A 134,363-nucleotide genomic window follows, 5' to 3' on the forward strand; every position below is an offset into this window, starting at 1 on the left:
AAATCAAAGCCTCAATGAGGTTCGACCTGACACCTGTCAGAATGGCTGTTATCAAAAAGACAAAAAAAAAACCAAGAAACAATAAGTATTGATGCTGATGGACGTGGTAAAACTGGAACCCTCATGCATTGCTGGTGGGAGTGTAAACCAGTTTAGCCACTAGGGAAAACAATATGGAGGGTCCTTATAAAACTAAAAGTAGAACTACATACCCTCCAGCAATTTCACTTCTGGGTATTTATCTGAAGAAAATGAATTCAAAAATATATATATGTCCTTATGTTCACTGAAGTACTATCTACAATAGCCAAGATATGGATTTACAATAGCCAACATAAGTGCCCATCAATGGATGGATAAAAATGATGTGGTACATATATACAATGGGACACTACTCAACCGTAAAAAAGAATGGCTATTATGACAACATGGATGGACCTGAAGGGTATTAGACTAAGTGAAATAAGTCAGACAGAGAAAAACAAATATATGATTTCACTTTTATGTGAAGTCTAAAAAAAAAAAAAAATACACACAAGCAAATGAAACAAAGCAGAAGTATACTCAGATACAGAAAACAAACTGGTGGTTGCCGGAGGGGAGGAGGGTGAGGAAACAAACAAAATAGGTGAAGGGGGATTAAGAAGTACAAACTCCCAGTTGTATAATAAATAAGTCACAAGGTTATAATGTACCCATAAGGCATGTGATCAATGTAACAATTTTATATTGTGACAAATGGTAACGACTTATTTTGGTGGTCATTTCATAACGTATAAAAATATTAAATCACTATCTTGTACACCTGAAACTAATATTGTATCAATATAAATAAATAAAGTTTAGTCCCTCCTCCCCCAACAAAGCCAAGTCCAGGAATCAGACCAGTATTTGAGTTCCAGTCCCTCAGATAACTAGCTAGGAGGCTTTGGGCCAGTTATTAGCCTGCCAGGGCCTTGGTTTCCTCACTGGAAAAGTAAGTGGGAATCATTTTGTCTACCTTTATAGGTGAGGATCAAGGCAGTTAATGCAGGTAAATAAATCAGTAGCTAGTAAGCGCTCAACAGTTGGTGGCTATAAGAGTCCTATTTAGATGAAGAAGGTAAGGTCTGGAGCCCTCCTCTACAGACCCCGGAGAGGAGGAGTGACAGGGAAGTGTGCAGTGGGAAAGGGGCGGCAATGCAGCAGGTGCATTCCGTTCCTTGGGAATTCCCAGGAACTGTCGTATCCGACCTGGGGCTGCCACCAACACCCTCACCTTTGCTCATAACTTCCATGTGGAACTGAAAATATGTGGAGAACTTTGCAAATGTCAACTGCAGCTAATATAGCCCATGAGAAGCCCATACCCACCAGAAAATGCACACACAAGTATGCCCACACAGACACTGATCTAGCTTCTGAGCAATCAAGAATGATGTTTTCCCAGGGCTAGAGTAGGGCCAGAGATCTTCTGGGACCCATCCTTAGGAGAATTCTAAGAACCTTGATAAAATGTACAAAGCTAGGGTAGAAAATAGCAAAGTAAAAAGCAGTGGTTGGATAGAAGGTTTTCTGAGAGAAAGAGCTAATTAATTGATTTGATTAGAGTTTCTTTTATATTTTGATTCCTACTCCCAGGTCAGCAGCATCCCTTTCCAGGTGATGTAAAGATAGTGGACGTACAGCAAAAGGGCCTGGCAGGTGTACAGAGCTAAGCTAATGACTGTCAGTACTGTCCCTAAAATATTTGTCAATCCTGGTTTGGTGAGGGGGGCTGCTTCTACCCGCGGTCCTCCTCACTGCTGTGCTGTGCACCTAAAGAAGACCCTATGAAACAAATATCAAGTTTGGAACAAATTTATAGCTGAATAAATAGACCATAGACCTTGGTATTCTGTAAAATTAGAGCTCTCCTAATACCAGCCAGGAAAATGTGGCTAAATTGCCTAACCTCTCAGAGCCTTGATTTGATCATCTGTTAAATGCGTCTTGGCAAGGCCTACTTCTCTATGAGGTTGTCAGGATCAAATGAGAAAAGTATGCCAAGCCCCCAGCACCATGCATGCCACACAGAAAGCACTCAAGAAGTGGTAGAGCATTATCACTAAGTAAAAGGGGTAATGATTCTTTTAATAGTCTCTTTTAACATCGGAGTTTCTATCCATTCCCAATACAGGAGAGCCATACTTTTTTTTTTTTTTTTTTCTTTTTAGGGCCGCACCTGCAGCATATGGAGATTCCCAGGCTAGGGGTTGAATCAGAGCCTACACCAAAGCCACAGCAACGCAGGGTCTGAGCCATGTCTGCAACCTACACCACAGCTCAGGGCAACGCCAGATCCTTAACTCACTGAGCGAGACCAGGGATCAAACCTGTAACCTCATGGTTCCTAGTCAGGATTCATTTCCACTGCGCCACAACGGAAATTCCAGGAGAGCCATTCTATTTAACCAACCATTTATGTGATTTGCGATTTTGCTCTCCAACCCAAGTTCCTGTGGAATGTTTAGTGCAATCAAGCTGAAGCCCTCAGCAAGGTCCCTGGGCCTGATCTTCAAGTCCAGCATCACTCTAGCAAAGAACTAGAAGGGGGGAGACAAGAACCACTGTATCAAATACACCCTCCTTCTCTTTTTCCTAACGCCTGTTTGTCCCCTTCTCCGGATAGCTCTTCAGTTCCCAGAGAGCAGAGACTCCTGGGAAACAGGAAGTAGCAAAGCTCTGTGAGAAAATCCCCAGATGAAGATCAGCAATAAATCTCTCCCAGCAACAGTTTGGTCAGAAGGGGGAAATTCCCCACCAGCCCTCAAAAACAGTCCCTCAAGAAAGCTTAGAGAAGGTTAATATGGGAAATCCCCTCAGAGGCAACAGAACAGAACCGGAAATCTGCTTCTTAAGAGAAAACTGAAAGGACTAAGCCAATTAGCGGCTGCCTGGGGAGGGCTCTATCTTAAGCCAACTGCTGCTCCTACCCTGCTGTCCCCTTTTCATCCTCATCCTGAGGGCAACCCTGAAGGGACCCAGCTGCCAGAGCCACTTGACACCCACTCTTCCCAGGCTTCCAACCCGGAAGAATGAATGCAGCGCCCTCCCCCTTGACGTGAACGGCTGCTAAGCCAGATTCACCTCCCATCGGGCCCTCCTGTAAACACTCTCCATGCCCATGGTGGACTAGCTAGCTACCCTTGTCATTCTGTGTTTCCTTTAGAGCCATGCAATAACAAACCCATCGGGTTTTACTGAGTTCTAATCTGAATGTGACCTTGGGGTCACATTTCTTAGCTGCTGCTAAGCTCCAAGAGGCGGGGAGGAATCCTTCCCACAAGAAAAAAGAATCACAGAAACCTTGTCCTTTGAAGGGCTTAGAATGGAATATCCGCTGATGAGTGGTAGCAGAGAAAGTGTATAAACATTGTGGGAAAGGGGCCTGGGGTGGGGGTGGGAGTGGGAACTCTTGGCTTATGCCTCCCTTATCTCTACTTGCAGTTGAGGCCCCAGTCAACCAGGTCTTTGCGAATCATTCCCAGTCCCACTTTTTTTTTTTTTTTTTTTAAATCTGTGATTTAAAATGACCATTTCAGGAAGATGACAAAAATGAGATTTTAGTAGAAAAGAGAGGAAAGTTGACTCCATGACAGCAAAAACTTTTTTTTACTGTGTACTTACCCAAAATAGATAATGAATTTTGAAAAAGAGAAGTTTTTAAAGGAGTAGGTACTCTGGGTTTAAAATCCCATAAAATATTATGCTCTGATAGAGTGTGTGTCCTTTCCCATAGTCAGAACCCACCATCATATGGTTAACAATTACAGATTCCACCTTAAAATACTTTTTGACTCCTAGAAAACTGCCCTGCTAAAAATCACTTTCCTAGTACTTCCAAACAAACATGGTTCTTATTTGCTTCAATTCATGTAGCTTTGTTAAGATTCTTTTTCCAAAAATTGTAAAGATTCTTACCCACCTACCTTTCGTCATGCTTGGAGTAAGGCAGAAAACTCCTTTTTGGGTTTGCTTGTTTCCAAGCAATTAGACTAGTCTTTAAATTTATTCTGTGTACACAATAATTACAGTAGTCACATTTAAATGACTCCCCTACACTTGCAAATAATTCTAGATAGTTGGTCAATATACCTTCAAGAGGCATTATTCCATTTTTTCGTTTGCGACCTTAGGGGGCATTTAATTCTCAGTTCCTAGCAAGACCAAGGAATATTTCTGATTTCAGGGTAAACTTTTCATCTGCCTTCAGTGCCACTGTAGTTACGAATGTGAAATCAATTAAACGATGATGCACATGAGAAAAAAACAGCACTTTAATAGAAGCACAGATGAAACAGATTCCAACATGGATCCGAGAGTAATAAATAAACTAATAAAAAAGGAAACCAGGGAACAACTTTGATGGAAGTGAGCTGTTTGCCTTTGCCCTGGAAAGTTTATAGTGTTTTAAACAATTGTAAACATGTCAGTATACGTGGATACCGTTTCCATAGCAGCATAGCAACAGTTAAGAGTTTCTCCAAACATACCCAAAAGGAAACTAAAAATAGCTTGTCTTCAATATCAAAATACGTACGTATACATATTCAGACAACAGTACACAAAATGATGTGTATTTAGAAGTTCTGCAGACACCAACCTTCCATAAAACACATTGCAGGTAGCTTTAAAAACCAGTGAGTTCAGTACCTATAGAAATGGGATAGAGAACAAAAGAGTCCAAGAGAGGGAAAGGCAGACGCCACCTTGAATTCTAAGATCAGAGGCTTGTGACCCCAAATGCCTCCAACCACTGCTTTGTCTGCTTCACCTGACACTTCCCTGCCCCCACAAGCGCCTTTGGCTCCTACAAAACTGGAGTTGAGTGTATGATACATACCGTTGGGTCTATCTGTGACCGTTTTCTCTCAACTTCTTAACTTTTCTAGCCACTATATTTTATTCTCTCAATAGAGATTGAGCAGTAGTTGCATGTTTAAAAATAATGTAAAACCAAATGCCACACTTTTCCCAGTGAACTTACTTCAGCTGACACAGTGACAGGAATAGTGATTCCAAAATGAGTGTGTCAGTACACTCTTTGCACCTTTGCTGTTTGTACTTTTTATTTATACCCAAGAATTCCAAGTATTTTAAAAGTATCATCTAGTGGGAAATATCATTGCTAGGGTATAAGCAATTTGTCATCCAAACTGGGACAGTTTTGAGAATGAAAGGGAGTGTTATGTATCATTACATTGGAAAAACAGGTATAAACCAAGACTGCCCCAGGCAGGCCCAGACAAATGACCACACAACATTACACACAAGAGTATAAGCATCTTAAGGGCAGGCATGATGTTTATTTATTTCTGTACATCAGCGCCTACTGCAGTGTTTTATACCTAGAAAGAATTCAATAAATGTTTGTTGAATGAATTTTACCTTTGGATTGTATTTTGGTAAAACTCTAAAAATTATTTTTATATCTAGAACTAAGCTGGGCATATTTCTTTTTTCTCAGTCCACAGTCCATGAGTTAAGGTTAAATAAAATCCAACTCCTTTCTCCTCCTTCATCTGACCTTCTTGAAAGTAAAGAGGGTAAAAATGGAAAAGTAATATGTATCTATGAGTCATAAAAAATAATTCTATCAGCATGGAAAGCACTGAAGAAGGTTTAGAGTATGGACTCAGATAAGAAGCAGTTTCATAATCTCTACAATGGTTATTACCCTGGTTTCATTTTCCCTGCCAGGAATGCTGGCCCCTAGGGAGACATACAGAGCAAGTATCGCATGAGTACACACAACTAGGAAGAACCCTATATGTCTTCCATGATGAGGAGTTAGGTAGAGTACTAGCCATTGGTGAACTCCCAGGAGTAAAGGTAAAAGCCCTCTCACTTTCTGCCAGGATCTCCCAGGAGCACAGGGAATGCCTTCCACAAGTCACTTTCTCATTTGCTGGACCATCGGTTCTTGGTTTATAAGCTGCGTGAAAGGATTGCTGTGGAAAGTAATCATAATATTCAGGAGATACACTTAGCGATTCCCATGTGAAAAGCACTATAAATCTCCCTGCCCTTCTTGTGCCCCTCAGAGGAGATTGGGAGGTGGTAATTGCTTATCTTTGGGACCTCAGGATCTCCGACTCTGCAGGCATGCTGTTTGCTTGGGTTTGCAAGCCAGATTATCCTACAGGACGTTGCCTGAACTTTTGGGGCTCTGGTTTCTCCATCTCTCAAAGAAGGAAAAGAATAATTGTACCTTGTGAAGGGTTTGTTTGTGATGGTTAAATGACATGTATGTAAAAAACCTAGAACGTGAATGTCCGCTATTGTTCTTACCCAGCTCTGTATTTCTTCGGGCATTTGGTAAGAGTTCTATTGGAAAAAAACTTTCACTAAAGGCAAAAATTAAGCTTTTATGTATCCAATCCAAATAAACCCAAAAGTGTCTACCTAATGCCCGAAGGAATCTTCTATGCCACTTCGAGACTCAATCTCCATTCTATTCTCATTCCTCTTCCCAGAATTTTAGAACTATTACCCGAACACCAAGGGAACTTTGTATTTATTATTATTGTTGTTATTATTTATTAAATTCCATCAAAGTCATGCCAGTTTGTATGCTGGGCCATAACTAGCTACTCCATTTCAGGAAAAACTGAAAGCCTATTTTGAAGCTAGAAAAGCTGCAGAGAAGTGAATTTCTTTACGGAATTATGTAAGGTTTTATAGTTAATGAATCTCTGGTGTCTGAGTGGAGGGGGGTGGGAAATGGGCCCTTTATAAATATCAAACCATGTTGTTATCTGTGGAGAGTGTGCCAGTTGGTTAAATAGAGCCAAATTCTGTTCAGTCTGATAATTACTGAATTTGACATTCATAGAGGTTCTTTTTTAATTCTGGGAATAAGAACTCTACAGACTCATTAAATTATGAAATGTTTCAACCCTATTATCCTAATATAATTACCCCCATGGACCACGCTGCTGCAGGAAGTCTTTGGGACAGCTTCTGATGTTTAGAAAGACTCAACAATGGGACTTTGATTCATATAAAAGCCACCACAATACGGTTTAAAAATATGAAATTGAACATTAATCCATCTGATTGAGAGTTGTAGCTAATGATTCTAAGGAAAGATACTGGCACTCACACTCGGCACAAAGTCTTTGGTTCAACAAATCTACACTGGTTTCCACAGTGAAGAAGGGCAGAGGAAACAGGATCCAAACCTGCTTAAGAATCTTTGGGGGCAGGAGAATTGGTTACAACACAAGTCTGTTTCTTTCGAGTAATATTAGCAAGAATTCATTTATCTAGCACTAAGGGAAATCTAATTGTTTCCCGCAAAATAGGAATTTCTAATGAAATTTTTATTTTTCAATGCATTTAATAAAGGTCTACATATCACCAAGATTTTCTCTTTTTTTGCCTTTTCTAGGGCTGCACCCGTGGCGTATGGCGGTTCCCAGGCTAGGGGTCCAATCGGAGCTGTAGTCACCAGCCTACACCAGAGCCATAGCAATGCAAGATCCGAGCTGCATCTGCAACCTACACCACAGCTCACGGCAGCACCAGATCCTTAACCCACTGAGCGAGGCCAGGGATCGAACCTGCAACCTCATGGTTCCTAGTCAGATTTGTTAACCACTGAGCCACGACAGGAACTCGTCACCTAGATTTTCCTAGTGTCTTTAGAAACCCTGACTTCTTCACATCCTACCTGAAATGTTCATGTGCTAGTGAATGGAACCAGCATAGCAGAGTCAAAGTTGTCAGGGCTGGGAGTTGGAGAAATAGGCTCCTAATCTGTGAACTTAGGCAAGCCATTTGGCATTAAAATTCTTTGGAGAACAGGAAATTAACATCATCTCAAAATGTCACCCAATACTCTTAAAGGAGAAAGGTGCTTGTACAGACGAGAAATCTGTCAGACACCACCTTAACCTAACGATCAAACTTAACATTGCCAGTAATGGGTAGACTGATGTTATGTGACCGCAGTCCAAGCCCATAGCAGACACCATTGATGGTTCTCAGCACAGTTGCCCGTGAGGCCAGGGCGCAGCCTCAGAAACTTTCTCAGGATGGTGGGCATCGTCCCAGAGGAGTTTGAGAACCTAAACTTGATGCTGTTGCTTTCCCACTTCAACCTGCAAGTACTGGACGCAGATAAAATGGTGCTACCTCTGCAGCACTGGGGACCTCCAGGATGCCTTCCAGGTGGCTCTGAGAGCCTCAGGAGATGAGATGAAGGATTAAGGATCCTGGGGCCTTACAAGTGGGATAGTCAAGATGGCTCTACCATCTGGGGAGAAAGTTGTGTGTGTGTTTGTTTAAAAGAAAAAAAGAAAGGGCTGTTACCAGTTGGTCAGGGCCGCCACTCGAGATACAACTTACCTGCTATCACAGATGATTTGTGGTAACCCAGGTATTACTTTTGAGGCTACTTCGCTGATTAGGGGTCCCACTTTCATATTCTACTGAAAGAGAAGGGGGCTCTGCCCAGTCCACTCAGGCTTCAATATTGTCCTTTAAAATTAAAACTCCCAATGGTGGCAAGGAGACATCTTTAAAGACTGAATTTATGCCTAAATGTCATCTTTCCCATCTTACAGATAGCTTAGCTCCTTATCTGCTTCTTTTATAGCGCTTATCCCAACTGGCGAGTATTTTGAAAATTTGTTTGTTAGCCTCTTGTTGTGGGGGTGGTTTTGGTCTGTCTTTCCTATTATAACGTCAGCTCCAACAGAGCAGGGATCGTTTCTGTCTTATGTGTCACTGAACTGTCAGCTTCTAACATGGCACATGGGACACTGAATGGATATTAAGTGAATCCATGGATGAATGAATATATTTGATTTTTTAAAAACATCCCAAGTTATTTGGAGTTAAATGTACAGGGGAGAAAAGCCGGTAATCAACCTTCCGTGTCATGGCTAAAAATTGAGGTGAAATACGCTAAGTGTTTAGTCCTAAGCAGTTCACAAACTGTAACTCTGGCTGCAAAGGCAACTTTAAAACAAAAAGTTCCAAAATGCTTTGAGCAATGCTTTGCTAGAATAAGTATGTCTTCCAATATGACTCTTTGAAGGCTAATACTAATTTGAATGTATAAGTCGTGTCTTTGTTTTCTGGTTGTGTCATTTTTTAAAAGCATTTCATTCATTGCCTCAGAGTCCTGCATACCTTGAATATCTTACATAACGCATGGAAAGGAATGTTCTCTCTATAACCCTTGCTTTAGAGAACTGTCTGGTTGTCAGCTGAAGCTCATGAACAAAGTGTTCTTTCAGGGCTGAGCAAAACCACAGCTGAATAGCAGATCAGATTAACCAATGCCACCAGAGCTGTAATGACATCCTTAGAAACTCGAGCGTCCTCACTGAAAGAACAAAGATCAATATTTAGTTTCTTATATCCCTTCTGGGTGTTCCATCACTTTTATGGCCTCTTGTTCTGCCAGTTCCTCATCTCTCACTCCAGTTTGCTCTTCTGGGAAAATAGACTAGAAATAATAGTAATACAAATGTAAAAACACTTTTAACAAAATATCAAATTTGAATCACAATACTTGTGCTTCGTTAACACCAAGATTTGGCTTTTTTAAAAAAATAAATAAATCTTTTGCTGCTATATGTTCAAACATTTCAATGTATTTTGGGTATGAACCAGATGGACTTTACTAGGTACCTTTCAGGTAAAATGAAGAAGCAAAAATTACCTACTTGTTTTATATCCCTTCTTATTCACTGAAGCCTGTAATACTAAGCAATGCACAGTCTAACCCTTGGTTTCGACTATTCCCAGATAGAGATTTTACACATGGCTGCCAAGGCTTCCACTCAGACAATACACCAGCCTCCCAATTTTCACACAGCTAATTTTTAAATAAAACCACAAAGAACTTAAAACTACTTTTGGTTAGTTATTAGACTAGTTTTGCCAACCAAAATATTTTGGAATTGGAGCTGATTGTGTACTTTGGGAATGTTTCTGGTGGCCAGGGTACCCGTGATATAATACTGTGTGCAGGGAGGGGCTAAGCCCAGCCCCGGTCACCACCCACTTTTTCTGATTACAGTACATCCATTAACATCGCCATGAGGCTGCCAAGTTAGGAAACAGCAAAAGGCTATCACCGGGGTACAAATGGAAGTTATCTGCCAAGTGGCATTAGTTCAATGAATGACCAACATGACTTGAGTGAGACCACAGCCAGAGGATGATGTGATAGAGCCAACCAGATTTGTAGCAGAGCCGAGTCACACAAGACTTCCCACGCCCCATTCCTATGGTAGATGCAGTGGAGAACATGGAGAATGGCAGATTTAGTGGTCGCATGCTACTACCTCTGCAACTTAGGCATCACCAACAACCTTCATTCTATACTTTATGAGTAATCAGTTCTTATGTCTTTACTTTTTTGTCCCCATAAATTTACTGTTAGTGGAAATAAATTCCCTGGTCATAATAATGACATACACACACACACACACACAAAACACCTGACAGATTTTTTCAACCTCCTGGAGGATATTTCCATTTTTTTCCTTGTGACAAAACACATTTTTATTTTTAAAAATTATTTCTCAGGAATGTAATTATCCTGCTGAGCAAGAAAGATAAGTTTACCCTGCCCAGGGTGCCCAGATATTAGGGAATGGAGCCTCTGGGTATTTGTATCACTTTGGCTCCATCACAAGCTTTCCTTTCTACCCCTTTCCACATTCCATCCCACACACCTCCACCCCCTGTGCCTACACCAAGGGCCCTGGAGCTCCAAAATCACCACCCTTTTCCCCCCAGTGTTTCCAAGAGAGCTCAGCCATGTGAGGGGTCCAGCCTCATGGGGAAACAAGAAGGGAAAATATTCCCTTATTTCTGCTCTGCACTGTTCTGGTATCCATCTCCTCTGGCTCTCCATCAGGGAGGAGATGAGGCAGGTGATTCCAAGGTCGCAGGAACTCGGGAATCTTTATGGGATCACCTTCGATCCTCAGTCTACCTCCTAGCAGCCATTCCTTCATGGAAGGAGAAAGATAAATTTTAGCTATTTCTGCCACACAAAACTTCACAATCCCTACCCTGGATGTGTTTAGGCTTTATTTCTAGACCCACTTAAACTGAAATTGAAATGGCCACAGAAAAATTCAAGATCTTGGAGTTCTCATCGTGGCTCAGTGGTTAATGAATCTGACTAGGAACCATGAAGTTGCAGGTTTGATCCCTGGCCTTGCTCAGTGGGTAAAGGATCCAGTGTTGCCATGAGCTGTGGTGTAGGTTGCAGAGGAGGCTTGGATCCCGCATTGCTATGGCTCTGGTGTAGGTCGGCAGCTACAGCTCCAATTAGACCCCTATGCTGGGCACCTCCATATGTCTCGGGTACAGCCCTAGAAAAGACCAAAAAAAAAAAAATTCAAGATCTCATGTTTTGGTTTTATCTTTATTGTTGTTGATATAGACCCAACTGACTTAAATAACAAGGCATTAACTACTTAGAAAATTGCTGTGTTCCTTGTCTAAGATAGATGTCTACCCCATCTTTTGTGGTCCAAACACCAAGTATGTAATTTTATTTCTTGATAGTTCAGAAGGAAAACATTAATAATGATTTTCACAGGTTGCCTATTAATTTTCCACTTCCACCTTGGGGTTACGCAACCACTAACACACTTATGTTAGTCTGTAAACCCCTGAATTTGCACATGCAATCATTTAGTTGCTTAACTGCTCAAGTGAAAAGAACAATTGGTCATTTACAAGCACAGATTTGTGAGTAGGAAGAGGGACCTCACTAAAATTAGGGATGCAAATATATAGATTAAAATTGAACATTGGTTGGAGTTCCTGTTGTGTCTCAGCAGGTTAAGGATTCAGGTTTGATCCCTGGCAGTGCTCAGTGGGTTTAAGGAGCTGAGATTGCCACAAGCTGCAGTGTTGCAGATGCAGCTCAGATCCAGTGGCGCTGTGGCTGTGGTGTGGCTCGGCAGCCACAGCTCCGATTCAACCCCCAGCCCGGGAACTTCCATATGCCGCAGGTGTGGCTGTAAAGAGAAAAAAATTGAAAATTGGCCTCAGTGATCACAAATAGGTTGTTAGAGGTATGTCGTTGCTTCTGCAATCAACTGACAACCTCGTTATCACCATCTCTGCCAACTAGCTGCCTCCAGTTCCCTAGCACGGGCCTTCTACCTCAGCCTCCTCTAAACCATTGGATAATGGCTCAGATACACGGGATTTTGGCCAGGAACTCATTTGCAGCCACTGCCCAGGGGCTCCCAGAGAGCTATTTTCCCCTCTTTATTAGCATAGTCACATTCTGTCTTGTACCTTAGTGGTTTATGTACAATTCTTCTCTTCTCTTCTAGTGAATAAATTCCTTGAAAACAGGATCCATGTCATGCTTATCTTTCTATTTCCCATAATACTTACCTGGCACATAATCAGTGCTCAATATTTACTTGTTGATTCGAATTAGTCCAGTCACGGATGAATCTGGGCCCAAAACTGCAACTGAAGTCACATTCAATTGGTGCTTCCAGCGCTAATGAAGCTGCTGGACACCCATGTTGGATTTGCTAAGCAGGGTGCCTCCAGACTGTGAATACCCTTCTTACCCTCCACTTCTGTCTTCCTTTTCACCAAAGATGCTGATGTCATTGGATCTTGCTTCTGCAGCATCATATACTAGAAGAAGAACTCAAGAAGGAAAGGGAAATCTTCGTCCAGACCTCAACTTTAGCTTCCTTTTTTCCTTTCTTTGTTTCCATGTCGGTCGTGTGGCAACCATAGAAAGATGTTTTGGAGCTCACTGTGGGGTTCCTGAAAATGTGAGGAAGCTCTCACAAACCTCAAGGCCTCCTCTGTAGTCTCTTCATATTCAGAAGCCAAAAAGGTCCCTTTGTTTCCTCCAGTTCTTCAGAAAATGGGAGCCTAAACCCAGACAAATCTATAAGATTTCTCTACTGTGAGACTTTATACATCTCAGTAGCATCTGTGAAGAAACCAGAATCTTGAACGTAACAGCAAAGGAAGAGGGAGGATCCATGGGGAGCAGCAATGATGTGGAGTAAAGACCATCCAGGCAAGAAGTAGAGGATCTTGGGTGTGACTTCTGGCTCTTTTCTTTTTCATCTGACTAACCCTGGACAAGCCAAGGAACCTACCTGGAGCTCACTCCTTGGTATAGAAGGAACAGGCTCAATTAGGGTACCTCTAATGTCTTTTCCAGGCCAGGAAGTAGTAGTCACTAATATGGCACACAATGGCCATTGTCATGGAGCCACCATCTCCATCTGTCAGAGGTGTGGTTTTCAACCCAAACTTCTGTGTATTTAGAGCAATCACATTTAGCTTCAGTTTCCCATTTTCCTTTTCTGCTTGTGATTCCCTCTAGTTATTTCTATCCTTTCATTTAAAAAATCAGAAATCTTGCGTTAGAAGGGGATTGAGGAAGTTAGGCCTCATTCACTTCAGCTTCCAGCGGGAGTCACCCAGGTGGAGCAGCTAGAGGCCTCCCACTGGCCTCTAGCAGTGACGGAAGCAAGAGCCCAAGGAAGACATAAAGGCTGGGGGGTGGAGTGGGGGAGGGGAGGGTGTTATGGGGACCATTAAGTACCCAACAGGAGGCCAGTTCCCTCTGTGGTTCTCAAAGTGCTGTCCCCAAAACAGCAGCACCAACATCACCAGGAACTTGTTCGAAATACAAATTCTTGAGTCCCACTCTAGACCCACTGGATTAGAAGCCAGGGAGGAGCTGGCAGCCATGTGTTTTAAGAAGCCCTGGAGGTGATTCTGAAGCTAGTCAAGTTTGAGAGCCACTGAGCTGCAAGCAGGTGATCCAAGGGAGCGAGGAGCCACTATCTTTTTGTGTTAAAGTAGAAAGTGAAGTTTCCATAAATGAAAATTTTCCACTCTCTAGTTTTTAGTCATCTTTAAAATTTTTCCTTTAGATCTTAGTAATATAAACATTGCTCATTTTCACATGGGAGGAAAACAATTCTGCAGTCAAATTTGCTGATTACTAAATGAAGGGAACTCTGCACCAAGCTGCCTAATTAAGTCTCTGTAATAATCAAGGCAGGCAGGTCAAGGGCAATAAATTTCAGACTTGTCTTGGCTGGTTCTGCTGTCTTTACTGATCACCAAAACCAAGCAATCAGCAATCATTTCCTTATTTTTTGCTGTGTAGACATGGCTGAATAGTTCATAAAGTATGCCTAATCTATACCAGAAAGGTTATTTACTCGAGTCCATATACAAGGAAACTAAGTAACTTCTTCAGGACTACACTGTCACAAATGGGCAAGATCCAAACTCCAAGGTTCTGAGGCTAAACTTGCAAAGTGTCAAGTTCAACTTTTTCTTTCTCTTTTAATTCTTTCCCTCCTTATGAACTATGGCAAACTTAGAACTTTATCTTTTTCTATTCATGAAGCATTCACGATATTTGTCCTGAAAACGTATTATGTTTTTAATAAGAGGAAAACTAAGGTTGAATGCAAACAATTTGATAACAACCCACTTTGTAGTTAACCCATTTTGTTCCTTAGACCACTGCCAGTTGTATAAGCTTACAATTGGGTTTCCCTTCAATGCTTTTCTCAGAGTCACTTTCCGTCAGGAACTTATTTATCATAGCCTAACTATAGAAGCCACTATGCAATTGTGACTTTCCAATAACTCCAGTACTGGTCTCCCCCCGTTCCATGTGACACTATGGAGGTAGACTCCAGTGAAAATACACCAAGGATTTTTTTCCTAACCCAAACTAGCCAATTCTCTATGAAAGTTCATTTACTGTGATTTTTTGAAAAAAATTTTAATTGAAGTATAGATGGCTTACGATATTATATTAGTTTCAGGTGTCCAACATAATCGATTTTTTTATAAATTATTCTCCATATGATTTATATGTGATTTATAAATCACTGTTTGCTGTGATTTATGTTTTGGATATTATAATTATGCCTTCATGTTCTTCTTATCTTACGTCTAAAATGACCTTGTTTCAAGTATTTTGATTCCCTTGGTAAAGTGATTAGCAAAGATTAACCCAAAAGGCTGTTGAGTTGCCACACACCCAGGATTTAAATAATACAATTTAAAACAACTTTATTTTATATTGTTGCCCCCACTTTCCTACTGGGCCGGCTTATACATCACATTTACAATATTTTCTGGCCTAGATCAGATGTTGAATTTCAAGTCCTCTGAATTCTTGACCAGGTCATTATTTGGAAGCTCACAGCATCTTTCTTCTCCTGGGCTTGTTGATCAGATCTCGTTGGAAGCGGAAGTCTGCCTCAAGCTAGCATGCTCTCTTCCAAAACCCAGATGCACGCTGACCCAAGACCTAATGAAAGTGTATGCCTGCAGAAGCAAAGAACTGCCCTCGAGGTGTACACCCTCTTCCGGCTTTGCAACCAAAGATCTGGGGAAGGTCATTAATTGCCTTTTCTCAAACAAGTGAGAGAGCGAGCCACTGTGTCCTATGATATTACCAAGGGAGGACAGATGTAAGAAAAGCCTTTTTTTTTTTTCATTCTTTTTATTAGTTGTAACACTGAATTAGCCCACTAATTCGCACCTCGTGGCAGGTGTAATCGTTCTTGTGAACATTTCTTAAGAATCTCCAACCTTTCCCAACACAGGCTACATGATTTAATTCAAGCAATGATGTGACACTCAGCACAACCTCAATGCTCTGAAATGTCTTGGTACAAACTGTAGCTAAACTAATCAAACCACACCATAAAAGCAAGTCTGAGCTACCGATGATGAGAGAGCTAATGCTTATTGAACATTTGGGTGGGGGCAGGTCCAGACCTAAACGTTTCCCATGTATTCATTTGGACTTAACAACATAATGACACTCTACAGTTGAGGACAGTGAAACCCAGAAAAGTTAACTTGACCAAGGTCACACTGGGGGTGAGTGGCCAGGCCGGTTAACAAGAGCTCCAATGTATGCAAAGATCTTCCCCTCCCTCATCCTTTAATTCCACTGCCTCCCACTCACCCTCCATCCCACCCTCAACCCCATGCCTTTTATACTGTGGGGTTAGCCTGGAACCCTGGTTGCCTTCAGGCTCCTTTGTTTCCCTGCCCATGGCTGGAGTCACACAGAAAGCCTGAACATCTGATGCGCATTGGTCATGCCTCCTCCCTTTGGGGACCAATTTCACACTGTGCTTAGTAATGCGTGCAAGAGCATTATCTCCTGCTCAAGCAGCAGCCTCTAGGGTGGAGGTGTAGTCTGCCCGTGACTAAACTTGGGGAGAGCAAAACTTGGGACAACTGAGGCACCCTAGCATGTAGGAGCAACTTAATTCCACAAATGCTTACACTAAAGATGAGTCAAGATAAAATGAATATATTTGGACTTGTGTTTCAGTCTGGTGATTTTTCTGTCACACTGCCCCTCCCTTCCAGCCTTTCTCCCGCTGAGGCCCTCATGGTGGAGAGTTGCCCAGCCCACACCCAAGCCAAGGCAGCCTGGCAGAGCCCTCCCAGGGCACCAGGTACCATTTCTAATAAAGACGGGTAGCTACTGCTCCTTCGTCTTTCCCCTTATCTGGGTGAATCAGAAGTCCAGGTGACCTGCCGGGTCTCCTGTGGTATTAATTAATTATCATTAGCTTCCAAAGCCTGCAGGATCAAAAAGAGCCTCTTCATGAATAGCAAACATACGATCCTCCTCGACTCCCCGCCCCACCAAATACTTGTGTCAAAAGCAACAGGAGTTAGCAATTGTTTTATTCAGCATTTGTCTAGCTGAGACCATCCTGGGTCTGCCTTATCTCAGCCAGCGTCCAAGCCCATGGAGGAGTTAGTTTAAGGCCGCAACAGGACCAGGGGAGGTCTTTGCCCCATATGACTTGGACTATACCAAGGTAATTAACCAAAATTTATTTGAGGATTGTTTACTAACATCTAGGAGTTAGCTTGCTCAGGGAAAGCTTTAACTGTGAAAAGAAATGCAAAGCCAGGCTCCTGGTATAGCTGAACTGTGGCCTAAATAACTTCCCTTCATTCCATAGTCACCACAGATCTATGGCACCTGCCAGGTGCCAGGCCCTGAGCATGCAGAGGTGCCGCAAAGATTCCTGTCCCGGGGAGACTTGACAATGGCTTCTCCTGGGAGATTCTTGGATATCAACTATTTACTTTCAAAAGATTCAGTGGGAATTAGTTTAATATAAGAAATATTCATGACAGCCGGTTCGGGGGCAACTCTTCCAAACACGCTGTAACAAAATTGGCAATTTTAGCTAAATCACACTCTGTTCTTCAGACATTTGACTCAGATTTTTCTTTACTACAGTAAATCTGTGTTTGGAATGTGGAAACTTATAGGGACCAGCTACTCTAGCTCAATCTCCAAGACAGGTTTTCAGACTGGACTACATTTTCTAGGAGAAGAACCCCTTAAATGTTTTTATTCAATTAGGACAGTAATGACAGCCAACCTGAATATTTTAGTGGAAGCCTTTCTAGGCTTTTATATTGGGATAATCAATGGAAATAATAGGAATGCTCTTAAAAGTTTTTCTAAGACTTAATTAGACACTAGACATGGTCTCATTCTGAGTGACTTAATATATTGGGTGTTTTATGACTCATCCTTCATGGTAACCAATAAATACCTATCCCATGTTCATTATATATCATGCACTAAACACTTTTTCACTTAAGATCTTCCCACATTTGTAAATTTTATACATTTTTAATGCTGCTATTTCTCTGGGTGCCTTATGGAAGTTGTGCCTTGAGGTATATTTTTCTGCTACATCACTAGAATTCGTGTTACCAACAAGTCACTGTACATTATACACCCTTAAATAAATATATTAATTTTCTATCAGGAGTTAATGTCATGGCTCAGTGGTTAACGAATCTGGCTAGGAACCGTGAAGTTGCAGCTCTGGCCTTGCTCAGTGGGTTAAGGATCCGGCGTTGCTGTGAGCTGTGGTGTAGGTTGCAGGCACGGCTTGGATCCCTCGTTGCTGTGGCTCTGGCGTAGGCCGGTGGCTACGGCTCCGATTAGACCCCTAGCCTGGGAACCTCCATATGCCCCAGGAGTGGCCCTAGAAAAGGGAAAAAGACAAAAAAAATTTAAAAAAATAAAAATATTCTATCAGATCACATTCTTATAAGTATTTAAAATAAAAGTGAATGTGGTCTTTAAATGTTCATCCTTCCATTATTAACTCTCCCTCTTTCAAAAATTTCCAATTTTTCAAAGTTGTGTATTTCTCAGGTTCTGTTATACAGGATGACAACAGAAATAAGTGTTTGAAATAAAAGATATTTTCCCTAAAGTTTAAGAAAGGCCCTTTTTAGAGTTCCCATGGTGGCTCAGCAGGTCAAGAACCTGATATAGTATCTATGAAGATGTGGATTTGATCCCTGGCTCAGTGGGTTAAGGATCCAGTATTGCCACAAGCTGCAGCATAGGTAGCAGATGCAGCTTGGATCCGGTTTTGCTGTGGCTGTGGCATAGGCTTCAACTGCAGCTCCAATTCCACCCCTAGCCCAGAAACTTCCATATGCCTAAAAAAAAAAATAAAGAAGAAGAAAGGCCCTTTTCTATGCAAATTTGCAAAGAAATTTTAATGAAAGAAAGTCAATTTTAATGAAAGTTTAGTCTTGATGCTAAAGAATTCCTCTTTAGCATCAAGGAGATCCAGATTCAAATGTCCAAACCCCAGCTCCACCTCCTACTAATTTACGTGACCTTGAGCAAGTTGCTTAATTTTCTAGGCCTCAGTTTTCTTATCAACAAAATGAAAATATTAACTTTGTCCTCAGAGTTACTGTGAGGATTACTTGGACTAATACTTGCATCCTGCTTAATCCATTGCCAGCATATAGTAAACTCTTAGGTGATTGCTAGTATTATTACCAGTGCATAAGAGTAATGCATGTAATTCATATATGCTGTCTCATCTAATCCTTCACAAGCACAAGCAAGAAGAAAATTCTTCCACTTTTTTGGATTTGGAAGGTATGGGTGGGAGAAGTTAAGTAACTTGCTGAAGGCAGAGCTTTGCAGCCAATTCTACCCAACACCAAAGTCCTCTTCCCTCATGGAAGAAAATTGTCCTTTCTGAATTTCTTTTGTTATTTTGTGCAAAATGTAGCTCACCTTTTTCTAGTGTGTACTATTTAATGCATAACTACAAGAAACCACTTCTCTTTTACATGATTGTAAATAACAAATACATCTTCCATCATATCATTTCAAAATAAACATATTTTCCCTGATGATTGTATTAGCATTTGGAAAAAACTCAAGGTCTGTACTTAAGATTTACAAATAGAAGGAGCAAATCTGAAGTGAAGAGATATCTGTTGCTTTTTTTTTAATTTAACTTTTATTTTGTATTGGAGTATAGTTGATTTACAATGTTGTGCTAGTTTTATTTCCTTGAGTCCCAGTGCTGGGTGTGTATCTATGTTGATCTGAATTTGGAATTTACTCATCGTAACCCATCTTTGTGCATTTCTTCTTTCATTCAATAAGCATTTATAGAATGCTAGATGAATTAGTCCTATGTCCTGCCTTCAAGGAACTGAGAGTTTAATAGGAGAGATAAGTTGTTCAAAAAGACCTATAATTCCAGACAAGAAGAAGTTGGTGCTAGAAGAAAGGTAGAAATACAGTCCCAGTGAGTCTCAAGGATCACAGTTTCTTCCTGCTGGGAAGAGAAGAATCGAAGCCGGCTTTAGGGAAGAAGTAGCCTCCTCTATTAACTAACTGCTCTATCCAAGTGTAAACTATTCATGAATTTGCTTCAAAATAATTCAAAAAGGGGTAAGGGGGTAGGAGTGTAGATGGAATAAGACTGGCCCTGGATCGATCACATGGAAGCTGAGTGATGGGAGGACATGGAGCCTTATCACACTGGTATGCCTTACTTTTGAATATGTTTGAAGTTTAACATTATAAAAGTTAAAATATTCTGCAAGATCATTTGCTTACATTGTAAACCGCATGCAAAAGTCTATACAATGTATAAAGTAATGGTTTGGGCCCGGAGGAGTGACTGGCCAGAGGGGTATTAGTGAAATGAACTGAATTTTCCTCCCCAATAGCTCCTGCTCCCCACCTCCCCTCCACACGCAGAAGTCCCCACAAGAATGCTTATGTGTAAAATTATAGGTTAGAAAGATGGGGTGCAGGGTAATAACAACCCAGGAGTCCCCTAGCAGCCATGCCCGCCTCAGGGAAGGGAGTGAGCAGGTATCCTGATATAACACAGCCAGTGTGGGTTTTATAGAAAATTGAACCCAGCACAATCCTTTAAGTTCAGAGGCTTCAGGGTGTCTGTGGACTTGAATAACGGAGCCGTGTCCCATCACTCTTTTCGCTCGAAGAGATCTTACTTGTAGGCTTAGGGTATGTGTCACTATTTGTAGGTGAGACAAAAGCATTCAATACCGCATTCATTACCCAAGAGTTCCTAGTGGCTCTGTCCAGCACAGACCCCCAGCATGGTCCACGAGTGTGTTATGTAGTGATTCCTGTTAACTACTAAGTGTAATTTTGCTGGGCATGCCTCTAGCCTAATTCAGATGCTCTCAAGCATACCAGGAAAAGGAGGTGGGGGGTGGGTGGGAATAGAGCTCAGCCATCTGGCAGCATTCCGTAAAACTGGGCAGAATCATGCAATCCTGCACTGGGGGAGGTGCTAGATACACTTTTCACACTCTTTCAAAGATGATAGAATATATTTCTCTTAGATATTCTGCCTGGATATTTTTACCAAGATCAGTGTTACCACCCTGACTCCAAACCCCCAATTAAAATTACAGCAGGTAAAATTAGAGAGTGTCACACGCTACTTTAATTCTGTGCAGCAGTGCTTTAGTGGCTTCTCATTTAAGAGGACATAATTATTTTCAAATTATCATATATCATTTCATGGTTAAATCAGATTACCAGCTAGAACTTCCAGGGAGATTGGAATTCTACATGCAAACTGGAGTCTGATGACTATTTCTGCTCCTTTGGATGTTTTGTTTCCTGAACCTTCAAATCATCTATTTCACAGATGACCATCCTAGGGCACTGGGAAATATTTCAGTGGAAGAGATGAGATCAGTGCTGTTTCATATGGCATCTTTACAAGAGACATAGTGTGTCTGTATCAGGAACTTAGCTAGTATTCAATAGGGGTATAGGTTTCCAAGAACATCAAAATATTTCTTTAAGGAAATGGAATTTACCTAACATCTTACTTCTTAATAATACCCAGGTGTGTGTCTGTGCGTGTGTGTTTTCTACATCTTAATTCAATAAGAGAAGGAAGCCCTTAACAGGGTCTGTGCCTTTATATACTATGAGACAAAATGACTTGGAAACTCCCTGGGTATCCTATGATCAACTGCTCTACTTTCAGTTTTGACAGCTTTAATGCTTCACAGCCACCAGGCTCCTGTTATTCTTCTTCTTTCTAAAGAGAAACAGTGGTTTTGTTTACATGTGCAGTCAGTCTGATAATTATCTAAATTTGTTTCTACCAACCCTGCTTGATCCCTGTAGCGTCAACTGATAAAAATCTATTCCTTTCAAAGGGCCAAACATCTTTCAGATCCCAGGTCAGAGGTCACTCCCTTGGGGGAAATCAGAAGACTTTAAAGAGGTTGAAAAGCCAGGATTTCCTCACAAAAAGGAGCCACATGGGATACTCTTAGGACCATCACATTCTCCTAATTCCCACCAGGTGTGTGATTATTTGATTGGTCGTCCTCTATTTCATGGGACAATATAAACTCCATGGGGGTAGGGCCCTGGTCACTTTTGCTCATCATATTCTCAGTGCCTGAAACAAAAACAGTGCTCAAAAAATATTGGTTGAATTAACGAATGTAAAAATATATAAAACTGTGCGTGGATAGATGAATCATCTAAAGAAATTGCTCAAAGAGGCCCTATCAGTAGCACTTTGGAACTGCACCATCCAAAACAATAGCCACTAGGTACATGTGGCTAGTTAAATTTAACCTTAAATTAATTCAAATTAACAAAAAGCAGAATCCACTTCCCGTTGCCTCTGTCACATTTCCAATGCTTAATAGTCACACGTGGCTAATGGCTACCAGAGTTGACAGTGCGGATTATAGAGCATTTCCATCGTTGTAGAAAGTTCTATTGGACAGCACAGCTCAAGAAATCCTAAAATTCTAGCCCAAGGAGAATATTTTTCCAGGCTGAGTCAGCTCATTATTGTTGCTGCTATTGTTAATATTAACCGTGTGACTTAAACCCCTTTACTGTAAAATTATTCTCCCCTCAATGATTAAGCATAATCTGAATATTTCACCTCTTTTTCTTCCAGAACATTAACAAATCATTTCCCTGATTTGATCAGCAGGAGTCCAAGGACCTATAGTTCTGTATACTTTGCCGAGCACACAAAAGAATCCTTCACATTGAGAAAATCCACTGTTCTAAATGTGCGTTTATTACACGAGCCAGGTTTCTATGTACTCTGCTGAGAATAAAAATGGGAGGGATACATAATGTGTTCTAGGAGTCATCATTAGTGTATGAGGAATTTGGATGTGTATTAATTTACTTAATTATGTTAAATGCCTGATTGTACACATTCTGAAATTGTAATTCTGTGTTAAACTAATATAGTTTTCCAAATAAATAATATTCCATATGTTTACTGAGATCCTTTTATTTAAGCCATCAAGCATTTTTTGGAAAAAATATAAGACTCTAGTTACAACTATCTCATTCTATACAGTAGAAGCAAATATTTTGCTTTTGAGAGCAGAGATTAGAAAGTTACCTGGGGTTAGGAGAGCAAAACTGTAACTTTTATGCTTAATTAAAAGTAATAATTTGATTCCAATACCCATATAAGCAAAAGGATCTTTAGTGATGAAATGTTAGAGGATAAGAATGGTCAAGATGATATGGTCGTCAGATTCAGGTAACACAAACCAGGAAACCATAAACACTAGGGGAAATTTGCAAATGCAAATCTCTCGGAGGGCTTTTCTCTTGTAATGAAAACAAAGTTCTGTGTCTCCTTTGAGCAAGCTAGCCTCTCTATATAGTCCTATTTTTCTCCATATCTCTATAAAAAACAAGATTCTATCCAGGAGTTCCCATGTGGCTCAGCAGGTTAAGGATCTGGCATTGTCACTGCTGCAGCTCAGGTAGCTGCTGTGGCACGGGTTCAGAAACTTTTGCATGCTGTGGCTGCAGCCTAAAAAATAAAGATTCTATCCAGTAAATAGCATAGTTACCTAAACTGCACCCACACATTTTAAATTACCTATCACAGACTTTCGTCAGTGTATATCATAAAATACCAAAACCAGCTTTTGCATCAAATACTTTTACCAAACTGTCATTTTCATGTCCCAGGTTTCAGTGACCATTAATAAAAGTGAGGAATGAATGCCAGCACTGTTCTTGATAGATAACCACCTCAAGGCCAAACATGCTTGTCAACATAGCTGAAACATTATCACTAATATTCTAGTACCTTCCAGTTTCCACACCACACCGGACACCCCACAGTTCCCTAATAGCACACTTTAAAACTTCGAGCCTTACAAACTGAAAAGTACACTGTTAACCCCTTTTCAAGTGTTTCTGCAGGGATTGCACCTGTGTCTACTTACAAACATTTTTACATTTTCTGCTTCACTTTTTCAGAACTTAGCTATTATATCTCAGAGGTTTTCATTTACAAATGTATGTTACGTTACCTTTGGCAAAGTTGAAATGGTATGGTTTCACCACTTGGCTTTTGAGCAGTTCAGATCTTGCTTCTTAGGAGTTGTCAGAATGTCACACAGCAAGGTTATCCATAAAGAACTTTAAGGAATAGGTTGGGCCGTGAGGGACCAAATGAGTAGAAAATAGAATTGGGAAGGTCCATGCCCCCCTCACTGCCGATTTCCATGTGGAAATCCAAGACCAGCCAATCCCTTTGAAATCTGTGGGATTTCAAAGTAATGTGACCCTTACTTTGCAAGTGTTGGAAGCTCAGATGCCTTGTAGCTGAAGGCATGTCAATTGATGGGTAAAGTCGGTGAGGCTGGATGACTGAAAATAAAGAGAAATGAGTGGAAATTGAAAAGCCCCATCTGAAAATATTTAAATGTCTGAAAATGTTTGAAAGACTACAGAAGCCCATTGAGTACAGCCTGAAGAGATACAGATTTGGAGTTTCTACTTTGGAGGACTGCTTGAGCTTGGGGCCGTGGGGGGAGTTACTGGCTGGAATAATGTGATGCACTTTGCATTCCAGTAAAAGTCACAAGGCCATGCTTTTAAAAGGGTCAGGCGTCCATTTGGAGAAAGTTTTTCAAGCTTTAGTTTGCAAAATTACATCTGATTATGAGCTAACTTTAACCTTTCTTCATCTTTTCTGCAGCTCCCTTGCCCAATACCTCAGCACATGTTGGCTTGATCAAGGCTTCTTTGTCTGACATTGCCACATACCAAGTTCTTTCTGACCACTGGTGTTAAGAGTCCAAACCACAGAGAGCAAGTTTACAATTAGTCCAAATTTTTGTGTGAAGCAATGACAATAGAAAAGGAGTTCTGGAGATTAATTGAAAAAGAGAGAGAAAAAAAAATTAGGAATTCCCTTGGTGGCTCAGCAGTTAACAAATCCAACTAGGATCCACGAGGATGGGAGTTTGATCCCTGGCCTCGCTCACTGGGTTAAGGATCCGGTGTGGCCATGAGCTGTGGTGTAGGTCACAGATGCAGCTCAGAACCCGAGTTGCTGTGGCTGTGGCGTAGGCTGCTGGCTGTAGCTCCCATTTGACCCCTTGCCTGGGAACCTCCATATGCCTCAGGTGCGGCCCTAAAAAGCAAAAAGAAAAGGAGTTCTGAGGTTCTTTGTAAGTTTCGAAGCCGCTATATTTCTGAAGACAATCTTACTGCAGGTGGTACTCCCACTCTTAATGGAGACAGTATTTAAAATGGGCTTACATTACTCTACTCTCAACTGGCACTCTGTCTAAATTTGGGGCAAGTATATAATCTGTCTACTTCAGTTTCCTCATCTTTTACTGTGAATGATGATGGTAGCTCATCAGGTTGTTATTAGCACTGTATGTGTTGATACATACAAAGGTCATCTAGAAAGTACTCAGTAAATAATGTCTATTTCATTGTTAAACGTCCCACATCATTTACTAATTACCCTGAACATTAACGATACAGGGGCAGTGGCATTGAGAAATTTGGTCATAGCGCTTACATAGAAGTGTGCAACATAAAAGGAAGTAGATTGAAAACAAAGGAGAAATGACATTTAGTGGGTGCTTACAGTGTGTCAGGCACTGTGATGAGTGCTTTTCATTTTAACATGTATTAAGTCTCCTTTAATGTCCATAGTGTCTCCATGAGTTATGTATGGACTCTTAATAATTGCATTTTGGAAATGACTCACATGATCATTTGAACTATAAAAACCTGGTTAAAGTAGATCTGAGCTCCCCAGAATCCTCTTCCCTGTATGGTTTTGAGTTTGGTTTGGCCAAAAGTAGAATTTGCATGAGATTTGGAAGGCAGAATAAAGCAGCAACTCTTACTCTCCAAAGGCCACCACAGTTGCAGCAATGGGCAGACATAGAGAAGCCAAGAGGTCCCAGCTGTCCACCCCTGTCCACACCGCATTCTGCTCTTTAGGGGGACCTCTGGCCCTCCTGATCAGACTCAGCATCACCTGATGCTTGAATGCCAGCCTTTGAAGGGAACAGCTCCGCTGGATTTCTCCACCAGCTCTTTACTCAGAGGCCCCATTCAGGCAGTTAGACATGCCTGCCTTCTCAGATGGACTGATGGGTTACCCCTCCGATCTTGCAACTCCCACTTCAAACCTTTACTTCTCTGGTGTCTCCCATACTAGCGGTTCTGCTTCCCTAATTAAACCTTGACTGAATCAAGGTGGTGGCAATCTGGCCAGACAAAGCAGCTTACCCACAGTCCCTCAGTGCGAGGAGGAACCAGAATTGGAAGCTTTGATATGCTTCCAGTGCCCATACTCTTAATAACCACTTGTACAGCATTGCCTTGAAGAGGGAGGCAAGGAAGTGGGAGATGGGGGAGAAAGAAAGAGGCAAGGCTTGAAAGTTATACACAAGGAGGGAGGAAACAATGAGAATAGATGGGAAGAAGGGGAGAAAAGCCAAGCAAAATCAAAGATAAAGGTGTTGGGATTGTGGCATTCCCAGCTCTATTTGCCTGGCCAATACTTCCTTTTTAGCACAGGCAGGGATTTTAATGATGGTTAATATATGCCAGAGGACTGCATATGTTCTAGTGATCAGTTGTTGAAGCAAATGCCCTTTTGGTTTTACCCTTCTATTGGAAACTGAAGTTTCATTTTTTTTTTCTTTTTTTTTTTTTAGGGCTGCACCTGCAGCATATGGAAGCTCCAGGCTAGGGGTTGAAATGGAGCTGTAGCCACTGGCCTACACCATAGCCACAGCAACACTGGATCCTTAACCCACCAGGTGAGGCCAGGGATCGAACCTGCATCCTCATGGATATTGGTCCAATTCGTTTCCGCTGAGCCACGATAGGAACTCCAAAGTTTCATAAATTTTTTAAACAGAGAACCTAATAATTTCTCAAATTCTTCACTCTTTTGTTTAGCCTTGGGTAAGCAATTTTTTACAACCTTGCAAAAGTCAGTGGTAAATATCGGCTTCTAAGCCAACAGCCTTTATTACAGACTTGGTCCATGAGTTGAGAAATCAAATATTTTTATGCAACAGAACAATGACTAATAGTTTAATTTCAGATCATCATGTTCAACCGGGGTAAATATTAATTTAACTGTGTGATATTTAACATGAGGGATGCAGCAAACTTGGCACATAATTCCAAAATAGAGGTGTGAACTGTCATTTTCCCATGTGACTACTTGGTTTATCCTAGATATTTACTATGGATAATATTACAGCTGCCAAGAAGGCATAGAAATTGGTTCAAAATCTCATTGGATTCTCTTTCCCCCTTTGAAGCAGCTAAGACTCTAAGCACAGAAAGTGCTCTTCAAATGTCCTGATGTTCATGCAGGCGAGAGGGCACTGTGCGTGACTCTAAGGTCGAATCAACTCATCCTCGCCATCATCCCGCATGATTGCCCACGCTCTACTCCAGACTTGCATTTTAAGCATTGGCCAGTGTGGGTCTGGCAAGACTATGCCAGGAGAACAGATTTTTATGAGAGGACGGGGATAGCAGAGATGATACTCTTGCCCCAAACCATCCCTTCTCTCCTGTAGACCTTGATGCCACGGTCCCTAGTCCAGCGGCCCGGCTGCAAAGAGAAAAGAGGACACTTTGACTTGCTGTAATAACCCAGTGCTCTCTTCCTGTCCCAAGAGGAGATTGAAAAGGGCAGACTCCCCTCAATGTATTGTTTCAAATGCAGTTATTTTAAAAGACTACTTCTCTTCCAGATTCATTTCACTAGATTTCAGTGAGTTTTGCCTCTTAAGAGGTTGCCACAGCCTCAGAATGGTATCAGAAGGCAAATTTTGGATTTATTATTATTTACGTGTGTATTTATAAATAATTAAGGTTGTCCATAATTATTGTATAATTACTTATCATGATATTCTGATAAATAATTATTCACTATTTGCTATGACTAAGGAAAGAAAAGGAAATGTTAGTCCCTTGGCATTTCTGGGGCAGGGGCTGGAAAACCACCTTTAGCCCCTCAGGCTCAACTCCTTAAACCCAACCCCTCAGCGGCTATCAGCACAAGTACCGGGCACACGGAGCCCTAACCTTCAGTCTTTGTCTTGTACCTCTCACTATACCCCCTTTCATACTTCTTTTCCCTCCCAGATTCTGGCCTGCTGGGTTATTTTCCTATTTGTAGCCTCAGGCAGGTCTCTGCTTACCCCGTTGCCTTACCGTTGCCGGTGCTGTCCTTGGCCCCTCTCCCTGTTCACAGTTTGGATCCCTGGCGAGACCATGGACTCCCGCTCCTCAGCACAGATAGCACAGGTAGCAACTTCCCAGTTCATCGAGTAGAGAAGAGGAGCTGAAGACATAGGCAGAGGACTAAGAGACATGACGCTCTCTAAGAGCCTCAGTTCAGCGGGAGCTGTAACAACTTATTCTCCCTGCGTTGCGGCTCCGGGTGACAGTGTGGCCATCAGGATGTCAATGTTATGCTTGCACAGAGAGTACCTCTAGATGACCTTGGGCTTTTACTTGAAATCTGAAATACATGGCAGGGCAGCAGGGGAGCCGTGGACAGGAAATGGGGGGAGGGGGTGCAAAACCGAGAGACATTGAAAAACATACAAAGATCCAGTGTGTTTGCCTTGACTGGGTTTATAAGCAGGTAAGGCGCTCCTACACCATGGAGGCATCGCCCAATAAAGACCCAGAGCTACCACCTCACTTGTGGCCTTCATTAGGACCTTTTTTACTTTTTTTCCGTTTTATTGAAGTATAATTGATTTACAATGTGTTTAATTTCGACTGTACAGCAAAGCGATTAGTAATACATGTATATATATAGAGAGAGATTCTTTTTCACATTCTTTTCCATATGGTTTATCATAAGATTTTGAATATAGTGCCTGTGCTATACAATAGGGCCTTGCTATTTATTCATTCTGTATATAATAATTTGCATCTGCTGACTCCAAACTCTCAAGCCACCCGTCACCCTCCTCCTTGGCAACCACCAGTCTGTTCTCTATGTCTGTGAGTCTGTTTCTGTTTCAAAGATAAGTTCCTTTGTGTCATATTTTAGATTCCACATATGTGATCACATGATATTTGTCTTTCTCTTTCTGATTTACTTACCTAGTATTATAATCTCTAGGTCCAGCCAGGTTGGTGCAAATGACATTATTTCATTCTTTTTATGGCTGAGTAGTATTTCATTTTATGTATGTACGATATCATCTTCCCATTCATCTGTCAGTGGACATTTAGGTTGTTTCCATGTCTTGGCAATTATAAAGTGCTGCTATGAACATAGGGGTGTGTGTATCTTTTTGAATTTTAGTTTTGGAACTTTTTTTTTTACTTGATTCAGTTTGTACTCTGCTTCCACATTTGGCCTTGGTCAGCTGGAAAATTCTGAACTTTTGATTCATCTCCTCAATAATTCGAGTTGTACCCCTTGGGTTAGAGTTAGATACTGATCCTCAGTTGTAGGCTTTGATTTGCCTTCTCAAGAATACATCAAACATGCTTTATGGAACATAATTGCTACATAGCCTTGTACCAGCAACAACCCCTATAGCCGCTCTTACAGGGGACTCCAGCCTCCAGCATAACCCAGTTTGCTCAAATCCTCAAGAAAGAGATTTGAACAATTGTAGAGTAAGATAGTGATGGAGAGAGGGAAGGAGTTACTAATATTTTTGAGCACTCTTTATAAACCAAATGTTCTTCTGGACATTTTGTTCATAGTATCACCTTTAATTTTCATGGTCCATTAGAATGTAAATTCTTTGAGGCCAGAGATCTTTGCTGTTGGTAACTCCAGTGCCCAGAGTAGTGCCAGATGCATAGAAAATGCTCAGAAAACATTGGTTGAGCACACCTATCACTAAGGTCTTGGATTCTAAGTGCCATTCCCCAATAAAAAGAACCAAGACTTTTTCAGGAAATGGTTAACTCTTGGACTGGAGCAGAGAAAATGGAAGATGAGCCCAAAACATGTTGTGATCCCAGACAGAAAGTAGTGCTCAGAAAAACAAAAGGATGTGGACATGTCAAAGGGGCACAGAAACCAACCTGAAAGGGCTCCCCATGGTCAAAACTAGAACAATGTGAATAGAAAAATAAATACCATAGCATTAGATTATTACCTAAAATGTAAAATATACACAAGCCTATATGAATGAATGAATAAGAAAGAAACAACTCTTCCTTACCCAAGAATTTCAAATATTATGTGTAAGTAGCACCTTCCAGAAGGCAGAGCTTCTTTACCCACCCACATTCTCACCCTGAGGACTGGTTCCACCCTGTCCCCAGCTCGGTTTTCAGGATCCATCAATCTAGCTAGGCCTCTACAGCTTGTAATGACCTTTTCCCAGTAGGTGTCCCAAGTTAAGACAATTTTTATAACTATTTGTCTGTTTAATATAATCTGGTCAAATTCTGCACCTAATATACACAATTTATATTGAGTATTTTATACAGTTATGCAAGGGCTGAAAAAAATAGTTTCTTTTCCTGTCCTAAGGTTTTAATAATATATTTATTAAATGCTTACTATGTGTAGGCGTATGTGTTCATTACTATAATCCCAAAAGTATTATTATCATTCATTTTTACAAAATGAAGAAACCGAGAGTCAGTGAGGTTAAATGACTTGCAGATGTAACTAGTAAGTGATAAAGCCTAAATTTAAACTTAGTCTGATCCCTAAGCCTGTATTTTCCCCACTGTGCCATGCTGCCTCACCTAGAAAAAGTAAAGGACCTGTAGATGTAGCATTCAATATGCAAAGCACTATGAAAACAGGTAGAACTAAAATTATGCCTACCAATTTTGTTTCAGATTCTGCATGTGTGCTGTGCTTATTGTTTCTTGCCTGACAATTTACTTTCTATACTTGCCTGACAGAGAAGGTAACAGATGCAGAGTGTGAGAGCAGAAGGAAAACAAAATGTGTCCTGATGTCAAAGTCAAAATTAACTCTAGCAAGAGAGAAAAGTTGAAGAAGACAATTTTCTTTGCACTAGAGTTTAGTTTAGGTCACCCGGGCTTCTACATCTTATAAATCATAGATGATATTGGACCTCTACTTTGGTTTGGGTTTTTAAAAATTATTTCCTTAATAGAAAGATTTTTAAAGAATAGATTGTTTAATGCTTCTCACTTATTTGCTTACATGCCTTTCTTTCCCTATTAGGGTCTATGATCCATGGAGACTACCATGTCTTATTTATCTTTTTATCCCCAGTGCCTGACAAAAAGCAGGGACTCCCAAAATGTGATTGAGTGAAGGAACGAAGAAAGGAAGGAACAACAAGCAAATTATTATCTAATCAACAAAGGGATGAAGAGGGTTAGTATCTAAGGCTAAATAAAGCCTTTTCTTTCCTAACCAGAGGGTTCCTTCCAGCCATCTATCAATCCTCTTCATAGGACAGGAACCTCTTTCCTCAGGTTTACAGGGTGTTTAAAAGGCAGATACAAATTCAGCTGACACCCACTGAGAACCTGCTCTGTGTCAGGATCTTTCATGTATAATATCTTACGTAAAACATCTAATAACCCTGTAGCTATTTTTATCCCCATTTTTCAGATGAGGCTGCTTAGGCTCAGAGAAGTTAAATGCTTTGCCCAGAGTCACATAGCTAATAAGGCTGGAAGCTGAACCCCTTCCGGAAAAAAATCAGCACACACTTTGCTCCCTTTCTGTCACTTCCCCACGGGGCACCAACCCTATGTCTACTATATACCATATTTTGGTAGAGTTTTGTTTTGTTTTGTCTTTTTGCCTTTTCTAGGGCCGCACCCTCTTCATATGGAGGTTCCCAGGCTAGGGGTCTAATCTGAGCCATAGCCACCGGCCTACGCCAGAGCCACAGCAACGCAGGATCCGAGCCGTGTCTGTGACCTACACCACAGCTCATGGCAACACTGGATCCTTAACCCACTGAGCAAGGCCAGGTATTGAACCCGCAACCTCATGGCTCTTGGTCGGATTCATCAACCACTGAGCCACAACGGGAACTCCAGTAGAGTTTTATGGCACACCTCTTGCATAATTTAACATGCCTGAAATTGGGATGCATTTTATAAATGATAGCCTCTTAAATTTCTTGTGATGTGGTAGTGGTTTCTTAAAAAAAATTACATCCACCCTCTCTATCCTATGTCATTATCTCTGACCAAAAACTAGTGTTGGAAACTTCTCTTCTGTTTGTAGTGTCAAAAGGAAGCTGAAAGAACCTAACCGCAATTATTTAAAAAACAGTAGGAAGGTATCCCTGATCAAAAAAATTTTCTACCTCGTTTTTATTTTGTTACTCAAATACCAGACATTCTTAGCTTAATTTATAGTAGTTTAATTGGCTTATTTCCTTTTAATTCCAACTGAGATGCCTCAGAGGCAATGGAGATTTTGACTGGGAGTGGATGAAAGGGCAGCTAGGGAGTTGAAGCCATTGAAAGGGCACTGGAGTACTTTGGCAAAGATAGGAAGGTGCCTTAGGGGAAAATTAAACAATAGGGGAGAGAAGTGGAGTTTAAGAAGGTAAATAAACATAGTCCACACAAAGATCACCATACATTAAAAAGAATATTTGTAAGGGAGCTATGGCAGGATGGTGACCATTAACAGCAGAAGGAAGGTCTTATTTCACATTTATGAGTAAATTCACCAAATGTCCAGGGTGAAGTGAAATGGTCCTTAATTTATATTTTGACACTAAACCATTTTAATATCACTGGTTATTACACTACCCTAAAACAGCTGTCACCTTTCATCTCTCTTATCAACCCCCCAAAATTCTCAAAATTGAATATCTAGTTCTTGATCAGTGAGTATCTTGGAGGTCAGAAATCTCCTGTGTTTGACCCAGGGTCATTGGATCCACTTTTTTCTCTCTCATGTAGAAAGACTAGTTAGCTCGCCAAAAATTTTGTCTTAACCCAGAAGTCCAGGTCAAGGCCAAGGCACTTGTACAACCAGTTCTATGCCCAGTGGGCCCAGCAATGGAGTAATAATAGCCTCTCTCTCACTGACTAGAAGGATCTGTATCTCAGTTTACTGGGAAGGCCAACATGGTGTCTACCATATCTACAGCAGCAATAGCACTCCAACCTACAGGTCCTGATGAGGGGATGTCAGGACGTGTGGAGGTCAGGGGAAATCCCAAGCTTTTCATTAAGCATGAGTGGCTATGTTTTGTATCACATGATGTAATTCCATGTTTTTCGCTAATGGACCAGAGGAGGGGATCTGACTCATGGAAAGCCAATGTATAGGCTAATCATCCTATGAATAATCTGGTTCAAGAGTACTTTCTGATGGTTGTCCAAACTGGAGTGAGTTCTGTCTCTTTGAGAGACGAATGATACAGAGATGCAGTGATGCAGTGGTTCAGAGAAAGACAACTGGCAACCAGAAGTAGGAGAAGGAAACAGACACAGAAAGAGCAGACTCAAAAGGAGAAGCTAAGTTACTTAAGTGTGGAACAGTAGAGATTGACAATAAGATCCTGAACACACTTCCAGTTCTATTTTCTGAGATAGCTGGCCATGGTTCCTAATTTTCCTGAGATGTTTTGATTATTCAGATTTATCCTGAGTTTTCCTGAGCTCTAGTACATTGGTCAGAAGTGGCTAAGTTTTGTGATAGTAGCAAATATCATGAATATCTCAGAAGTTTAACAAAACAGAGGATCATTTCACTTTTCACAGAATCTGCGCCAGATATAGGAGTCTGTGTGGGACATACGTCCTTCAACATTCCAGACTTCCAGCTGAGAACTATTCATTGGCTTTTAAATACATCTCCTTACATGTGATCTATTACTTCTACTCACAGCCATTGGCCAGAGCATATCACATGGTCCACTCAACTTCAGGGAAGCTGAGAAATGGGATTTTTCCAAGTACTGAAAAGAATCAGGTACTTAAATATGGGATACCTTGTTACCATGCCTTAACCTCTTCTTGGTGCCTATGTTAATCATTTTAGCCCCTCCTATGCTTCACTGAAACCCATCAAGTGTTTCATTCATGTCATTTACTCACCTTTGATTCACTCTCAGACACACCTAGCCACACCTCTTGCCACTAGCAAATTTGATGCCTCATGATAAATAGCAAAACTTATAGCAAGCAGGGACTTGCCTGTCGATGCTTTCAGCAGCCCTCTTTTCCCTTGTAAAATAAGAGTAGTAGCAGAGAATGATGGATTTTTGCCATGTGGAAAAGGGGAGGGAGAAAATAATGGGAGCTAATGAGATCATCTCAGTAGGACCAAACTACTATAATTTATTTCTTTGTAAATTATTATAAAAAGAGTTAATTTCAATCTGAAAAGAAAGAGAGAGCTAAAATTTACTGAGAATCTACTATGTGCCATCATTTCACACAGACTATCTCATTTATTTGCCACCAAGCAATATCTCTGGGCTATATATTACTCTTTTCCAACTGATAAAACCAAGGCATGAAGAAGTAATATGAATTCCCCAAGGTCGCACAACTATGATGACAGAATTCAATCCAGGCTTCTAAATCCAGATCTCCAAATCCATGCTTTTACAATTTCATGAAGCAGAAGTAGCAGCAAACCTAAAATACCTTCTGGGACAGACATTCCAGATTTTCTGGGGCTATTCCTAGAAGAAGTAAGATTCAGGAGGGATTGAATTGAGTTTCAGAAAGCCCCCAGGGCTTTTGAATATGGCAATCTCATGTATTCATTTATTCAAAAAGATTTAATGAATGAAGATGAAAAGAAACCAAAGAGACAAGAGTGTAAATCCTTGTTCTTAAACTGCTCTCTCTATTTAGGATAGCCCCACAAGTAAACAGACAATTATGATATCGTGGGATAAGCATATGGCGTTAAGGGCCCTAACCCAATGTTACCATTCAGTTCCCTGTGAAACAGACTCTAAGATGGATATTTCTACATGGAAAGCTTGCTTTCAGGATCAACACCTGCAGGAAGAAGAGGAAGAAGAGAAAGAAGGTGAACTGGGCAGAAGAATAAATTGGGCCATGATGCAGTTGCAACAAAGTCCTCAGCCTCTCCATGAGAGAGAATGGGGCTAGGATAGCATGCAAAGTTGTCCCCTTTGGGGCAATGGGACCAGGTCTTTACACTTCTGTGCATTTCTGTGACTAGTCATTGCATATGGGCTGCCCCCGAGAAGGAAGGCATGACCTGAGGAGTGGCTCTCTTCAACCAAGGGTAGTTTCCAAAATGTGATTTAGCAGAGATCTAAACTGTTACCAACACTCTCAGAAGTTAGAGGGATGAGTGGTTTAGTCCTGGGGAAGTAGAGGAATCCAAGCAGCACACTATCCCATCCACTCTTCCCACTGCAGGGAAGGTTTCCTGGAGAAGGTGGCCCTAGAGCTGAGTCCTAAAGGACAAGGAGGAGTTATCCAGGAGAAGGGCACGTACAAAGATGAGGCAGCCCAAGGAGAGTGCATGCAGGGCAGTTTATTGCACCTGGAGGAACAGATAATGCATCAGGGAGTGCTTCGTGCTGAGGTTTAGAACATGACAGGCTATGCTAGGGCGTTTGGATTTCTTCCTGAAGGCAATGGGAAGGCATTCACAATTTTTATTCAGAGAGTGATATATCAGAGTTGCTTTGCAGAAAGATCATTCTGGCAACAGGTGGGGAATATTTTAGATGAGAATGAAACCAAAGGAAGAGAAGCAGACTCATTAGGACACTGTGACAGTGACCCCAGAGAGAACACTTGGATTGACAAGTAGTAGAAACAGTGAGAATGGATACAAGAAGACATGATATTCCACAGAATTTCAGTGGGCAAAACTGGGAAAACTTTAAGATGTCAATTTGGAGTTCCTGTCATGGCTCAGCGGTAATGAACCCAACTAGTATCCATGAGGACACAGGTTCAATCCCTGGACCCACTCAGTGAGTTAAGGATCCAGTGTTGCCATGAGCTGTGGTGTAGGTCGCAGATGCAGCTTGGATCTGTCATTGCTGTGGCCGTGGCATAGGCCGGCTGCAGCTCTAATTTGATCCCTAACCTGGGAACGTCCATATGCTGCAGGTGTGGTCCTAAAAAAAAAAAAAAAAGACAAGACATTTAAATGATATGGGTAGGGAAAATTAAAGAGCCAAGGATGACACAGAAGATGGCTCTATCCATTTGTTGATACAAATCTGGAGGGAAATACATTAAATTCAGTTTTGAACATATTGTCCATGGTGCTTTCCTGTGGAGATCTCCAGGACGGATGTTTGCCTTCCTCTGGAGCTCAGGAGAGAAATCCAGGTTGGAGACAGAGTTGGAAATCCACATGTGGATGGTCATAGAAGCCATGGGAACGGGCAAGCCCACCCAAGGAAAATGCTCTAAAACGTACATAGACACAAAAGAAAAGGTATTTGAGGTGGAGGGGAGCCCACAAAGAAATGCTAGAAATATATCAGGAGAGAGGGTTATCTTGGAAGTGAAACAAGAGGAAAATATGAAGAAGTGCCAGTGCTGGGAGTTCCCGTTGTGGCTCACGAGGTTAAGAACCTGACATAGTGTCTGTGAAGATGAGGGTTCAGTCGCTGGCCTCGATCACTTGGGTTAAGGATCCAGCATTGCAGCAAGCTGTAGCATAGGTCATAGATGAGGCTGGGCTCCAGCGTTTCTGTGGCTGCAACTCCAGTTCGACCCCTAGTCTGGGAAAAGGGACAAATAAAGACAGTTTTCCAGAAGACTAAATAGAGGATCACTGGTGAGTCTGGCAAGGAACATTTCAGTGACATGGAGAAGACAGGGTTGGAGAAAAGAGAATAAAGGAAACAGGGCTGAACCTTGAAGACATTATGCCAAGAGAAATGCCAGTCACCAAAGGACAAATACCGTATGATTCCCCTTGACTGAAGTACCCAGAATGTCAAACTCAGAGACAGCAAGTGGAATGGTGGTTGCCAGAGGCTCGTGGTGGGGAAGGAGGAATAGAAAGTTATTATTTAGTGGGTATAGCATTTTGGTTGGGAAGATGAAAAAGTTCTCGAGACAGTGGTAATGGCTGCATAATAATGGGAATGTGCTTAATGCCAGGGAGCTGTACACTTGAAAATGGTTAAAATGGCAAATTTTATGTTACGCATATTTTACAAAAAGGAAAAAAGAGAGAGAATAAAGGAGTGAATGAGAGATGAGAAAATGGAGGGACTGAAGGTGGCCCCCTCTCTCAGGGAGCTCCAATGGGAAGAGAAGAAAGACAGAGTGAGAGCTAAAGGAGAGAGTGGGGTCTGGCGGGGGGTATTTTCAGAGAGAGCCAGTAAGGACGCTCTCTGGAGATACTGAAGTAGAGCAAAGAGAAGCAGTGCTGTGAGATGAGCGAGACAGAAGGCTGGTGAAACAGGGGCCTTGCGAGCTGCTGCTGACTCTCATTCTGGTGGATGCAGAGGGAGGTTGGATGACATAACTGGAGAAAGATAATTTTGACCCTAAAGTGTGGCAGAAGGTCTTACTCTGCCCAGATAATTAACTTACACTGAGAAAACTGAGTACCACTAATGCTCTTTTGAAGTTTAAAAGTTAACATTTAGTTCGTTGTGATTGTTTTTATAAATTATTTTCCATTATGGTTTATTACAGCAATGAATATGGTTCCTTGTGCTACACAGTAGGGCCTTGTTCGTCCATCCTGTATGTAATAGTTTACATCTGCAAATCCCAAACTCTCAAATCCATCCCTCCCCTGCCCACCTCCCCCTTGGCAACCACAAATCTGTTCTCTATGTCTGTAAGTCTGTTTCTGTTTGGTAGATAAGTTCCTTTGTGTCATATTTTAGATTCCGTATACAACTGGTATCACATGATACTTGTCTTTCTCTTTCTGAATTGCTTCACTGAGTATGAGAATCTCTAGTTGCATCCATGTTGCTGTAAATGGCATTATTTCTTTCTTTTTTACAGCTAAGTAATATTCCATTGTATATATTACCACATCTTTTTTTTTTTTTAAACTGATCTAGTGTGCTTTTATTCAGCAATTCATGAACCGGGCAATATCCAACCTATCAGAGAGAAAGGAGTTCCAAAAAGCTATACAAAGCAAGAGATTTTTATAGATCAAAGTGAGCAGGATGGAGTTCCCGTCGTGGCGCAGTGGTTAACGAATCTGACTAGGAACCATGAGTTTGCAGGTTCGGTCCCTGCCCTTGCTCAGTGGGTTAACGATCCGGCGTTGCCGTGAGCTGTGGTGTAGGTTGCAGACGCGGCTCGGATTCCGCATTGCTGTGGCTCTGGTGTAGGCCGGTGGCTACAGCTCCAATTGGACCCCTAGCCTGGGAACCTCCATATGCCGCAGGAGCAGCCCAAGAAATAGCAAAAAGACACACACACACACACACAAAAAAAAAGTGAGCTGGAAGTTTTACTGGGTATTTGCTGATTGGATGAAAGCAAGGTTACTTTACTTTTTCTTTTTTTTTTTTCTTTTTTTACTGTGCACATCCAGGAAACTTCACCATTTTAATTATCATTTTCTTTTTTTTTTTCCATTATAGCTGGTTTACAGTGTTCTGTCAATTTTCTACTGTACAGCAAGGTGACCCAGTCACACATCACATCCTATTTATCCATTCATCTGTCAATGGATATTTAGATTGTGTCCATGTCTTGGCTATTGTAAATAGTGCTGCTATGAACATAGGGATGCATGTATCTTTTCAAATTAGAGTTTTGTCATTATGACTGCTTTAAGCAGCTAGTAGTGGTCACACAAGTCACTTCCAGATTAAATTGGTCAGTCACATAAAAGAGTGTGTCATACATGTTGAATGGACATAATGATAATGTTGTGATCAGTTTTTATTTTTCCATTATATGTTGAATGATGTTTTATTTAAGAAAGGGCAAACATTACACTGTATTTGTTTCTGTCTAGACATAAAAGTTTATGAATTACAAAAATAGGAATCTTTGATATATCTGTTCATGAACATACACACACACTCACAAGTGTTTGTGGAAGATTTGGATGTTGGCCATGATTATGTAAATTTACATCATTTCTTAGTTATATAAAGACACAGGATCAGGAAATCAAATACAAACAAGGATTTACAGTCTTGTCTCTTCAATTTCTTTTTATCTTCATTGAGCCTTGGAATTTTTGTGGCAGCTTTTGAGTCCAATCTATGTGAATATGTAGATTATTGAAGAGCTTCCCTGTTTGGTACATGTATATAATCTTGTCATTAAAAAAAATACCTTCAGGAGTTCCCATCATGGTGCAGTGGTTAACGAATCCAACTAGGAACCATGAGGTTTCGGGTTCAGTCCCTGCCCTTGCTCAGTGGGTTAAAGATCCGGCATTGCCGTGAGCTGTGGTGTAGGTTGCAGACGCGGCTCGGATCCCGCGTTGCTGTGGCTCTGGCATAGGCCAGCCGTACAGCTCTGATTCGACCCCTAGCCTGGGAACCTCCATATGCCAAGGGAGCGGCCCAAAGAAATAGCAAAAAAAAAAAAACCTTCAGGAGTTTCTGTTGTGGTTCAGTGGGTTAAGAACCTTCTATAGTGTCCGTGAGGATGCAGGTTTGATCCCTGGCCTCATTCAGTGGGTTGGGGATCTGCAAGTGCCGTGTAAGTTGTAGATGTAGCTTGGATCTAGTGTTGCCATGGCTGTGCTGTAGGCCTGCAGCTGTAGCTCCAATTGGACCCCTAGCTGGGGAACTTCCATATGCTGCAGGTGCAGCTATAAAAAGAAAAAAATACCTTCAGGGTCATACTTTGAGTTGGTAATAATGACACTAATATATAAATTTCTGTATATTTATATAGCATATTTTTGGGGGGATATCTATATCAAAAAAAGAAGAAAATTTAAAGTCTTTATTTGACATGTAAGAAATATGTCATAACTGTCACAAAAGATAAATAATGCAAGTATGACACAGAGACAAGTATGTCTTAGGAGCTACCAGTATCACATCCATTGTATGTGCATGGACATTAGGAATTTGAGGATATGCCACATTAAAAATGAAAGATGACATTGTTCCCTGAGGTCTGGAACATGTGAACCAATTAAAAGTTGTAGGGAGAAAAAGGAAAGGAAATTAAAAGATTAGTCTTTTCTGAGAAGATGTCAAGCAGGTGGAGATAAGGTTCCCTTTCAATATTTCCTTTAATAAGCAGGAAATAGGTTTGTCCTGTCTTTATACTTCTGTTAAAATGCTTCCTTTCCTTTAAAGGGGAAGAAATAGGACATTGCATTCTTTTAATGAGTCTACTATTAGAGCCTCATCTAGGGTGCAAAGTGCCCATTCTAGGCCAGTTACTCAATTGTTGTTTTGACAAGGTCTGTCACACTGATTCAATTTTTTTCTTTTTTCTTTTTAAAAAAGGCCACACCCACAGAATATGGAAGTTCCCAGGCTAGGGGTCAAATCAGAGCTACAGCTGCCGGCCTATGCCACAGCCACAACAAGGCAGGATCCAAGCCACATCTCCGACCTACACCACAGCTCATGGCAACACTGGTTCACTGACCCACTGAGAGAGGCCAGGGATTGAACTCATAGCCTCATGGATACTAGTTGGATTTGTTTTGGCTGCGCTACAGCGGGAACTCCTGATTCAATATTTTTAACAGGAATTTTTGGCCACACCCACAGCATGTGGAAGTTGTCGGGCCAGGGATCAAACCTGCACCATAGCAGTGACCTGAGCCACTGCAGGGAAAACCATGGATCCTTAACCAATTGCACCACAAGGCAGTCTCCACAGTTATTCAATATTTAAATGATTCCTTAGAAAATATAATTGTAGTAAATATTTTTAAAGGAGAAATATGTTCTCTTACATGGTTGAAGTGCTGTCCTAATAATAGATGGACTCTTTTGAACTTACAGATTAATTAGTATGTATGCACTATATAAAGACCTAGGCTGGAAGAAAGAATTTTCAGTGTACTCTGGCCTAGCAAAGCTTAATAAATATTTCTCTCTGTGTTGTTATAAACTCAGATTATATTTCATAAAATTTATGAAGTCCATCAGAAGACTTCCTCAAAATCGGTTATTTTTTTTATTAATTAAATGTTCTAAGTTTCTAATGAATGTGGGACCTACCTTTAGAAACTCTCCAATGTTCCTAAATATCATTAGAAATCAAAGTAAGACTTTCCTAAGAATGTTAAACCATCATCCTCTATGATGTTCAAACATTTTGAAACAAAAATCAAAGTGAATGGCTTAACATGGTTTCAAAACAGACTACTAACATTGGAACTGTCTTGGAAAATTTAGAAAAAGTTATTGTAGCTACACGTTTTCCTTTCTCTTGTACTTTAAACTACATCCATTTCTTTGATTTTTTTTCCCCCACAATTAGCAAAAGAGCTTGAACAAAACTTTTATTTGTGATTATGTTTTTGTCATTGACAGAAAGCACCACTTTTGAGAGCACAGTTAAATAAGTCTAAATTAAATAATTAGCTCTCACACAGTTTTCTTGCAACAAAGTAAAATGTTGAAGCCATTCGGTAACAAATAGTGTTTTTGTTTGTTTGAATGTTGTCTATGATCATTAACCAACTGAAAATTTCTTAGTCACTATTTTTTAATTATTAAACTTTTTCATTAAAAATACATCGAACACCTAAACAGGACATCGAACTTTAAAAGAGCATGCAGGTCAATAAAACTAATGTGCAATAGGTGAAAACGTGATTTTCTTATACTTCCAGGAATACTTTCTTGAAGTTTTTTTTCAAATGCTCCCTTGAATAAGCTGGAGAAAAAAGGTTTCTAACTAGTGTTGAGTTATCTGAGAGCTACTAGAGAAGCAATAGCTAATTTTTTGAAAACTAGAAATAAGTATATTACTCTCAAATTACATTGGTTGTAGTTTTAAGCTTTTTTGCCTTTTTGTTAGCTCAGAAACCATGTTATGAATAATGACTATCATTATGAGCCCAATCGTCAATATAGCGCTGTATCTGGGAAAGTGTAGGAGACAGTTAAGCACTGCATGAAAGCCTGCCGTATGTAGTGCTCCTTAAAGTAAACCCCTGTGTTTACTTGGCATTGAATACCTGAATTTTAAGTCACAAGTCTTTGAAGAACATCTAGTATGGGGAGAAATCCAATTGTTTTACCTTTCGAATAGCTTAAACTCCTGATAAATTATAATTTCTCATAACTTGTAGAAACACTTTTTAGATGCTGCATGATTCAGTATTAACACATAATCCGACTTGGTATGAAGATGTTGGGACTATTTATATTGGTCCCTGTGACACAAAATAGTGTTAACCTTTATTTAATATGTCTATTTGTACTAGTTCCCAATATAGGAAACTTTATCTGGTTTCATTAGAAAAGAGATATTCCAGAACTTTTTCAGAAATTTAAGCTCATCTCTTTAAATCCACAAATTAGTGCTATTTTCACCATGCCTTTTTTTTTTTTTTTTTTGCTTTTTAGGACTGTACCCAAAGCATATGGCCATTCCCAGGCTAGGGGTTGAATCAGAGCTGTGGCTGCCGGCCTATGCCAGAGCCACAGCAATGCAGGATCCAAGCCACATCTGCAACCTACACTACAGCTCACTGGCAACACCAGATCCTTAACCCACCCAATAAAGCCAGGGATCAAACCTGAGTCTTCATGGATGCTAGTCAGATTCGTTAACCACTGAGCTACGATGGGAACTCCTCACCATGTTTATTTTTATATTTTATTTTTGGCCATGACTGCAGCATGCAGAAGTTCCTGAGCCAGGGATCAACCCCGTACCACACCCATGATAACACTGGCTCTTTAATCCACTGAGCTACCAGGGAACTCCTCACCACGTCTATTTTTAGATTTTTTTAAATATACTATACATTTTCTTTTTGTTTGTTTGTTTGTCTGTCTTTTGTCCTTCTAGGGCTGAATCCATGGCATATGAAGGTTCCCAGGCTAGGGGTCTAATCGGAGCTGTTGCTGCCGGCCTACACCACAGCCACAGCAACGCCAGGTTCAAGCTGCATCTGCGACCTACACCACAGCTCACGGCAACGCCGGATCCTTACCCACTAATGGAGGCCAGGGAGCGAACCTGCAACCTCATGGTTCCTAGCTGGATTATTTTCCGCTGCACCATGACAGGAACTCCAAAAATATACTATACATTTTCTTAAACATGTAATGTAACCAGTTCTTGATTATTTAGGTCTCAATTTTACACATTTATTATTGTACCGTTTTTACTTTTAACCATTTTATGCATTGTACAAGGCCCTTGCTGGCTGATGTAGTGTATTCAGGGCTTTTTTCCCTTTTTTCTTTCTTTTTTTTTTTTTTTTAACACGTATTGGTCTAGACTGAAATGCTGTCTAAGTTCTTGCTTTCAGGGTTTTGTTTAAGTAGTGAGATGTAGGAGAAAGAAATTAAGCTTTCGTGTCACATAGACCTAGATTCCAATCCTTTGTCCAATATTGACTAATTATGCAATTTGGGGAAATTTATTTGACTCTTTTCAGCTTCAGTTTCTTCATCTGCAAAGTGCTTATGCTAACTTGCAGCATGGTTGCAAAGAGGGAGTTCAGTAATGACTGTAAAGGGTCTGGTGCTCCCGAGCTTCAGCCTTCTTCCTTGTTCTGCTGTCAGTGTCAGTTCTTGCTCCTGCCACCTCTCTTCTCTTGCATTTCCTTGTCCCTTGTAGACTCCAACAGCAAGAACCTCCTCTGACCTATTCATCACTGGATGTCTGCCATGAATACTTGACAGTATGGTCTCTGGTAAAACACTTGTATTTGAATCCTGACTCTATCTGTTTCTACTGTGTGATCTTGGGCAAATTTGTCATCCTCTTTCTACCTCAGTTTCCTAGTCTGTGAAACGAGGGGACTCAAAATACATAACTCATAGCCTCAGATTAGCCATTGATGTAACATCCCTCACACATAGTAAACACACAGTAGGGTCTATCATGACTGGGGAACAACAACAACAACAACAAAACAGCCAGTTTATTGCTTCTAATCTTTGTAGCCTGGAAATGAAATAACCATATTTATTTAAATGAGCTTAAGTATTAGAAAAATTTCTGCTAGTAAAATTTGTGAGCTTTAGTGTAACTTTTCAAACCTTTTTTCCCCCAGCAGCTCAAAAATTTTAGTCTTTTTTTTTGTTTGTTTGGTTTTTTTTTTTGTTTTTAGGGCTGCACCCGAGACATATGGAGGTTCTCAGGCTAGGGGTCAAACTGGAGCCACACCTGCTGGCCTACTCCACAGCCACAGCAACACAGGGTCTGAGCCACGTCTGCACCCTACCCTATAGCTCACATCAACGCTGGATCCTTAACCCACTGAGCAAGGCCAGGGATCAAACCTGTATCCTCATGGATGCTAGGGATCAAACCTGTGTCCTCATGGATGCTAGTCAGATTCATTTCTACTGAGCCATTACAGGAAATCCAAAAGTTTTACTTTTACCTCTGGTTTAGAGGGCCCTATTTCAATTGCTGGGTAAGTGATCTCTTGGAAATTTGAATTTTTACTGTATAGGACTGTGAGAAGACCTACCTTTTTTTCTGAACATGTTATTTTAATCCATTTTATCTGTAGAGATAATTTTTGTTTGTTTGTTTTTTGTTTTGTTTTGTTTTGCCTTTTCTGGGGCCGCTCCGGCGGCATATGGAAGTTCCCAGGCTAGGGGTCCAGTTGGAGCTGTAGCTGCCGGCCTACACCAGAGCCACAGCAACGCAGGATCCAAGCCACGTCTGCGACCTACACCACAGCTCACGGCAACTCCGGATCCTTAACCCACTGAGCAAGGCCAGGGATCAAACCTGCAACCTCATGGTTCCTAGTTGGATTCGTTAACCACTGAGCCACAATGAGAACTCCCCTGTAGAGTTAGATTTGAAGTTTCTTATAAACTAACTAGTTTGCCTGTGTTCTCACATATTAATGTTTGCCTTTTATTCACATGAGACCAGTCATGTCAGTAGCCAAGGCCACAGTTCAGCATGTCATCAGTAAAAATTAACGGCAGTTGTGAATCTTAACACCAAACATGTTTCATAATTGAATAGAACTGTCAGATATTTACATTATATATTCCATTTCTTTGTGTTTCAGTATTACCTATTTGTCTTCCACTCTTTGCTCCATCTAGTCCTCCAGTTGAATAATCCTTTGGAATTTGGAAATAGAGAGTAAAAAATCGGGGTGGATAGCTAGTGTTGAGTGAACAGCAACAAATTGTTTAGGATAGCAAAATATGCTCTTAAGTGGTATATACACATGATTCAGTTAAATCTAGAAACTGCATAAACAGGGAAGTTTTAACTGAACCTCAAGTTATGAAAGCAATTGTTTTCTCTTTTTGTATCAGTCTCACTACTCTTTGCCTATGAAACAAGATTGTTACTGTGTCCCTTTTTACATTTACCAATCAAGATAACCTGATCCTAGCATCAGTAGACTTCTAATGACAATTTCTGTGTTGAGTTACACATAAGCTCTAAACAGACACGTTATCATCAACGTGCTAATTCTGTTCTATTCTAGACATGTTTGATTACCTACGAGACCAGAGGGACCACTTGAACCACACACTTGTTAGGTTTGGTTGGCCAGGATCTCGGTGCTGCAGGCTAGAGACTGGAAATTCAAAAACTTTCCCACAGAGCAGATGAGCGCTTGGGGGTGGGGGTGGGGGCCATTCCTGGCAGGATCAGAACATCCCAGAAGGCATTTGGCATTTGCTCGGTGATTCAACATAGCACATATTTTTCCAAAGGGGAAGGTGAGAGGGAACAATGACTGCCAGTGAAGACCATTCCCAAATCTCAGATCTGACTCCAAATTTAACATTACACATGATGACTAATCAAGCACTTTGTTACACTCACAGCTTTGCAGGGGGAATCTGTCTTCAGAATAATTTGACCTATTCTGATTGTATTATTATGCACTGCCTTGTTGTCTGCAACCCCTAGCCCATCTAACCCTCCAGTGTGTTTGTTACCTGTTAGAATTTGGAATTGGAGAGTAAAAGACGAGAGTAGATAGCTGTAGGTGAGGAATGAATAGCAACAAATTGCTTTGGATAGCAAAATGATCTCAAAAGTGTTATTATAGGGTTCTAACGGAACAATGAAATTTAGAAATTGAGTAAACAAAAGTTCAAGCTGAATCTGCAATTATGTAAGGGCATATTTTCTTATTTTATATCAAGCTTACTGCTTTATATGTACAAACAGGTTTTTACTGAATTCTTTTGCTGAATTTATTCTTCCCAATCAGTAAAACTACTTCTAAGTGACAGGGCTTTCTTGAATTCTAGTTTTCTGGGAGGTAAGAATTATTTTTCACAATTTTCCTAAATACTGTGAAATTTGTCCAGTCAGAAACTAAAATGTAGGTGTCTATCATAGTAATGATCATCTTAATAGCCAGGTTGCTTTCTTTAAAAGTATATAATATTGCAAGGCAAAAAAAAAAAAAAAAAGATAAGGTAAAAATTCAGTACTTGAATTCAAAAAAGAAATAAATGAGCATATATGAAAAAAATAAAAATAAAAAAGTATGTAATACTGGTGGGCTTGTTCAGCACTATTTTCCCTGCTCTACCAAGGGATTTTTTTTTCCCCCCCGCTTCCTAGATATAGTCTCTGACATTTTTAAGTCCAGGGAGAAACCAATGCGTATAAGCAAGATGTCCAATAAACAAAGGGAAACCCAAACTAGCAAACCATGTTTTAGGACATGTTTTTGTAAGAGTGTGTTGGAGAGGCAATTATAGGAATCCTAGTTGAGGCTGGAAAGGAGACGGGAGTCTCTTGCATGGGTATATGTGTTGTAGTCAAGGGTAAAAGATAGCACTAGAAATGTCTCTGTGACTTGACTCTCAAGAAATGCCCTAGTCTGAATATCTGACCTAGAGAGAAATTTTAAGGATGAGTCCAAAGCAAAAGTCTAGTGGTGTGTTTTCTTGGAAACCTCCCAAGAGAAGAGCACTATCAGGTAGGTGGGGGAAGGGTACTTGTTACCGTACTGTTTAGAGAATATGGCCTCTAATATCCCTGATAATTTGCTTAGTATATAAAGTAGAAAACAAACCATATGACCACAATTTACAGAGGTCTTAGAAGGAATAAAGCCTATCTCAATAGGAAAATCACAGGCATTCAGTTTTATTTATTGTACTAATTTACTGTCACTAAATTAATTAATAAGACTTTTAACAGATTGTTCTCTCAAGTTCATGCCTAGGTTGAGACAATTTCCTTTACCATATTCTGTAATCATTTGGTGGTCTATTCTTGCTAAAGCTTCTCATACATAGACTCTGAAGTCCAAGTTAGGACTATTTTCCTTTTCATTGGTGAGGCAAAGTCTTTTCTGTTTGTGCCTCACTTCTACCTCTCAGCTCCCAGGTTAACTGATTCTTCCAGCCACGAGACATCCTAATTAAGTAGTATATTTCTCGTTTCCCATTCATTGAAATACCTTGGAACTGGATTTTTTGCCTTTATTAAGTACTCAATTCTCAGTCTTCTCTTTCTTTCACGTCATATATTTAACTAATTTCCTTAGACATTTCTACCATTTCTACCTCTACATATATTTTTTGTCATTATATGTCACCACTACATATATTCTTTTTTAGCAAAAATGTTAGCATATCTAGAACCCAACTTGCCAACATTGTCTCCTATCACAGTGGTCATGATTACCCTTAAACCTATGCATATTAGGGGGATAGGACACCAAATCAAGCCCAGGGCTTGAAGGAATAGAGTCTCATCAAGTTTGCTGAAAATAAGAAGTTCTTCTTTTTATATGCCCAAACCCTGGAAGAGATGAGAACCCTGTTTTACATACACAGTTGATCCTTATTATTCGTGGAGTACATATTTGTGGATTTGCCTAGTCACTAAAATTTACTTGTAACCCCCAAATCAATACTCACAATGCTTTTGCATATTATTCAGGAACACATGAGGAGCAACCAAAATTTACGTCACCTGGTGCTCACCTTTCTAGCTATGACTGAGCAAGGCAATGTTCTGCCACCTTTTTTTTTTTTCCTTTTTAAGTCCACACCTGTGGCATATGCAAGCTCCCAGGCTAGGCATCAAACTGAAGCCACAGTTGCTGGCCTACACTATAGCCGCAGCAACTCAGGATCTGAGCCACCTCTGTGACCTACACCACAGCTCAGGGCAACACTGGATCCTTAACCCCCTGAGTGGGGCCAGGGATTGAACCTGTGTCCTCATGGATACTAGTTGGGTTCATTACTGCTGAGCCATGATGGGAACGCCAGTGCTCTGCCTTCTTGTTTCAACTCTCATACTTTTTAGTGCAGGATTTTTCACATTTTTGTGGGTTTTTTTCTTGGTGAGTTCATTGTTTAAAGTAGCTTGCAAATGTAGTGCTAAAGTGCTGTCTAGTGTTCCCAAGTGCAAGAAAACTGGGATTTGCCTTCAGAGTGAATATGTGTTAGATAAGCTTCATTCAGCATGAGTTATTGGTGTCGTTGACTATGAGTTCAATGTTAATGAATCAGCTGTACTTATTAAGTAAAATGTCTTTAAATAGAAGTATGCGTAAAATGTGGTTATGTTTTGTTACTGATTGGCTACTGATCAGTTGACTAAAAGGTTGCTACTGATGCTTGAAGGAATTTAACCCTGTATTTCCTCTAGGAGCAACCATTCAGCATATGCTAATTTAGTGTTCTAAGTGACTTTATAAAACATTACTACCAATAATGAGATTTGATGGGGTGTGTGTGTGTGTGTGTGTGTGTGTGTGTGTGTGTTTCCATGTAGTGAAATTACTGCAGTTGGCTAATACCTCACGAAATAGCATGTCATAGTTTATCACAAGCCCCTGAAAATCCTAGCGAGATTATATAGACATTTATCTATTTATCCAACAATTGTATCTCTAGAAATCTCTCCAAAAGTTACAGTGACAAATAAAAAAGCATCAATCACTATGAATCTTCTAATGGAAGTGTACTGCACAGCACCACCTTTGAAAGTCTCCACAAAATTGAACATGAATCTGATTATGGCTCTAGGTCTAATTACCAATTTGAAGAAGATTCAAGGGACAGAGGAATATTTGAAACATATGTGGATGCAGTCAGCAGAATCCAGATACAAGAGAAATTCTACTGGACTAATGATTTGGTTCTTCAGCAACTCTCTCTGTCTCTCTCTCTCTCTCACACACACACACACACACACACACACACACACACACAGAGGACTTGGAGCTTAAAGAGACTTAACCACTAGTAGTTTTACATAAGAATGTTCTAGTAGCTTTATTCTCAATAACCAAAACCTTGCACTAATCAAATGTCCATCAACAGGAGAAAGGATAAACATACGTAGTAGTGACTACAATTGTAAGAAACAAATTAATTAATAAATTAATCCAACAACAAGGATTACTCTGAGAGAAAGCTGGACATAAAATAGTATAAAGTTCTAGAATAAGCACTAATCTAAGGTTTTTAAAAAATCAAGGTAATGGTTACCTGTGAGGAGGTAAGAAGCACAGAAGAACCATCCATTGAAATGGAAATGGCCTGTGCCATGACAGAGGTGTGGGTTACATTGGTATATCTATTTGCATAAATTGTACCACTGGGATTTTTATATTTAAATATATGCATATTTTACCTCAAAGGATTATAAAAAATAATAGAATGGAAATTGGAGAGTGATTGGAGGTATGGATGACACAAGAATGACAGACTTGATTGTTGTTGAAGTTGGATGTTGTGTAGTACATACATTATTCTGCTTACTTTGCGTATGTTTGTAATTTCCATAATACAAAGGGTTTTTATAAAGAGACTTGAGGTATACCAACCAATGGCATGTATTTCCTTTTTGAATCTTAATTCATAAAAACTGTGAGGATATTAAGGAAATATTCGAAGGGGGTATTTTTAGGTATGATAATTACATTATAGTTATATTTTTTAAAGGATACTTTTTAAGAAACATGTAAGGAAATATAGATGAAATTGTATGGCATTGGATTTATTTTGAAATAAACCAGTGGGTGTGGTGGAAGTAGAGAGAAAACAAGATTGACCAGGAATTGAAAATTATTGACACTGGATGATGGGTCCATGGAGTTTGTTAGATTATTCGTTGTCATTCTGTGTATTTGGAATTTTCTGTAACAAAATATTTTCAGAAAATACATTTTTAAAAATACTCCCATAAACTGAAAAACTCCAGGCTGTCTAAGTCTAGTCAAATGGATGGAACTGTATCTCTACTTAAATGTGCAAGGTCGATTTTATCTGAGAAGATAGATACAGGGTAGGTTGGGGACAGGAGCATGGGCTGGTAACATTAGAAGGGGGCGTGTGGTGACTCAGGATGGGAGGCTGGGAGCTTTGTACAGTGACACAGTGGGGTGCAGTTGTGAAGAAGCTGCTCTCTGCGAGGTAACTGCGGAGGCAGGACAAGCAGGAGAAGACACAGATGATTAAGGCAGGATGTGAAACTGCATGGGGGAATTATTTGAGAAAATATTAAAGCAGTACCTGTTCAAGAGAGCTAGTTGTGAAGAATTAATCCTCAGAGAGGCAGAACTCAAATAGGAAAATTCTATTGGCAAAGTTCAGGATTTTTGTACTTAGGTCTACAAAGAGATCGAAACAAACAGGCAAACAAAAAGAATCCAAAAACCGAGGAATTTAGGGAGAAACTTGCTACCATAACTTATGAAAGTAACTCAGAGTACTAAAGGAAACTAGCAAGGAAGACTGGGTTAGGGGGCACCAACCTAGCTGGGAGGATGAAATAGGGAGAATTAAAGTGAGTATCGTGGCTTATTGTTCTCTGCCTTACCAGATTTAAATATGGTTCTTTATCCTAAACCCTTTCCCCACCCTACTGGCTCCCCAGTAGTACCTAACTGGGTAACAAGTGTTTCTGTCCTACCACTCCAGAGACTGCAATGCTCAACAGCCGGTATGTTTCTTTTTCACTTGAACACTAATGAAGTAGTATTTTAGAAAGTCAGATGTGTTCTTAAAAGTATTACTATATGGCTAAGTGATTGAAAGAGTTTTCAAATATGAATGAAAAATAGTTTTCTATATCATGGCAGCCTGAGCTAATTGGAGACACCTTTTCTGCTACAAATACATAGACATGCTGGGTAAATACAACAACAGAAACAAAAATGAAATACATAGTTAAGCTGGAGAGAAAGAGAAATCCCTGCTGGCAGGGAAAAAAAAAAAAAAAGCTATGTTGGGGGAGGGGACTCAAAGTCAGAGAGTCAGAAAGTCTATGGCTTAGGGACTCAGTGCCCACATGGGGACAGGAGATGTGTCCTCCCGCCTGCAGTGCAAAGGCTAGAACTGGGCCTCCTGCTAATGCCAAGACTTTTCAAATTGCTGCACACTCAGTGAAAAAGCTAGAAAAAGTTTGTCCCCCAGACTAGACAAGTAGCAAGCTGTTTGTTTTCTACTTTTGAGCTCTGAGTAAAGAAAAAAAAAATGCTCCTGGGAGAAGTCTAAACCCAAATCTTCATAATTGGACAGTGTAGGGTTTGAATTTATTCTGTCTTTGTGATAAGAGACTCCCAAGTTGAGAAACTGGCATAAAAACTAGTCCAGGTGAGTGAAAAAGATAAATATTTAATAAAGGACTTATAACTAGAATATATAAAGAATTCCTATTAGTAAAAAAGAAAGGAAAAAAAAAAGACAGTGCAATAGGAAAATGGGCAACATTTTAACTTAGACTCTTTAAAGAAAGGATTCCCAAATGGCCAATATCCTTATAAAAAGTGCTCAATTTCACTAATTATCAGGGAAATGGAAATAAAAACTATTGTGAGATACTACTGCACACTCACTAGAATACCTAAAATGAAAGTGACAGAAAATAAAATTTGGTAAGAATGTAGACATAAATATAAATAAGCATTTATTGTAAAAACCAATAACAATGGCAACTGATTTTGAGGAAACTAAGAACAAGGTAGAACTAAGTACTAGCAACGATACTATGAAGATGGGCCAGACACGGTATGACCAAAATCTTTCTGAATTCCTTGTATTGTTTGGGAGTTGCTTTAAAATGTTGATTACTTTTATACTTTATTAACATAGTATACCCTATTAAAAATCTAAGAGTAACCATCAGAATGATGGATACGGATTGTAAACTTTTTGAGGGTGGCTAATTGATCTTTTGTGTCCATAGCCTGGCTCCATAGTACATGCTCAGAAAGTATTTGGTGAAAGAATGAATGCATAAAATTTGAGGGACAAAAATACAAGTAATTATTCCATGAGTAAATTAATCAATAGGGATGAAAGCACAATCTAAATCTCCTCTTCATGAGTTTTCTACTTCTTTTATTATTCAGTATTTTTTCAAGATCCAAAATAACTGTTGGCACACATGTTAGTTGGACTAATACTGAGCACATCTAGGCTGCATTCTTTGGTGTATAAGCATACTCCTTTAAAACATTGAAATCTTAACTAGCTTGTCTTTGACATTTTCCAAATATATCTAAAATGTCAGAGCCAGCATTTGGGGCCTACAAATCTTTTGAGTGAAAGCCCAGGCCTTCAAATTGTGTGCCATTCACAGGTTTAAAATAGGAACATGTTCCATGTTGACTACGAGCTATTTGGAGATTTTGAGGACATTAGAAAAGAATAATTTAATTTGAGGGAAGCATGTTAGAAGGTAGGGGTTTTGCGAGAGATCCTATTATCTGAATATTAAAATGAACACACACACACACACATACACACACACACACACACACACACGCACACTTCATTACTCTCAAATCCAAGAATCTCGGCAAGAGTCCAAGATGCAGTCTAGAGTCTTCCCGATTCCAAAGGGAAATCTGCCTGCATTTTTTAATTAAAAAATAACTTTTAGCATACATGAACTAACAGGATATAATCATTTGTCAGTATAAAATATGAGAAATTTGGGCTAAACATGAAAAGATGTGTTCATTTGGAGCAGATGAAGCATTTCCAATAAAAGGAGAAAAAGAAGTTTGCACCCATTTTTTCAAGTCACAAGAAAAATTTGGTGTATTAAATTTCCTCTGCATCATTTACTAGTAAATTAGATTTATTGTATGATGTTTTAGAGAAAGATATCAATATTGTGATTTTTCCTTATGTTCATATCCTAAATACCTTTTTTATATTTGTTTGGGGAAGAATAGAAACATAGTTTTAGTTGATTTTTATCAGTCGTAAGGTAGAGGAAATGTTGAAATTTTTTGAGCAACCTCCCAAGATGAAAAATTTTTTAGAGTATAAGGGATCTAAATAATCCAACTTATTGTCCCTCAGGATTCACTTTCTTACTGAAATGACTAGATACCTTAATATAAAAAATTTGAAAATGCAGATAAGCAACAAAAGGATGATTGCTTTGGTCAAGGAAATGTCGGTGTTAAACCAGATATGTAGACTGAGTAGATGCTAATTGTAGGTACACTCATTTTCCATGACTGAACTGTCCTCTATGACTGCAGAAACCCCCAGACAAAACAAATAAACAAAACACCCCAAAGGACTGAAGATTTCAAAGAAATATATGGAACTGTGTGGCGGATACAGTTTCAAAAGAGATTCACAGATTTTGATATGTAAGTGAATGATACCTTAATTTTCTACACCTGAGTACACTTTGCTAAGCAATTTAAATGTATTTTCTCCTTAAAGAAAAACTGATTGAGTTACTAGTAAGGGATGTTCATTCAAAAGATGGCCTATCCCTGGGAGTTCCCACTGTGGTGCAGTGGGTTAAGGATCTGGTGTTGTCACAGCTGTGGTGTAGGTCACAGCTACAGCTTAGATTTAATCCCTGGCCCAGAGGACGGCCATATGCCGAGGGGTGTAGCCAAAAAAACAAAAACAAAAAAAAGGATGGTCTATCCCTGGAATTCTAGTGACAACTATATGAACTCCAGAACTATGTTGAAGTTGTTGGTCATGTGGCCAAATTCTGGGCAGTGTATGGGTCTACTTGTTCTGGGCAATAAACTTTATTTCATGAAACTACTTTAGTCTCATAGCTGTTCTGATTAGGTTTAGCTATACACAGCTTAGACGACAAAATAGCTATGCCTTTAAACAAGAGAGAAGTTTCTTTCTTTCTCGTTTAAAAGAAGGTAGGAGATGGAAAGTCCAGAGCTATATGTCAGCTCCATAGTCACTAGGGACATAGATTTCTTCTATATTTCTGTTTTTATTGGCTATACTTGTTTATTATTAGCTTATTCGCTATACATGTTTGTTTTATTTTTGACAGTTACTCTAAGGTTTAAAATACGAATTTTTAATTTATCATAATTTATCTTCGAATAATAGTATAGCACTTCACATAAAATGTAAATCCCAACAATACAATTCAATTTCCCCTTTCCGTCCTTTAGTTCAAATTGTTATTGTTGTTAAACATTTTTCTTTGACATGTTATATTTTTGCTTTAAACAGTCAGTTACCTTTTCTAATTTTTTTAGATAAGGAGGAAAAGTCTTATATCAACTCACATAGTTACCATTTCTGGCACTTTTCATTCTTTTAATTCTATAATCCAAGTTTCCATGTAGTGTTTTGTTTTGTTTTTTAATGCTGAAGAAGTTGCTTTAATATTTCTTGTAATGCAGTTCTGCTGGCAACATCCTCTTAGCTTTTGTTTTCTTTAGCTTTAATTTTTGAAAGATATTTTCTCTAAATAAAGGATTCTATGTGAGAGGCTTCTCTTCTTTCGTCCTTTTAAAAATGCCCTTTCATTATCTTCTGACTTGCGTAATTTCTGATTAGAAGTTTACTGAGTTTTTTCTTTGTTTCTCTATACATAATCTACCTTTTTTCCCACTGGCTACTTTTAATCTTTTTAACACTAATTTTTAACAATTTAATGATGTCTTTCACAGTGCTTTTATGAGTGTGTGGGAATGTGTGTGTTTATACTGCAAAGGACATACTAAATTTCTTGAGTATCTGGATTTGTAATTTTCATCAAATATGAAAATATTTTCAGCTGTATTACTTCAAATAATTTTTCTATCATCCCCTCTCACCCCTCTTTAATCTGGAACTCCAGTTACACATATATTAGAATACTTGGTATTATTCGCTAGATCATTGAGGCTGTTTTTCATTTTTTGTTGTTGTTTTTTGGTTTTATTTTTAGTTTCCGCTCTTTATGTACTTTATTTTGGCTAGATTCTACTGTTATTGCCTCAAGTTTACTCATCATCCAGTGAAATTTTTATTTTGGAAGTTGTAATATTAATTTCTACAAAAATCTATTTTTATATCTTTAATTTCTTTCAGCATAGAGAACATATTTTTAATAACTGCTTTAATATTTTGACTGCTAATTCTACCATCTCTGTCATTTCTGTCTTTGTTTATTGACTGACTTTTTTCTTGGTTATAGATTACATTTCCTACTTTGTATCTCCTAGTTTTCTTGCTGGTTCCCAGACATCTTCAGGCTCTTCCTACCTATTCTTTAAATCTGGTGTTCCCCTGGATGCTATTATTAACTCCGTTTTTGATGTTCGTACTCTCCCTGGATGAGCTCATCCACTCTCAAAATTTCAATTACCATTGAAATTCTATATGAAGGTATATTCCAATATATCTTCTGAAGAGAGCTCTAGAGTCATATATATATAATGACTGTTCCCTCCATTTCTCCACCTAGATCCAGAGTGATCTCAAACTCAGCATATCCAAATTGAATTATATCAAATCCCCCCTCAAAAGCTGCTCAATGTCCTGTATTCCCTAACTCAATGAATGGCATTACTAGCTTATAATCATACACACTGAACATCTTTGAGTCATCATCCTTCTGCTTCCTTGTAGGAGATATTGTGGTTCTCCCCAGTCTCCATTCTTTTTCTAGGTAATCACCTCAATTTTGGGGGGGATATTCACACATTTCCATCACAGCTTTGGATCTAGAGTCAGGGCATATGGTTTTATCCTAAGATAACTAGCCTCATGCCATCTCTTGGCCACCATAAATCAATCCTTAAGGCTTCTGGGAAAGGAATTTTCTCTCCTTTCTAAAAGAGTTTTCAAAAACAATTCCCTCTTTCTCTTCTCTTCTGGATCTAGATGGTGAAACTTACAGCCACAAGAATTGTTGGCAACTGTAAAGCCAATACATAAGGAGGAAAAGCAATGGAACAAGAAACATGTCCTTATTGACATCACTGAGCTGATGAATCATGCAGCCCTGTAGCCCATCTTTTCATTGGACTTTCTGTTTAGGCAGGTCAATGTTGGGTTTATTGGTTAAGCCAGTTAGAGTTGGGTTTTTTGCTGCTTACAACAGAAAGCATCTTAATTGATAACTTCACCCCCAAACAAAGGTTGTTTAATCACTAGGTTCTATTAATTCTATTCCTTAAATAGTGTGATTTCCCTCAGTTCTGTCTTCTGCCACTGCTGATTCAGGCCTTTTTTTTTTTTTTTTTAATGCATAAAATGCATTTCTAAAGTGCATATCTTATCAAAATTTCATGTGCTTCCAATCTTGGCATGGCTTTCTGTTGCTTGTAGAAAAGAGCCTATATTCCTTAGCATATGGTACAAGATTCTTCATGATCTGTCTCCTTTACCTTTCACTGTCTCCTCTTGCCACTCCCTTCAATTCCACCCTACAACCAGCAATGCTGAACTCTTTGCTGAACCAAATTCTAATGCCTCTAGCACTTTGCTCTTGCTGCCTTCCACCTCACCCCCAGCCCCCCCACCCTCTGCTCTCACTCACTTCTCTTTTCTTCCTCCACCAAAGCACACAAACACACTAACTCCTAGTCATCCTCAAGTTTAAGCGTTCTTTGAAGCATTTTCTGAAACTGCCTGAGCCTGGGGTAACTGTGTGTTGAAGCACCTGGTGTACTTTCCTATTAAGGTATTATCACACTGAGTCTATTTATTTACCTGGCTCCTCTTTTGCACAGTAAGCACTTAAACAGTGTTTCTTTTACATTCCTGTATCTCTCTTTCTGAGAACTAATAAAGTACCTGAGGCGTAGTATATTCAAGAATGTTTTCTAAATGAATAATTATGTGGTCTGCAAACATAAGGATCCTTGATCTTGAAACTCTCTATCTGAAAACCTCAACTTTTCCTGTTTCTGATTTCTAAACATTGATCTTTTTTCTTCCAGAGTATGGGGTTCTAGGTGGGCAGAGAAGAAAAACAAAAGAGCTTGGACAGGCTGTCTTAAGTCCTCTAGAGATCCAATAACATGTTTGCCTTTCACCACCCTCTTCGGCCACTATTTACACCTGGGTGCCCTGTATGGGTGTAGCCCTAGCTGACCAGCCCAACAGCATACTCAGACAGTGGTTCAGACTTCTCTTATTGCTAATTGAAAGTTGCCAATGTATATACAGTAAACAATTTTCAACTTTTCACTTATCTTTTGAACTTATACTTTATGAAATTCTTATTTCTTAAAAATTCTAGGCCTTAAAATTTAAACGTTTGATTACTTTGCACCGATCAAGTAAGATATAGCGATCTTGATCCTGAGCTCTACCTTTGCTGGCCTTAAAGAAGCCAGTTAGATGTGACTTGAGCGAAGAAATTAACTATGGGAATCTGACAATGGATTTGTTCCTAGCAGTTTTATAACTTAATTGTAAAGTTATTGGAAGCAACTACGTTTCTACAAGTCTTAGGTTAAAAAAATAAACGGAAAAAACCCTTGAATTTAAGGCAGGGAGGGCTCCCTTGAGGGAAGGGAAATGGTTGTGATTCGGCATTTATGGCATAAAATTAAGCAGCAGGGAAGACCAAAATATGAAGAAGTCAGATTTCACTGAGCACTTGTGAGTGGTGAGGTTAGGAAATTGGGGGTGGAGCGAAGTAAGAAGGACCAGCTAAAAGTAGGATCCTTAACAGCACCATAACACAAGGAGGGCCTTGTTCAGCCAGCAGCCGCGCTGAACACGTTCCCTTCCTCAGTATGTCTGTGACCATAGTAACAGTGGGGCCGACCCTCTCCCTCCCGAGCATGCGCAGTGCGGAGCGAGCAGGGACTCGTCCTCAACAATGTACCCCTTTTTCTTCAGTCAGAGAACTACAACTCCCAAGAGACCGCTCGGCGCCGCGGCACCGCCTCCCTCTATGGCCCTGCCCCGTCCCCTCCCTCCGGCCCCGCCTTCCAGCTAGTCCCCTCCCCTCCCTCTGAGTGTGTGTCAGTGACCCAGAGGCGGAGTGAGGCGGAGGGACCGTCGGGGGGCGCCGCCGCTGCCGCCTCCAGCAGCAGCACTAGCCGAGCCGCGCGTTCGGGTTTGCCTCGAGCCCTCCGGGAGCGCATCACAAAGCGGGCCCCGCGGCTCTCCCTCCGCCCGCGGCTCGTCAGCGCTCAGCTCCGCGGCCAACTTCCCCTCGCCGGGCTCGGCCGGCTGGCGCGGAAGGCGGCGGCGGAACGCCGGGCTGTCTGCTCGCGCTCCCCGCGCACGCACACTTCACCCCCTCGCCCCGGGTCTCGGGGCCGTGCTGGGATTCCGGCCACCAGCAATTGTCCGGTGAGTGTGGCCGCGGCACGCCGCGGGAGGGGTCGACACGGAGCGGGCGAGGGGTGCGGGCCAGGCGGGCGCGCAACTTCCTCGGCGGCTTCCCGGGGCGGACGGCCGGGTTTAGGCGGCCAGCTTTCCCCGCCCGCCTGCGCGCCCCCGCGCCGAAGCGGAGTTTGCGGCGCCCTCATCCCGCGCCTTCGCAGGAGGAAGCGCCTTTGTCAGGAGCCGGCCCGACGCGCCCTCCCCCTCCGCCCAGGAACGGGCGCGCGGCGGCCAAGTCCGAGCCCCGCGCCCCGCGCCGGGCCACCAGCTGAGGGAGGGGAGCTTCGCGGGGGCGGGGAACGAGGTAGAATTGAAAGAGAAACAAAGGGGGGCGGAGGGCTTTTCTTTTGTTTGTACGAATCTGATAACTTCTTTTTCCTTCTTTACATAACACAGACTTCCAAGTTAGTCATTTTGTTTATTGTCATGATTATTGTCATCATCACTGCTTGTCCCTCGCGTTTCCTTTCATCTGTGGATCTCAGAGCACTTAAAAACACCAATTAGTTACACCTCCGGGGCCCCTACGAAACAAAGTTAATGCCCCGGTTTCCGTAAGTGGGTAAACTGAGGTCCGGAAGAGCTCGCTAATTGATGGATACCCTTGATCTTCCACCACGCCTGGTGTCTGAGGACCTGAAAGCATTTATGAGTAAGAACTGGTTCTTCAGTGCCCTATGGAAAAGTTGAAGATACTCATTTTACTTACAGGTTAACCGAAGTCTAAAAGAAGTCTGGGTAATTGTTAGGTAGTTGAAACAATAACTCTTCTTACACGATGTTTTGAATCTTAAAACCTCAAAGGACTCTTGAAAAATGCTACGAATGGGGAGAAAGAATACTGTACACCATAAACTCATCTCACCCATCTGCTTTTATTTTTGTACCTGCGGGTAGGCAAGACAGCAATCATGGGGGTGGGAGGGCAGAGATTTTTTTTAATGTAGGTTTAACAGATTTAGTCACAACACACAAGGAACTGTGTCTTGGTTTTAATAGCACCAACAGCCTTCCCATCGTTTAGTCATCAAATTGAGTGAGCACCTTATCCATAAGGTACTGGTTGTACAAAGAACCAGAAGCTTTAAGTGTAAGAAAAGGTCATCTATTTGTTTTGGTTCAAAGGCTGTGTACTTCTCTTATTCTACAAAATGCTATTTTGTTTGCATAGCAGCTGATCTTTTGTTTCACAACTGGCTTTGTCTTTTTCTACTTGAATATGTATTTCTTTTGTAATTGAGGAGAACCGTAAGAGGTTTTTTGTTTGCTGTTTTTTTGTTTGTTTGTTTTGCTTTTTTTTTTTAGTTTGCCTAGTAGTGTGAATGTAAATTTTTGAGTTGTGGAGAAGGTTCAGTTTCTTAAGCTCTTCTGTTTCCGTTTATGACCTTTTCTTTATAACCAACAAAATGTTTTTTCAGGGTGATCAGATTTACAGCTCTCAAAACATTGTCTTTCTTGTACAAATAAAGCATATGCATTTTTATGTTTTTTATTCACACTAACATCCTCTTCTAGAAGAAAATACTTAATGCTGAGAACAAGTTTGTTTATTTTGATAATTGATCCAGACTGGAAGGTACCAAAATTTTAAATCAAGCATCATCACTACTAGTTAGTTATTTCCTGAGGTGACTAATTGTCAGAATTGGAGTAACAGTACTTTCTCTTATCCTAAATTCTCCTGAATTTAATTTCGTATTTTATAGTTGCCCCCAGATTTTAGACTCTGGTGGTTCCATCAGTAAAGGGAAAGATGTTTATTTTGATAACCTGTCCTCTAACCTGACCTCTTTCTATAGTATGTTGAAAGTCCTCTTTCTATAGTATGTTGAAAGAAATCTTAAGTTTAAAACAAGCAGTTGAAAAATAGTTAAGGGTATGTATGGAAAGATGCATGTAGTGAAGTGGTTATAATGCTTCATCTAATAAATTTAAGACTTTTAAAGAGAAAACTTGTTACCTAGGTTTTTATTAGTGTTATGGAAGTGCTGTAATGTAATAATAGTAGTTATTGACTTGAAAAAAAAATGAGCTGGGAATTGTGCTTTAGTGGTAGATTTGAGGGGAAAGGGGCAAAAGTCTGTGCTCTCCTTAAAATTTTCATTTAAGTCACCTTACAGTTGGTTATGTTGAACTTTTCCTGTAGCATTTACAAGCCAGATTTACCAGACATTTGTATTTTAAGGAAGCTACTAACACAATGTCTTTATTCAGTCACTGGAGTCCAAAGGCGGAAGTTAGTGTGGACTGTCAGAGGCTAGAATTGCAGGTTTCCTGGTTTCTTAGGGACCCTTAAAGGAAATGACTGAAAAGTACAGGGCAGGAAACTGAGTCTAGTGCTGTTGAATGTTCTTGAGCCAAGTTTCAAGTGGAGGTCCTAAGTCTGTTTCCATCTGACTTTGTTTCAGCTTCCTTGCAGGTTGTCAAAATGTTTCTTGTATGTGAAGCACTCTGTCAATTCAGAATATGCCTTATTGCGGTTGTCCAGTAGGTCAGAATAAGAACTATAGTAGTCCTGCTTTGTGAACAATTGTTTTCAGACAGTTATCAGCATGTGTAGCTGATAAAGATTTTAAGTTGTAGGATTTTAAATGTAGGAAACTATTTTTCCAACATTCTCACATAAATACATCTTATCATGGCACATCAGTTCTCATTTTTATTAAATCGGAAATGCTTATGTGGATTACTTTATTACATCTGTTTTAACTGTGTGTATGGAAATATAATGACAAGTGCATGATGGCACTGAGAGATGGTTCTAGGAGTTTCTTTGGAAAAATCATGTTATTCCATAAGGTTATATCAGTGTCTTTTAAGTGAGGAGAATAAAACAAATGTAAAAGCCAGTAGAAAGAAGGGAGAAAACCAGTAAACTGAAAGGAACCTGAGGAAGATGCTTTTAAAGAGTACAATACTACAGATTCCTGGCAACATTATATAAGGGACACAATTCTAGCTAAAGTCTATAAACAGTGAATTCCACTTAGCACTTTCTGTTTATAGATCTCCAGCCATCTTTTCCAGATTCCCTCTAAATATATCACACAGGAAAAGTAAATAGAAATCATTCTTTCAAGGGATTTGGATTGTTGGAGCATTTTTTTTTTAAACACATGTGGTAGTTTAATATTTGTCTTAGTTTTAAGTTTGACCTCTGCCAAGAACATTTTCCCCACACTAATGTGTGGGAACCTCAAAACAAGAAATATTGGACACTGAAAGAACGAGATATAATTTCAAATTGGACTACTAGTTCTTATGTTCTTTTGAAAGATCACTTCTAATAATTATTCTTTCCAAAGGTTGAACATAATTGCCCTTAGTAGGTCCTACACTAATTTGATTGTTTTTGCCCAATGGATTTGCATATAATAAAGAGAAAGCACAAGATTTCCTAAATGAATGTCAGGGAATTTCTGATTTTTTTTTTCTTTTTAAATAAAAGTTATTGAAACATGAACATCTGATTGGAGCCCTTCAATTAGTATAGCATCCTTCTGAAATAAACTTAGAGGAAAAGAACTTCATCTGGTAATTTAAGAGAACTGAATTGTAAATAAGCTCAAGAAGACCTGATTATTTTTTCAGCATGTTGCACATGATGTTTTGGAATTTTTTTCACCACAATAAACTCATTTCAGAGAAATAGAGTTCTACTTAGTACTACTTGTACCACTCCATATTACTTTTTTACACTTCAATATACCATTTACAGGAAAAAAAAAATAATGTTGCTAGTGCCTGTAAATGGGAAAATCTTGACATTTGTCATTTCCCAGTTAATCTTGACCATCATGTAGGTTGGAATAAAAGGTTTTTAAATTAAGTACACATGTAATTTACTTCCTTTTCAAAGAATTTGTTGCTGAATTTTTATAATGAACTTCTTGGGATGTTGCTAGTTCTGAAAATATTCAGTACCCCCAGTTTCCCACTATTTTCTGCATTTTCTATTTTTTTGGCTACAATTTGCTTGGTCTCCTAAATTGTCTAAAATAAGCTAGAAAAGACTTACACCTACTTGACAAGAAATAGTAACTTAGTATGCTAAACTTAAAATTTCAACATACAAGGTACATTGAATCTATTTTGGCGATGGAAGTATACTTGCTTTGAAAGGGGCTAAAGCAAGGATATAGCCAATAAATTTCGTCTTGGGGACCAAATCAGATTGATTGCCCGGTAGTGACTGCCTGGAGTGTTTACGTTTGGAAAACTGGGAGTCCTGGTTGAGACTCAACAGGAAAGAGTACTGTGATTAGCAGTTTCTGCTGTTAGGTGGGCAGTGGGTTTTTGGCATGAATGCCAGAAACTCAGTATTTATTGGATGCCTTTATGTGTCAGGTACTGGTCTAGATGCTGATATCACACACATTAGAATCTCTGCCTTTATGGTAGCTACATGCTAATAACAGAGACAATAAAATGAAGTAAAATGTTTTGTGTTTTAATGATAAATGACCTGATTTCTTTAAGAAATAAATAGCCAGTTGTAAGAGAGGGAGAGAGAATATAAGATTAAAAGCAACTAAAGGGGCATAGCCATCAAATACATTATTTGGACCTTAGATCCTATTTTGAGCAAACTAACTGTAAAAAGACATTGATGAAAAATTGGGGAAATTTGGGAATTCCCATTGTGGCTCAGTGGTAATGAACTCAACTAGTATCCATGAAGATGCATTTTGATCCCTGGCCTTGCTCAGTGAGTTAAGGATCCAGCATTGCCATGAGCTGTGGTACAGGTTGCAGACTCGGCTCAGATCTGGCATTGCTGTGGCTGTGGTGTAGGCCAGCAGCTACACCTCCAATTCAACCCCTAGCCTGGGAACTTCCATATGCTTCCGTGCGGCCCTAAAAAGACACCCCTCCCCCCAAAATGGGGAAATTTACACATTGACAGGATATTTAATGAAAAGGAATTGTTAATTTTTTAGGGCGTGATAATGTATTACGGTTTTTAAAGGAGAGTCCCTACCTTTGGAAATATAATGTATTTATGAATTAAAATATATCTGATTTTTACTATTTTAAGTGTGGAGGGGAGAGAAGCATAGATGAAACAGTATTGGCCATATATTGAAAATTGTTGAAACTAGATAATGGATACATGAAATTTCTTATATTCTCTCTACTTTTGTGTTTGAGAATTTCCATAATTAACAGTTTTACATACACACACAAATGAAGCAGAGAAGGAGAAGAGGGAATATGTGGGTTTTGAGTATGGGATGGCAGGAGGATGCAGAAAAGACCTTACCAAGAAAGTGTACATGTTTTAAGACCTGAAGGAGGTGAGGGACTGAGCCTTACAGGTAATCTTCAGGGCAGGACATTACAGGCGGAGGGAACAAGTGGCCCTGAGATTGGAGCATGATTGGAACGCAGGAAACTAAGAAAACCAGTGCATCTGGGTTAGAGTGAGAGAGACTAGTAGGGGATAGTCAGATAAAGGGAGGGTAGAGGAGACCTGATTATACAGGACCTGGTTGTCCATCCTTCTTTTAAAGTAAGGATGTTTACTTTGTACACTTCCCTGAAATAAATAAGTCATCCTGGAAGCTCTACACTTATTGCAGCAATATTAACATTACTCAAAATATTTTTGAAACTTTTCTTTTTAAATTGCCTTCTAAGCCAGTTTAAGAGCCGTGCATGAAAATGGCTCATTGCTTTCTATTTACTCCTTGACTTTAAGAAAAAAAGGGGGGTATTAGCCACATGGTATGTCCTTTTATTAATCAGATAGGACTCAAAGAATTTTGATAAATAAAATAGGAAGTAACTTCAGGCTATTTGTAAATATCACATCTGCTCTGAGAAGGCCATTACTCTCTTTCTAAAATCAGATCCACCCATAGACTAAAAAAGAGTTTTAATAATGTTCTGGACAATTGTAGCATCATTTAGAATAAGGATATAATCTGTGAGAGTGACTCATATGAAAGAGACTGTACTCACTGGGATATTTAAATTGGTGCATTAAAACACACATTCATACCAGACCATGCGTATTTCTTGATACTTAAATATTCAAAGCAGTCATTGCTGATAAGTTTCGTTTGTATCATCTGTTCAAGACTGAATGTATGGTATTTATAATGTAATGAAATTGTATAACTTTCTTGTTGCTATGGCATACACTTGGGAACTGAAAGACTAGCACACATTTAGTGTTAGGAATCTGAATTTCAAATCTTCTTGTATTCACGCCTCATTTCTCAGTAGTTGTTTCAAGAACATGCTGATTTCCCATAAATAACTCTTTTTAAATCTTTATTAAACTGATAGAAAAATCAGACCTCATCCTCCAAATATTGGAAAGTCCCCCCAGAAAAAATCCTCCATAAATAAGAATTTTTTTTTAATCTTCTACTTATAGGATGATATACATGTAGAAGTTACTAGTTTTAAATGATTTTATACTAGTTCATTTTTTGTAAGAATAAGTTTTCCAACCTGGGAAACTAAACTTATTTCAATGATTTTTACTTTACTGATAACGTTGAATAAAGAAAACATACTTTTTCTAGTTAATTATACATAATGGAAGGGCATAATATTTAACCAATAATATGCAGAATTTAATGGGATTAGGTAGAATTTGTGAAATTTTATTATGTAATACACTTTAGGAGTGACCACTAAGCATATGAGTATATAACTGTAAAAGGAATACTTTAACAAAGCTTCCTATTTTAAGCATTATTCAGAAAAGTGTTAGGAATCTAGTTCTTTAATTTACTCAGAGTTTTTGTCCCTTTGGTGGATGGATGGTTGGGTAGATAGATAGATAGATGGATATAGCCAACCAGCCAGCCCCTTTCTTCATACACTGCAAATGAAGGATTGGTATATGAAGGATTGAGGATTGAGCTGCTAGGCTGGATTGTTTAATGTGTCTTAAACACTAACCTATTAGCATGGAACACAGAGCCCATGTTTAATTTCTGGGCTTTCCACTAGCTCTGAAAGTCTTTAACAAGCTATCTTTGATTCCACTGTAAAATAAAAGTGGTAGTTTTTCAGAAAGGGCTTTGAAATTCTGAGCTGGTGACTACACTGATGTGTGGCTCATTTTAGAAATAGCTTTCAATCTTTTGATTTGGTGGTAAGATTATCAACCTGACTATTTTTGTGGAATAAATAACTTATGATGGTGGAGGAAGAGAAAAAGGGAGAGGAGAAGGAGCAAGAAAAGGAAGGAGAGAAAAAAATTGGCTTCCACAAAATTGTAAACATGGCCATGGATAAATATTTCTTGTAACTTGGATCTACTTAAGTGTCTATGACTTTTAACGAGCTAAGACTCAAACTTATAAATGAAGTAGAGAATAGTAATGATAATGCAGTTCCCATTTCAATAAAAAAGTTTGCTCTGCAAAAGGGACATCTTATATTTCATGTTGATTTAAACATTATGACCATAATAGAGCCTTTACTTTGTTTTGGAACTAATGATGATGATGAACAACAGTTAAGAATTATTTGGAAGTTCGGTCTATTAATAACATAACTCTGTAGATGTTTGCAGCATCAGGTTCCAGGTTATTGCTTTCATCTTATGCATTGTGAATACTCATATTCCACATCCTTACTTCTCTTCTCTCTCTTACTCTCATCTATCACTCTGCCGCTGGCTCTGTTTATATCTTCCTTTAGTAGTGCCCATTGCTCTTCCACAGTGTTTTCTGCATTTGTCTGCCTTTTTTTTATATTTATAAAGTGGGCTTGGAATGAATTAAAGGCCTAAAAGAACTGTCATGTAGATGCCAAATATAATATTTTTCCTATTTGTGGTTTACCTATTTGGCTTCTTTTTATCTTTTCTTGTCCTTTTTATAGTGTGTGTTCTGGTGGAGAGAGATTCCATCAGCTAGACACTAGAGATAACTGACCTATAGGATAAAATATTTTTTGAAGGAAATAGTAATAAACTCATTGATTTGAAAGCCTCAAAAGTTAATCCTCCTTCTATCCAATACCTGTACCTAAGCTAGCCTAGTGGAATTTCAGAAACTATTTTCAGCTCTTGGTGTATATTGTTGTCTTCTCTGAAAATGTCAAACGATCAGGGACTTCATCATCACTGTAGTAATAGTTGATCATAAATGGCCTTGGGGAAGAACTGTGTCTAGACTTCTCTGGAGCTGCTTTTTGACAGGCAAGAGGAAAGGCTAAAAAAGATCAGTGAAGTGGTGAAGTCATTTATAACTTTCCTTCTTTCCATGGAATTAATTATGAGGTTACTGGCCCTGATTTTTTGCTGGTCATGGTGTTCAACATATCAGTTGGCTTAATCATCACCATTGAGTTTAATTTTATTTTTTACCAATAAATGAAAACAATTGGAGGTGTGTGGTTCTTCAAAACCTTAGGGTTGTGCTCCTGGTTCTTGGCAGATATTATCCACAGTACTTCATGTTCCTCTGGGTTTACGCCAGATCTCATGAACTGCATGTGCTAGAAACAGTAGAAGCTGATTTTCTTTAATTCTAGACTACAGTTAACATAATGGAATTTTCTTCAAATTGTCTCTCACTACCATACTTTAAATTTACCAAAGGACCAAAACATCTAAATTACAAAACTAGTTAAGTTTATTATTCATGAGAAAATGTGTGAAATGTGTGTCTGTTATAAAGTACTGGCTGCTTCTAATTAGAAAGCACAGTCTTATAGACAGACTTTATGTATATGAAAGCTTTTTAAATTTACTTATTGCTTTACTGTAATTTCCATTTAAAATGGATGATTTAGTCTCTGAATTAGTCCTATCAGTTCACTGAAAGAGCTGTGAATTTTGAGGTAGACTCTTAAAACTGTTCACCATACAGCGGATCTGTGACTTCAGTGATGCCAGACTTTTAAAAAAAATTTATTACTGACACTAACTTAACAAGAAAATCCCATTTTGCAGAAGCTTCTTGATGGTGTCTTTTTAAGAAAGGGCACACCAGCTTTATCTGCATATAGTTCAGTCCTTTAAGAGGTCTTTTAGGGCTCTAGCCAGAATTTGCTTCCTGGAGCTGTCTTTAAAATCACTTCCAAAAAGGATTTGCTGGGTTTCAAAATTGAGTAGGCTATTAATGATTCAGTATGCCCCCTCATTCTCCTCCTACTTCTTGAATTGAAAGCTCCTTCATAGCATCTCTGTGCCCTGAGTCATCATGGCTAAACTCTAAAGAAGAATTATCGCATGGAAAAATTCACCATGCAGTATAATTGTCAGAAAACAATCAGAGTCAGAGATCATTCACATTGATCACAGTGATACAACTTAGAGGTTGTGGGCTTCGTTTAAATCTTTGAATGTATTTACAGTAAGTCTTTTTATTCTAGGACTTGTAAATTCTGAGGACTTGTTTATTCCCAGTTAAATTTTAATTGATTTTAAAATTGTTATTTATTACACGAGAAGGATTTTAAATTATTATTGAATGGATATATCATAAAGGAAAAGCAGGATAAAAACCACTATACGAAAAGTCAGGAGACGTAGAAATCTTGTCCATTTGTTTAGGATGTAGCTCATATATTTCACTTAACCTCTCCAAACCTTAGTTTCCTTTTCTTTACAAGGAAGGTTAGCAACTCTATGAGAGCCCTCTTTGGAACCAACCCATGGCAGGTTAAGCTGTCTAAAGCTGGTTTGGGGTTAGCGCTGTCAGCACCGGTATGGTTGGCATTCTAGACGCAGTCTTTCATCTCAACCTTACAAGGTCTCTTCCAGCTCCAAGTTTCCATGACTTTGAATGATTTACCTGTGGGAAGTTTCTCTTTTCTTTTTGAGTCTTTACTGTCTTTTCACATGACTGTTCAGGGTTGAAACTTACTTTATAAACTTAAGAATTCTTTATAGTCCGGGAATGCATGTTTTTATTTCACGTAGTACAACAGACTGAATGTTTATGTCCCTCAAAATTCATGTGTTGAAACCTCATCCCTAATGTGGCATTTAGAGGTAGAGTTTGGGGGAGTAATTAGGTCATGAGGACAGAGCCCTCTTGAATGAAATCAGTGACCTTATAAAGGACCTCAGAGAGATCTTTCACTCCTTCTGTCATGTGAGGGCGCAGCAAAAAGGCTTCTATGAATCAGGAGGTGAGCCCTCGTCTGACACCACATCTTCCAATGCCTTGATCTTGGACTTCCCAGTCTCTGGAACTGTGAGAAATAAGTCTCTGTTGTTGATAAGCCATCCAGTCTGTGGTATTCTGTTAGAGCAGCTCGGATGGACTAGGATGTGTTGTGATGTTAAGAACAGGTGATGGGAGAAAATTCATGGGGGCACTTAAAATTCCAAATGGAGGGAAAACAAGTCAGAATGGTTGGTGATAACTTGATTAACTCATTTCAACTCCTAAATGTTTCTCTGGTAAAAACCTGAGGTTCAGAGTGATGTCGTTTCTGTTTGAAGGACACAGAATGAAGCAGAACAAATACTAAACTGAGAGATAACAGGCCTGAGTTCTAGCTCTGTGAATTGGTTTTTAACCTAGTTAGTGTCTTCATCTGTGTAGCGGTAACAGACCACTGCTTCTCAGATGTTAATGCTTGGGAATTATCTGGGGGTAATGTTAAGATGATTATTCTGATTCAGAAAGTCTGGATGGGCCTTGAGATTTTTGCATTTTTAACAAGCTCCCAGGTGTGCCACTGCTGTATGCCATGGCCCATACTTTGCTTTATAAAAGTCTTGTGTTGGTATGGGGCTCCTTCTGGCTGGGTCCTTAACATCTTAATGCCATGTCTTTCTCTCTAGCTGTTTCACATCAAGTTTCATTAAGCTTGTTCTTTCTGAAGCTTCTTCCTAGCTTCATTCCATTTTTTTCTCAGTCTGACCACTTCTTTACTTTTGCTGTTTTTCCTTTTCCAGAACTAACTACATAGGTGGTCATTCAAGTTAAGAGTCTTGGATGTGAAGAAAACTGGATTCAATTCCCTCCCCTGCTAATTAGCAGCCTTACTGCCTCAGGCAGTTGACTCAGTTTACTTAACCTTTGGAAGCTTTGACTACCTTTCAAGTAGGGTTGTTGAAAGGAATAGAAATACTATATAAAGCCCTCAGCACTGTGTGGAGCATAAAGTAGATACTCAAAATTTGGAAGCTATTTTTATTACTCTTATCAGCATCCTGATTTGGTTTTGTAGAGGAGAAAAGGGAGAGGGCAGTATTGTTCCCTGGCCAGGGCCTTCCTTGCTGTGTGGCACATTTAAATTTTCAGCTGCCTACCAGACATATTAATCCAAATTCTTCGAATTTACTACAGTTAAAAAGATCCCTTTCTTCTTTCCATATGTGTTCCTCCTCCTTCAATCCTGATGGAAGTTAATGTTTCACTCTCTACCTGCCGAGGCCAAGAACCTGTCAGTTCCACCCAGCTCCTCAAGTACTACTTTTCCTCTATCCTCACTTCTACCCTTAGGTCAGCTCCTCATCCACTTTCACCTGGATTGCTTTTATCTGATCTTGCTGTTTCCAGTCTCCTCATGCTCCTCACATCCTCCTCCTCCAACATATCCTCCATACTGCTTTCAAAGTTATTTTCCTAAAAATCCTTTTTCTAAAATCATTGTTTCTTGAATGCCTACTAGATGGAAGGCACTGCAAGCATTGAGTATATGGTGAGAGAACAGAATGGGACACTTAATTCCTAATGAAAATCACAGCCTAGGGAGAGAGACAGATACTAAAAACAAATGTACGAGTAAACACAAAAACAACAGTGCTGTGAGAGACACTAATGGGGGCACTTGTATAATATTAGGTGGTCAGAGAAAGCTTTCTGAGGAATCAGCTCTTAAGCTGCTGTCTCAAGAGTGAGAAGGCAGACTGTATTGTTCCAGTGGGGGCAGAGACCCTGAGGTGGGTCACTTAGAAGTGAAGTGATAGGTCATGGGGATGAACAGGATCCAGAGGGTGAGAGAGAAGGCATTAAGGACTTCCAGGTTTCTAATTGAGCAATTACTGGGCTCATAGTGGTGCCGCTTAATGAAGGTAAAAGATTAGGAATAGGACAGGCTGGAGAAAGGGAAAGATCATGCATTTCTTTTGTTAGAGAACCTGAAAAAAACATAGATATATCAGTTCTCTCTTGGTTTATAAAATGCTTAAATAGTTGATCCTAACTACCTCTCTAGCTTCTCCCTGAGCTTCCCTTCATTACTGTTTAAGCCATGATGAAATCCTTTTGAACCTTTGTATATGTTTTTCTTTTTACCTGGAATAAATGTCTCTGGCTGGGGCCTTTTCATCCTTCAGAGCCCATCTTTGGAAATTATTCTTCCATAGAATGTTCTCCCATTTCTCCATGTTTAGGTCGTGGCCTTTTTGCTGTCATTTGGTTAACATTTGGTTAAAATGTCTGTTACAGGGAGTTCCTGTTGTGGCTCAGCAGTTAAAGAACCCTGCATAGTGTCCATGAGAATGTAGGTTTGATCCTTGGCCTCACTTAGTGGGTTAAGGATCTGGCATTGCTGCAAGATGCGGCGTAGGTCACAGATGCGGCTTGCATCCTATGACAGCATTTCTGTGGCTGTGGTGTAGGCCTGAAGCTGTGGCTCTGATTCACCCCCTAGCCAGGGAATCTCCATATACCACAGGTGCAGCCATACAAAGAAAAAAAAAAATGATATAGCACTTATATTAGAATTTCTCTTTTTAACATTGGGGCACATTTCACTAAACCATGAGCTGTGTGGGTACAGAGATCTAAAAGATTATTGCTTTTGTGTTCTCCAGGTCTAGCATATAGGGTACCTAGGAGCTGCCCAGAAAGGGTATAAGCAGGTGTTCTTACTTAAGCAGTTTGACCCTACTCAGTGACCCAGGATCAGTGTTCTTTGCTTCCATGTGGCCCCGACACTACTTTTACTAAAGTACATTGACATTAAATTGTTTTATATAAGTTTCTTTTTTTTTTTTTTTTTTTGGCCGCTCCTGCGGCGTATGGAAGTTCCCAGGCCAGGGATTTGACATCTGAGCCGCAGCTGCTACCCATGCCACAGCTGCAGCAATGCCAGATCTTTAAGCCACTGCACCAGGCTGGGGATCGAACCTATACCGCTATAGAAACAACGCTGGATCCTCAACCTGCTGCACCACAGTGGGAACTCCCAATACATAAGTTTTTTGAGGGCAAGGTTTTTCTTGTCTCCCTAGTACCTAATGTGGTATTTATAATCAGGAAAATTCCATTAGACCAGACTCATTGTGGAATATCTAACCAGTAGCACCCTCAGTGGATGGGCATTATGGAGCCTAGAGGTTAGGAAAAAGGGAGATCAATGTAATTAACAACATACCTCAAATGCTTGCTATTCTTGATAAAAAGATATAAGTATGCTCTAAATAAAATAAAATCCCACCATTCCTTTGAAATAGCCATGGAGATCACTTGTTATCTCCATGTCATTAAATCCAGTGGCACTTTTCCAGTATTCATCTTACCTGACCTCTCTCAGCAGCATTTGACATTGCTGACTACCTCCTACTTTTTGAAAAATTCTTCTTCACTTCCAGGACACCATATACCAACCAGCATCTTGATCCTGTGCTTTATCACCCTCAGAGCTGCAGCTATCCTTTCAGAATCCTAAATTTTTGACTTCCTCAAGCCCTAGTCTTAAGTTTTCTTACTCTGTACTCTTTTCCTAGGTGATTTCCCCTGTATGTTGAATATTTCTAGGTTTATATTTCCATTCCAAGCTCCAGGGTTGTTTGTGTAGTTGTTTCTTACTCTTCCCGTGGATGTCTCAAAGGTAACTCAAATTCTCATGGACAAAGTCAAACTAATGGGAACCTTAGGGTACCACCAGACTGTAGAAGTTTTTGAAGAGTGATTTATTACCCTTCATAAGAATTAATTTCCAGCATTTTAACCCCCAGAATTCTCTTTAGCAGGAAATAGTTGGTATACTAAAGTAATTATTTTTAAATAATTGACACTATAAATGTTCAAGTAAATAGAAATTGACTGTCAGAAGTACTGTAACAGTAAACTTTTATTGAGCTACTACTTTGTATTAGGTACTTTGTTTTCATTTTCTTAACAGCTCTTTGAGGTAGGTAATATTATATTGTTGAAAAATAATAGATTATAATGTTTATAAGCATAGACTTCTCAGATTCCCATGCCAGCTACCAGCCCTACCCACTTATTAGCTGTATGACCTCAGGTAACTTACTGATCTAGTCTCAGTTTCTTCATCTGTAAAACGGAGATGATACTATTATTTATCTCCTGAGAACATTAACATCTCCTATGAAGAAGTTAAAAAATTAATATGTAAAGGTCTTTGAAAAACACCTGGTACATGATAAGCACTGCATTCATGTTAAGATTATTATTTATCTTAGGTTTACAGGAGAGGAAACTGAGTCTCGGTACAGCTGGTCCAAGTCTCGTACCTATTAAATGACAGTGCCAACATAGACAGTCTGACTCCAGAACTCCCTTAACTCACCATATCTTACTTCATCTCATCTGGTAAGGATTCATCCTTTGCACACAGACTCTAAATTAACGGTCTCATTGTGATCTTAAGAGTGTTGTAATTCACTTGAGCACTCACATCTGGTGTTTTAAAATATGGAAGATCTAGCTAGAGTATGCAGGTAAATTTTTCCTTTAATAAGATTAGGGCATGTATATATATGTATATAAGGATATACATCTTAATTCCATTTTACTCCATGTCTATTTGTTTTTCTCCCTTTGTTGTTAGCAGTTAAGTCACCAAAATCCCTAGAAAGTGATAATACTAATTTTATATTACTCTTAAGTAACTTTAGTTGTTGTCATTTACTTACTCTGTTAAAACCTCTTCGGTTAAACTTTTCAGAATGACTTGGGATCTCAATAGCATGTTGTATCCACATAGTATGCTTAAAATCAGTAATCTTTATGATTTTGAATAACTATTAGTTTTGAAATTATGCGGTGATTTGCCTATTTTCAGAAGTCTAAGATGTTTCAATTTCTGAAGGAATTTTCCTTTAAATTTTAATTGTATCAGTTGCTTTTCGTAAAGGAATTTTGATTTTAGTATTTTGATATCTTTGTATTAGATTCTAGATGTAGTTGAATCTGCTTAATTTTATAAGCTTTAGTCTTTGACTCTCATTTAGGCCTTTAGTGATAAAACATATCTGGTTATTATTTACAGTTTGCTTCCCAGCCTGTCCACCCTCAATTACTTATTTCTTTTTCCATTTTTTATTCTTATTCCTTTTTAGCAAAAAAAAATTTTTTTTACTTTGTATTAAGACAATATAAAGACAAGATATAAAGTCTTTCATAGCCTTTCGACTTGGGGGGGGTGGTTCTCGAGGAGTTTGGACTTTGAAAAACCCAATTGTCCAAGAGCAAGCCTGTTTCTACATTGTTTTTGGAATTGAATTCTATGACTATTTACTAGTGTATTTACTATTAGGGAAACACTTAAAATAGTTGTTATGTCATTTAAGACTCTTAGTATTGTGACAGAAAATTCCATTCAAACTGGCTTAAGTGGGGGCAGGGTGCAGGGAGGATTAATAATAACCTGTGTAAACTGGTCCAGGATAGGTGTGGCTTCAAGAGTGGCTCCACCCACGGCTCATATAGTGTCATCAGGACTCAGTTTCTTTATGTTTCTTAGCACTGCTTACTCAGTGTTAGCTTTATTTTCCAGCCCTACATGAGCAAAAGGTAACTTCAGTCCCTTTAGCCCCTCAATCCTTGCAGTGTCATGTGTACCTGGAAAGATTAACCATCTTTTTTCTAGAAGTCTCAGCAAAAGTCTCACTGCATCTCGTGGGCTCATACTGGCCCACTCCCCTTGAGGCCCAGGGAATGTGAAGATCGGATTGTCTGGGAGAGAACCATATACCTAGCCATTGAGTTTTTAGGGTGTAGTCAACACCACTAGACACACATAATCTTTATATATTTACAAAAAGGAAACGAAGGGAGTTCCCATCACAGCTCATTGGGTTAAGAACCCAATTTAGTGTCTGTGAGGATGTGGGTTTGATCCCTGGCCTCACTCAGTGGGTTAAGGATCCAGCATTGCTGTGAGCTGTGTTACAGGTTGCAGATGCGGTTCAGAGCCTGCTTTGCCATGGCGTAGGTCGCTAAGCCGCAGCTCCAGTTCAGCCGGTAGCCTGAGAACGTCCATATGCCACAGGTGCAGCCATTCAAAAAAAGAAAATGAAGATATCCTTATGCTACCAGAAGGATGAATGCTGGGCAGTGGAAAATAGATGGACTTAATAGTACCTTTTCCATTTTAAGAGTTAGCACTCAAGTAGAAAAGACCAGTTTATTATTTTTTAATTTAGTATTTAGTGCTAATTTGGAATTTGTATGATTTCACTTCCAAACTACTGTTTTTAAAGCAATATGTCAGAAATTGCTAGGACTTTCCACTTCTGAAGAGCTTTGAGAATGTATAAAAATTTAAAATTTGGTGCTACTTTAACAAATACCATATTATCAACCTTCCTATTATAGTAATCCAATTTGTTGCTAGCTAGTTCTTATGATATAGGCTAGTGTCTTTATGGAGAAACATGTTTTTCTAGGTTAACACTTCTTTCATGCCTTAAGCAGACTGGACTCTTGGACCAACAAATTTATAAAGAACCATCAAATCAAAGGTTCTCTCCTGGACACTCAGGGCCCTGGGAAGGAGTAAGGGGTAATAGGGACACTAAAAATGGCTTTACATACTGATTTCTATGATGGATTTTAGTCTGGAAATGAAAACTTGATTCTTACTGAAAAAATAAGATACCCATTGTAGGGTTACTGTGGCTTTTTAACATCAAAAATATGAAATGAAGTGGGAAATAATATTTATATTTCAGTCTCTAATCATTTAGATACCTCCTTCTAGTTCTTATGTTACATTAATATATATACAAATGAGTAATCCACCCCCATAAGGCTTTAACATTCTGTAGTCTCTAGGAAATTTTAGTTTTTTAAATTTCTTGATACCATAGAAATATTTATTCCTTATTCACCAAATTAAAATCAGAACTCCATAGAATCTAATGTAAATGTATATTTAACATCACCTTCTCCTTTATTATTAAGTTCTGCAAAACGAGCAAAACAGTTTTTCGGCTTGAGGAGTTTTCAGCTATCATAGGAGAGAGCACAAGGTTATACATAATGCAAAGCTGGATAAGAGTTTAGGGGATGAGGAAAAACTTCCTGATTGAAAAAGGAGTATCAAATGGGTCTTGAAACATAAACAGAAATTTTTATAGGTAAATCGTGGTAACATTAAAACAATTATTGTTTACTGAGCATTTATTATATATTCAGTTTCATTTTTGTCACAAGCATGTGCTGTATGTAACATAGAACGGGGCAGATGTGGCACTTTATACTTGGGGAAAAGTTGGAAAGAATCTGAATTACAGTGGGTCCAAAAAGACACATGGTTTAAAACTTAAAAATTGAAATCACAGAGCCTATTGGGACATACCAAATGGGGAGCTTTTTATTTCAGCCACAGCAATAATTCTTCCTAGTATAAGTAACAGTTGAGAATCATTTCTAACAAAAACTACATTGTTTCTCTGTAGGTAATCACTGCTTTGAATAAAAACTTAACCATATGTACATTGCCTTAGGTGCTAAATTAATCTTCTAACATTAGAATCATTAAAGAAATTCCTGTGACTGTATAATGATCAGCAGTATTAGCAATTGTAGACTGTATTCCACATCTTCCAGAATCAGCAATATAGTTATTTGCTTGGCTTTTGTATAGGTATTAGTACATTTTACAAATATATAATGGTTTATTTAAAGTGGATCTTCTACAATACAGTGTGACGTTAAATGAGTGGTTTTAGGAAATTCATAAATAATCTAAATATTTACTGAAGAACATTTTCATAATAACAAAAAATATGTATTTCATGAGTTATTAAGAATTTAAGTCTTTTTTTAAGTCTTAAGAAGATCAGTTAGACAAAGCCTATTCAAGTATGATTCTAATTGCTGTTTATTGAATTATCTGAAAAAGAGCCCAAATTAAATTAAACCATTAAGACCTGAATTTATGGTATTCTGAGCCTAATATTTTTTTCATTGCATGTCAGGGGTATATTAAAGTGCCTACATTTATGTTTATCCAGAAAAGATTGTTCTGACACTAAGTTTAAGTCATTTTCACAATTTATTGCTATCTAAAAATTTCCCTTGACTTCACATTTTGTTCTGAATGTCTTGGTTTCTTTCCTCCACCTACACAATATTGATGGCAAGTAAAGCAAGAGTTGCAGAGTAACACAGTGAATTTGAGAACCCTGGCTTTTTTTCCCCCCCAGAACAAAATAAACCTTTATTATAAGGTTGCTTTTTATTGATACCCCAAAAAAAGGCTTTTTGGCAAGTGTTCAATAAATGCATGAATAACCTAATTGATTTAGTGGAATGAATAGGAAGCTTTGCTATTTGTCTTGTAGATACTTGGCTTAATAAACACAGTGATAGACCAAATCCTATATAGTCAAAGGTAAAAAACAAAACCAAAGGAACCCAAAAAGCCCTCCAAAATTATAGATCCAAATAGCAATTTCATGTCTATGTCAGGGCCTTCAAAGAGAAAGAGCAGTATGTTAATTAGAATCTTGTTTATTTCTATTATGAAAAGTAATCATGTTAACGTACATAAAACTCAGTGCTTTGACAAATGTTAGCATGTGAAAATTAATAGAGGAAATCCTTCCTGAGAATTGTAAGCTGAATGAAATTCAAAAATATATGTGGAAATTTAGACATATTATTGTATACTCTACCATAAAACTCCAGTAAAGGCAGGAGGCATAATTAGGACAAACAAAGATAACAGTAGAAGCAAATTACGAATTTAATGGGATGGAGTGGGAGTTTGGGGTGAGTAGATGCAAACTATAACATTTGAAATGGGTAAGCAATGAGGTCCTATTAATATACAGCGCAGGGAACTATATCCAATCTCTTGGGATAGACCATGATGGAAGATAATATCAGAAAAGGAATATATCCATGTATGACTGGGTCACTTTGTTGTACAGCAGAAATTGGCATAACTTTGTAAATCAACTATCCTTTAATTTTTTTACGTGTTAAATAATAAAAGTTATAAAGGATTATCAGGATATACAGAACATCATTCATTAACATACTCTAAGTAAATGTTGTACAGTTAAAAAAGAATTTTAAAAACTCATTGTGTATATCACATTCAACTCAGTCTATAACTCTGGTTAAAAATGTAAAATTTTAGGAAATTTTTGAGAAATATTCTGCAGTGGGAGAGGAAAAAAATGTTTGGTGGCAGAATGTATACAGTACTTAAAAAGTATATTTACACATCTGATCACTTAGGTTTTAAAAGCATAGACGTATATTGTGTATAACTTTATTTGCTTATAAGACCATTGTATGATTAAAATAGGAAATTTCAGAAAAAAAAAATTCTAGGAAGAAGTGTTTTCCCTAATTTTAATGACTCCTTTAAGAGAAGAATCTCTCATTTAGTCTTTGTATCTATAACTCCTAGCATAGTATCTGACCCATAGTAGGCACTCATAAATGTTTTTTTGAACTACCTTAAATTTTAGAAATTTCAGGGTAAGACAGGATTGTTTTTCTGGGCTTTAAAACTATACTCTTCTCCCCTATACACATCAATATTTTGAAATAAATTTTGAATGTGAAGAAAATTGGTATTTTTCATCTATATAGTCTTAGCCTGAGCTGAATGAAATTACTTAAAAGGAACTTTATTTAATAGAATTCCTTCTTTTCAGGTATCTAGCGTATAGAACATAGACTATAGAACATAGAGTATAGAACATAGAGTATAGAACATCTGGATGGGAAGAATCTGGTTTTATCTGAGATTGACTGATTAGAAAAAAGTCATTAGAGAGAGTCCATGCCTGCCCGCTTGCATCTCTCATAAGCGTCCTATCCTAATAAAACTATTTCTTGCCTAAAAAAATGTTTGGTGGCAAAAGAAAAAACAAAAGAAAAAAGTCATTAAACTAAGACAGACAACAGTTTGAAAAAAGGACCTCTTCCTGTCTAGTGGTCAGTGCAAACAAATACAGTTAGAGGGAAGCTAAATTCTGACTTTCAGATGTTAACTGAGGCAACAGTCTAGATTTTCCAAGTTAGTTCCAATTTCAGGTACAGAAATCCTTTGACAACAAGGGAAAGAACTATGGTAGCAGAATTACAATTGTTGCAGTTAGGATCTGATTTGAAATAGACCTCAAGAAAAACATTTAAAACAGCAGTAAATGAATGTACTTTTAACACAACTTTCAGAAGTCATCCACTTTTAATTCATCAGTGTTAAAAACCTGCCTCACTTAAGATTGTGTAGGAAACATTGCTATGATGTCATAATCTACCAAAGCATAAATTTATCAGAATCATACTCTTTGAAAAGTTCTAAAATCAACTCTTAATGGCTTGGAATTTGATGGGTTTGTGCTTTTGTTCTCCCTTATTTTGTTGTTGTTGTTATAATAAATATCAGCAAAAGGGGTTATATAACAACTTGGGCTTTTGCAAATTAATGTGCTTTAAGAGAATGTTTTTTCTGGTCTTGGTAGTCTATATATTAAAAATGGTAGTGTAAAGAGATTTCCTCTATTATAAAAAGAATCAATAATTGTTGTTACATATTTTCTTTATGCTGAACTGAATTTTTAAGTGAGGTTTTGTATTTTATTGTACAAATAGTAAAAATCATAACCAATGATTGATTTCTTTAGTTTTCTTCTAATCCATCCCACCCAGCTCCTCATGTCTGTAGGAAAACTCATCCTTGGTCAAGTTTAACATGATTCTCAGTACCTAAAAATGTGAAAAACATATTCAACATCAGACAGATTCCTTTTGATCAGGCTTGGCCTGACTAGTTTTAAATAGTTTAATAAACATCCTTCAACTTTATATATGGCTTCTTCTTTCATTTACATACTTGCCTTCCAGAAACATATATGCAGTCAATTTCACTCAAGAAGAAAGCCACATTTCTGCTCTATTCGTGATCTGTCAGCCTAAGAAAAAGGAAAGGTACAAACCCATCCCTGTGTGGTGACCCCAAGGGTCATCTACCTTCCTTAGGGCAAGAAGAGCCTTTCCTCTGGAAGAAATTGAACAGTAGCATACACAAATGCTAAGGGACCCCACATCAGCTTCTGTATTCATCAATATAGATTTTTCATAAATAGTAAAAATAGCAAAAACATTGTGAGGAGAATCAGTAACAAAAAAAAAAAAAAAAAAAAAAGGAGCTCTGCTGCCAGTGTCTTTTGTGGGCCTTTTATGCCTTACATCATCCATTGCATCATAATGCATTGGCATATATTTCCCTCATCTTCAGATTAACTTCTCTTATAAGGCCCACTATATCAGGAACTTCTTTACCTTTCAGCTCCATCTCATTCAGTTATTAAACATTTATTTGGTGCTTGCTGATAGTCACTGAGTTTATAGAAAGCTACATGATTCTTGATTTCCAGGCTTACTATCCAAACCCTTCACTCCTGAGAACATACCCTTTCCTGTGCACACAATACATTTTTTTTCCCTTTCCTTTTTAAATCTTGATACATGTTGTTTTTTCCACCTGAAATGACTTTTCCCTACTTAATAAAAATCCTATCTGTCTCCCAAGGCCCACCTCAAATACCCCTCCTTCTATGAAGCTTTCCCTGGGTCCTCTTCCACCAAAGTGCTAACTAACACTTTTCTTTGAAGTGTTCATTGCCTATAGCCTTTTGCTTTAATATGGTACCTGTCCTATACTGATTTGGGTTGGACTGGTTGATTTACACCTTTTTTTAAAACTGTAAGTAAATAAGCGGTAGTGTAGGGAATCATACCTTTTGCATTAGTTCGAATACTTCCATTGCTTGTGGCATTGTGGATTAGTAATTGCATTATTAGTGATTGTAGATGCACAAAATTAAAAGTAAGGAGACCACAGGCCTCAGTTTGAAAATTCCTCAAACAGCTAAGTTAATTAAAGTGCAGAGAAGGCCACAATTGTTATTAGTAGAAGAAATAATTAATAAGCATTTAATGGAAGGTACTAATACAGAATACTGGGAGAAGGGTGGCTCTTTATAATCCTTTTGTGGAGAGAAATCTTGTGGAAACCCAGAAATACTAGTTTTCTTTTCTTTTCAGCTGTCTAGCCAAATAAGACTGTAAGCTAATATTTCTAGCTAATATTTTGCTTTATAATAAACTGGTGAATATAAATAAGTTAAGTGTTTTCCTGAGTTGTGTGAGCCAAACTAGTAAATTATGGAACATGAGGAGGTGGGCATGGGAGCCCCTGATTTAAAGCAGAATGAAGAGTAGCCTGGGCCTGGCAGCTGGCATCTGAAGTGGGGTAGTTTTGTGAGATCAAGCCCTTTACCTTGTGGGATCTGAGCTAACTCCAGGTAGATAGTGTCAGAATTGAACTAAACTGTTGGACACCCATTTGGTACTGGAGAATTGATGCATTGGTTGGTGTTAGAGGAAATACCCCTCATTTGCATTTATTGAAGTTGATATAAGACGTCAGCAAAAACAAATGAAAAAACCTCATGTCTACAATTAAAGGTAAGTGGAAATGGAATATGAGATTCGAAATTCCAAGTCTAGTTGTAAATTTTGTGATTTCTGGTACAAAAAAGCAGTTGGTTTGGGAAAGGCTTCTGGTCTGTTTGTGGAAACATATATCTTATAGAATATTCAAATGGTTATTTCCCTCAGTTTCTATGGTTCAAGAAGTAAGTAGCAAGTTCAAAATCAGTATTTGAATTCCAGTTGCAGGCCAGCATCCAGTTATCTTGGGTCTATGGCAGGGTTTTGGGGGGGGGGGTGTTTTTTGTTTTTTTAATGTGGTGAGGCTTTCTTTCTCTTTGTTATTATAAGAGGTTTATTGAGATACAGTTTATATATACCATTCAAATTAACTAACACAAAGTGTATACTTCAGTGGTTTTTAGTAAACAGAGCTCTGCAGCCATCCTCACAATCTTAAATATTTTCATCACCTGAAAAAGAGACCTCATAGCATTTAGTCATCATCACCCCCAGATCCCCACTGCCATCCCTCATCCCAGCCGTAGACAACTACTAATCATATTTTCCGTCTCTGGATCTGCCTTCTCTGGACATTCCATATAAATGGTATTATTCAATAGGTAGTCCTTTGTGGTTTGCTTCTTTAATTTAGCATAAAGTTTTCAAGGTTCATCTGTGTTGTAGCATGTATCAGTACTGTATTCCTTTTTATTGCCAAATAATATTGTTTTATGGATTTGCCACATTTATCCATTCATCAGTTGATGGACATTTGGGTTGTTTCCACTTTTTTGGCTATTATGAATAATGCTGCTCTGAACATTTGTGCATAACTCTTTGTGTGGGCATATGTTTTCATTTTTCTTGGATATATACCTAGGAGTAGAAATCCTGGGTCTTATAATAACTTTATGTTTAATCTTTTGAGGAACTGCTAGACTGTTTTCTAAAATGACTGTACCATCTTCCTTTCCTACCAGCAGTGATTGAGGATTTTAGCTTTTCTACATGCTTGACAATATTTTTTTTTTTATTATAGCCATCATAGTGGGTGTGAAATGGTATCTCATTGTGGTTTTGATTTACCTTTCTCTAATGGCTATTGATGTTGAGCATTCTTTCATGTAATTATTGGCCATTTGTATGTCTTCTTTTTTTTTCTCGTTTTTTTTTTTCTTGTTTTTTTTTTTTAGGGCTGCACCCGTGGCATATGGAGGTTCCCAGGCTAGGGGTCGAATTGGAGCTATAGCCACTAGCTTACACCAGAGGCACAGCAATGCTGGATCCAAGCTGCTTCTGCGACCTACACCACAGCTCTTGGCAATGCCAGATCCTTCACCCACTGAACAAGGCCAGAGATTGAACCTGCAACCCCATGGTTCTTAGTCCGATTTGTTTCTGCTGCACCACAATGGGAATTCCTGTATGTCTTCTTTAGAGAAATGTTTAAATTCTTTTACCAAATTTTAGTTGGATTATCTATATTTTTCTTATTTAATTTCAAGAGTTCTTTATACATATGTACCTGGATATAGATATACACATTTCCATGGGTTATCTAAGACAGTGCTTTTGATACTTAGATTTGTTTTGTTTAAGGATAGTCCAGGTTAGCAAAGCCCTCAAAGTGGGAATGTAAACCAATTCAAGGAGGCATGGCTGGAGTTCCCATTGTGGCTCAGTGGTTAACTAATCTGACTAGCATCCATCAGGATGCAGGTTCAGTCTCTGGCCTCGCTCAGTGGGTTAAGGATCCAGCATTGCCGTGAGCTGTGGTGTAGATTGCAGATGCAGCTCAGATCCCAAGTTGCTGTGGCTGTGGTGTCGGCCCATAGCTGTAGCTTCTGTTCTACCGCCTAACCTGTGAACCTCCATATGCGCGGGTGTGGCCCTAAAAAGCAAAAAGAAAGAAAAAAAAAAAGAGGCTTGGCTCATCTGGCAAACAAAGAGAAGCAAATTTCTATGGTATGCATATCATCGAACTTTTGTCTCAATTTCAGCTTTGTCTTTATGGTGTAAAATAACACACAGCAAAGCGTAGAGCTAAAGAGTAAACACTTGGCCATCTCGTGTGATAACACCATGGTACAGGTCTGAGTTACTTGTGATAATGCTGTGGTACAAGGTATGCTCTGTTCTTTAGTGTTTGTGATATTGCCTCTCGAACTAATGAAACAACCCAACAGAAACCAAAAGATTTATTAGCTGGCTCCATTACTTAGCCCTATGACTTCATCAAATACCTTAGCCTCTCTGGATATAGATGTTTCTCATCTATAAAATGAGGGAATTGAAAATGAAGTTGATAAGATAATCTTTAAGGTTCTTTCAAGCATTAATATGTGATTATATGACACAGTAATACCAGTGACTTTCTACTTCTTCTTCCTGCCTCTAACAGGGAAGAATTATGCCTTGTTGAAAAATCTTGGGCCCAAACAACTTTTCCTCAAAAGGATTAGAGTTAGGTGCATTTAGCAAGTGAAAATCTGGGCGCAGGTAAAAAACTTATTGTGGGATATAGCCAAGGCCTTCTATGTGAAATTGCCTTATGGGTTAGGGGAGCGTGACATAAGTGTCACCAGTGAGGTGGAACTAAAGGATGAAATAATTTACATACCTGTTGTGGGTGTGGTTAGAGGTAAAGGGACTATAAGGAATGAGTCCTTGGTTGCCTCCTTGGAAGTATTCAGAAATCATTAGAGAAGCAAGCTGTCAGAGATCAGTTGGGTCCAAAGGTGAAATCAAAACCTAGACTACAATAGTTAAGAAGAAAATAGGACATAAGAAAAGAAACATCTGAAAAGGCATAGCGCTTGTGAGGTAAGTACACTTTGTTTTATTAAGTTTTCTTCTGGAATTTTTTTTAAGTTTTCAGAGTACTGGATGTTATCATTGGTTCCTGAGCCCAGCTGAGATAAGTGCCAGAAAATAATTTATTCTATGTGAAAACAAGGAAGTTTGACACCTGTAAGCCAAACCAGATATGGAAGAAAAGTGGGGAACGGGTCTTTGAGATTAAGGTACATTTGCCAAAGTTTGGTAACTTTGATTCCTACCAGACTGGAAAGCTACTTCAAGTTTTATTTTTATATTTGACTGGCCTTCATGATGTTATTTAATCAGATATCATTGTAAATAAAGCACATGTGAAAAGGAAAAAAAAATTCTTTTAAAAAGAGTTACTAAAAGAAAAGCTTTAAAATTTTAATTCTACCCCATCTTTCCCTTATGAGTATGGACCTTTGTCCCATTTTAAAATTACTCATCATACTCACTTAGAAAATAGGGAGGTTTTATCTTCAGTGTCTTCTTAGAGGTCCTTAAGAAAAATATCTTCCTTCAGGAGATTATTTGGTATAAACATAGAGCTTAAACTATGTAAGGAATTTTTATATTCCAATGCTCTATTTTTAATCATTACGTTATATCTTGATAATGTATGAGCTATTGATATCTTGATTGCCTTGATAGTTGAGCAGGAAATACACCCCCAAAATTAAGAGAGTCAATATATTGGTGTAAAGAATGTCAGGTCCTGAGGTTTTGTTGTGGAAGCAAGTTTAAGGCATAGAGAATCAATCGCACCTACATTCTGTTTAGTATGAGTATTGAACCTGTCATGTCCGGCTTCTTGAGCAACTTCATCAGCTTAGAATCACATGACATGGAAAGATCACCAAATAGCATAATGTTAGAATATGCCCAGTTCATTTTTACAAATATGTTTCCTGGACTGGACATACATCTGTTGGACAAAAAAGCAGCCTACCTGAGCAGATTTACTTCACAGTAACATAAGTGTGCCTGCTGCCAGCAGAACGAGCAAAAGAAACATTATGCAAATTTACTCAAGAATAGCTTCAGGGGATGTGACACAGTTATGGAATGCTGGGTAGCAATAGAAGTAGACTTATAGCCATAAGATAAAGGGGTTTCATTTTGTGGCAAGATATTATTAGACTTAGGGCTACCAAAAGTATTTTTATGTAAGAGCATATGCCCCTTAGACTCAAGCTGAACAACACTGTAATAGGTGAAGAGTATACTTGGTTTGCATATACAGCTTGTTGAACAGGTATGATCCAGCATTTTACTCCTTAATGACTTAATTTAGCATGCTTTTAAAAAATCTTAACTGTATTAAGCACAAAGCAGGTTCGTCTTTGGCTGTGTATAGCACTATACAAATTCCATATATAACTTTTCACCATAAGAAAACACATTTCTTAAGAAAAGGTGCAGGGGAATTTTGGAGAAGCAGGCAATGGCTCCTCAGATGAAGTTTACAGAGTAGGATAATCTAAAAGCAGCAGAATCAGTAGCTGCTGAGTGAAATTTGCACAATCCCAGTTCCCTCTTAGTACTGCTATCATTTTTCCATGTTCATGAGCACCCAGTGAATCTATTTTAAAGTATAAAGCTGGAAATAAGCAAGCATGGTCAATTGAAAATGTGATTGAATGTTTACCTTTTCTTATGCCTGTGATAATGTAGTTTTTTTATAAAACAAGAAAATCTGCTTCATTTAATAGTTCTCAAAGGGCACTCTTTCTTTACATATGAGTTGTATTGATGCATCTGTTTCTTTAAAAATGGAGTGTTTCTTAGATTGAACATTGTACTAAATCTGTTAAAATAGGCTATTACTCTACTATGGGAAGGTCGTTTAGTATCTTAGTTATATTTCTAATTTTATAGAGCATTTATATAGTTAATTCAGTCAGCCTTTTAAGAAATAGAATACTCCCTTTTGAAGTATCTTGTTCCATAACTTGAAATTCAGCCTGTGTTAAAAATTGTTCTGTGCTTTCTTACTTCCGTTTTTCCCCTTTTGGGACACAGACTTCCTTAGGGAGGAGGGAAAGAAAAGTGAATTCTCACTTCAGCCAATAGAACCTAGACTTATAGAGTGTTTACCTATTTTGCGTAACGCAGGCCCACCCACACACATTATGAGGTGCTTCAGTGAAAGAACACTGAGCAGACTGCTTTTCTGTGTGTGATTCCAAGTATAATTGGAAGATGCTTTGGTACTATCTGGATTTTATCCTTTGGTGAGAAGGTTGTTGATCTAGCATGTGATAGCAATGGAATAAAGAGGTAGGTATTTTCTGACTTAATTTTAAGTGTCATATTGTCAGTGCTACAGGTTAAAGGTAGGGTTGTAAAAGGAATGATTTGAATCATCAGATGGTTTATATTTTTTTTTTCACATTTTTTCACATTTAATTTTAGAGCCATGTTATGTATAAATTATGTTTCCTTCCCTCTTAGGAAAAGGGTTGAATAAATCTCAGGCTCCAAGGCTTTTGTGTTTTTAGGGAGGTTTATACAATTAATCTCACCTCCCATTAGTCTTAAAGAAGGTCTAAGAAAAATAACTACAGGGGTTTATTGCCTGTCGACTGTTGATCAGCAGAAAACTGAAAACTCTTCATTTGCAATATTTTTCCAATCTAAGCTACAGTATTTTTAGCATGCTTCGCAACTCAGTGTTGTCCATTGTTTTCTTTTGAATTATTAAATTTGAGAATTGCATTGCTCTCCAAAGGAAATTGTTTGGTAGCCAGAATGATGGTGCTATCATTGTACTTTGATTATCTGTTGGAAGCTTATTCAGAATCTCCTGAGGTCCTCTCAGAGAGATCTAGGGCTCTGAGATAACTATAATTTACTAAACAATTTTACAAGGTAAAAACATTATAAAGATTTTTTTCTGATATTGAGAGTCTTGGTTTATAAGAATTTCAGGTAATGCTTCTACCTGAATGTTTTGTTTTTCTTCTTTGAAGTGGTAGGAAAAATTTAATATAATGATTGGAGGGGTGAGGCTCTTTCTGCTAAAAAACGAACGGATATAAGTTCCCAGCGCTATTCTTTTTTGAAGCATTTTCTTTTCATTAAAAGGACAGATGTAACTGAAATTTTTTTTCTTTTTATGGAAAATTCATGAAAAACTGAATGTTTGCTAGAATACTGACATGCTGCCCAGTAATGTGTATACATTTTTAATCAAATCTTCTTATCTATGAGGGGACAGTATTCACTGTCTTTGTGTATGTGACAAGTTAAGTCATTGACAAGAGAAAAGTTGCAAATTAGGAAAAATTGATCATAAATAAATTACCTAGTTGGGGTATTTGTAATGTGATAATATAACAATAATCAGAGGGGAGAGGGGAAATTTGTAGACATTTCCCAGTTATATGTGTGTATTATTTTCCTAATGAAAGGAGTTAAATAGGAATACCATACTGAGTGATTTAAAATATTCAGTCTGCTAAAAAATAGATGTTCTTAACCTCCCACACACAATGTCTCTAAATTACTGCTATAAAAATTTATGGGGAAAACATTATGATATGGTCAAAGAGAGATAGCTGCTGTTACTTTTGAGAACTTTTCATGAACCAAGAGAGAAAGTTAAAACTTATAACATGAAACTTTTGTTCTATGACTTATATTTAGTGAGTGAATCAAACAGATGGCCCAGCATACAAATCTCAGTGCAGCTTTCTTGTTCTCATTGAGTTGTCATCTTTTATTTTTTGTCATCTTTTAATTGTGACTTCTCTCTGTAAGTAGCTGCTTTACTGTTAGAAAAAAAAATTAGAGATTAATTTGTAATTTGAATTTTCAACATTTCTCTTTTCCCATTCTTTTTTCTTTTTTTGGCCATATGCATGGCGCGTGGAAGTTCCTGGGCCAGGGATTAAACCTGAGCCACAGCTGCAACCTACGCCACAGCTGTGGCAACACTGGATCCTTAATGCACTATGCACTCTGCTAGGCTGGGGATTGAATCCACATCTCCACAGAAACAATGCCGCAGTGGGAACTCCTCCCATTCCTTTTTAATAAAGCATATAATGGAATTGTGAAACTATAAAAGAGTTTAACTTCCCTGTAAGAGCAGGAAATACTTATATTAAATCTTATTTGATTTAGATGTAGTTGTTTCCACTATTGAGAATCACATTTATATAGCATTCAACCTTGAAATTAATTATAGCAATCTTTGAGGCTTTTGATTATATTTCAGGGCCTGTTATATATTATGAGCAATGGAAAAACTTTTTACATGATATCAAGGTTATCTACAAAGAACAGATTATAAACATTTGTTTAGATACTGAGATATGAAACATCTCTGAGAAAATAATTGTCTTAGGTGATGAGGCAGCAACATCATTAAATTAACAAAGTATTACTAAAGCCAACTTTGTATGCCTAACTACATTTAACAAGTACTTGATTTTTTTAATGTTGCATTAGGTCTTTGAAAATCATGGGTTTAACTCTAATAATAATTCTAATAATTTTAAGTTCTAATAATTTTAAGAGACTCAAAATCCCATGACTGGAGTTCCAGCTGTGATGCAAAAGGTTTGGTGGCATCTCTGCAGCACCAGGAAGCAGGTTCGATCCCCAGCTGGGCACACGTGTAGTGAATTAGAGGATCCGATATTGCCGCAGCTCTGGCATAGGTCACAACTGAGGCTTGGATCTGATCTCTGGCCCAGGAACTCCATATGCCATGGGGCAGCCAAAAAAGAAAAAGAAAAAAAAAAAAATTCTATGACTTATATTTAGTGAGTGAACCAAGCAGATGGTCCAACATACAAATCTCAGTGAAGCTTTGTTGTTCTCATTCAGTTCTGGTGACAAAATCCCATGAAGTGTGGAAAACATTGTCCCCATTTTGTAGCAAAGAAGATCGTTTGCTACAGAACTGGTTTGTAGATTTGAGAATTCATGAGGGAGCCTCATGACTGTCATGGGCCAGAGTTCTCAGGGTTGGCCCTAGGCAGTCATAGCTTAGTCCTTCATAAGTGTCTCTTCTAGTTTGAAGGAAACACTATCATAATGAAATAATTAGTGAATAATTCAGGAAAGTATTTGACTTTCAGGCTTTTCAGGATTTTTTTTTTCTTCTTTTTATGGCCACATGTGCAGCATATGGAAGTTCCCAAGGCTAGGGGTCAGATGGGAGCTGCAGCTGCAGGCCTATGCCACAGCAGTGCCAGATCTGAGCTTCAGCAATGCCAGATCCTTAACCTGCTGAGCAAGGCCAGGGATCAAACCTGCATCCCTCCAGACACCCTGTTGGGTTCTTAACCTGCCCAGCCACAATGGGAACTCCCTCATTTTTTTTTAAATGAAATGTGTCAAAATTACCCAGGGCTACTGCTTCCCAACTTTCTCTCAGCTCCCTTTTTTATTCCCTTTTATAAACTCTTTAAGACCAGGATTTTTGTGTGTAGGTAGAAAGAACTCAAAATACTGTTTAAAGGTTTGAATATATAGCATTAATTCAAAAGCTATGAAATAATTCCATGTACAAAGCATTTTCTAATAAAACCACCTAGATCATTCAATAGCAAAAGTTCCCTTATGTCATAACTTTATTTATTTATTTATTTTTTGTCTTTTTGTCTTTCCTAGGGCCGCTCCCGCGGCATATGGAGGTTCCCAGGCTAGGGGTCTAATTGGAGCTGTAGCCACCGGCCTACACCACAGCCACAGCAACATGGGATCCGAGCCGCGTCTGTGACCAACACCACAGCTCATGGCAATGCCAGATCCTTAACCCACTGAACAAGGCCAGGGTTCGAACCCACAACCTCATGGTTCCTAGTCAGATTTGTTAACCACTGCGCCACAACGAGAACTCCAGTCGTAACTTTTTTAAAAGAAAAAAATTGTAGAGCGTGATTCTGCCAAATTCAGATCAGTGTTAGATGCATCACATTGGTTCAGATATCACTCAGTCTGTGAGTGGCCACATTTGTTTAGTAGCAACTTTCCTCATCAAAAAGGCTGTGGATCAGCATTTTCACATCAGAGTAAAACATGAGACCAGATGCTGCAATTTGACAGGACCAGTATAACTAGAAATCTTGGACCTGTAGGTGGTGAGAAGGCTAAAAGGAGGCAAACTTTGAATCTTGAATTAATTTTTACTGAAGGTTTTTATTTTTAAAATTTTATTAAATTTATAGAATTGTTGTCTATTATTATTGTCTCTTTTTTTTTAACTTTTTATTTTGAAGTAATCTTAGCCTTAGAGAAAAATTGGAAAAGTAATACAGTGAGTTTACATATACCCTTTTCTCAGCTTCAGCTAATGTTAATAATTGATATATCCAGGAAATTAATGTTGATACAATGCTATTACTAAACTGTAGGCAGTATTCAAATTCCAGTTTTTCACTGTCAATTTTCTGTTCAAGGATCCAATTCCTGATCCCTTATCCCATGTAGTTGTTGCATCTCTTTAATCTCCCCCAATTGGGGAGTTTCTCAGTCTTTGTCTTTGATGACCTTGGCACTTTTGAATATTGATCATTATTTTGTAGAATGTTTGTCTATTTGGGTTGTTTTGATATGTTCTCCTGATTAGATCAAGGTTATGCATTTTTTGGCAAAAAAAAAAAAAAAACCCAAAAAACAAACCCACAGAAGTGATGTGTCTTTGATGCATCATAATCAGAGAATACATGATATCACAATGTTTTATTTCAGATAATATTAACCTTGATCTGTTAAGATGGTGTCTTGTCAGGTTTCTCCCACTGAGAAGTTACTATTTTCCCCTTTAGAATTAATAACTATAGTAAAATAATATAATTAATAAACATCTTGGGGGAGATACTTTGAGACTATTTGTTGTTACCTTTTTAATTTTTTAAATTTTATTTTATTTTATTTTTTTTGTCTTTTTGCTATTTCTTGGGCCGCTCCTGCAGCATATGGAGATTCCCAGACTAGGGGTCGAATCGGAGCCGTAGCCACCAGCCTACACCAGAGCCACAGCAACACGGGATCCGAGCCGCGTCTGCAACCTGCACCACAGCTCACGGCATGCTGGATCGTTAACCCACTGAGCAAGGGCAGGGACCGAACCCGCAACCTCATGGTTCCTAGTCAGATTCGTTAACCACTGCGCTACGATGGGAACTCCTTTTACCTTTTTTAAATGCATGTATTTCGATCAGTGTTTTAATTAAAAATAAGAACTAGAGAAAACCCTAATTTCTGGGAATATCTGTCGAAACTAATTATTGCACAATACTTTCTGTGGAATGTGGACTCTGTATTACATTTTTTAATTTCATAGGTTGGTATACATTTAAAGTAGTTGGGGAAGATCCATTAATTTTTTTCAAGTTTAAATTTTATGCAAGGGACTCTTAAACCAAGCTTTAAAATTCATTGAATTACCACGAAAATTTAAATGATTAGTTAATATTATAGAAGTTTATTCCCATATTAGGGCAATAGCATTTATATAAACTCTCACTCAATACTTATAGTCAGAAAAGAGTTGGGGAATTTTCTTGTTTGTTGTTTAGTTTTCTACTGTAGTTCTTTCCTCCCCCTCCCCCGCTGTGTCCTTTTAATTTTAAACTCAATTTGTTTCAGCAGTTCCAGAGTGCTAGCTAGAGTTTGAGTTGTAGTCTTGATTTTTCTTCTCTATTAAACAATGAATATAATAGTTCCTACCTCCTAAAGTTGTTCTGGGGATTAAATCAGCTGATACGTGTTAAGTGTTTGACGCAGAGACTTAACCCAGGAAGTGTTGGACACCATGAGAAAAGGGGTAGCACAAGCATGAGTTGCCTGCCATTGTTGCATGCTGACTTCAGAAAATTATAGAATTTCCCTTGAATGTACTTTTATCAGATGTTTTATGTTCCAAATAACTATCTAATCCTGCCAAATTGGCTGCTTTCTGCAAAATTTTCTTTTGGAACTTGAGTGGTTAAACTTAGGGGAATTTCTGGTCTTGTTTTCTGAGAAGCGTATTATCATTTTAAGAACTTTGGTGATCTAAATGGGTTGAATATAAGCTAAGCTCGGGCAGAGATAATAAAAAATATTTGAATCCTTAGTTGTATCTTTTAAAATACATTTTCTAAATGTGGGAAATTAAGTGATCATTTTGGTGTAGGGTGGCAAGATTGTATTTAGACCTCCTTGCCTAGGCAGGAATACTGCCCTGAAGTTTTCTCTTGTCTGTCACTTTTCTGAGAATGCATGCAAGCCTTCTGTCCCTAGACTGTCTGTACTCATTTCTAATAATACATGTTGGGGTTTTTTTTGTTTTGTTTTGTTTTTTATTTCCTTTTCCTTCCTGATGGTGCTAGAAATCTGTCTTGGTGTAATTTCCTGCATTTCCCCTTGATTTCCTTTCTCCTCTTCCATTTTTAAAGTAAGTGTGCAAAGTCTACTTCATTTACTGATGTTTTTATCGTTGGTCACTACCAGGAAACAGGGTTGACAAATACAGTGAGCACTGAGGAAGTGACAAAGGTTCAAATAATCTCAAAAAGCCCTAGTCATGTTTGCATAGCTGTTACTAGTCTGTGTAGTGTAACTTGTCTAGAGTTTATTTTGCTTTTGAGCCCCTCTCCTGAATAGTCCCATAATAGGGTCTCTTATTTAGGAATCAGCCCCACCCAATCTTGTCTGGGGTGTGATTAGTAGTATCAGAAAAGCTGGCTACTTCTAGGAGCATCAGTTTTCCCATTTATAATATGGGAATAAATGATTGTACTTTTATAGTTGTGATTGAGATTAAATGAGTTAATATACATTTAACTAACATATGGGTTTCAATTCTAGCTCTGCCAAATACTATCTTTTTGGTCTTGAACCAGTCATTGGCCTTTCTGACTGACAACCTCTGTTATCTGGAAAATGGAGTTAATAAGACTTTACTATCTAATTCACAAGGCTATTGTGAGGGTTAAATAAAATAATCTTAGGTGAAAGCACTTCACTGATTAATGTTCTGTGCAAGTACAGGAGAGACCTTAATCCCAGGCTGATTCAAATTGATACCCCTTTGGATTTAAAAGTAGTGCTCCATGCTTTCCAAAGCCTGATTTTGGTTTTTCTAGGTATGGGTCCCCCTAGGTCAAAAAGATATTTCCTTATCTGGCCTCCACACATTAGCCTTTCTCTAAATGTCAGGCTACCCAGCACTGTCTGGCCTTACAGTTACTTCTTTGGCCACCCCAATTCCAGCCCCTTTCCTCCATCACTTGAGAGAGGTTGCTGCAATGTTAAAATAATTCAAGTGCAAAAAATATTAATAATTACCATCAATGTAAAATGATAGTTCTCCCATTTTCATTCCCAGCCACTCTTATCAAATCCAATAAAATACTAAAACTAGCTACCTTGCCTTCCCTTATCATAAGGCTTGGTAGTAACCTTTTAAGACATCAGTATGATTATGGTGGTAAGGAAATGTTTATTAAATACCTTACTGTATGTACCAAGCATTATACCAAAAATAGGGGAAATTCCTGAACTAAAAAAATGGTCATCCTCAATTTGAGATTAGAGCAGAGGTTCTTAGGGTGAAGGGTGGGGAGGAAGTTGGGGGTAGGGGTGGGAAGGTGAGACATTTTTCAACATGGGATGCTATGGCATCTATGGTGTATAAAGGCCAGGGATGCTGCTGAACTTACAGTGTCCAGATGGCCACCCCATCCCTGTCAAAATGTCAGTAGTGCCAGTGTTGAGAAACCCTAGTTTAAAGGAACAAATACTGTCTTTGGGAAAGATGTTAATTGCATTCTCGTCAGGATGAAAATATGTTATGTAGCTGATATAGTATCAGCATGTCATTTGGCCACCCTAAAGGGGGAGGTTGGGAGTTTGTCTGGTGGGGCTGTGTGTGCCCTCTCTCTGGAGAAGGGGAACATGGTCTTCACTTCCTTCAGCTCTACTAAGAAGCCAGAAGATACCTGCAGAGAGTAAAGTAGTCGCCTCATACTCTAATAGATGACACCATTATTTCTCCTATCCCTTTTTGCCTTTTATGGAGAAAATACTGCTTATTAAACCTGCTGATGGTGAAAGAAGGAAGAAGGTGATTAATTTTTCACTCTTATCAAGAAACTGCTATAAATTTACCTCCCTCCAGTCATCAGCTAAATTGATTTCATAAAAGAGCTCACACAAATATACCAAAACAGTTCCTTCTATTTGTCACACTTTTGAAATCAACCACAAGGGAGCTCTAGCATAGATGGAAATCTGTTTCATCAGAGATAATATATGCAATCCACATTATATTTTTCACCATAAAGAAGCATTATAACGTTTTCATGTTTTAAAACATTTTCCTTTTTTTTAATCACCTCTTGTGCCTACTCACTTGCCAACCAAAATAGAAGTGTTCAAAAGATTATGTAAACATCTTCTTAAGATCTGTTTTGTCCCTTGCTTAGTGTTTGTTTTGCTTCTTTTTATTTTTCAGGACAGGAATTTTGTACTTGTGTCTAGTAGGTAGTAAGCAAAAGGCTGTGTGCAATGTAAGTAATAGGGGGAAAATGTTATGTTGAGGGAGCAATTTGAACAAAGATGGATTTCCCAGTTTTCCTTGTTAAGGTAAAACTGACAATTACATAGTATAGAGAGTTACATGTTATAGAAAGTTCTTTTTCTTTGTGAAGACTTGATAAGAAAAGTTGTATTTCACTGGCCTTTAAAGAACAGATGATTAGAATGTTGTATCAAATTAATGAAACTATTTCTAAGAAATATGTATGTTATGGCTAATTTTTCAGGTTTTCCTAGCCCCCAAACACACAAAAAAAACCACGCACTCCACAATACATTTCTTTTAAAAAATCATCTAATTTGAGAAGATCTCTGCTGGTGAGAACAGCATGTATAATTTTCAAGGATCAAGCAGCACTTCAGAGTAATAGATATTATAGAAAACAGACTTGTCGTCTTACTGAGATTTTCTCTCTCATTTTTTCCAATCTCATGTAATGCTAATGGTGCTATTTCATGTTTTTTGTGCTAGATCACATTGGGATAAGACTGAATATATGGGGTCAGACCAACTAATTTAATTGATTTTCAACAGATGGGGCCAGTAATTGAGGCATTAGAATATACTTTATGTATATACCCATTTCATGTTCTCAGGAGCATGACTTCAGAAATTGATTTTGAAGACAAATCTGTGTCTTACTCAGATTTTAAAATACAGAGGACATATAAAGAAAGTGTAAGATTCCTATTTAGCTGCTGGGCTTTGTTTAAGATTTTAAACCATTGAGAAGATCTTGAATCTTTCTTCAGAATACATAAAGATTTCTAACAGTTACCTGTCAGCATGTATTAGAATTACAATGAAAGGGAACCTTTCCAGAGAAATAGCTATCATGGCACATTTTATTCATAGTTTAAGAATGTCAGTTACATATTGATTAATTATATGCCATTTCAGTGTAAGAAAACTGTTTATCTTTGGTCATATATAACTAGTGTATACATAACTAATAGGACTAAAGTATAATAGATTTTACATTATTAGATACAGAAATAAAAGCCAAGTTTAAGTGTGTTCCTGTGATTGAAATTTTGATATCACTGATAAAATATCCCAAATCAGGCCTTCGAAGGGACCTAACCAGAGTAAGAATAATTGGGAATATGTTTTTTTTCTTGGCTAATTTGGTCAAGGGCTCTAGAAAGTATAGAATGGTGAGTAAACCCCAGAGTTACTCTTAATTCCCTGTTAAAGTTAAAAATTGTTCCATTTGCTTCTGGAGGCAGTAGGACTAAATCTATAGTGCTGTAATGTAGCGCACATTATTGTAAATTCTTTTGTTAGGACCAGATGATCTCTTATATATTTCCACCTCCAGAGTTCTCTTTATTTACTTTAGTCCCTTCATTTTTAGAGATGAGGAGCCAGATTGTCTTTGTTCAAAGAGAGTTAGAACTAGAACATAGGCTAATACTTGCTAGCCATGTTATCTATAAACTAGAGTCAGCCAGATAATCACTTAGTTTCCGATTTTTGCCGTATCTGTGTACTTACTAGTACTATTGAAACTGACTTCAAGTTTTTTTTTTTTTTTTTTTGTTTTTGTCTTTTTGCTATTTCTTGGGCCGCTCCCACGGCATATGGAGATTCCCAGGCTAGGGGTCGAATCGGAGCTGTAGCCACTGGCCTACGCCACAGCCACAGCAACGCGGGATCTGAGCCGCGTCTGCAACCTACACCACAGCTCATGGCAACGCCGGATCGTTAACCCACTGAGCAAGGGCAGGGACCGAACCCACAACCTCATGGTTCCTAGTCGGATTCGTTAACCACTGCGCCACGACGGGAACTCCTGACTTCTTTAAGTTTTTTAGAGGAAATATTTTGCTGCTATAAATGGAAAACCACCACTTCCTAAAAATAGAAAGTTTAAAAAGGAATCCAAGTGGAGACAATGTTTTAAAACTTAATTTAAATTTTAAAAGTAATTAATTCTAGTTATTAAAATTTTAATTCTTGCTGTTCTTAGTCACAAATGTGTCAAAGCAATGTATTCATATTTGATGGCAGTACCTTAATTGTCTAAGAAGAACACAATTAAAGCCTCTAATGAAGCTTCATCTTAGCTTTTTAAAATGAGATGCTTCTTTAGGAAGGAAATAAAAGGATGTGGATACATGGTCACATATTAAAATATGATTTAGTGTGGGCCAAATGGTCTTGTTATTTGGAACTGAAATTGTTCTTTGGTTAATTTTTCTTAAAACTTGCATTTTTACATTGAAGGTTTTAGTTAGCTCCATATCCATTTCTTTTTCTAAATGGGGGATTTGATCAGTATAGTTTATTTTACTAAAATGAACATTTCTGCACAAACCTGTTGTCTCGTAATTATGGTGATATACCTATATATTGGCTTCTCTAAACTCCAAATAGTTTAATATATTAAAATCTGATCATCAAAAGTAAATTGATCTGGGGAGATGAGAAGATGTTATAGCATATTTGAATGAAGGAAATGTTTTTGTCAAAACAATTTTTAAGGAGTTCCCCTTGTGGCTCAGCAGGTTACGAACCCAACATAGGTCCGTGAGGTTGCAGGGTTCAACCCCTAGCCTCGCTCAGTGGGTTAAGGATCCGGCATTGCCATGAGCTGCTGCTCAGGTAACAGCACTGTTGTGGCTGTGGCTTAGACCCGCAGCTGCAGCTCCAATTCGACCCCTAGCCCAGGAACTTCTGTGTGCCACAAGTGCAGCTGTAAAAAGAAAAAAATAATAATAATATTAAAGAATGTTTGATTTCTTTAATTTAGTAAGCAATTTTTAAATTTACCAACCAAAAAACATTAGTGTTTGCCTGGATTGCTAGTCTAAATATGTGTGTCAATTATAAGAGATAGGTAAAAGGGGTCAAAATAGCTAAGCCTGTTCTTCTACTTGTTCTTATTCATTGGGCTACAAATACTCTGTGTTGCCTTCTTTCCAGAATACTTCTATGCAGACATATTTCACTGTAATAAAGAAAAAGGGAAATAGGCATTTTTCATTCATGAGTTTTCTATGAAATCAGCTGTTGGAAGGAAAAAACCAGGAGACTTCATGGGCTAACTAGAAAAGTTTTCTTATGGAACCTTTGTAAGAGGGCTAACAGAAAGACCAGGGAAAGGATAGGTATAGAAAACACCTGGTTCTTAAATTAAACTGCTGATAAAATATATGTCATAGTATTGTGGGGATTATTTATTGTAGTGATTTTTCTAGGTTATCAGAAGTCCTAGTCTTTTGTTTTTCATAGTTGTGTCAAATTTATATTTTTTTTTTTTTTTTTTTTTTTTGGTCTTTTTGTCTTTTTTGTTGTTGTTGTTGTTGCTATTTCTTTGGGCCGCTCCCGCGGCATATGGAGGTTCCCAGGCTAGGGGTCGAATCGGAGCTGTAGCCACCGGCCTACGCCAGAGCCACAGCAACGCGGGATCCGAGCCGCGTCTGCAACCTACACCACAGCTCACGGCAACGCCGGATCGTCAACCCACTGAGCAAGGGCAGGGACCGAACCCGCAACCTCATGGTTCCTAGTCGGATTCATTAACCACTGCGCCACGACGGGAACTCCCAAATTTATATTTTTAATTAGATTTTTTATTTTGAGGTAATTGTAGATTCACATGCAGCTCTAAGAAATAATAGAGATCCTATGTACCCTTTTACCCAGTTCCCCCCCAGTGGTGATATCTCAGCCGGAGTTTTGGCTTTGATAAATACGTAGAACATTTCCGTCACCACACCGTTTCTTTCTTGTTGCCTTTTTGTAGCAACGCCCACTTCCTTCCTACTTCCACCCACTCCTTAACCTGTGGCAATCACTTACCTGTTTTCATTTCTATAATTTTGTCATTTCAAGAATGTTATATAAATGGAATCATTTATGTAACATTTGAGCTTAACTTTTTGTACTCAGCATGGACAGATCTCTAGTAATTCTCTAGAGATCTGTCCATGCTGTTTAATGTGCCAATAGTTGTTTCCTTTTTATTGCTGAATACTATTCCATAGTATGGATATACCACAACTTAGTCATTCACTCAGTAAAGAACATCTGGGTTAATTCCAGTTTTGGGCTATTATGAATAAAGCTGCTGTGAACATTTATGTACATATTTGTGTGAACGTAAGTCTTTATTTCTCTGGCAAAAATACCCAGAAATGCATATATATATTGCCTTAAATATTTAGTTTACATACATTTGGAACTACATCATGCAGTGTTACATTTTTTGCTTTGGCCGTCAGACCTAATGTAGAAAATTCAAGGAAAAGACGCTTAGTTTATTTACCCATATTTTTTGCTACCATGTTATTTCTTCTTTTCTGATGTTCCAGGGTTTTTAAAAAAATATGTATTATTTATTTTCTGTTTAGAAGATTCCCACTAGCCATTCTATTAGACTAGATCTACTGGTGTCACATTTCTCTAAATTTTCTCTCACCTGAGGAGGTCTTCATTTCCCTTCCATTTTTTGCTAGGAATCTGCCTGATAGTTGTTTTCTTTCAGCACCTGAAAAAACAAAACAAAACAAAACCACTTTCTTCTGGGTTTTATAGTTTCTGGTGGGAAATTTACTCTCATTCTAATTGTTTTCCCCCTGTAAGTAAGGTGTAGTTTCTGACTGCTTTCAAGATATTTTCTTTGCCTTTAGTTTTCAAAAAAGTTTAATTATGATGTATCTTGGCATAGATTTCTTTAGTTTTACCCTTTATGGGGTTTGTTCACCTTCCTGAGTCTGTGGTTTTGTTTCTCTTGCCATTATTTCTTTGAGTACTTTTTCAGCTCTACGCTATCCTTTGATTTTGGGCGCCATTGATAGAAATGTTAGATCTTTTGCTGTAGCCCCACAAGTCCATTAGGCTCTGTTCATTTTTTTTTTTTCCCCCAGTCTTGTTTTCTCTCTGTTATTCAGACTGGGTACGTTCTGTCATCTAGTTCACTAATTCCTTTTTTTTTTTTTTGTTTTTGTGGGGTTTTTTTGTCTTTTTGTTTTTTCTAGGGTCGCTCCTGCAGCATATGGAGGTCCCCAGGCTAGGGGTCTAATCAGAGCTGTAGCTGCTGGCCTACACCACAGCCACAGCAACGCCGGATCCTTAACCCACTGAGCAAGGCCAGGGATTGAATCCGAAACCTCATGGTTCCTAGTCAGATTCATTAACCACTGAGCCATGACGGGAACTCCAAGTTCACTAATTTTTTACTACATCCCTTCCATTCTGGTTTGAGCCTGTCTAGTGAGCTTTTTATGTCTTCTCTTTCTTTCCAGAGACTGTTTTTGTTGTTGTTGTTGGTTTGTCCCAAACATGTTTGTAATTGATTGTTGAAGCATTTTTATCATGACTGGCTTAAAATCTTTGTTAGGTAATTCTAATATCTCCATCATCTAAGTTTTGGTATTTGTTGATTACCTGCTTGCATTGTTTTAATTCTTTTTAGTTCTTGATAATAATAAATGGTTTTCTTTTGAAATACGGAAATTTTTGTATTATGTTCTGACACTCTGGATACTATTCATATCTTCTGTTTTCCCTGGCTTTTTCCTGACATTGCTCTATCAGGGAAATAGGGAGAGCTTCCTTGTTACTGCCAGGTGGACATGGAAGTCCAGGTTCCCTGCTTGGCCTCCATTGACACCTGAGTGTAGACCACTGCTGCATCAGGATGGAAGTACAAGCTCCCTGTGGTCTCCACTGACTGTACTAGGGCAGAGGAGGGGGCATGTTACCAGCCAACTGGGTGGAAGTCCTTAGCCTGCTCCGACACCCCCTGTGGCAGGGGCGGGGCCAGGGAGGTCAGCCCTCTTCATTATGGCTTCATGTGGTAGAAGTCTGGACTCCCCACTCAGCTTTTGATGGTAAGGATAGTGGAAGGGTCACAGTGTTTTCTGTGGTGTTTGGCTGCAGTAGAGTAGTTATTGTCAAAAGTTTTTTGTCTTGCTAAGACTACCCTTTTCTTGTTCCTTTGACATTTGTTGGGTGTTTGTTTTTTCTCTCTGCCACTTGGCACTTCCAGGTTGCTGGATTCTTCAGCTCTACGTCTGGGATATATGAGGCAAGAGAACCCAGAGAACTTACCGCTGAGTCTTCCTTGGACTCTGAGGTCCCTAGCTGGTCTGCCTTCTTTCTACTTTTTAGAGTCTTCTTATATTTTATATACAGTGTCCAGGGTTTTTAGTCGTACTTAGCAGAAATTATGTCTACTTCATCTTCCTGGAACTAGACATCCTCAGATTTACATTTTTAATCTATTTAACTAGTTACAACGAATATATAACCATTATTGGGAATGTCACATACTTTATTATGTAATACTTTGCATAATATTGTGCTCACAAGGATGGCTAGAAAAGAAGACCTTTGTTGAAACTGAGATTCATTGTTCATATTATTATTTTTTTTAATTTTATGTCCACACCCACAGCGTGTGGAAGTTCCCGGGCCAGGGATTGAATGTGAGCCACAGCTGCGACTTACACTGCAACTGCAGCAACGTGGGATCCTTTAAACCCACTGCACTGGGCTGTGGAGCAAACTTGTGCCTCCACAGTGATCTGAGCCACTGCAGTCAAATTCGTAACTCACTGAGCCACAGTGGGAACTCCATTGTTCATGTTATTAATGAAAACTTTTCCCTTTTAGGAAATAATGCAAAAGGTGTCCCAAGGCTCCTGACCAGTGAACAACGATTTGAGAAAGACAGCCAAGCTCATGTTTTCTCCTGATCAAGAAAATCATCCATCCAAAGCACCAGTAAAATATGGTGAACTCATTGTCTTAGGGTAAGGTTTCTCCATCTGATGAGCATAAAATTGAATAATATATGGTAACTCGGACATTTAGCTTAAAAAGTACTTTTTTTTAGAATTTATATCCTATCTACTTCCAAAGAAGATTTCAAGCTACAGAGTAATATTACCAAATTAAGAAACTCTTCCAATTTAATTTTTTTTTTTTTTGTCTTTGTTGTTGTTGTTGTTGCTGTTGCTATTTCTTGGACCGCTCCCGTGGCATATGGAGGTTCCCAGGCTAGGGGTCGAATCGGAGCTGCAGCCACCGGCCTACGCCAGAGCCACAGCAACGCAGAATCCGAGCTGCGTCTGCAACCTACACCACAGCTCCCGGCAACGCCGGATCGTTAACCCACTGAGCAAGGGCAGGGACGGAACTCGCAACCTCATGGTTCCTAGTCGGATTTGTTAACCACTGCTCCACGACGGGAACTCCTCCCCAATTTAATTTTTGTGTCATCTTTTATAAGTACTCAAATACTGTGCAAACTTTGCCTCACTCTCACTCCTAGAAAGGACAAACCTTAAAGATGATGTGAACAGTGTGTTTGTCTAATTACACATAGCCAGTCCATTTGTCTTCCCTATCTCATCTTGGGAAAATTTTGCCTCGACTGACTTTACAACAAAACCCCCTGCCCCATTAGGTCATTTCATTTAGGTTAGTATTTATGTGTTCCAGCTACCTCAGGGTAGTTGTTGCTTTGTGTTGATGGTCCTGTATTTGAAGAAAAGAGGTGTATAAACAAGATGATACAATGATTCTGATGCCCAGAACTTTGGTATTTGTTTGCTTCCAAAGTAATATCATCCATTCAACTCAGACAATCTTTGATGATGATCCATTATTTCAGTTGATTCAGTCTAAACTTGCCACAAGTGTCAGAATTAAGATGCACTTGTCAGTCTGTTTACTGCAGATCTCAGAAACTAGAAATTGTGAAATTTACTTTCCCCCTACTGTTACTCTCCTGCCTAAAAAGCATCTCTAGCAGACATGACAGCATGCTTTAGAATCAGGATGGTACAAATTCTTCTTTAAGTGAGAATGTGTCCATTGTTTCAGATAAGAAAGTAAAAGAAAAGAAACTGAGGAGATAATGTGGCTCAAGCATGACTGGAAGCCAGGGAATCCTAGATTCCAGTGCTTGTTCCCAAACTGCTAGCTGTATGACCTGAGGCAAGTCACTTAACCCATTCCGGGCCTTAGTTTCCTCTTCTGTAAAACGACAGTTCAACAAGATCATCTAAGGCCCTTTGAGATTAAATAAAATTTTGTTCTCTAAAACAATTTAAAAGATTATAAACTTATATAGTAACTACCATATTATAATTTCATAACATGTAGATTTTGATGTATTAATGACAGACAGTTTTTAACTACCAAAAACTATTCAAAGTTAAATTCTTCAGCAGGAAATATGAGTCATTTGAAGACTTAGAATTTAAAATTTAGTTTATGGTTTAAATTCTTTTAGCCTAGCAGTTTCTCAGCTGATCTTTAGCAGTACTGGTCATTTCTGTATCTTCCACTTGATGTCTTAAAATGCAAATAATGCTTCTTCCTAATGCTCTAGAAGGAGAAGTCAAGCTAAATAAGGTTGTCAGTTTTGTGCTATTGCTACTTAGAAAAGAGTATTGAGCTGCAGGAGCATAGTGTGGGAATAGAGAGCTTATCTCCAGAAGAGGAAGTGGCCATGCACTGGGTGGACAGTGGTGAAGGGGCAGTGAGGAGCCTACATTGGTCTGGGGGAGGTGGGGCACACAGCCTAGGATAGCAAAATTCATGTTTCAGCCGGGGGTGCTGCTTTGAACTTCTGGCAAGGCTAGCAAGAGCTTTCTCCAATAGAAATCAGAATGTTTTACACTTTATAGTGGTTCAGTGTATTTTCTATGTCTGATGGTCTTTGAGTAAACTCCCTTTCCTTCCTTGTCAACCACTAATGTAGGCTGTTTTACAGGTATATTCTCTTCCATCCTCAAAGTTGTTCCCATTCCTTGCCTCATTTCCCCCAGAGTAACCAGCTATCAATGAGAAACCATTAAATCAAAGATGTTTTGGGGAGGCGAGGGAGGAGAGTTTATTATTAAGCTAGGGTTCATGGTGCAACGAAGCAGTAAAAAGTGAAAAAAGCATGAAAAACACCTGGATTCTACTTCTGGCTTTGCCAGTGTCACTTGTGTGACCTTCAGAAAATGACTTAATTCCTCTGAGCCTCTAGGGAACTTAATTCCTCTGAAAAATGGCTTAATTCCTAACCTGTAACAGTGGAAAGTACTGCCAATCTTGTAGCGTTTTTATGTGAGGAGATATGTGGGATAGAACCCCCTAGTGCCTGGTACATAGTAAACACCCAAATGTTTTGTTTGAAACTTTTTTCCTGTTAGTTCAGTCCTTGCTCACTTGCTTACCTTTAAGGTATATATATGTTATCATGGAGAAATGGTCATAAGATCTGAACAATAAAAATATGTTTACTACTCAGTTACAGTTCAGTCTGAAAGGTTTTGCTGAAGTAAAGTGAATGTGTACATGCAAGTAGCTGAGACTTAACAATTAAGTCTAAAAATTCCTTATTTCAAAAGTTCAGCTATTTATGAAGTGTTCAGTTTACAATTAAAGGAGATTCTATTTTAAACAAATCATATTGTACTTTTAAAGGTTGTATTAGCACATGCAAACATTCACCTTTAAAAAAACCAGAATGAGTCATAAGAAGTCAGATATGCCATTAATCAGCTCTTGATTATCCTGAATAACAAAGGGAAGGAAAATATAGATAATTCAAAGCTCTATGTAATCCAAAAGGTACTTCTCTGTGACTTTGAAGGTAGCCAGAAAGAACCTCATTTTGTTTTACCCTTAGGCAGCTGGTCTGGGGATCGGCAATTGCTAAAAGTTAATTGGAGATACTTATAATGTGCTAATAGATAATTAGTTGGGGATCGATCCTCAAAGACAAAGTAAAACATTTCTTTTAGAATTGTGTGGTTCTTATAAGAGATCACCTAAACTTTTTTCTCCTCATCAGGTATAATGGATCTCTCCCAAACGGCGATAGAGGAAGGAGGAAAAGTAGGTTTGCTTTGTTTAAAAGACCTAAGGCAAATGGGGTGAAGCCCAGCACTGTGCATATCGCTTGTACTCCTCAGGCTGCAAAGGTAAAAAAAAAAAAAAAACAAAAACCTAAATAAATAAACTCAGAGATATTGAAAGTCTTGTAAGTCTCGTATATGTTGTTTATATTGCATTCTTGTCACATTGTCTGCTAGAAGTTCCCTTTTGTTTGGACGGAAAAGACACCTTGGAGATAGGATATTTGAAGAGCTGTCATCTGGATAGGCATAGGACTTTTTTTTCTTTTATAACAAGCCAGGATCTGTGGGTGGAAATTAGAAGGAAATAGTCCCTTTTCTTATTTAAAAAAAAAAAAAAGTGGGTTGGGCGGACCAGGGCTTTATCTAATATTTAAAACCATGCAGCTGTTTGCCCTGGGAAATAGGGCGTTCCCATTGGTACTGGAGCGGCCCACCTGGGCTGCTGAAGGAATGTGGTGCATAATATGTGTATTCAGGTACTAGAAGCATGTTTGGATGAGGTAATTTTTTTTTTTAACCAAGGATCTTTATCAGAGATTTTGTTAATGTGCTTGTTTTTTATTTACTTTTTATTTATGACCCTCACAGCTTTTAGGATAGTGCCTTGACCACAGTAGACCTCAATAATTTATTAAATGGAATCATAGCTATGAAAGCAAATACCTACTTGTGTCTATAACTTCTCAGTCTCATGGCCTCTTTAATGCTTCTAGGGCCATTTTTATTTCCCAACCAAAATCTCCTGGAGCAGGGCCACCATTTCAGAAAACTTGGGCTTTTCCTAGAGTGATAGACAATAAGTGGGAATTTCATATCTTTACATTTCCTGTGAATTCCTCTACTTCCAATTTTATAGCACAGACTGAATTTGAGTCTGTGGTGAGTGAATAAAAATTACACAATTTTTTTGACTTCTGGAAGTACCTATATCTTTAGCTAAGCTGCCCCAGAATGGACATTAATATTATACCATCTGATGTATATCTTTGTATGTTAAATACACGGGAGAGAGAAATTGGCATATAGTGCTTTGTTTCATGTCAGAGCTCCAATTCCTGAAATGAGTTAGATTTTTGGCTTTGTTTATATCCCGTGTGGCATCTACAGAGTCCTCATGCCTTGAGTAGGTCTCAGTCTCTTACTGCCTGAGAGCTAGTGAATGTAAAAAAGGAATCATTTCTTTCAGGTGTTTTCTTTCTGCTCCTTTGCAGAGAGGGATGTGCTGATAAATAATAAGCAGGTGGTGGAAGTGAAAGGTTTGTTGATCCAATCTGAGAAGTTTCTTTTCCAGAATTTCCCCACGGAAGTGCTCTTGGCATTTTGGGTGTGCCAGTTTTTCTTTATGCAGGACTGTCCTGCATGTCGTAGGATATTTAATATTCCTGGTCCCTACCCGGTAAATGCCATTTAAGCCCTCATTCATTGCGACAGCCAAAAATGCACCTACGTGTTTCCAAATGCCCCTTACACAACTAATGTTACCTCTGGTCAAGAACCACTATCAGAGGGAAAATCTTTCTACTCCTTACTTCTGTAATTTCCTATTCTGTACTTTTCTTCATATTTTTTACTGTCATGCTCTTAGTGTTTTCAGTGTTGGCTCCTTTTCATCTTTACTAGGCAACAAGAATCTTAGGGATCAACGATTGACTCTTTGCTCTAAATTTTGGAGGAATGCGGTAATGAAGTCATGGAGAAAACAAATTGTTTAGTCTGGGAAGTGTACACCTGGCAAGTGTAGTTAAACCCTGCTTTCCAGTCAAGTGAGAACTTGATATAGTTCTTATTCTTTCTGTCTTTTTGCCATTTCTTGGGCTGCTCCCGCAGCATATGGAGGTTCCCAGGCTAGGGGTCGAGTCAGAGCTGTAGCCACCGGCCTACACCAGAGCCATAGCAATGCAGGATCTGAGCCACGTCTGCACAGCTCACGACAATGCCGGATCCCCAACCCACTGAGCAAGGCCAGGGATCAAACCCGCAACCTCATGATTCCTAGTCAGATTCGTTAACCACTGAGCTATGACGGGAACTCCATATAGTTCTTACTCTTAATCTATGAGTAGGCTCAATAGTTTAAAAAACAAAGCAGGGATTACTATCCCAAAGTACATAAAACCTGTGTTTTTAAATCCGTTTCAACATTAAGAATGAACTTCTAAAAGACTGAGCAGTTATTTCATTGGAAAGTCAGCAGCTTAATGCTGAGTTAAAGTAATTATAGGTTTTTAACCCTTTGAAACCATTTTGTAATGTTTAAGAACACATAAATGTGTACTAAAACATGTTGAGTACATGCATGGGAATGACCTACACTGCACTCTTGAGGTTGGATACCTCCATGGAGAGGAGAGTAGGGGAACATGTAAGCAGCCTTCATTATATCTGTAGTTTAATTTCTTTTCAAAAACTCGAAGCAAATGGCATTAGTCAGATTGATAAAGGTGGGTAGTTAGTACCCAGGTGTTTGCTTCTTCTCTTTGTATATTTGAAAATTTCGCAATCTTAAATTATCTTAAAGCTATTATTTTAAGGCTTTTTCTATTACAGATTAGCTGCAAATTGAAACCAAGTAAAATTTTATAATGCCAACATTCTAGTTAAGAAAGAGTTTTCATTTAGCCTCTTTGCTGCATACAGTCATTCTTTTATGTCTGTTTTCCTTCTTTTTTTTTTTAATCTGTTTTCCTTTCATGCAACCTGTTTCCATTTCCTTTGTGCAGGTTTTTCCCCCTCTGATTTTATCAGCAACTCATATACATAGAAAACGCCTGAAAACAAAACTGAAAAGTTCTTTTTAGCAATGTTTTGAGTTTAGCCTAAGTCAGAAGTACAGTCGTAAGCAATATATCCATTTCCTTTTGGTATATTTAATCATTCTATGAATTTTTATGTATCTAGCCCAGCATATGGCAAATATTTGTCATCTATAGAGTCACAGAATGGTTAGGTAAACCAGTTAATTCTGCTTATTTGTTAACTCTATACCTCTTTGAGTTACTTTAAAAATACAATTCCTCTTACAGACATGTGGTTGCCACGGGGGAGGGGTTTGGAGGAGGGATAGAGTGGGAGGTTGGGGTTAGCAGATGTAAGCTATAATATATAGCGAGGTCCTACTGTGTATCCCAGAGAACTATAGTCAAGATCCTATGATAAACCATAATGGAGAAGAATATTTTTTTAAAAAATGTGTATATGTGTGTGTGTATAACTGAATCACTTTGTTGTGCAGCAGAAATTAACACATTGTAAACTACAATAAAAGCAATAAATAAAAAAGTTCCTCTTATCTTGCAAAATTTTTGTATTTTCTCCTTTATCAGAGCAGTACTGAGTACTGCTTTCAGTTTCTACATGGGATTTGGCTTTGATTACCTTATTATTTGAAATACTTAAAAGAGAGACTCAGATTTTAGAATATTTTTATACAGTGAACTCATGTTCCTACTCTATAATTGTTTCAGAATACAAGCATACCTTAGATATGTTTCAGGGTCAGTTCCAGACCACCATAATAAAGCAAGTCACACGAAGTTTTTTGTTTCCCAGTGCATATAAGTTATGTTTACAGTATGCTGTATTCTACTAAGCATGCTAAAAGGATTATGTCTAAAAAATTATATACCTTAATTTAAAAATATTGCTAAAAAATGCTAACCATCATCTGACAGTGCAGAGTTGTTACAAACCTTCAATTTGTAAAAAATGCAGTATTTGCAAAGTGTAATAAACTGAGGTCTGTTGGAGTTCTTGCTGTGGTACAACAGGTCAAGGATCCAATGTTGTCTCTGCGGTAGCGTGAGTTTGATCCCTGGGCGGGCACATTGGGTTAAGGATCTGGCGTTGCCACAGCTGTGGCCTAGGTCGCAGCTGTGACTGGACTTCAGTCCCTGGCTCTAGAATTTCCAGAGTGTGGCTGAAAAAAGAAAAAAAAAGATCTGCCTATATTTTTCTGCACCCCACTCAACCTGAGAATCCACTGTCATAACTGAGGTTATGCAGTGGTTGTTTATCTGTACCCTAAATTTCAGGGGTAAAATATGTCACATTTGTGGTAAATAGGAAAAGATCTGATTTGATTGACCTACCTGCTAATTTTTGGTATTAATCTTTTCTTTCCTAGGCAATAAGCAACAAGGACCAGCATAGTATATCATATACCTTATCTCGGGCCCAGACAGTGGTGGTTGAATATACTCATGACAGCAACACTGATATGTTTCAGGTATTAAAACATCTAAGTTTGGAGGTTTTTTCCTTAAAAACAAAAAAGTTAAAAACATTTTGTAAGTGACTTTTGCTATGGTCAGATTAAGGATTATCATATTTTAATGTATTTTATGAAAATGTATATTGATTTCTAAACTTCATGTATAGAAGTCTGTGTAGAATGGTTAAGAGATGGGCTCTGAAATCAGAACTGGTAAACATTACTTAGTCACTCTCTGCCTCAGTTTCCTCCTATAAAGTGCAGATAATAGAACTTCCCTCAGATGCCTACTCAAGGCTTAGATGTGTTAGTACCTCTAAAGTGCCCAGAACTTTGCCAGGTAAACACTTAGCTATTAATATTAGTAGCTATCATAATTATTGTTAGCTATTTTATGCCAAAAAAGGAAGCTAAGAGATTCTTTGCACATATTTATGAATTTTTTTTTTGCTGTTCTCACTCTCCTCTAGGCAACTTGAAGTATAGGCAGTTTCTATCTATTCACATATATATATGTGAAGTCATACTTATTTCTCAGCATATATTTGGTCAAAGCTCCTGGAGCAGTACAGGTTTTTATTTTTCTCATTCATTGTACTAACTCAGTGTTGATGGTTTTATAAACTGATAGATGATAGGATAGCCAGACCCAAAGATGTAAGCACAATTCATGGTATTCATGATATCGTCTCCCTTAATAATTGGGTTTTATAAACTCTTAGGGGGTTTTTTGAAACAAACATAAATAGGACATAAAGTTCCTGATAGTGTTGCTCTTCTAATTGCTTCCTAATGGCTTTTTGGTTTTGTTTATTTATTTATTTTTTATTTTTTGTCTTTTTGCTATACGGGCCGCTCCCGCGGCATATGGAGGTTCCCAGGCGAGGGGTCAAATCGGAGCCGTAGCCACTGGCCTACGCCAGAGCCACAGCAATGCGGAATCCGAGCCGCGTCTGCAACCTACACCACAGCTCATGGCAACGCCGGATCGTTAACCCACTGAGCAAGGGCAGGGAGCGAACCGGCAACCTCATGGTTCCTAGTCGGATTCGTTAACCACTGCACCATGACGGGAACTCCTGTTTTTTTTTTTTTTTTTTTTTTTAATAAGATTAAGTGAAGGTGAAAAGGCCTGGAGGCATCTTTGCTGTAGTCATATCTCTTTAAAGTCACTCTCTCTGCACAACCTTTTTCATGGAATACTGAATTTCTTGGAATAGTGGAAATGTTTTTAGTTCCAAAGGTCTGAGACCATTTTCTTTCGGATATCATGTTCTTAAAAATAAAAGGGAAACCCCGTGTTACATTGGTTAATCAACCAATTTCCCCCTAAAACTATGCAAACAAAATTAAGACTTTATACTTGATAGAAGGATAGAAGTGCTGAAGAGTTTTATCTAAAAGCATGCTGATGTGAGGAATCCTTAAAGCTCGACTATGCAAAGAATGACTTTTAAGAGTTGTCCTCTTTGTAGAGGGTCAGTATTTTTTCTCAGTGACCATGTTTTTTTTTTTTAATTTTTATGGTGCTGCTTTATAACAAATATATTAATGAACTGATTTCTAAGTATTTATTTTAAAACTCTGTGAACTTGTCACTTTCGTCATCTAGTCCACTGATTTCCTATTTTCAACTAATCTTTCAAAATGAAGTTAGTTTATTTTACTGGCTAGTACCTCTGAAGATGTTTTTAATACACTGACACCTCACCCACTGGAACTTTCGTTTGGAGAACCTTGTCTCTCTGAAATAGGGCCTAGAACCAGGAAGAAAACAAAAAGGACATGAAGGCATATAAAGTGAATGCCACAAAGTTCCCACACTGAAATTCCTTTTCTGTGCTGGAGAATCCCTTAGGCAGTCACCAAGAATCTTTTGAAATGCTTATTCTTTGAAGTTTGATATTTGATTCTTCAGCCCTTAGTAAGATTAGAGTAACTGGTTACTTCTAGAGACAAGTATGCCCAACAGCAAGAAATGGTAGTTGACATCCTGACAAAAAAGACATAAGAAAATCTGTAAAGTATACATAAGACTTCAGAGCATGGCTGTGTAAGCCTTTTAACATAAAGATCGGTGTTCTTGTACAACACCTTTATTGAAGACATCACTGCATTTCAGTTTAGTACAAATGGTATTCAGAGTGTAATGTCCTGGAGTCATCATGAAAGATTTACTTAACGTATGAAAGATTTACTTACATGTTCATTATATTCTTTTAAGGAAACTGTAGGAATACATGATAGATATATTTCTGTCCAAAGAGGTAAAGTCTGCAGCCACCTAAAAATCTCAGCCATCCTAAAATCTTCATTCCCTGAGGTTTTCTTATATTCTGGGTCATAATTTCCTTAATTCTGTGCTCTAAGTGATTACTACATCAGAGGAAATCCGACAGGTTAGTTTTCAAGGGTATAGATGCTCCCAGAGTTAAGTACAGTAAGTTTGAGCATTAGAAATTTCAAAGGCCTGATGATTTCACCTTTTTATGCCTTTGTCTCTTAAATGGATTTTCCACTGTGTTCTTCTGAATAGGTTTATAGATATTTCTTTTTCCCTTAGATTGGGCGGTCGACTGAAAGTCCCATTGATTTTGTAGTAACCGATACAGTTCCTGGAAGTCAGAGTAATTCTGATACACAGTCAGTGCAAAGCACCATATCAAGATTTGCCTGTAGAATCATATGTGAACGGAATCCCCCCTTTACAGCACGGATTTATGCTGCAGGATTTGACTCATCAAAAAACATCTTTCTTGGGGTAAAAGGCTTTATTCCTAAATGTTGTATTGTTTTATGACCACTTCTCTTTCCCAGTTAAAATAAACAGAGCTCACTATTTTCCCTCCCAGGAGAAGGCTGCCAAATGGAAGACATCAGATGGACAGATGGATGGCTTGACCACTAATGGTGTTCTTGTTATGCATCCACGCAATGGGTTCACAGAAGACTCCAAGCCTGGAATATGGAGAGAAATATCAGTGTGTGGAAATGTATTCAGCCTGCGTGAAACCAGGTCAGCTCAGCAGAGAGGAAAAATGGTAAGTACAGACATAGAGCTTCTTATTTAACTGCAGTAAACTCAAAGTTGGACTGAATGCATTACGTATTTCCAAAAACTGTTAAATCATTTGTTGACACAGAGTCCTAACTGTATCAAGCGCTGACTACCAAATACTAAACCAGGAGGATAATATCTTAGTGTCTCAGTTAGGAGATTCTTTTTATCCTTCTTCTGTATTATGTTAATGTATTTTAAAATCTAAGCTTTCCCAAATTAAACAGCACTCTATATTTTCTACTTGTTTTTGAATATCTTTGACAGGATACTTACCCATTTGGAAATAATAAACTTACTGATTAGCCAGGTGTTTTGATCATAAGTAGTCTTTACTGTAAGGCTGAAAAGAAGTATGTTGCTGCTCAGCGTTTTATCCTTGATTTTCAAACTTGTATTTTTCATGGCTACCATTAGAATTTCTTGAATAAACAACCAGAGGAAGTCTCGATTCCTGAGTAAGGAGTACATAAGACCAAAACTCTTGTGTAAGTATCCAAAACTCAGTGGGTGAATGTGTTTTTTGATTCTTGTTTCCTCTAGGTGGAAATTGAAACCAATCAACTTCAAGATGGCTCATTAATTGACCTCTGTGGTGCAACATTGCTGTGGCGTACTGCAGAAGGCCTTTCCCACACTCCTACAGTGAAGCATCTGGAAGCTTTAAGACAGGAAATCAATGCAGCACGACCTCAGTGCCCTGTAGGGTTCAACACACTAGCATTTCCTAGTATGAAGAGGAAAGATGTCGTTGATGAAAAACAACCATGGGTGTATCTAAACTGCGGCCATGTGCATGGCTATCATAACTGGGGAAACAAAGAAGAACGTGATGGAAAAGATCGTGAATGTCCTATGTGTAGGTCTGTTGGTCCCTATGTCCCTCTGTGGCTTGGATGTGAAGCTGGATTTTATGTGGACGCCGGCCCTCCAACCCATGCGTTTAGCCCCTGTGGGCATGTGTGTTCAGAGAAGACAACTGCCTATTGGTCCCAGATCCCGCTTCCTCATGGTACTCACACTTTCCATGCAGCCTGTCCCTTTTGTGCACATCAGTTGGCTGGTGAACAAGGCTACATCAGACTCATTTTCCAAGGACCTCTGGACTAACAGACTCTTGTCCTCCAGGACTGCATTATAAATTTATAAGCTAAGTGATTTGGGTTTTCCAACCTGTTGTCCACATCACAAGTTTTTCTGCTCTGGTCATTTGCATTAAGATGAAGAATTTTTTTAAGCATTTGTAATAAACAGTAGCGATTTCTGAGCAAAAATCTGCGAAACTCAAGCAAAGGGATTTCCGAAAAAGCAGACTTACGAATTCTGAGTTTTGAAAATATATTTTGAGGAGAAAAAAACATAGTCTAATTTGATGCCTTCATTTTAGTGTTTTTGAATCACCCATCCTCAGTGTTGAAAAATTGTTTTGTATAACTGAGGGTATTGTTGGTTCAAACTATGTTAGTTTACAGTTTGTTGCAAACATTGTAAAATACAGCAACATGTATATTAACTTTTTTCTATTTATCTTTATTATAGAAACTATCTTAGAATGTTCTTTGTAGAGTAGCATGGTGACGATGGTCTCACACTCTTGGTGTGAATGGTAGTTTAGCAAGCGTAGCTCAAGGATTTGCAAGGTTAGGAAGACGGACAAGAGAGCCTCTCTCCCCACCCCCACTTAAGTATGAAATTTGGTAAGTTAGAATACTTTGTAAAACCAAATTCATATTAATTACCATTGTGTAAGAAGTGTTTGTTTTTAACCGCATTGAAGATAATCGGGAAAGATTTTTTTCCTTAATGTTTCTCCCGAGTGTAGTACTATAACAAAAATTTAATGCTAAGAAACATTTTATATGCTCCTTTGAATATGCAATTTAATCTAGATTATCTATTTTTCTCCCACAATAACTAATCTGTTTTTAGTATTGGCAACATTTGGCAAGTTTGTTTTTTAGATATAAACTGTGGTTCATCTGTTCACTGTTTCTAGGGAAAAAAAATCATTCCCACGAGAAAAAGCATAAATTAACAAGGAGAGTGACTTGATTTGCTTTAAAAAAAAAAAATGCTTAATTAATTTACTGTCCTGTATTTGGCTTTATCCAGGTGTGAAGACATTTAGAGAGATATAAAGGGTCAAAAGACGACAATGCTCTTTTGTTTTTAATCTAACAGACCAGCCTTAACTGTGGGCTTCAATCCTAATAGAGTTGCCACAGTGGGACTCAAGGAAATGTATGGTTGGCAGATGAGCACCCGTGACAGCCAAGTGGAGGGACACACTTGCATGGTCAGTTTATTCTCTAATTCCAATAAGTTCTTTGCTTTCAGAAGCAAGAAAACATTTCTTCTTTCTCCCCTCCCCCCCTTTTTTAAACACACCACCAGGAAAGTATAGACAGTTGCACTACATCAAACCCTTTGTGACACTTGTAGAAATCAGTACCCTTTTAGATTACACAGAATCATATTTTTTAATCTTTTGATTTATTTTCCTTTAGTTCAAAAAGTTGTATAGTACTTAATTGACTAGCAAATTTTTGTATATGGTAGCATAGCTTTAATTTATCCTATTACAATGCTGTTCTGAATTTTCTTTAGTTTTTAAAAAAATCAAAATCTGTTGCTTAGAAGTCATGAACTATTTTATTTTACTTCAACTTGTCAGAATTTCCTTGTTTTTTCAAAAAAAAAATGATCATTTGGGTTCACTCAGGAAATGCATGTCAGGAAACTTGTATTATAAGTTGACTAGTTGTGATGTATCAGTAACTGCTGTTACCCCTTTTTCAAAGAAATATAATTGATTTTGAAGTTTTCCAGATTGTCACATGCTTTGTGACTAATGCAAGGAAATCAAGTCCTGTGTTGTATTTGTTCTAGTCATTTCTATTCTGGCTATATATTGTAGCTAATTTTTATTTGCAATTAATTTATTCAAACTAAGTAAATACTTTTCAAAATAGATACTTGAATTTGTCTCTGTGAGTTCATTTTTGCATAGCTGAGAATGGGAAACCAGAAGTGAAAACTTGTGGACAAACCTAGCCCACACTCCAAAAATATTCTCTTGAAATAGAGGAGGAGTTTGCATTTAATGTCACACTTTGAATCTCTGGTTCTCTTGGGAAAGCATCTCTACCTTATTAATAAGGAAACTTCTTTAGTGGTTGAATAATTGAGGCTTTTTCTGAGTTAAGCCCTGTTGTAGAGTTGGCTCTTTGCAAGTTGCATAGTAGACTGTTTACATAGTGCCTTAGTGATCATAAGAGGTTCAGCTTCTTCCCAATGAGCCTAAATTTCCTCTTACCAACTGAGAAAAATCTGGTTCATTTTCTATCAAATTTAAGTTTTGAAAACTCAGATAATTTAAATCATAAGATGTTTTTCTGTTCAAGCATTTTAATTTGTCATTTTGCCAATGCCTAATGGAATACTTTTACACAGTTTTATGAAGGGAATGTCAGTATTCTAAGTGCATTCTCAAGAAAGGTAACTTTATCGCTTAATTCTTTAATCAGAGTGATTTTTTTTTTTTTTTTTTTTTTTTTGTCCTGTCTTTTAAGGCTGCACCCATGACATATGGAGGATCCCAGGCTGGAGGTCGAATTGGAGCTGTAGCAACCAGCCTATGCCCCAGCCACAGCAATGCCAGATCCAAGCCACGTCTGCAACCTACATCATAGCTCACAGCAACACCGGATCCTTAACCCACTGAGCAAGGCCGGGGATTGAACCTGTGTCCTCATGGATACTAGTCATATTCATTTCTGCTGAGCCACAGCCAGAACTTCTATCAGAGTGATCTTAATATCTAAACGTTCCTTAATTTGTACAGGGAATTAAATTTCCCTTCATCCAAAATGTTAGGGTCAGGAAACAAAACAGGGTAAATATCTAGAAAGAGAAATCTTTCACCAAGCTATCTTCTTGAAGCTGTGATTGCTTACTTTCATCATATAAAAATATTCTAGTACATGTGAAACAGGATAGGAGTAATAATGTAGATATATAATTACATCTAACATGAGTACTCCCACTACACTCTCCAGGACCCCAAGAACCATGTGCGATGCATGACCTTCTGACATATAATCTAAGTGAGGGCAGCAATGAAAGTGCATCTCTTATTTCTTTAAGTTTATGAGATAATCTAATTCCAACATGTTGGCCCCTTAACCCAAGGGATGATCTTGTGCTACCCCAATTCAGAGATCACTGGGTGAGAGATCTATCATCCATTCTTTGGTTTATAAGATGGTTCTAAGCATTAACCCTGTAGCAAATCAGATCACCACAATACTATATAACTGAATTATATTCCATCTCCTATTCCCACTTTCAGAATTACTCGTATAAGTATGCTTTAAGGCCATGCTCTCAAATTTTACATAGACATGCTTACAACAGATATTTGAATATCCCACTGTGCACCAAGCCATTCTAAACACTGAGTGATATAATGGGGGGGGGGGACAAAAAAAAAAAACCTTGCCTTCATAGGATTTATATTCTAGTGGGAAAAATGGAAGTGAATTTGAGAAAATTAAAAGGTACAGTATGAAAGATAATGAATGGTGCTGAAGGGATCAAAAAAGCAGAAAAGAGATACGAAATGTGGTATGTGCGAATGTGTGGAGTGTTTGCAATATTAAACAGGATGGCAAAAGGAGCTAAAGATCTAAAGGAACCGAAGGAGAAGAACATTCGTTTAGGCAGAGGGAAGCAGAAGCTTGAGTCTGGCACCTTTGACCATTGGGCCATTCTGACACCATTAGGCAGAGGAAACAGTGATTACGAGGGTCCTGACAACAGAGGCATGCTTAGAATATGTCTGTAACAGCAAAAAGGCCAGTGTGACCATGTGGTGTAATAATAGGAGGAGTCCAAGAGGTAAAGTGACAGGGTGTGGGGCACGAGGATGAAAACTAGATCTTAGAGGGTTTCCTGAGACTTGGCTTTAATTCTGAGTGAGATGCTGGTCCTGTAAAAGGATTTTGAGCAGAGAAATGACATGATCAGACTTCAATTTTAGTAGGATCCAAATAGACTGACGTGGAGCAGGAGGCCTGTTTAGAGACGTTGGCAGTAATCCTGGGAAGAAATGATGGTGACTTAGGTCAAAGTGGGTGTGATGGAGCTTTGAGGAGTAACCAGTATCTGGTTATGTTTTGAAGGTAAAACTGACAGTATCTGCTGGCAGATCAGATATGGAGTATGAAAGAAGGAAGAGAAGTCAAGGATGACTTGGCTTACTTAGCCTGAGCAACCAGAAGTGTCGGATTATCATCTGATGAAGTAGAGAAGATTCTGAGAACAGGGTTTTTTGGTTTTTTGTTTTTGTTTTTGTTTTTTGCGGCAGGGGGTATGGTGGAATTTAGTCATGGACGTGAGATTGAGACTCCTCTTAGACAAGATATTGACCAAAAACCGTCTCTACTTTTGTCTTTTAAATTGCTTAATTTGGATCGTGTTCTCCACGTACCCTATGCTAGTTTAGAAACAAAAAAGCATTCCTCCTGATGAATGGCCAGCTTCCTTTCATTGAAATGGAGAGTTGGGATACCTCTCATGTTTCTTTCTTTGCTTTGGCTGCTCTCTGAGGAAATGAAGTCCTATTTTCAACTGCAGTAATTTCCTTCAGCCAACATGGTACAGTTTCTCTCCCTTCCCACTCATATACACCTTTTTCCTTTGCTCTTACCTTTTTTTAAAGAAAGTTCTCAGTTGTATTGAAGTTTCATGTTTTGCTGCTTCAGATCCTCTCTGGCAGTGGCAGAGCACAGTTGTGTTTGGTTTTAAAAAAATTTCATATTTAAATGTTAATGGAAAGCAAAGAATTCTTGAACCTATTTTAAAAGTCCAGATTTTAATATTCAGCTTCCTGTAAGGAAATATGCCTGTATTTGATAATATTGTCAGCAGAAAATGCAGTAAAGAAGATCAAAAGGGTTTTCCTAGTTATCATTATAAGATGTCGTGTCCAAACATTCTGTTAGACGATATGATGGGAATGCTGGTTTGTTTAGGCTGACATTAGATTATAAACCCAGCTATGTGTGTTAGAGTTAAACTATAGCCTAAAATTCCTCACAGCTAATATTTGAGTGTTTGCTGTGTGTCGAGCACTGTTTAAAAAGCATCACCTAACTATATCACTGATATTATTTAAAACTCAAAATAATCCTATGAGATAGGCTCTGTTGTCTCTATTTTACAATAGAAACCAGGCTCAGCAATGTCTAGTAATTTACCTAAGTTTCACATGGCTCATAACTGGAGGGCTCAAAATTTGAACCTTGGGTGTCTTGCTCCATACCTGTGTACACAGTCACCACATTTTGCTGTCTCCCCCCCACCACCACACACACACTTTTTAATGGAATTTGAAGTATCTTATAGTCAATTTTAAATAATTTTTCAAAAATGATTTAAGGTGGCTTATAAAAATTATAATTAAGAATATTAAACATCAATAGTAAAACTTTTTTTGAAAAGCAAAAGAGAAAAAAAAGATTTGGGCCTTGTAGTAAAATGAGAACCGTAAGTGACATGAGTACACAAATAGATTTAACGAAGGCCTGGAACTTTTTAAAAGTGAGTCACAAATAAATATAATGCAAAGGTGTTTAGTAGGTTATTCAGTAGGCGAACGTGATCAGTTACAAGATCCATGCAGCTGCCTGGGAAGTAGCAACAAATCCTCTGCTGCAGAAACTCAGTCACTTCTGGTTCTGCAACCAGAAAGATTCACATTCAGGAAGCAATGTCATTCTTTCATTTAAGTATTTGTCATGCGGTGTTTGTCTTTCTTTTGTTTGTTTTTTGTTTTGTTTTGTTTTGTTTTTTTATTTTCCCACTGTACAGCAAGGGGGTCAGGTTATCCTTACATGTATACATTACAATTACATTTTTTCCCCCACCCTTTGTTCTGTTGCAGCATGAGTATCTAGACATAGTTCTCAATGCTATTCAGCAGGATCTCCTTGTAAATCTATTCTAAGTTGTGTCTGATAAGCCCAAGCTCCCGATCCCTTCCACTCCCTCCCTCTCCCATCAGGCAGCCACAAGTCTCTTCTCCAAGTCCACGATTTTCTTTTCTGAGGAGATGTTCATTTGTGCTGGATATTAGATTCCAGTTATAAGTGATATCATATGGTATTTGTCTTTGTCTTTCTGGCTCGTTTCACTCAGTGTGAGATTCTCTAGTTCCATCCATGTTGCTGCAAATGGCATTATGTCATTCTTTTTTATGGCTGAGTAGTATTCCATTGTGTATATATACCACCTCTTCCGAATCCAATCCTCTGTCGATGGACATTTGGGTTGTTTCCATGTCTTGGCTATTGTGAATAGTGCTGCAATGAACATGTGGCTGCATGTGTCTCTTTTAAGTAGAGTTTTGTCCAGATAGATGCCCAAGAGTGGGATTGCAGGGTCATATGGAAGTTCAATGTATAGATTTCTAAGGTATCTCCAAACTGTTCTCCATAGTGGCTGTACCAGTTGACATTCCCACCAACAGTGCAGGAGGGTTCCCTTTTCTCCACACCCCCTCCAGCACTTGTTATTTGTGGATTTATTAGTGATGGCCATTCTGACTGGTGTGAGGTGGTATCTCATGGTAGTTTTGATTTGCATTTCTCTTATAATCAGCGATGTTGAGCATTTTTTCATGTGTTTGCTGGCCATCTGTGTATCTTCCTTGGAGAACCGTCTATTCAGGTCTTTTGCCCATTTTTCCATTGATTGATTGGTTTTTTTGCTGTTGGCTTGTATAAGTTGTTTATATATTCTAGAGATTAAGCCCTTGTCAGTTGCATCATTTGAAACTATTTTCTCCCATTCTGTAAGTTGTCTTTTTGTTTTCTTTTTGGTTTCCTTTGCTGTGCAAAAGCTTTTCAGTTTGATGAGGTCCCATGGGTTTATTTTTGCTCTAGTTTCTATTGCTTTGGGAGACTGACCTGAGAAAATATTCATGATGTTGATGTCAGAGAGTGTTTTGCCTATGTTTTCTTCTAGGAGTTTGATGGTGTCCTGTCGTATATTTAAGTCTTTCAGCCATTTGGAGTTTATTTTTGTGCATGGTGTGAGGGTGTGTTCTAGTTTCATTGCTTTGCATGTTGCTGTCCAGGTTTCCCAGCAATGCTTGCTGAGTAGACTTTCTTTTTCCCATTTTATGTTCTTGCCTCCCTTGTCAAAGATTAATTGACCATAGGTGTCAGAGTTTTTATTTCATTTAGCATAATGTCTTCAAAGTTCATCCACGTATTGCAGAATTTCCTTCTTTTTTAAGACTGAGTAGTATTCCAGTGTGTGTCTTGTGGATATATGTAATGTATATGTATGAGTATAAATAGACACATTTATCCATTTATCTGTCAAACATATAGGTTGTTCTACTTCTTGACTCCTGTGAGGTGCTATAATGAACAAGGGGGTGCTAATATCTCTTCAAGATACTGATTCCAGTTCTTTTGGATAATGCCCAGAAATGGACTTGCTGGATCACATGCTAGTCCTGCTTTCCTTAGTGGCTGCAACCATTTTAGATTTCCACCCACAGTGGGCAAGGATTCCAGTTTCTCTACCTCCTCACCAATACTTTGCTGTCTCTTGTTTTTTGTTAATAGCCCACCTGACAGCTGTGAAGTGATAGCTCTGTGGTTTTGATTTGCATTTCTCTGATGACTAGTGACATTGGGCATTTTTTCATGTACTTGTTGGCCATTTGTATATGGTCTTTAGAGAAATGCCTATTCAAGTCCTTAGCCCATTTTTAAATCAGATTATTAGTTTATTTTTACTATTGAGTTATGAGTTTCTTATGTATTTTGGAGGTTAATCCTTTATCATATATATGGTTTTGCAAATATTTTCTCCTGTTCCACATGTTGCTTTTTCATTCCATTGATTATTTCCTTTGCTGTGTAGAAGCTTCTTAGTGTGTCCCACTTGTTTATTTTTGGTTTTGTTTTGCCTGTGCTCTTGGTGTCATATCTGCTGCTTCCCCCACTTTAATGATGGAACATGTTGAAGGGATTCTTTCCCAAGATAATAAAGGCCTGTCATGGTGCCTGGCACATGTGGATGCTCAAAAACTATTTCTTACATAATTATAGAAAACTGTTAGAACTCTGAACTGTTAAGCTACTAAAACAGTCTGAGTAGGAGCATTAACAGAAACCACCCAAAGAATGGAGGTTACAGAAGCCATTTATTTAATCAGAAAATGTGTTTTCATTGGCTGGAAAGGCAAAAATGGGAGAAGTGGAAATACTCTAAAAAGTAACAACGATTAGAAGGTTGACATGAGAAAACCCATGGATGATGTCAGAAGAGAACAGAAGGATTATCCCAGAGAAAAGAGAAGAAATATCAATAATAGCCAGAAAGTATGTCATCCAGAAATTCAAGGTTTGGAGCGTATTATTGGTTAGGAAAGGCAATGAAGACAGCCAAGATTGAAAGGGAAATTAAGATCCACCCACTTTAGTATTTCCTGAAGTTGTGCTACATCGTGTTACTGTATAACTATTAATAAAAATATAGAAGGGATCTTGACAATTAAGTTACAGGTGAAAAACCAAGGCTTTGTTAGGTAGTAGCTTACTGATTGATAAATCTGGTACTAGAACCTTGGTTCCCTGTGTCCTCTAATATTCTAGATTTTCATGAACTTGAGTCACAAAGATTCAGTTAAATTCCCATGTTTTGTTTGTTGAAACAGAGATAAGTACATTGCACTTCATTATTTCTTTGTTTTTTTGGATTATGCATTCTAACTGAACCAATTCCTTTTTTATTGAAATACAATTGATTTACAATATTGCGTTAGTTTCAGGTGTACAGCAATGTAATTCAGTTTTACATACATATAATCTATTTTTTCAGATCCTTTTCCCTTGTAGGTTATTACATATTACGTATAGCTCCCTGTGCTATACAGTAGGTCCCTATTGGTTATTTTATGTATAGTGGTGTGTATATGTTCATACCAAACTCCTAATTTATCCCTCTCCCCTGCTTTTCCTCCTTTGTTAAGCATAAGTTTGTTTTCTCTGTCTGTGGGTCTGTTTTGCATATGAGTTTATCATTTTTTTTTTTTAGATTCCACATATAAGCAATATCATGATATTTATCTTTGTTTGGCTTACTTCACTTGCTATGGTAATCTCTAGGTCCTTCCATGTTGCTGCAGGTGGCATTTAATTCCTTTTATGGCTAATATTCCATTGTATAAATATAGCACATCTTTTATCAATTCATCTGTCAGTGGGTATTTAGGTTGCTTCATTTCTTGGCTGTTGTAAATCCTGATGCAGTGAACCCTGGGGTACATGTATATTTTTGAATTATTTTCTCCAGATATATACCCAGGAGTGGGAATACAGGATCATATGGTAGTTCTATTTTTGGTTTTTAAGGACCCTACATGCTGTTCTCCATAGTGGCTGCACCAGTTTATATTCCCACCAACAGGAGGGTTCCTTTTTTTCCACACCCTCTCCAGCATTTATTGTTTATAGTCTTATTAGTGATAGCCATTCTGACTGGTGTGAGGTGATAACTCATTGAGTTTTAAGTTTCATTTTTCTAATAATTAGCAATGTTGAGCATATTTTTATGCTTTTGGGCCGTTTGTATATCTTCTTTGGAGATATGTCTGTTTAGATCTTCTGCCCATTTTTTGATTGGGTTGTTTTTTTTTTGTGACATTGAGCTATATAAGTTGTTTGTATACTTTGGAGATTAGTCCCTTGTCAGTCACATCATTTGCAAATATTTTCTCCCATTCTGTGGATTGTCTTTTTGTTTTGTTTATGGTTTCCTTTGCTGTGCGAAGGCTTTTAAGTTTAATTAGGTCACATTTGCTTATTCCTGTTTTTATTTCCATTACTCTAGGAGATGAATCCAAAAAGATATTGCTGCAGTTTATGTCCAAGTCTTCTGCTTATATTTTCCTCTAGGAGTTTTATAATATCCAGTCTTATATTTAGGTCTTTAATCCATTTGAGTTTATTTTTGCTTGTGATGTTAGAGAATGTTCTAATTTTATTTTTTTTACATGTAGCTGTCCAGTTTTCCCAGAACCACTTATTGAAGAGTTGTTTTTTATTTTTAAATTTATTTATTTTTTATTTATTTATTTTGCTTTTTAGAGCCACACCCATGGCACATGGAGGTTCCCAGAGTAGGGGTCAAATCACAGCTACAGCCAGCCTATGTCAGAGCCACAGCAATGCAGGATCCGAGCCATGTCTGTGACCTACACCACAGCTCACAGCAACGCCAGATCCTTAACCCACTGAGCGAGATCAGGGGTCAAACCTACAACCTCATGGTTCCTAGTCAGATTCTTTTCTTCTGCGCCGTGACAGGAACTCCTGTTTTTAAGTTTAAAGTTTCAGCAGAGCTGAAACATCAACTCTCATTGTTATATAAACAATGGTTCCCAAATGCAGGGGACAGTCTGCTTCAAGATTCTTTTCATTAAAAGGCGACCTAGTGGAGTTCCTGTTGTGGCTCAGTAGGTTAAGAACCGGACTAGTATCCATGGGGATGCGTATTCGATCCCTGGCTTCACTCAGTGGATTAAGGATCTGACCTTGACTCAGTGGATTAAGGATCTGAGCTGCAGGGTAGGTCACAGATACGGCTCGGCTCGGATCTGGCGTAGCTGTGGCTGTGATAAAGGCCAGGGACTACAGCTGCAATTTGACCCCTAGCCTGGGAACCTCCATATACCGCTGGTGCAGACCTAAAAAGACTAAAGAAAAAAGCTACCTAGTTAGGAAATGATAGACACGAGTAGGAAAAGAGAATCAAGAGTTGACTAATAGTTTGACTTGCAGCCCTTTGGTCCCTACGGGAATCCTTCAACCAATAGGAGTGCTCACTCAGTGATGAGGCTCTTATTTTACTTTTCTATTTATTGTGAATTTATCACAATTGTTTTGCATACTGCACCTCTGCAACAATGCAAAACAGTCAGATACCTTTCACTTCCAGGCTTCTTTGTTATTTGACTTTTGGAAAATAAGTTATTTGAAATGGTGGTTATACTGTTAAAAATGTTAAAAATATTTAAATTACAGTTGTCAAGCAACTCCGAAATTTTCTTAATCCATAATGTAACAATAATAGCAAACTGAACCCAAAGTCCCAAGTGCCCATAAAGTTGTCTAAATTTTGAATTATGAGGGGCAGATCTCTAGCTGGAGAGCGAGTTAAATTGGACTTGATGCACAGGCATAAGAGAAGGACTATCACAGGATGGTTGTCAGACATCTTTAGCAGGTAAGAGCTCCCAAAACAGGGATGGGCTCCGCTGGCAGCTGAGGTGGATAATGGGAGGAATTCCCCACTGTGGGTCTTGGTTACACATAAGAATCCCTAACATAATTACTTCCAAAGTTGAATTTGCGCAGGAATTGGGGGTGGGAGTGGGAAGTTAGAGAACTTGTAGCCCCCACCAGAGAAACCATCGTAATTATCTGAATGTCTAGGTGTGGAAATTATAGAAAACAATCATAACATCCAGAGACGGGTTACTTGGATTCCTCCCTCACCATCACCACCTCTGTCTCAATCAGTTTCTCCCCCACCCCGACTGCCCCACCTCAAACACCTGCTCCCAATCTTGGAATATGTATAGCTGCTCAAGATGACTTTTTGAAAGAAAACAGCGTTCACTTGAGTGTGTAAATTCTGACAAGTTTGTTAGTATAATTGCTGTATTAGTCACACTACATGAATGCAAATGTTAATTATATTTTTGATTGATTTTATTCAAAGAACTCAACCATGACAAGAAGCCCTGAGTCAGGTGGACTATGCAAAGTTGATACCTAGTTGCAGAGGTAACAGCTACTATAACTGTGAAATGATACCTGCGATGTGATGAAGTGAAAGTCAAAGATACTACTCTTGGGATGTGGCCTTTCACAGAAAACGCACTAAAAGAATGTTTACTGCTTTGGTGTGTGCTATAGGATTTTTAAAGTTTGAGAGTTAAGAATCAAGAGTTTGTTTGAAGATGCTTTTATGGTTTCACTTTTGCTACTGACTTCAAATATGGCCATATTTATTTACCAAAGTGCTTTAATTCCTCTTTAAATACAAAAGAACCATTGAAAATGTTTCTGGGTGGAATTTCACAAACACAAGGAATTCTTTAGACAAGGCATGAGTCCAAGCCTTAATCCAGTCTGGCCTCAGGTACCACTCCTTAGATGTTCTTTTATCAGAGTTGATAACAATGGGCAGTTATTCATTATAAATAAACTAGTGACTGAGTAAGAACAATGTCAAGATAATACAGTCCCCTTTGGAGAGGATCTAGTTATATTAAAGGCAGCATTTCCTGTAATTTTGTAACATACTTTTCTATTTAACTCCTTGACTCTGTCTGTGGTCATAAAGCTCATTCACCTGTTATGCTATGGGAACAAGAACATTCAACCCTCTGGCATCAATTGATTAATATTCGTTTTACTTCATCTTAGTTCTTTAGGACTTTGGTTCTGGTCCTACATTTGGAACTAGACTTGTACCAGCGGATGGTCCCAAACTAATACATTTATGGCCTCTTCATTTGGAGAGTTCAGTAGCTTCATTGAAATACAACAAAGTCAAAGAATCTTAAATGAAGTATAAAGCTATCTTTAGTCTAAGAACCTGTTTAATCATTCAATGGCTCATGGAAAGGATATTCCAAATTATTCATAGCTCAAACACCTCTGGAAGGATATAGTTTGGAGAAAAGAGTTCAGAGCAGTGACCTAACATGTCAAATTCCCTAACAGCAAATTCCAAAGGAACTGTCTCTAAGAGCCTGTGTTGGAATTTAATTATATGTTGACCCATGACACTGGTTTGAACATCTTTTCGATCTTCAAATATGTTTGGTTGTAATGGGAATTCAAATAGAAAGTCAGTCTTAATCTTTTGATGCATTCCTTCCTTATGATGAATTATTCTTGCTTACCAATGAAATACACTAGGAAATGGGAGAGACATGAGTCTCTGTAAAGAATTGAATAACATGGAGTTCCTGCTGTGGGACAATGGGTTAAGGATCCAATATTGCCACAGCTGTGGCATAGGTCACCGTCACAGCTGCAGCTCAGATTCAGTCCCTGGCCCAGGAACTTCCATATGCTACAGGTATGTACCCCCTGCCCTCCCCCAAAAGAATTGATATAACATGTATTAGCTTAAATTTTCAGTCTGAGACTATAACATAAACTTTTATCATTTTCATTGCTCATTATGACTGACACTTTGAGCCACCAATTAACCATCTGGATCCGCAAATACCCTTGGTCTGATTTGTAAGTACACTTGTAACCACAGAACCCAGCATTTTCTAGAGAAGATTTATATACGACGAGACGCTCACATCTCTTTAAGAACATTTCCGGAAAAATCTATCTTGTGGCTTTATTTCTTTAAAGCTTCTCTTGTCTGTGGAAAGGTAATGGAAGTCTTTATTTGGGGAACTTGGTACAAGTAAACAAAATGGAATCTTATACGGTGACAACATCATCTTCCTGACGGGCAAGGACACACCGACTAAAGGCCCTCTTCCGTTTGCTTCCGTTTGCATGGTTCGCTTCCAGCCAACACAGCATTTCTGAAATACCAGTGTTTGCTTTGTGTTTTCTGGTGTTGTATCTAAGCAAACTAAACTTACGTGGGTGCCAGCAAGGTAATGCCATGCTTTTGTGAGATTCCAGCAGATCAGTTCTCTAAATGAAATTGGAGATAGTGGAGTTGGTTTGCTATTCGATTTAAAATTTGATCTCCTTTCTGGACTGCTTGTTTTCTCATGGAGAAAAACTGTTCTATGGCCAGCCAAGAGGTACCAGGGGCTAATATATACTGGAATGAATGGACGAGAAAGTATCAGTAGTGCAAAGCATTTCTCAATACGATGAGAAAAATAGCTCAGAGCAAAATTCTTTGGGGTATCTTAAATGAGTAGTGGGATTTGGACCCATATGGCTGGGACAAAAACAGTTTCTCTGATTTTATTCTGCTCTTTAAAGCCCTAGAGGGTCTTAGGCAATAGAGTAAAGGCTATCCTCTTTACTCTAGGGAAGGGCAGTCTGTGCAAGAGAATAAAATACTTTCAGGAGACAAAATTTTGATCCTTCATAAAACCTGAAGAGATTGTGAAAAAATAAGAGGATGTCTTGCATATAGGCAGCCTTCAGTTAAATATTCATTGAATATTTGAGCAGAACTGGACCCTTCATCCTTCCAGCAACCTTGAGATCACAAGAGAGGAGAGAGGAGCTCCGCTCTTGAGTGGAGTAGGTGAGTAATGAGCATCTCTGCTGACAGTTGGGGTATACCCTTCTCTCTCCTTGTTCTCTGGGAGTCCTGGGGAAATCTCAAAGAAGAACGCCTGTTGACAACTTAAATTGGAAAGCAAGAGCTGATTTTAATTTGATCTTTTTCTCTACAGGAGCATCACAATTTACAGTGCTCTATGAAACTCAGTGATTCTTTTAAAAAATCATTAAATTTAGACATCTGGAGAGAGGGATTCTTTCTTTTCATTCACCATGAGTGTGGCTGTTCCGCTAAATATCTTCTAATTGCCTAACTAGTCAGACATGTTTATCCACTAGTAAGGAAAGCATGTATTGAATACCAAGTGCCTACTTTGGGTTCATTTAGTCAATAAAAATATATTGAGCTTAGAGTAAGTGAGAAGCACTGAAGATAGTAAGATGAATAAAATAGGCATGGTCCCTACCGTGGTCATATTTGCAATGCTGAAAATCGAGTAGAAGGGAGAGCATAATTAAACAACTTCAGTATGTGTAACTGTTTAAGAGCACAGAGGAGGGCCATTGAATCAGACTTGGGAGGTCAGAGAAGCCTGAACTGAAGGAATAGGGAGGCAGCCAAGGATGGGAGAGGGTGTCAGGTAGAGGCAGTGGGCAGAGGATTCTCAACAGAGGGACCAGCTTGTCCAGAGGCTCAGCACCCATAGCGAGCAGTGCATATTTGAGGAACTGAAATCAAATGTGGCTGAGTGGAGAGTAAAAAGGGGCAAGGATAAGACATAGGCAGGAGACACATCAGACAGGGCTTTTGTAAGAAAAGTCAAGATGGAGTTCCCGTCATGACACGGCTGAAAAGAATCCAACTATGAACCATGAGATTGCAGGTTTGATCCCTGGCCTCGCTCAGTGGGTTAAGGATCCAGTGTTGCCATGAGCTGTGGTGTAGGTTGCAGATGCAGCTCGGATCTGGCGTTGCTGTGGCTGTGGTGTAGGCCTGTGGCTACAGCTCCGATTAGACCCCTAGCCTGGGAACCTCCATAAGCTGTGGGTGCAGCCCTAAACAGATAAAAAGATTAAAAAAAAAAAAGAAAGAAAAGGAAAGAAAGAAAGAAAGAAAGAAAGAAAGAAAGAAAGAAAGAAAGAAAGAAAGAAAGAAAGAAAAAAAAATCCAAGGTGGTGTTGAGCCTTATCCTGAGAGCCATAGAGAAACAGAATGAGGAGATCAGATCTGCACTTTTGAAAGATCACTCACTCTAACTGTACTGTGAAGAATGGGTGTGGGAGACTGGAGGCAGAGAGACAAAAAGTTGCAAAATAGCCCAGTTGAGGAATGGTGGGGAACTGCGTAAAGGAAGTAGCAGTGGGAGTGGAAACAGGTGGATGGATCTTAAACATATTTAATATATTTAAAAGTAAACTTGGGAATTCCCTGGTAACTCAGTGGGTTAAGGATCTGGCATTGTCACTGCTGTGGCTCTGGTTACTGCTGTGGCACAGGTTCACTCCCTGACCTGGAAATTTCTGCATGCCATGGATGGGGCCAAAAAAAGGTAAACTCGGAAGGACGTTATGATTGACCAAGTAAAATAGAGGCCATGACTGTGGTTTGGGCAACTAGATAGATGGTAGTTCCTTCCTTGTATGGAATAACAGAGGAGCAAGTTTATGACGAAGGGGAGGAGGATGAATTTAGTCTGAGATCACTATAAGCGATGCATGATGCTGTTCTGGTGGCAGTTGAATGTATGAGCCTGAAGCCACCAAATAAGACCCACCTTGGAAATACGGATTTGGAAATCATCAGACTGAGGTCCTATGAGTGAGTGACATCTCCCATTAAGCTATGACCCAGCCGGATGGAACATTAACATTAAGGGGTAGGGTGGAAGAAGAGAAACTCTTAACAAACACTGAGAAAGAGATATCAGAGAAAAAAAGAAAAGCAGAAGAGATCCATGATGTGGAAGCCAAGAGAAGAGACTGCATTAAGGAGGGGTGATCTACAGAGTCACATTGCTGAGGAACAAAGTAAGTCCAGGGCTGAGAAATAACCATTGGATTTAGCCTCAAGGAAGGAGTCTGTGACTTTGATCAGCTGCATTTTCATGGAATGAGAGGAGCAGAGCCATGCCCCAGAGGTTTGAGGCGATCCTGACGGATGAAGAAGTAGAAAGGAAAAGTCAAATCGTTTGGCTGTGGAGGGGAGGAGCTGGAAAGGAGAGAAGGGAAGGAAAGGAGTCAATAGGGAAGAGAGAAGGGGAGAAACCTGCACAGGGGTGCAGGTGGAGAGAAAGACTTTTGTGTGCTTTGCAGATTAGAGCTACTTAAGGATGTTCGAAAGCTGAAAGGAAGAAGCCAGTGGAGTAGAGGAGGAAGATAATGGATAGAGCAGAGAATAGAGGAGATTGGATCCATAGCACACAGGAAGAATTAGTCTGAGACAAGCTGCTTTCATTGTAACTGGAGGAAAGGGGGAAAAAATGCCGTGGATATAAGTAATCTTGGAGGTGGGCAATTGAGAGGGGGAGTTCTTATCTAATGGTTTCTTCCCTCTGAAATAGGCAGAGACGGAAATGTGGGAAGGAAGAATGAAAATTTGAGAAGCATGAGGGAGGTTTGAAGTGGCTCCTGGAGAAAATTAGAGCCACTGCTGGGCAGCACAGAGGACCCAGATGAGGATGGAGAACCGTAGTAGCTATTAGCACTGATCTGCTAAGTCATGGGATTTGACCATCAGCTTTTGAACACCTAATATTGGCATGGGAAGGCAGTTAGATTGATCTGATACTGTTACTTAGTTATGTTTGGTTGCAAGTGACAGAAGAACCCAAATAACAGTTGCTTAAACATAAAAGAAGTTGATTGCCCTCTTCTATAAAAATCCAGGTAGACAAATAAGGCTAGAACAGAGTACCTCTGTGTCAGAAATCAAAATTCTTTCTAGCTCCTTAATTTGCCATCTTCAGGATTTGGCTTCTATGTCATAGTCTAATACGGTTTCCCAGTTCCATCCATTTGGTTTGCATTCTCGTCAGCAGGAAGAAGGCAGGACTAGGAGAAGGGCATATGCCATTTCTACCTAAATCCACTAACCATAGCTCCGTCCCATGGATCTTCCAGCTGCAAAGAAACCGAAAATGTTTGTTTTTATTATGGATGGCTGTGTGACCAGTTACACTTAAAGTTAAAAATTTGAGCCCAGGAGTTCCCTCTGTGGCTCAGTGGAAATGAACCTGACTAGTATCCATGAGGATGCAGGTTTGATCCCTGGCCTTTCTCAGTGGGTTAAGGATCCAGCGTTGCCGTGAGCTGTGGTGCAAGTTGCAGACACAGCTCCGGTCCAGTGTTTCTGTGGCTGTGGTGTAGGCCAGCAGCTGTAGCTCTGATTTGACCCCTAGCCTGGGAACCTCCATGTGCCACAAGCGTGGCCCTAAAAAGACAAAAAAAAAAAAAATTGGGCCCAGACCTTGGGAGATACTAAGAGTCACTGCCACAGTGGGGGTTTATCTGGGTAGGTTCCACAGAATGGGACTGGGAAGTAAATGATATTGTCAAACAGAATTTAAACAGACAAAAGGGAGCCAGTAAAGATTAGGAAGGAGTTGCGTGAACCTGTCATTTTTGTTCAGGTATCTATTCACCCCAGTGTGGCTTATGTACTTCATAGGAAAATAACCCCCAGCTTCAGGGAGGTGTGAACCCTGTGTCTCAGACAATATTTCTTGGCAGGGGCACTGCTGGCATTTGGGGTAGGCTAATTCTTCATTGTACAGGACTGTCCTATACATTGCAAGACATTTGAAGCTCCTAGCCTACCCACTAAATGCCAGTGACACCTCTAGTCATAACAACATGTTTCAATAGTCTTAAGGAGGTGTTACTGCTCACAGATGAGAACCAGTGGTCCAAATTAATCCTGGTGATCTCATCTTCCTTGCCTCTGTGTTTGGCTCAACGTGGACAATGTAGACCTTAGTAAAGTGGCACATGGTATCCCCTATTCACCATGATTGGTACATACTATTCCAATTGATGGAAGATTAAGATTTTTGTTGATGGCTATAGCTTCACTCTCTTTGAGTCCCTCTGGACATAGTGAGGCATTATGTGGGTGCAGTTGCTGCTGACATCCTGCCTGTACCGCTAGAGGAGTCAGTCCCAGAATGAAGCTGATGCTGAGGGTAGGTAGCAGAGTGGAGAGACGAAAAGAGAGACCTTTGTAACTCCGAACTGCAACCAACCCAGGGCCCTTGCCACTGCTGAATTTTCAGTCCCCTGAGTCAATAGATGCTCTTAATACTTAAACAAGTTATACTTGAGCTGCCTATGACTTGCAAATGAAAATGTATTAATAAAAGAAGCAGAAGACTGGGTCAAGGGAGGAAAAGTACAGTGAAGGATGCAAATAGTGCAGGATATGATAGAAGAATGGAAGGGCCTATCTCTTGGGTAGAAACCAAGGAAGACAGGGAGAAGAGGTATGCTGAGTTTGGCTGGATGTAAAGATTTTGCCAAAATTAGTCTCTTCTCTTGGACTGGGAATTGAGTGTAATTAGCATTGTGCTAGGTTTAAATGAGGTTTAAATTAACTCTAATGTGTAGAAGAAGCTCAAGGCTCAGCCAAGAACCCAAAGCTAGTAGCTGGCAGAGGTAAGTCAAGTTTGACTCTAGTGCTCAAGTCTTTTCCGCTATTTCCCCCATTGCTACTTGATGTCAAAGGGGTGGAAATAACCAGATCTACCCCCTCATCAGTCCTTCCCAACCTCAGTCCAGGACAGCAGGGAAGACTGGCTGGGTGGGTAGGATTGTTTTCCCCTGGATAATGGACGGTCTACCTACAGGATGGCAGCACTGTGTTTGGGGTACAAAGCACGGATAAGCCACCGGCTAGCCGCAGGGGCAAGACAGCTTACAAAACCAACATCAGCACAAAGCAAAGGGATAAGCCCAAGACACACCAAGGAGGAGAAGTGGCTCGAAGATTCCTGGTAAGATGAAAAGTATTGAATGTTCATTGTCAAGCACTGCATATTAGATTCTGTGCGTCAGCATTTTTTTTTCATTTCAGAAGCTTTTATTTTTCTTATTTTTTAAATAGTTCATGCTTACACATGGTACAAACGCAGTAAGGTACAAAAGGTATACCGTGAAAAATAAATCTTTCACCTCTATCCCCCAGCTACCCTCCCTGGAGGCATTCAGTGTTGACAGAATTGATCCCTGCCCTCCCCTCCCCCCTCTGGAGGTGCAGAAACTGCGTTTTCTTCATGCAACGAAAATACAGACCTTTCTAATGCGGCAAATTTGAAATGGATACATTAAAAAATATATCAGATTTACAAACGTTTTATATATATATATATATATATATAGTAACTGTATTGTCTATAATGACTTCTTGCTCAAAAGTTCCCATTGATGTAGGTGGAAAACACTCGATCTTGCCAATTAAAAACACCTCGGTCCTTAAACCAGTCTCCCTTGGGAAATCACTGGCTTTCGGGGTTTCTCTCTCATCCCAGGGTTCTCCTCTCCCCTTCCCTTTCCCCGAATGTTGCCCAGGTGGCAGGCACACTACAGGGGAGGTGCAGGGAAGGCCTGCCAACTGCCAGGCTTTCCTGGCCTCAAGGCTTTGGTGAGTAAATTGTTCTCTCTGGCCTTTGGGTTACCGTGATTCCAGCTACTCACTGGGATCTGAAGGTCGCACACCTTATACCTTCTTGGCCCAAGGCCAGGCCTCTTCCAGCCCATTCACCCCGCCAACCTCCATCATTCCCCGACAGGGTCTCCTGACAACCACGCACAGACCCGGGAACTGGGAGCACGGTCTCCAGGCCTCTGGTTGCCCAAACCTAACATTTCCACCTCTCTGCAGTTGGCCTGGTTCCAAAGGGGAACACAGGGTCCACACCTCTCCTGAACTTAGGGCTCCGCCACCCCTCCTCTGGGGCACCCTGTGCTTATACCCTCTGACTCTCACAGCTTCCTGGCTGCTGCTTAAACTTTTATCTTCCCTGACAGTCATGGGAAAATGGCTCTCACGTCACATCCTGTGTTCTTCCTGGCACTGTCTGTGACCTGCTTGGGGTGGGGGCAGTCCTCCAAGCTCCGCCTCATCCGTGTATAGTTACATATATTTTTCATTTAGCCAAGTCTGGCTTTTACGAATCAAAAGCACTTAATTTCAAACTATTGTCTTCCTATGAATTTTTTTAAATCCTGTTTTGAAACTCAAAGCTAAATGATGACCTATGCACTCTTGGCTGGGTTTTTTTCCTCCCCGTGACTCAAAGCATGACATTGACTCAATGGGTGGGTGAGCCATGGGGACAGGGCTGATTGGGAAGGCAAACATGCTGATTGAGTATCTCATAAATGTTATCTCCATTACATCAGCATAAGGTTTCCAGTGCTCAGAGGAAGCCAATGTCAGTGTGGTAAATGTTACCAAGTTTTCAGTTGTGATGTTGGGTACACCCACTTCATGTGAAAACTTCATGGTCCGCAAACTGAGTATAAGCAAAACCTAATTGTGTGAATTCTGCCATTATCCACCCAGTTAGGCAGTACAAGCGTGAGTCATTCTGGATTCCTCTCTTTTCTTCGCACCCCATATATCCATCTGCTATTCAGAACCATCAAAGGGAAGGGGAGACTTTTTCTGATAGTCACCAAAGCGGCGTATGGGCCAGCAGTAGAAGCCCATGTCTGTCATTGGACTTTCTGCCATTGTCTCCTCCCTGGTCTCCTTGCTTCTATGTTTGACTTCCTACAATCTCTTCTCCACAAAGCAGCCAGACTTATCTTTTAAAATATAATTTAGGAGTTCCCGTCGTGGCGCAGTGGTTAACAAATCCGACTAGGAACCCTGAGGTTGCGGGTTCGGTCCCTGCCTTTGCTCAGTGGGTTAACAATCCGGCGTTGCCATAAGCTGTGGTGTAGGTCGCAGACGCGGCTCGGATCCCGTGTTGCTGTGGCTCTGGCATAGGCCGGCGGCTACAGCTCCGATTAGACCCCTAGCCTGGGAACCTCCATTTGCCACAGGAGCAGCCCAAGAAATAGCAAAAAGACAAAAAATAAAAAAAATTAAAAAATAAAATAAAATATAATTTAGATCTTATCACTTCCCAGCTTCCTTGCCTTAAACCCTCCAATAGCTTCCTATCACTCTTTGAACTGACTCCATCTCCCTCTTCAGCCTTACCTCCTCATCTCCTTCCAAACCTTCCCCCTTACTCTGCTCCAGCCACACTGCCCACCTTTCTGCCCTCAAATACACCAGCCTCATTTTGACCCCAAGGCCTTTGCACTTACTCTTTCTTTATTAGCAAAACTCTTCCCTAGATTGTCATACTGCTGCCTCCTTCTCAGCCTTCAGGCCTCAACTCAGATGTCGTCAAGCAGCCACATCCCACCCCAGGTACCACTGACCAAATTACTCTATTTATCTTCGTAGCCCTTAGTTCCTGAAATTGTATTATTTATTTACATGTTTATTACCTATCTCCTCCTCACTTGGAATGTAACCACCTTGGACAAGAGTTTGATTTGCCTTCCTCAGAATGATATTTTTGCGTTAAACAGTGCCTGGCGCATAATAAACAGTATGTATGTGTGGACCAAAACCAACTTATTTCATCCAAAGGAGAAAAGGAGAAAGACAACATTTTTTAACCTGACAA

The 134,363-nt window shown here is 38.9% G+C and overlaps 1 protein-coding gene across 3 annotated transcripts; it reads left to right on the forward strand.

Moving 5' to 3' along the window:
• On the forward strand, positions 57,895-114,346 carry PELI1 (pellino E3 ubiquitin protein ligase 1). Of its 3 annotated transcripts, XM_021087456.1 has the most exons (8): positions 57,907-58,245; positions 72,644-72,773; positions 100,858-100,997; positions 104,039-104,168; positions 108,229-108,330; positions 110,879-111,076; positions 111,168-111,356; positions 111,917-114,346. In XM_021087456.1, the coding sequence occupies exons 3-8, from the start codon at positions 100,927-100,929 to the stop codon at positions 112,481-112,483; spliced, it is 1,257 nt and encodes a 418-aa protein (XP_020943115.1). In that variant the 5' UTR covers positions 57,907-58,245; positions 72,644-72,773; positions 100,858-100,926; the 3' UTR covers positions 112,484-114,346. The 3 variants fall into 3 exon arrangements, with proteins under 3 accessions (XP_020943113.1, XP_020943115.1, XP_020943114.1); XM_021087454.1 differs by lacking the exon at positions 72,644-72,773 and having other exon boundaries at positions 57,895-58,245; XM_021087455.1 differs by lacking the exons at positions 57,907-58,245; positions 72,644-72,773 and adding an exon at positions 82,203-85,973.

Source organism: Sus scrofa, chromosome 3 (assembly GCF_000003025.6).
Source record: "Sus scrofa isolate TJ Tabasco breed Duroc chromosome 3, Sscrofa11.1, whole genome shotgun sequence".
In the NCBI taxonomy this organism is placed as follows: domain Eukaryota; kingdom Metazoa; phylum Chordata; class Mammalia; order Artiodactyla; family Suidae; genus Sus; species Sus scrofa.

What these genes read in the sequence shown, in the direction of transcription:
- PELI1 (XM_021087454.1), top strand. Translation starts at nt 100,927, where the DNA reads ATGTTTTCTCCTGATCAAGAAAATCATCCATCCAAAGCACCAGTAAAA. An exon ending in GGTGAACTCATTGTCTTAGG is followed by an intron (nt 100,998 to 104,038) that starts GTAAGGTTTCTC and finishes TCTCCTCATCAG; the next exon opens with GTATAATGGATCTCTCCCAA. An exon ending in CTCAGCAGAGAGGAAAAATG is followed by an intron (nt 111,357 to 111,916) that starts GTAAGTACAGAC and finishes TGTTTCCTCTAG; the next exon opens with GTGGAAATTGAAACCAATCA.